Here is a 144,179-nt window from a genome sequence, read left to right on the forward strand (position 1 = left end):
TGTCACCTTTTTTCATGTATTGGTATTGTTTTGTGCCTTGGTTTGATTTGTGACAAAGAATCCTACGTAACGGTGGTGTGGCGCGACTTGAATAACGCCTTTGTCTGAGCTGTACCGTCAGCTTGTTACGATAGTAATAATTTGTAGCGTGTCGTGCTATTTGAAGCAGTTTTTAAGGCAAAAGTGGTCTCTCAATACAGGTTTCGTCATGAGGGCTACCCAGTGAATAATCTGTGTAGTGTGATACGGCTGGGTGTACAGGTAAGTATCACGTTCCTCATCCACTGGCTTCTACTTTACAGGAAGGAACAAGCTCAGTGCACGCACTGTGGTTAGCCTCTCTCAGTTTTGCATATTTTCCTACATGTTCACATCAGAAACACACCTTACATTTTAGGCTCCTTCACCCAGCAATATAATAATTAGAGATTATAATTCTTTTTAGAAGAGTTCCCCATATTCTTTTTAGAATAGTTTTTAATCTTTTTAATGTTTAGAAGATACAGGGATTGTAAACCATGTTTTAAACTGATGTTTTCACATTTGTCCAATGCATTTATTAAACAACATATTCATTTTTAAGTGGTTGCATCCAAACCAATGTTCTGATGTATTATTTCCTTTGTTGTCGATGCACCATAAAAATTGGAATAATCATCATCAATGCAGGTTACTTCACAGCTGCCTCGACATACTCAAGAAATGGGTGCAGAACCTGCGTAATGCCCACAAACTTTGACTACCACAGCACCTCCAGAAAGTAAAGGCATATGTGTCACATGGGATTTTTAAATGTATTCACAGTATATAATACCTTGTATTAACTGTTGTAGATCTAAGCCGTCTCTACAGTACACTCTCAGAAATTAAAGCCGTGATAATTGTTTCAGTTAATAGGCATGCACATATATGCTATAAGAAGAAAATTATTTCTTGAGAATGCACTTCTCTGGCTACTGGTGTTGTTTACATCTACTGTTGATCACATTCATTTATCACATATTATATTCTTATATATATTATTATATTAACACATATTTGATCACATTAAATTCAAAATTCATCATATATAAGAAAATACCAGGAGGGAAGTTGCTATTCATTGCTCATTCTAACCTAAAATTGAGTGCTACAAATTTAGAGAGAGTACCTGTCCATTGTCATTCCTAAAATATATATTGTCATTGTAGCAAGGTCATAAAACAATAAATGTAGTCTTTTGTGACCTCCCTGCACATTCATTGTATCCTGAAACGCATAAGTGCAAGAAATGACTTGAGTAAACTTGATGTTGTATAAACTTGATATGAAATGTTGAATAATATAATGATATAAAATGTTGAATAAACTTGAACTTGTATATTCTCTTTACTCACCATCAGTGACCTTCTTTACAAAAGCATATCGTGTTAGATTTTTTTTGTTTACGTTTCACAGACGGAGTACACGAGGGCCAAAATGACAAAATCACAACTGTTTCAAGCTCCAAATCGTCCTGCTGCAATTGTGCTGTTGCAGACCATACGTGTGTAGTGCAAGAAGGCCCTTGCACATCAAAATGTAAGATGGGAGTCACAGTTAATGCAAAGTGGTTCCTATGAGAGACTTCAATGCTGAACAAAATTGTGCAAACTGCGGAAGGTGCCATAGAAGATATTCAGAAAGCGTGTCTGGTCTCACAACGGTGCTACGACGCTCTCTTTTAGATGACGATGATACTCATTGGAGTTTCAGATGTGCAGCTGCATTTTTTCGAACGTGCTCCACATAACAAGCATGACAAAGTCAGCACTGGATAGCAGGCCCCCGTTCCTAAGCAGCTTTGCTCACGCTGCAGTTGTATTCAGCAAAAGCATGGGAGTACTCGAGAAGGACATTGAGTTTGGCAAAACCGCGCCTGCAAATAATCAGAACAAATGAAGGAAGAAACAAGCAAACATAGAAGGGCTGTACTTCAAAAAGAGGTAAATCTTGTGTCTCAAGGAGGTGTTACCACTTTTAAGTAACTTAATTGATTAAGCTTACATTACTACCTGATTAACTGTCCTAACGAGCGTGTTCTTGCGTGAATCAATTAAATCACGCTCACAACGTATTTGGGCTGCTTCGGTGTGTCCATATTTGCGAGGCAATGCACCGCAGTCGTTCACTAAAAGACACTTTCTGCGGCGGTGCTTGATATAAATCATACGAAACCGATACACGGCTAAAACAACGGCTGTGATTCTACAGAACAATCTCTTTCTGTCATGCGAGTATATCATTTCCCGGACCGTTCTTTATGGAACAATTTTTGTCCAGAACGCAGCACGGGATATTACATTCATGGTGGTTGTTAACCTCACATCGTTTCTTGTTGAAATATTGGCTGGGAAACGTACTGTAGTACAATCCCCAGCGCTGCACTGCTGTGACGGTCTAGTTTCGGAATGCAAAACATAACGTAATTAAGAATCGAACGGCAGGACACCTGTGAAACACTGTTAGGATACATCAGTATACTGGCACCTTACAAAATTGTGTGATGACAAGCAATGATCAACGCCTGCAGCGCTATAAATACTCACAATCTCCGTTGCCTCCCATTGTTTTCTATGGGCGCACACTGCGCTTTAGGGCCTCCCAACATGGCGGCCCGAATGCACGCCTCTCCCCCGCGAGCCCCTCTCCCATGCGCCATCCAGCCTTTATAGATAGAGATCAGTGGGCTAGTCTGACCTGTAAGCTAGTGGAAGCAAAGACTTGTGTTTTCGTACTGTTGGTGTTCGAAATGGGGAAAAATTGGAATGGGCACACAGTGGTGCCAAAAGTTCAACATTTTGGCTTTTTGTCTCTGAATGTAGCAGGACCTGATGCGAGCACGAAAATGTGCAATAGGTGGAGCAATCACACCCTTGCATTTCTCTGCTCTTTCAGCATGTTATCCTGCTTAGCCAAACTGTCGCTAAAAGGTGTGCTAAGACCACTTGGATGAACATGGAGAAAACATGATGCCCTACTTTGCAACATGATCATTCTCAGACATGGTGGGATATAGGTAGGTTGGCTAGGCTTGTTGTCAAAAAATTTATTCAACGAATGGGACTGAGGGCCAGCATTCATGTATGTACAAAATAAAGAACTGGAAGGCAAATCCAGTCTTTATGATAGCTTCTTGGCTTTCTGGTAGAGGGAGTCAACTACACGTCCCATGCTCTGTATGGTCTCCAGGGCTGCTTCATATGTCTTATCTACCATTGTCTTCTCAAATATGATTAGAACACCAGATCCCTGATCCAAGATACCTGGAAACACAAACGGGGGTTTCAACTTCATTCTGTTGGATCACACGAGGGTAATTCCATTTTAAATCGACCAAGGTCTGCCGATGACATTTTTTCATTTCATTGAAAAAAATATATGTTGGAAACGACCTCAAGTGAAGACGAAAGCAGATTCCCGGAGGTTCCTACGATCAACCAGTCCACAGATGGAGAGGGGGTAACGTGATTGTTTCTCACGACTTTGCAGCCTTACTGATGCCATTTTGTTCACGTCACAGCCCTCATAGCTAGGCACACGTAAAGTCTGGGCACTCTAGTATACCTGTACAGGGTAAAAACGGTGTCACTTTAAAGGGACGCTGAAGAAAAAATGGCAAAGTCCGCAGATATGACAAAAATTGCACATTTTTTAGCGTTCATAGCACCTCTATGGCAGGTCAGATATCCGTAAATGAAGTGTAATTTTAATGTGCAATCTTTCCTCTATCGTTGAATATTTAGCAAACCATTCTAACCTGTTTCGTTGCCGAAAGAGATGTCAGTAAAGTTAGGTGAAAGCAGAAAATTGGCGATGTTTGGTATGGCACACCCCAGCCACTGCAATACTTATTCCAATAATTTTGCGGTTACTGAAAGGCCAACGTATCCCCTAAATCCAGCTGCAAAAATATGTTGCACTATTTTAGTAGGGTGAAGGTAGCGAATTTTTGTCGGTGCTCAGGTCTCGCCGTTGCGGCCTTGCACGCTGACTCCACTTTTGAGTGGCATGCCATCACGAGTTTCCCATTTCACAGGGCCTTCGGTCTCCCTGATGTTGCACTGATTCTCGCCTGTGGCACTTATGTGTGGACATGTCCATGTCTGCATTCTTATTTACGTGCAACCCTTTTTATATGCTGTTGAGAGACCAACAGATGGCGTCTGTCCATTACGCCACAGTGACTGAGAGTGAAGTACTGACTGACGATTGTAGCAGAGTATAACAACTTTTGAAACAGTTTTGTCAATACTGCACAGGGTCAGCACTTAAAAAATCAAAAAAATTCTGCACTGGGAAGTGCTACTAAGTGGCTCATTGCTGGAGGTGCAGTCTTCATTACAGCCGCAAACAGAAAAAACAAAAACAAAAAAGAAACTGCCCAGCTACATTGCATAGGTAGCATATGCATCCCCTGAGCCCCGACATTATTTGGTCAATTAGACAGAATTTGGTCAATAAGAGGAAGATTGCACCATGCCAGACCAGACGAACCCTCGTCGTTAGAATGCATCCCTCATTCTTTTTCATTAATATATGTCACAAATAGATGTCACAATAATTTCCATCGCAGAAAGGCATGTACCTATGCAATGTAGGCTGACAGTTCTCGTTACTTTTTTGTTTCCGGCTGTAATAAAGACGGCACGCAATCAGCCACTGGTAGCGCTTCCCAGTACAGAATATAGCTTAAAAAATTCACACCTTGCGCGGTATTGACAAAAGTGTTTCGAAAGTTGTTATACTCAGCTACATATCGTCAGTCAGTACTTCACTCCCAGTCGCTGTGGCGTAATAGACAGACGCCATCTGTTGGTCTCTCAACGGCATATAAAAAGGGTTGCACGTAAATAAGAATGCAGACATGGACATGTCCACACATAAGTGCCACAGGCGGGAATCAGTGCAACATCAGGGAGACAGAAGGCCCTGTGAAATGGGAAACTTGTGATGGCATGCCACTCAAAAGTGGAGTCAGCGTGCAAGGCCGCAACGGCGAGACCTGAGCACTGACAAAAATTCGCTACCTTCACCCTACTAAAATAGTGCAACATATTTTTGCTGCTGGACTTAAGGGATACGTTGGCCTTTCAGTAACCGCAAAATTATTGAAATAAGTATTGCAGCAGCTGGGGTATGCCATACCAAACATCGGCAATTTTCTGCTCTCACCTAACTTTACCGACATCCCTTTCTGCAACGAAATGGGTTAGAATGGTTTGCTATATATTGAACGATAGAGGAAAGATTGCACATTAAAATTATACTTCATTTACGGATATCTGAAATGCCATCGAGAAGCTATGAGCGCTATAAAATGTGCAATTTTTGTCATATCTGCTGGCTTTGGCATTTTTTCTTCAGCGTCCCTTAAAGTTGCACCGTTTTCACTCCGTACAGGTATACTAGAGTGCCCAGACTTTACGTGTGCTAGCTATGAGGGCTGCGACGCGAATGAAATGGCATCGGTAAGACTGCAAAGTCGCGAGTAAAATCACGTCACGAAGACAGCGCCACCTTACCCCCTCTCCATCTGTGGACTGGTTGATCGTAGGAAGCTCCGGGAACCTGCTTTCGTTTTCACTTGAGGTCGTTTCCAACATATATTTTTTTCACCGAAATAAAAAAAATGTCATCGGCGGACGTAGGTAGATTTATATTACCCATAAGTGTAAGGAGATGCAGGTTTAATAACATGATCAATAACGGCATGGATGGAAAGGTGTTTAAGAGAAACAGGAACTCAGCCTGACTGCCTAGACTGCCAGCTCCTTCGTTGCAAAGGCCACCTCTCTTGGGACGGATTCCTTGCTTACATTGTTGCGCTCAATGTAGATCGCCTCGATAACCTTTCTTACGCGGCGGGAGGGACTGTCCTCGAAAATGGGACGACAATTGACGGGACAAAAACAAGACCGACTCTGGCTTTTGGAATCGTGTCCCAACAATTCTTGTCATCCCATCTTCGAGGAAGCTGGGGCCCAATTGCGTACAACCAACAGTAAAAGTCCGACACCAGTACCGACAACAGTAGTAGCCGTATTCCGAGCACACACGTATCATTTACGATGAACAGCACTGCTTGCAATCGTCGCTCGAAAAACAAAAGTGTCAAGGAAGCAATGGCAATCATTCTGAGATTGGATTGAAGTTACCTATGTGTGGCCAGAACAAAAGCAGCTGTTTCATAGATACAGGGGCGACTGTTTTCTGAAAGATTTGTTTCACGACGGAGCGCAAACCGCATGAGGCATTTCTCCGGCGTTTATCCAGCGTCTTGACGTGGCGTTTGGCAGCCAGAGCATCGTGGAACAATAGAAACACAACGCTCCACTCCAAGTCTAAGGCGAATAGATAATTCAGGGTTGGGCGACGGAAGAGGCGGGGACAACAAGTGGCCAATCGCGGATTAGCCTAGGGATAGGTTCAGACGGTCATGCCAGTTTTTGGGAGCCCCCAAAGATGGCGGCATGCAAAATCATTCAGGCTGCTGTTTGGCAGAAGAAGTTTGTTGCTGATGTTAAGAACACAATTCTTGTGGGAGCGTCCAACATACAAAACACAAGGAGCTTAATGAAGATGTCAACCGGAGTGCTGAGTTTGCTCCATCCAGATACACGAAGCAGGGTACCTTGTGAATAGCTCGACAGGGGATTGACAACAAATATGGCTTCGTTAGTGCGTATTGCATACCTGCCAACTCTCCCGGATTCAGACCGATTTGTACGATTGTACGACCGAGAAGCAAATCTCCCGGAAAATGTAGTTCCCCCCTCTATATCTCAAACTTTTTCTCTGGCCACAGAGACTTAAACGTCAATCCAATACCAGCCCCATTTCCATTCGCATCGCTGCCTCCTTCCGGAGTCTCTATGTTACGGAGTTCAAGGTTTCTGGCCATGGTTCTAGTACCTCTAGTTTCCCTGCATTTCCTCCACGTTTTCGGGTGACAAAGATGCCTTTGCACTGTTTCTGCCTAGCATATTGCACATCACAGTTCAGTGTAAACAAAACAAGTAGTATCTACACGTGTTTTTGAAGCAATACGCAACGCCGAGATGAATGGGGATGCATGATCGCATCCAGGAAGGGCACCATGTGTTCTGCACAGTTTACGGCTGTGACATCAGCATTCTACGTGGAGGCTGGACCGACATTGTTACCCATGTTACGTCGAGGAAGCGCAAGAACCACCTTAAATGCCAAGACAAACAATGTTAGCTACGGCAGTCTTTTGGAAAGCAAGACAAGGACTACAATGTTATTATATGGAGGGCCCTCGTCCTCCACGTTCCCAACTCCCGACGATGCAAAACTCTTTGCAGCGTCGGGATTTGGAAACCCGGAGGAGGATTGTGCTTTGAACTAAGTCAAATGCAATTGTCAGTGAAATGGGAAACCGCGCACAAGAGCTCATGATACGTGCACTGAACTACCACAGCGATGTACCACTCTGACTGATGGTTCTGACGTATTATGCAAACTAGTTTTTAATGACTCGTTAACTAACTTGTTCAAGAACTATTATGTTTAAGCTATCCTGGGAGGTCCAGATGGGCTTTTGAATTTCAAACACATTGCCGAGGTAGTGCTGAATGGGTAGTGTTGAACGTAGGGGTGTGCGAATATTCGAGTTGTCGAATTCGAATCGAATATCAAAGGCTCGAACTATTCGATTCGCGAATCGAATATCCAATATTCAAATTTTTGAATATTCGACTATTCTACGAATATGAACGACACAGCCCGAAAGTGGGCTTGACCTGATGCTTCCGTGCATCAGGCGAAGCCCGCTTTACGAAATTGCACTTGCTGCAGAACCAACACAAGCGGGACGGTGTTTAGTTTGAGATAACGGAATCCAAAGTTAGTTTTGTAGACATCGTCTGTGGAAGGGGTGGCGCCCCTCCCACATGCAGTTTAGCGGTGCCGATGAGGGACTTTGATTTGATGTCTGTGAGGTTGCCTTCAAAAAGTTAGGACTCTCGAATAATGACTACAGCCCACGAACAAGAAGGGTGTCTTAAAGATGTCCTTTACGTCTAAAATTTCAGTAGTGCAACTTCCTAGAGCGAGTGCAAAGAAACTAAAGGGTGTTCATGGCAAAGCTGAGGCAGGATGCCAATTCGTTTGTTTCACAAATGACCTGTGGTTGTCTGAAACAATTACAGCCTCATCCGTGTAACATGCTACTGCCCGACATAAAATTTTGAAATGAAGGTAACCACTCCAGTACTCCAGTAAGTGTAGGCTCACTTGGAAAGCAGGAAGCACTCTCATGTAAAATTAAAGAGTAGGGGCTTTAAAAAGAAGAATTGCATGTCTCTCTTGTGACAGTTAATGCCAGAAAAATTACACTAAGGCCATGGGCTATAAAATGGAACTTTTGGTGTGAAAGTCACATATTGTAAATTTTGCACGAATATTTGATATTCGATTCGGTATTCGGATTTTTTTCCCCATTCGATTCGATATTCGATTCGACTTAAAATATTCGGATTCGCACCCCCCCCAATTGAATGTGAGGGCAGTTCAGCATCGTGAAGAGAACAGAGACATAGTTTTGTGTCTTCACGTTCTTTTGAGAAAGAGTCAAGCCTTGTCACAGCTTGACACCCAGATAACTTCCTGGAGAGGGCAAAGTATGTTGCTGCAAAACTTGTGCCTGATGTACCTACTGGGGTCAAGTGTGATCCTGTTACATGTGCAAATAAAAGCCTCCGAACATCGGCTTTTTCCTAACCCCCCCCCCCCTCCCGCTTTTGAAATCTCCCTAATCTGGATGTTCCCAAGTTGGCAGGTATGGTATTGCTGCAGTACCTTGTTTGTTATAGCGTGTAATCACTCAAAAGCACCTGTGTTTGAGATTTTTCACTTGTAGTTACATAGAGTTTCTTTCCCTGCTGAGAGATTACGAAAACTTTCGCATGAGACGCTGTCCATCCGCCGTTGTGGAAATGCTGCATGCAGTAAGCTTTGAGCATCTTTTGCCAGTGTCGTTTGTCACTGAGAAAAGCGCTGCGTTCTGCCGCTCGCAAAACGTCTCATGCGGTTCGCACTTTGTACAACTGTACAAAACAGTCAAAATCCAGGAGTCTCCCGAATAAACCGGGTGAGTTGGCAGGTCTGCAGATGCCAAAATCGTAGTCCAGGTGCCACACAAATTAATCCAAGTGCAGATTGTCTGTGCACCATATTAATTATCCAGCTGCAAATATTTCAATCTATGTGCTATTTGAATTAATTGGAATGCTGTTCACTTAATGCAGCATCAACGAAAATTAATAGTTGCTACATTTAACCCCTGACGCTGATCCAAATAAATTCATATTCTGGAAAGCCAATCAGTAAACAATGACAAATTCGCCAAGGTAGGCCACAAATAGCTTTTTAATGCTTCTTTTTCATTATTTATGTTAATCAAGACTTATCATCATCTGTATAAAACTTGTGGCACTCAGACTAATTCATATGGCTCACGGATCAATTTTTCTGCATTTGGACCATATCAATTGGTGTGGCACCTGGACCACACCATATGGCAGATCGATTAAAAATTTAGCAACTGAATTCAAATGATCGAGAAAATCTAAATATTGAGGCACAGTTGACCACAGCAGCATCCAAATACAAACACTGGCCAATCAATTGAGGGTTTACACATTAACAAACAGTGAATTAACTGAAAATTGCTATAGTAAAACAAAATAGGGACAGCAGCACTAACCATTGAATTTCTTGTCCAGAATCATCTGGGACAGCTTCTTCTCTACTTTCTCCTGTAACAAATTTAGATAGCCCATTAAAAAAAAAAAGGAAACAAGCAACGGATACCTTACAGGGACCATGAAAGGATATTTGACAACCATTTTGAATTTGTTTCTCCGTACTAGAGCATTCACCGCGTGAAATATGATGTCGAAAATCGTTCATATAGTTCAATATTAACCACGACATGCCCGCGCAGCAAACCGGCCGTGACGTCAAATGCAGGGGATGTTGGCATATAGCAAACAGTCTTTTGGAAGGAAATTGTAAACTTTGTCACGAAATATGTTTTAATTTGACCTGGAGCTAAGATTGTGTCTAATTGTAGACACAGAAGCCTACCAGAAGTATAATGTAGCCATGGATTGTCAAACATGGTTGCTGGAGCACCGTTTCCTCCCTGAGCTGCTTCTTCGTCAGAAACTATCTGCTGCATATGGAACGATTCCTAGGCGCTGTGCGCGTCGCACAACCTCTTCCTCCATCGCCCGTCATATTTGTACTGATTTCGACAGCAGACATACAACCGTGTTGTTTGTTGAACTGAAACCATGCACCCACGTGTGTGCTCCCACTCTTCCATGATTGGCTGAGAGGACTAGACGTTGATGATAAACCCCACTTCAAAGGGATGGCTGTTCCGCCCCCCACTGTTTTTGAGTGCTAACTACACCCCTATTGCACCGAATATGGTTAAAAGTCCATGTGTGTATGGTAGTGAGGGATTGTGAGAACAGTTTGTGGCAGAGTACTCGGAATTGGCAAAATCATTTCATGGTCCCTTTACACACTCACTAACATAGAGCATGAAGATATCCCCAAACTGCCCAATATTAAGGTAGAGAACCGATAGTACCCAACAAAATTTTTTTTAGAAGTTTCACTTACCATGGGCAACCTGATAGTGCTTGCTATGTGCTCGACCTGAAAAAGGCACCACACTTAATTCTTGCGCTGAAAATTCTTCTAAGCAGTTAATTTGTATGGATCAACATAGGGGCATTTTCCACGAGGTTCAACTATGCTTGGTGTGAAGGCTGAACCGCATGGCACGAAAAACCATCCGAAAGAATACCCCAACTGCAAACTTTTTTCCACGCATTACTGCGCAGTACTGAAAGCAAAGTTGGTGCAAAAAGATGGGGGGGGGGGGGGGGGTTTCAAGTCGGGTAAATAAACATTTGCACTAAATTCGCGGCAATTCAGGTAGAAAAACTTCCAGATCCTAAGTACGGGGAAAAATCAGGCTCAGTTACTCAAACTACTGGTACTCGTTTGATATAAACGGCGATATAACTCTAATTGGCTGTCAAACATCAAGTTAGTGTGCAATCCTACAGACGTCTCAGTGAGGACAATTTCCCTGGTAAAAATTGAGTTTCACCCTAAAGAGGCAACTTCGGGGAATTATCGGGCTTCAGGCTCTACATGTAATTATAGCCCCAAGTTTTCCAAATTCCAGGGGTACAAATCGGGGAAATCAACATGCGAATTCGGGTAGAAATGCTCCAGGCATACTAAATTCGGGGAGAAATCGGGCTCTATTACTCAAAGTAACTGTACTGCTTTGGTACAAACAGTGATGCAACTGTGTTTGCTGCCAGACAAACCCGTGTGCATTCCTACAGATGTTTCAGTGAGGGCAATTTGTGGGGTAAAAAATCTGGCTTCATGCTACAGAGGCAACATTCAATTTTGGGGTGCAAATTAGCGGAAGAAACGGGTCATACCCTAAAACTTCACGCTCTACTTATGACTAAGATTTCCAGTCCTCAGTTACCAAAAACCGCCGAAAATCACCCGCCGGTAAATTTTTCATATTCTCGGCAAAAACGAATAACCGCCATCAGTAGGGCTCAGCAATTTTGTGTGAGCTGTCCAAGAATACCACTGAGCCCCTGTAATTTCTCGGAGGGAAGGACGATACAAAGAACACGTAAACTGGCACAATACAAACATAGCCTCTATGCGGCATCAAGTCAAATGGCCTGCGTTAGAGTCATAGGTTGAGAAAAGAATGTCTCAACTGGGACAGTACGAGTATAGCCTCCAGAGGGTACACAAACCCACTTTGGGGGCTAAGTCTTTGCGTGGCTCAGCGAATGGAAATTAGCAAACATTCTCCCCATCTTTAACGCCGGCATCAGGCATGATTTTGCTAACTAACGTCTAGTTTCTCTTCTTTCTGTGTCCTCCAAGATAATGAAACATATAATGTTTTCGAGTACAAATGAACCTCTATATAACGAATTTGTAAATGCTGGCTCTTTGTTTCGTTAAATCGAGATATTCGTTAAATGGAACACGCCAAGTGAAACAAAGATGGCCGCTGCACTACTTGCGCTGCGCGTACCGCAATACATTATTTTTGATAAAACAGGTACTAAGCTAAGACGGGCACAAAATATCGAGCTTTATTCATCACGTAACGCTAGGTAATGCATAATTTGTGCACAATATCGCTCTGAGCGTTCATAACCTTCGTAAATCCGAATGACCTCTATTGCTTTCTCCACTTGCGTATCCAAGTTTCTTGGTTGGTGCACTTGCACTCACGACGTCCGGAAAGAACAGTACACTGCCGTTTAATGTCAAAAGGAACGAGGAATAGGTACATGTCACGTAGACGTCTGTAGACGGCAGCGGCATCATGCCCATTTTACCACCATCAGCATCAGCGGCGCAAACAAAAACAAGTAATGAAAAGTCACAAAACCGCAACCTACTGTCGTCGTCATCAACACAAGCAAATTAGACTTCGCGAGTAATGTGTGTTTTCTTGTCCAAAAACAGGTGTGAAGAGGCCCTCACGCCGGTTTCGAAACGGCGTCGGCGCACATATCTGCACGCTCGTGCCTACAGCACGTGACAAGTAGCCAATGAAAACTGGCGTGAGGACGACAGAGAGGGAAGGTTTCTCCTCCTTTTCTCCGTGAAGGGGAAAAACACGCGCAGAAGAGCCCAGATACTTCGTTAAATAGAGGTGACCAAACAAATGTGTTTCGTTAAATCGAGCGCAAAAATACATTGGCGTCTGAGGGGACGTGTTCGTGCAATGGAAATTTTTCGTTAAATAGAGGATTTCGTTATATAAATCGACGTTCGTTATTGAGAGGTTCAACTGTACTATAAAGCATTTAAGTGATCACGAATATTTTTCTAAAGCTCAGCACGGTTTTTGTCAAGTTTACTCATGTACTCATGTTTATCGCAACTAAAGGCAGGCAAATTCAGAGACTAAAAGTGATTCTTATATTACAATGATCAAGCCGATTTTAGAATACGGCTGTACAGTATGGGATCCTCACAAAGTTACATTGATTCAACAACTTGAAAGAGTCCAAAACATAGCTGCAAGAATGGTATTTAACTGTATGGGTGCCCGAAGTAGTGTGATTGAATTAAAGGCAAACTTGGGGTGGGGTACCTTATCGCTGAGGAGAAGGAAATGGCAACTTGGCAAGTTTTTGGGTGATATCGTAAATGACAGGACTGGTATTTCAAAGGATCTGTATCTGAGCCCTCCCACGTTGATCTCACCAAGATTAGACAACAGGAAGTTGAGACCCTATCATTGCAGAACAGACGCTTTTAGGCATTCATTTTCTCCCAGTGTGCAGTGCAGAATACAGTGTGCAGTAAATTCATAGACTAAACCTCTCTCCTCCTTCATACTCATACAAGAAACAGATTTTACTTTCAATAATGGAGCGAGTACTGATCGGGTTCATGGAAACTGTATCGGCATTGAAATGTATCAGTTTTGGTTAGGTTTCTCAGCTCTAACGCGTGCGATATACTTTCTGTAACTACATATAGTCTTCTGTGGACAATGATTGTTTCCATGTGCAGCGACTGTTGTAATGTTATGTTCATGTTCATTCTTCGTTTTGTTGCTGTTGCTTTGCATTTCATGTTTCTCGATGCAATGCACGATGCCACCAAAGTCTGCACGGAGCCATTTTACTTTGGAAAAGAGATTCACCGTCATCAGAAACTGACATAGCCAAGGACTTCAATATTCCAGTGTCTATGCTGTCAACCATACTGAAGAGGTACGATGAACTAGACGGCTTCGAGTTTCTCGAGCAAGAGGATGTGTGTCCTAGACAGTGCTTCTTGAATGTCCGAACAAAGCCTGACCATTGCACCATGGATGGACAGCTTTGACGGACCTCTGCAGGAGGATTCACAAACTCGTTGGACAGGAAGCCGACGATGACATAGATTCTTTTGCACTTGTGATTGACGACGTGCCCGTGGTTGGTGCCAGCAACGATGAAGAAACCGTCGACATTGTGTTGGGTGAGAAAAGTTAAAACGAAGAGGACGTACACCACGAAAAATTCCGCCCACGGCGGAAACACGCAATATACTTCATCTTTTGTGCATCAAAGTCGAATGTGGTGGGGTGTCTACACACCTATGCAGTGCCCCAAGAAATTGGAAAATGTACTGTTCATGCCTAGCAAGATCGCCCAGCAATCTGAGATGATGGTCTTTTTCTTGCCACAATAAAGGTTTGTAAGACTGCTTTTCTCGTTGTCTTCCTCAAATTATTGTGTAACGCACTCACACGCAATTTTGGTCAAATTACACCGAATTTATGGCAGTCCCGCTTTTATCGAAATACCGCTTTATCAAATTTTTTTCCAGTCCAGACTACTTCCTTATAATGAGGGTCTATTGTAATTTGCGCACCCCCACTATTTCACTAAAAAAGTTGCGAAAATAAAAATTCGCGTAATTTGCGCGCTCCTACTTTTGCGCGTGACATCATCACGTTATCCCGCGAACGCCAAATTTTTAAGGCTGGTATTTCTAATGATCTCGATGGTACAGAAGGCAACATCCTGTAGGACCACAATGGAACGGATATCATTGAAGACCGTGACTATATTTCTGATTCAAGCAGCGACGACGCGTCGTAAAGTCATCAAGCAGTACAATTTCCATGATACGATCACAGATTATATGATTTCTTTTCGGGTCCAGGATGGAATGCCTATTTATCCCACGTATTAAGAGTTTGGATGATGCGAACGCGTTATCTTGCCTTTACGGATCATACGAACCAACAGAGCATACGACAAAGGGTGCTCCCACGCTGCTCCTCCTTTCGAAAAGGGAGGGAGATCCTCACCACCAATTCCCTTCATCATTGACAGAATGGCGTAGTTCCCTCGCACCGTCTACATGTTCATGAAGTTTGTTGTTATCAATTAAACGTTTTGCTGGTTTGAGCCTTCGTGTTTGTGTTTGTTTACGTGTCTTGCCCATCGCTCAGGCTCGCCTATCATGGAATTTATCCCTTCATCATGTTGTGCAATGCAAGCAATGATTCACTCTTTGGTGATGGAGATAAGATGAAAGGGATTATCTCTGTTTTGGCCTTTTTACCCCCCTCGCAACAATAAACCGCACTAGTTTAGGGAAACTTCTGGCAACAGTAAGAGTCAGCATTGTGCAAGGGGGCTTCACCTAATACATCTGTGCTTTAGGAGAAGCTCACTTTAGAAGTAGTGTGGAAAGCACGTGCTGGGCCCCCCCCCTTTGAATCATGTCGCAAATTTCGGCAGCATTGGCCGAAACCAGAGAGAAAATCGTTACGACCGTTAGTTACAACAGTCACTATCTACTGACAAGATGGCATATATGGAGGCAAGCTGGTGGAAGAACTCCATTATGTAATAGCCTGAGTCTGTGTGCCCAGACTCAGGCTTTTCCCGCTACCCTATCGAGATTCACCTCAAGGCCCATCTTTTAACACATTTTGCGCACATTTTTCGAGTCAATGCCTCGTGTAATTTGCACCCCCCCAGCCTTTGAGTCATATTTTTGGTTAAAAAAAAAAAGTGCAAATGATACGAGTACATAAGGTATATCTGCCAAGAACTGGAAACCCTGTCTATGACTGCATTATTTTTATTATTCATACGAAGTGTTATACAGTGAATCCCATTTATAACCAGCTCCACGGTCGCGTGGAAACTGTTTGTTATATCCTGAAATTCGTTACAAGTGGAGTCTCGTTACATTGAGTTTAATATTGACGGTCTTTACAAGTGGGGCTGTTATAGCTGAGATTCACTGTACCTGTAGCTCATGGGCAGACACCAGGAAGTGACAAGCACTGCCCTACAGAATGATAAGCATTACAGAGTCACCAAAGCATCTTGTGTTCATCTCAAATGTGTTCTTTGTCTTTGTTTTCTGCACAATTTTAAAGCTCCTGAAATAAGACCCGATTTTTCAGCCCAGATTATCAAAATCCATAAATCCTCCAAAACAACTCTTTCCTTACTGCTCCCATAGAGCTTTGATCACTGGTGACAGTTTGCGACAGCTGCACTACTCAGCCTCCAAAGCAGATATGGACATTTTCTGGATTCTAGAAACACTACAGAATCAGTTGTGTTTTCACTTTGAGCTCTTCCTCATTCAGATGATTTATGAAGCTGGCAATGCGGAGGTTTTATCTTAGACCTCTTTCACAAATGCGGAATACTTGCATTTGAAGCATATTCATTATTGGAAGGCAAATAACGACTTTGAAAGTGTTCCATATAATCAGATTTCTGTCCTGAATGTGTGCATATGTATAACTTGCAGCACGGGGGAGAATAGAGAAGCCATGAAACAGCAAACTCTACCTCAACAGGAAAGTTGAGCATCAGACTACTGCACTATATCTTCAAATCACACCGTCAGCCACAAAAAATATATTTGTCAAGTCACCCAAAAATGGACATTGTTAAGGCAGTAAGGAAATAGTTAAATCAACTCGCCTGGACTCGACAGTAAGGCTCAATAATCCGGCACAAGTTCTGTTCCAGCATGTTGTCATAGAGCGTGTCCAAATGTGCTTGGATGATTGGGTCTTCTACCAGTTCTTTCTTGTAGCGGCTCAGAGCCTAAACAGAACAGAAGCATGAGGGAACTTTTCAGTGGATCCACAATGCTCGGTCACAATTTACAACACGACAGAGCTTTTATCTACAGGTCAGGTCAACCTCTCCCATTATTTTCTTTCCAACATACAGCTTTTTTCTAATTCAACAGTCGTTTTACTAAAAACTCTCAAAACCACATAAATTTAGTTTTTTTCGCTGGTGTTATATGTCCGGGCAGACAGTGTAACACCGCTACAGTAGAAACTCCGTATAGTAAACTGGCTAGGAGTATGGATAATTTTAGTCTTTCAGGGGTTTTACTATATCAGGCGTGGTTTTAAGAGATTTTACGGTGCTACGTACAAATAGGAACTCTGCAGTGTTAGAAAAATGCTTTATAAACGTCTAAAAGATGACATGATTGATGCCTGCCATGTTGTAAACTTTGTAGACATTGCAAAAAAAGTTCTTCAGGCTTGTCATATGTGCATAGTGTCCCTGCCTACCAGCTGTGTTTTCTGCAACAGTCTGCCTTATCCCAAACTTGCTGCCTCACACAAAAATGAAACATTCGTCAAGTTAAATCAAGGACAGGCAAACACATACTAGGCATGCAAGATCAGGCAGAACTAGGAATCACCATGCCTATGATGCCACCTGCTACGCACGTGAGTGAGTGGATGGAGACTATTGGCTGTTCCCTCTCCGGCTGATCACAGCCTTACAAAAAACAAAGCACACAAGCGGCAACCACCATCCCCAGCGTCATTAACACAAGATGGCGGGATGTAGTGCACTGAAACCTACATTCTGGGTGTCCGTTCTTTGCTGTAAGATGTATCCTGCAATTTTTCTGTTTGCCACATCGCAAAATTAAACCATTGGGTTAGTCGGCACTGGGGCTCCTTTTTTTTTCTACTATAACCGGAGTTTTACTACGGGCAGTTACTGTAACGAGGTTCTACTGTACTAGATGACTAATTAGCTAAAATCTATTAATTGCTCAATTAAGTACATGGTTACTAGGAAATGAGAGATAGTAGAATAGGAACCAATCATACAAATCCATCCCCTTTCATTAATCATAAACATCCTGAGAAGAGAACGTACCTTGAAATACAAATTTCAGAATTTTGCTACGTAAATGAGCAGAAACAGCAACACCTTGGGCAGTCTATCTGGCCAACAGAGAGTACCTACTCCAATCAGCTCCATGCCTCCAAAGCATGTGTTCCTCTCACGTGGAATGCCAGCTGCTCTTTCTGCACTAAAGTAGTGGGTACTTCTGCTTTTGATTCATTTGCATAGCGAAATTCTGGAATTTATATCTCAAGGTGTGCTCACTTCTTAGGGTGTTTATAATAAGGACAATGGATTTGAATAATGATCAGCTCAAATTCTGGTCTCTAATTTCCCACAAAACATCTAATTAATAAGTGTATTCGTGAATTTTTGGCTAATTACCGTATATGCTCGCATATTAGACGCTCTCGCGTATAGAACGCACCCCCAATTTGAGCACCTATTTGTGGTCGCTTAACTAAACCTTATCGTGTTACTTTGCTGTATCGAGGCGGCGGCCAAAAAGTATTTCGTTGCAGTGAGTGTTCAAATACATTGATCCCTATGGCCCTCTGCCGGGGAATCCAAATTATTTTGCTCTATCTCGAATTTTGGTATATCGAGTTTCCTTGCAACTAGATTTGACGGTAACTGTTAGGGATGTCCAATATTTAGAGTTATTGAAGATGGACTTAAGCATGTACTTTTTACACTACGGGTATAGTGCAGGTGCATGGGACATCGTGGGGTGCTCGAATTCTTACTTAATCAGTGTTTGACTTAACAAAATTTCACTGTAATATGTTCCTTCATATCTAGAACAAGCGCTGAGTGGAACCACCTTCCATCGTCATTGCTTTGCATGAATGTTGAAGTGTTCCATCGAATTATAACCAAGGTTGATCACGAAAAATAATAATGTTTCTGTTTCTGGGACCTAATGAATTCCATTTTTTTTGTTTCCGTTACCGTTCCCAGAAATTTTCGGTAGTGGTTTCCATTACTTCAGCAGATTTTCATTTACGCTTCAGTTTACTGCAGAATAAGGGTATTTAACATTTCCATTTCCAGTAACAAACCCTGTTTACAATGCCATAGTTGAAGCAAGAAACACAGAAAACGTATGTAGAATTCCCCCAATGACTTATTCTCAGCACAGCCAATAGTTAGTTATGCAGATCGTGTTGCGGTTTCATTTGAATTAGACTCGATTACTTTAGTACCATGAGAAGCTTGTGAGCTGGACTATTCCACGTGAAATCTCGGCCCTCACAAAACTACCACAAATTTTTACGAAATTTTTTCAGCAATCCCTAACAGGGCAAAACGACACACCACGAAAGGTTTCTTCCCAGATCTCGATGTGGTGGGTGCTGGTGAAAACCGTGCTTGGCGTGAACGGCAGCTGCGGCTCATAGAAAGCACCTAGACGTGTGCAAATACCTACACAACATTGCAAATCCCGGCTGTTATGCTGTAATCGGTGCTGGTATACACAGGTCGGGAGTTTTGGAACTTTCTTCCTAGTTCGCAATTTTTTTGTGGGAAATCAAACAATTCAGTTTTAATGAATATTGTTTTTTTCCAAGGTCTCATTCAACAGGAAAAATTGCAAGACACATAACTTTCGTAATCACTGCAGGAAAAATAGTGGAAGTATGCGATTTTTCAAAACTTCACTACAATCGAGCGTAAAACTCGCAATGAAGAGGTCGGGAGAGACGTCTGAAACCAACACAGTTTTATAGAACATACGAGGGGGGACCCAAAACAAACCGGAATTATTTTCTAAAAAATTTTGTTTTTATTGTTGCATGCTCTAACTTCAAACACCTTCAAAGTGATCTCCCTTTGATGCAATGCACCTGTCCAGACGGTTTTTTCCACTGCTCAAAAAACGTCGACGTTGATGCTTTTTAGTGCTTGTGCCGTTTTCTGTTTCACTTCTTCAACATCGGCAAAATGTTTCCCTTCGAAGACTTTCTTCATCCAGGGGAACAGAAAAAGGTCACATGGGGTGAGATCAGATGAGTAGGCTGGGTCGTGCACAGGGGTCATTCCATTTTTGGTCAAAAACTGCTGAACACTCAGCGTGGTGTGGGCAGGTGCGTTGTCATGGTGAAAGAACCAGTCACCTGAATGCCACAGCTGGGGACGTTTCTTCCGTAGATCTTGGCGCAACCTTCTTAAAACTTCCAAATAAGAGCTTTGGTTGACCGTTTCACCCGGCGGAACAAATTCCAAGTGCAGAAGCCCCTCACATCAAAGGAACAGATCACCATTGTCCTGACGTGCGACTTCACTGGTCGTGCTTTCTTGGGACGTGGTGAACTGGCTGTTTTCCATTGACTAGAATGCTGTTTCGTTTCGGGTTCGTAACTGTAGCACCAAGATTCGTCTCCTGTTATGATTTTAGAAAGAAAGTCAGAGTCCGTCTCCAACTGGTCCTTTAACGCACGGCACGCAGCCATGTTCAGCTCTCTCTGTTCGGACGTGAGCAGTCGAGGCCAAATTTCGCTGCAGCTCGTTTCACGTGCAAATCGTTCGATAAAATTAGCTGACATAAGCTCTACAACATCCCTGCCAACTCCACAAGCTCATCAATGGTCCGACTGCGGTCTTGCAAGAGGGCTTGACGAATTCTGTCGACATTTAATTCAGTGTGGCTGGTTGAAGTCCGTCTGGAACGAGGTTGATCGTCAATCGACATTTCGCTTCGTTTAAATCGAGAAATCAATTCCTACACTTGTGTTTTGCTCAAAGCAGCCTCCTTGTAAGCCGTCTGTCGCATAACTGCCGTTTCTGATGCGTTTTTGCCCAACAGGAAACAAAATTTCACTGCCGCACGTTGTTCGTGCAAATCAGCCATCGTGATATAGGCAAACGCATTGAAGGGGCCTAACAATAGTATTCCCTGAAGCCGAACGCAGCGTTGCACAACAACGCCATCTTGTGCACTGATGCAAAACAGTTAGTAAAACTCTCACCTAGTGGTGGAAGCCTGTATTACAAGGGATTCGCCCTCACAAGGACAATTCCGGTTTCTTTTGGGTCCCCCATTGTATATATCTATAGAAGTTCCTAGAGAACATATTATAAAATCTCGAGGGTGTTTTTTCGTATACAAGACAAAAGAGGGTATTACGTCCACAGTGACTGACGTTGCATGTATCCGGTGAGGTGCTATTTCCATAAGTCCATTTGCAAAAGTTCCAGGGAGGACGCGCCCTGGGCGGGCATGCCGTTAAATGCCGTGCAAAACGACAGCGACAGTGCATACACCAGTACAACGACAATCAGAAACGATAGCAAATCACCGCAGTTTTGCACAGCATTTCCCGGCATGCCCTGCCAGAGCGTGCGTTGCTCCCTGGAACTTTTTCAAATGGCCTATTTGTTTCTTGGGCTCCCGTATTAATTTATTTTATTTCCAATTTTTCCTGGTCTGGTTTGGTTTTAATGCATAAGCAATATGCTGTGCACAGACTTCTGTAAGGCTACCACATTCCACAGCCTTTTCTTCTGTAGCATAATGCGCGTATTGCAGTCCTGTGTGGTCAAGTTTATGGCATTGTTCCTGGTGTGCACGGTGCCGACGACGGAGATTGGGGATTAGCGGCGACGGCCGAGTCTAAATAGTACCTTTTCACGTGCGACCTAAACGGCTGCACGGATTAGCTTTTTGACATCCGTATCCTACCCGAAAAATACGCATGCCCCACGGCACGAAGCAATAGTTCCATTTCTGGGCTCAATGTGTCTAGCCGGTTCTCCAGGAAATGAATGTTATTTCCCGTCAGCGCAAAACAGCGCAGAAAAAAGACTAACAAAAGCACCTGTCATCGAACTTCATCCGCAAGGGCGACTTCCTCTCTCTTGTTCTGACAGTGAAAACCCTGGAGTGGCATGGCTTTTGTGCCATCAAAGAATGCATGGCAGCAAGCACAGTAACTCATTTTGCAACAAACGGAATAGAGAAAGTTTACTGCAAGTGAAATGCAAAATCGGCGCTGGACCTCAACTTCATACGGCAGAGATCTGTACCAGACGCACGAGCAGCTTGCGTACACCTTGTACTCTGCGTTCGGTACCTAGATGGAGCAATCTCAAGCTTTATCCGCATCTGACCCGTTCCTGATCCAGCTACATTTCCATCCGAACCGCACATCACAACAAGCGTCCATGTTTCACCCGAACCCATAAGTTTCTCGTGGATATCCGCGGGTATACGCTTCCATCCGCGGATGGTGCAGGGCTTCTGTGAGCCTCACTGGAACGTAGGACAGCATGGACCACCACAAGATTCCGTCGCTTCCAGTAGTTTTGCCATGTAAATGACGTTTTTGTATGTTCGTCGTTTCCTGCAGCGTTATAATTTCTTAAGAGTTTTCGTAGTTAATATTTTTGCAGATACACGCAACGTGGGTCACTGTGGCTGTAATACCCTTTACAACAACAACAAAAATTTTCTTTTGTATACGAAAAAACACCCTAGAGATTTTTTAGTATGTCGTAGAGGAAGGCTCGTTCTATAAAACTGCATTGGTTTCAGACGTCTCTTCCGACCTCTTCATTGTGTGTCTTATGCTCGAATGTAGCAAATTTTGGGAAAATCGCTTACTTCCCCTATTTTTCCTCGAATGACTATGAAAGCTACGTGTCTTGCGATTTTTCCTGTTGAAGTATTCCACGAGACCTTGGAAGGAAAAAATACGCGTAGACAATGTGAATGAGTCATGCTGAGAGGTTCCAGCGAGAAAAGGGGAGGGGGGCTCTCCTCTCCCTCTACTAAAATAATAAACAGTAAGCGTGCAACTAACTATTGGCTGTGCCAGAGTTTGTTCACAAGTTGTGCACTTTTGTGTTTTCCAGACTCAAGTATGACATAGAAAGCTGGGTTTGTTGCAGGAAACAGAAACATTAAATACAGTAAAATCTCATTAAGTCAAACGCAGGTTAAGAACAAAATTAGGCTTAAGTCGAACATCCATGATGTCCCGTGCGCGGCTTGTATTCCCGTAATGTAAATAATACCTGCTTTAGTCAAAATCACGGCTAAGCCGAACAAATGCTTCGTCCCAGGCGACATTTTTCGTCCGTTTAAGTCGAATTTCACTTCGGATCGGTAAACACCACCTTTCTCGACTATGGATCGCCATGATCGGCCAAGTTCTTCAAGCCAGCCAATCCAATCCAAATCCGTCTCATCAAGCGGCCACGGGATCGAGGCTTGAGTGATTCCAAAACTAGCGCGAGACGCTGTGCACGGGGGGCTAGGCTGTTCGGCGCCAAAGACGCAAGATGAGGACGCGGTGAAGTGATAGTCAAGAACTGTGTGTACCGTGCACGCGCTGTTAAGTTTTGTGCGACATGTCATTGTCGACGCTGAGGCAACGCAGGTTGAAGACTCTCACGCTTGCAAAAAAGCGCGTGCCGATAGCAGCGGTTGATGCCAGCACAAAATTGACAGGAGAGATTGCCGCGGACTTCCAGATACCAAAGAGCACGTTATCCACAATTTTGGCGAAGAAGTCGAAGATTTTGTTAAGTGCCAGCAGTTTAGGGGCCAATTTTTATCAGAATTTGGCAGTTGTTTTATAAGTCAAAATACTGCTTAAGTCAAACTAACTGGTCTGTATGATGGGTGTTTGAGTTAATGAGATTTTACTGTACTGAAATTCTGCAGCAAACGAAAATTAAAAACCGAAACGAAAATCTGCTGAAGGAACTAAGGAAAAGCATCTTAAAACGGTAACAGAAACGGAGGAACACAAACATTATTATTTTTGGTAACAAACCCAGACATGACACTAAAGTTGCAAATTTTACCCTCTCAGTACTATTGCTAATTTTCGCTCTTTGCTCCTGCCACAACACACATTGCAATGCTGGGTTGCGCTAAAATTCTCACCTCTTGAAACTCAGCCAGTGAACGACGATGGCTAGCTTGGGCCACAGCTTTCATGGCGTCCACTTCTCGACCAGAATAGCGAAGCGCCAATTTCCCCATCACAATCGACTGTACATCATCTGGTCTGGAAAATCAAAGCCTACATTCAGTTATCCAAAATGTACTCCTCTCTTCACAACTGCAGGAGCAACCTATAGCCCTGTTCAACGAAAGAAGGAAAAGATACGTCAGCAGTTACCATGCTCATTTCTGTTTTACTCCTTCTATGAACTTCTGCCACTTAGTTACATATCACATAGTTTTGTTCAAGATACGGGATAGTCATGAGGTTTCTGCAGTTTGCACCACTTTTTTTGTGTGTCCCTAAACAAATTTAAGAAATACATGGGTAGCTTTATTTGTGAAACTTGCATCATTCGATAAGGCATTCATTTGGCTACATTTTCCTATGTAGCAACATATTTTCAAGTGATACTGTCAGCCACAAAAAATATATTTGTCAAAGCATCCAAAAATGGATATTTTTGTGGCGGCAAGGACAGAATTAAACCGCACCTTGTAGAAAGACCCCTATCCAATAACTTGTAAATACCTTTATCCTTCTTATGACTGCAACATTCATTTAGCAATGTTGTCCTTAGGTGGCATTGTTTTCATAAAGCTGTTATAATTTTACATCTATCTTCCTGCTTCTACGAATTACTTATTATTTACATCAACTACTCAAACTCGACTTGATACTCGAAACAGCGATTTGGTATCACTCGAACTCGACTCGAGCTAGAAAATTCTGCTACTCGCACAACCCTAGAATTAACTAGAAAAAAAAAGAACAAACAAACAAAAAAAAAACCATATCTCTACAGCTTTTTTAAAACAAATTTTTTACCTCTGCATGTTGAAAAAGGCCTGCAGAGTTTGAAAAATACAACAAAAGACTTCTTGAACTTAGAATGTACTCCCAAATGTATGGCTGAGGTCATGTCATTCTTTGTTGTCATTTTTTTTTTTTTTTCAATTTTCACACTGACAATTTTTAGTTTTCATTTTACTGCATGATGCATCTGGCAAAGAAATGTATGACGATAGCATAAATTATCAATTGATTTACCTGAAAAAATAAGGATGTCACGACCTCAATGAAGGTTCAGTGATTGTAAGAAAGACAAACCGCATCAAAAGAGACCAAGTGGTTGAGGAGATATCAGTTTCAGAAACGGAGCATGTACAGCGAGAAATTGTTTTGATAAAATGAAGTGAAATGTTTCACATTATTTTTACTGCAAACTAGAAGCTCCAGCACTATAGTCTTTTGTGCACAGATTCTCTTGCCCTTCCGGATCTTCGATGCACTTTTACTACTTTCACCTTTGACCAAAAGTCAATCAAGGCCGCAGACCACTGTCTACAGGTTTTCCCGTCCATTTTAGTTTAAGTGCCATCTGAATTAGTCCAGGTGCCATCTGAAATAATCCGAGCACCATTCAATTTAAGTCGGGTGCCATCTGAAAAAATCCAGATGCCATTTAATTAAATCCAGGTGCCATCTGAATTAATCCATGGTGTTTTTAAGCACTATAACCGTGTACTCACACGAGGGACATCCCCACAGAATATTCTACAGACATGTAGTGGAAGGAAAAGTAAAAAGCTGCTGACAGGACTTAAATTCTGCTGTGTCTTATGTTGAGCGCAGAGATATCGAGTGTTAAAGCAGAAGCATAGCAGACGACACCATTGGTCATGTCGTCTGCTACAGAATATCTTCTGAGTGAGCTGCAGGATATTCCACACGGTTAGAAGAGCACGAAAAGGCATGACTCCCATGGCAGACGGCACCACTGGTCGTCTGCTACAGAATATCTTCTGACCAGAACTGCTGGATATTTCGCGCAGTTAGAATAGCGCGAAAAGGCATGGCTCACATAGCAGACAACACCACTGGTGCTGTCATCTGCTACAGAAAGTCTTCTCACTGAGCTGCAAGATATTCTCCGCGGTTAGAAGAGCACAAAATGCATGACTCACATAGCAGACGACACCATTGGTCCTGTCGTTTGCTACGGAATATCTTGTGACTAAGCCGCGGGATGTCTTTCCATGCTCTTCAAAACGCAGAGAATATCCTACGGCAGAGTCAGAAGATATTCCTTCGCAGACGACAGGAACACTGGTGTCCACCAAGGTAGAAATTTGGGGTAGTTGGTACATAGCCATGAGTAAAAACTTGCAGCCAAAGAGAGGACGGGACACAACGTTAAGCTTAGGTCTTTGTGCAAGAAAATCAATAACCCCACTAAGGCTGGTTGTAAAATCAAACATAGACAGAACTTGGTCCCATGTATGCAGCATGTTGTATACAAAATTCCCCTCACATGCGAAAGAACATACGTTGGTCCAAGTGGACGTTGTGTTAATACTTGGCTTCTAGAACACAGATGCAAGGTCTATGCCTCCACCCGGCACCTTGTGGTGCACTGTCGCACGTGCAAATGTAAACCGCTGTTCGAAGCTACAACCATTTGTGCTCGCTTCAAAGAAAATAATGTTCGAGAGATTGTGGAGGCCTCCCTAATCTCCTCTCTGGGTGATAAGTGTGTTAGCCAGACTTCTTTGTCCCTATTGCCAGTCGAGATCGAGTATCTTGCAGGAGACTAGCTTTGTTGGAGCACGTTACCCTTACCTTTATCACTATCTGTGTCATACTTACTTGCGCTTTTTTAGCTGACGTACTGTTAATAAATCCTTTAGTTGAGAGTCTGCAGTTCCCGCTGTTGTGTGTTTCTACCGTTGTGTCCCGTCCTCTCTTTGGCTGCAAGTTTTTACTCATGACACTGGTGTCGTCTGCTATGAACATCATGCCTTTTCGCGTTCTGCTAACCGCACGAAATATCCTGCAGTTCAGTCAGAAGATATTCTGTAGCAGACGACAGCACCAGTGGTGTCGTCTGCTATGTGTGTGGTGGCTTTTCGTGTTCTTCTAACCGCGTGGAATATCCTGCAGTTCAGTCAGAAGATATCCTGTAGCAGACGACAGCACCAGTTGTGCCGTGTGCTATGTGAGTCATGCTTTTTCGCGCTCTTCTAACTGCGCGGAATATCCAACTGCCCAGTCAGAAGATATTGTGTGGCAGACGACAGCACCAGTGCCGTCGTTTGCTATACTTCCGCTCCAACTCCCAATATGTCAGCGTCGTGCGAATGCTCCACATAAGACACGGCACACCTTCAGTTCCATCAGCAGTTTCTTTTTACTTTTTCTTCCACTAAAATACTCTACAAAGGTGTCCTCGTGTGAACACACGGGTATAGTGCTTAAAAACACCATGGATTCATTCAGATGGCACCCGGATTAAATTGAATAGCATCTGGATTTTTTCAGATGCGAAAATACCCCAAAAGCCGGGAGATGACATAACGAAAGAAAGAGAGGACTCCGACTTAACGTCCTTTGAACTTACTTCCATTGAAAATCTGGACGCCCTTCCGACCGCACGTTAAACTGCGCAGCCTCATCTCCAAGCCAAAGGACATTGTCGCCCCAGAAGACCAGTCTGGCGTGGTGTACAAGCTACAATGTCTAGGTTGTGACACGTGCTATATTGGCGAGACAGGCCGGAAAAGGAGGACCCGCATAAAAGAACACAACACATGCCACACGGCTCAAGACCGAACTCAGCGAGCATTCTTGGAACACGGGGCATTGTTTCGACTACGATAACGCGATGACCTTGGCATGCGAGCAAAGACTGGGATCGAGGAAGCTCCTGGAATCGTGGCACATACGCGCTGATCCCTTGCATTGTAACAAAAACCGTGGCCCCCTTCCCGAACAATACTGTCATCTCCTTAGGTAGCGACTGGTTGTTGGCTCTCCCGCCCAGTCTTGCACTGATGATGCCCGTCGTATGACAGGCGAAACGACCGCTTAAAGTTTGTTTGTTTGTTACGTTAAGTCGGAGTCCTCTCTTTCTTTCGTTATTTTTTCAGATGGCGCACAGATTCAATTGAACGGCGCTTGGATTATTTCAGATGGCACTTGGACTAAAATGGACGGGAAAACCTGTAGTGCTTTTGATGTCTTGGATAGCCAGCTGAGGTTCACTTCATACACGCTGTTCCCTTCTTTCCGTGGTACTAACCCCTGATCTGCGACTGTGCCGCAGTTCTCAGAGTTCAGGTTCATCTGCGTAGATTGTGCAAGCCTGGTTCCCAGAGGAAGTTCCCCGGGGAGATTCCCGGTTTAGAACATTTTGGACATAACATTCTTCTGACTATTGAGTTGAGCATCGCGACTTCGCAAGGCAAATACTCGTAGGGGTTCTGCTATTCATCGGGTTTGAGATCGTGGGCGTACCGAGGGGATGACACGCCCTACCTCTTTCGGTGGCTCAGTCGCTAGCTCAATTCACCTTCTGATCCCAAGATCGCAGGTTCGAACCCGGCCGAGGACGCCAGTAACTTGGTGGCAGGGTACAAGTTGCTTAGATACGCAGTCTTCCGCGAGGGACGTTAAATACGGGGTGCCGTGTGATCAGCTTTAATCGCACGTTAAAGAACCCTCAGGTGGGCAAAAGCAATCCACAGACCGATCGCTGTGGCATAGCTCATGATCTCAGTTGTCTCTCGACGTAAACCCCCAAATATTATTTTATTACAATCGACATTCAGCAATTATAGCGCTGTTATGAACGCAAATGCTCAGAACGACTTCAAATGATGGCAGTTAATTTTCATGCAAAGACAAAAGCTGAAAGTCTCTTTGAAAATACCGATTTTGCCCCATGCAGGAGATGGTGCCACCGCTTGGTGGAAGATGGTGGAAGAACTCCATTATGGGAAAGGCTGAGTCTAACTCAGGCCCTAACTCAGGCTTTTACATAATGCAGCGCCACTGCTTGATTGGGGTCCGCATATAGGGCTGTCAAAAAATTCACAGTGAGTCTATGGATCAAGTCAGAATTTTGATTTTTCTTCTGTGTGTAAGTCTAAGGGAATATCTACGACATATCAAATTTTCTAGGCAAGGTTTTGGTGTTTTTTTAGATAAAGGCTTCCAAAATTTGTCATTTTTCTGAAGTATGGTGCTACTTAAAGAGGTATCGCTTATGTTCCTGATAGAGTAGAGCAACAAGTTACATCCCATTCAATAGCCCCATGAATGACAAATTAAATGGCGTCAATCTCAATCTTATCCATTTTGTACATCGTACGGAAGGTACAGTGGACATGGTACTTTTTGGCACTTTGAGTCAACTTTTCCAGACAAACAAAAACTGACAGAGCGTTGTCAATGCAGCAGACGCTCAAACCTACGTGCGACGACAGGGCGCCTTCTGAGGGGTAATTTTTTCCTTTGCTCCTATTTTCCGAACAGCACAGTGCAGAGAATTCGGAAAGTGTTTCCTCCTAACTCACTGATGCCTTCAACATATATTTTTTCCCGTTCATTAAAGACATCAAATGTACTGGATTGCTCAATCTGAGATGGCCAATTCAGCAGAGTCAATTTGGTGCGAAACTTTGTACAGAAAATGTGTATGAGAGCAGGTGAACATTATCAGAACGGTTAGCTAAAATAGCATCAAGAGGGACGTAAAAAGCACTCACGCGCTGAGCATGATCTTGGAGAGAAGCATGTACTTGAGTGCAGTGAGTGCACGTGGGCTGTCCACAGAGTCGTATCCTTCAAAGGCTTCATAAAAATACGAGAAAGCTGTCTTGAAATCTCTTTCGTCCGCTGCGTGCAATACACCAGATTGCATGTCTAGCGCTGCTTGGAGCTTTGGGGCACAGTAGATAGCATTTGCTGTTGTCCGTGCAGACGTCAGTGCAGCTCTATCGGAGAAAAAATAAGAGAAATGACCGGAGGAAACTTTTCAACTCAATAACAAAAGACACGGGATTAGTTGGTATACATAAGACATTATGGAATGCCCACAAAAACAAGGACGAAGGAAGAGGAACTCTCACAACTCGATTTAATGTGACCAAAATGCCGCCACCTACAGAAAACAACTGCCTCAATCAGGGTCATCCCATACAGAGATAAGTGGGTTTCATGCGCTGCTATCAAGGAAGACCTCCCTCTCGATAAGGTCACGGACTGACACTTAACACCCATCTTCCTGATACAATTTCCCTTGTCAAGGCATTAGGTGACACAACCACAACAACAGTTGGTGTGCGCCCTCCGCAGATCTGCCCCTGCATTGTAGTAGATGTGGGTGCAATTCAACCTTTCAAGATACCGTTGTTGTTGCTGTGCCACCTAATGCCTTGACAGGGGAAATTGTAGAGGCGTTTGTTGACCAATAGCTGAGGAGGTGCCGCCTCCTCGATGCGAGCAAATAGGAGGACGCAGAGGGCGTGCACTTCCCAAACCTCTGCTCTTGCCTAAGAGATGGCACAGAGTTACTGTTGTTTTGCGTGTCACAAGGCTTCTGCGATGGCGCACCAATCTAGCTAACAGCTTCGCCGTTCTTCAACATGAGAACGTGGCCAAGCGGGAATCGGGATTCCATAATCGGGCAATCGGGATTCCATAATCTCGTTTTCAACTCAAATACAAAACACAATTTTTATATTTTTGGCACGTAATAGGCTGCCTAGGTAGAAAATTGTTGCACAAAGTGCAGTGATTTCTTTTGTTGGGGTCATGTCTTTATTAGACTAGACATCTCCAGTACAGGGAATAGTTTGCAATAATATACCATCTGGATAAAGCTGGGTAGCCTTATTCCCAATGTGTCATTCATGTGCCATAAAGCAGTGAAACAGAATCTGCCCTACGAGTAGTTATTGGAGAAGCGATCGACAAAAGTGGAGGAAGCGCCTCTTTCCGTCGCTCCTGTTGTCCTCATGCCACTTCGTATAGGCAAAACACATTCTATTCCTGCTGTGCATGAGAACACAAACCTCAGTGCTGCTTTGTAAGGGCACACAAGGAACAGAGCTCACAGCGCAGACCATGTCATCTGTGCGCAAGAGTGGATGTGATGGTGTCGGTGGTCTAGTTAAGCACAATGCCACGCTGTACAGCCTGAGATGTACGGCAAATAAGATAATTAGAAACGCGAAGCTGCCCAATATTCGGATGTTTTCATCTGCCAAACATCTCAAACTATTGTACAACTAAAAAACGAGAATGCGAACACTGTCAGCGCGTTCCTCGAGTTCCTGGTCTTTGACGTACCGTGAAATAAACAGGCAATGGCGTTTGTGAAGTGTACATGGCAACATGGAGTAAAGCATAGCCTTCCACTGCTAGTGGATCTCTTCCCTTGTCTCTACAGATTGACATTTCAACTCTGTTTCGTAATAAACCTTATAACCCACCCAGCATCATTGTAAGTAGCTATGTTATTGTGCATATCATTATTATCTTGCTCGCTACATGTGTGCATTGTGTCCTTTCTTGTGTCACCATTCTATATACCCACGAAAGGACGAAACTCCGCTGTCTGCTCTCGCTGCACCCGTCATGAACAAACCACGGCAGGTGTCAGCGGAACGCCCGAAAATGAACTAGAAACGTTCCTGAACTCAATTTTTTTTTCACTACGCTATGCAGCTGGTTACGAACAACATGTGTGAGGAATATGAACCACGTCACGAGTGGCCCATATGAAAAATATGCTACTGAAGTTTCTTACATGTCTTTGCCTTACCCTCCTTCACTGAACGCGCATTAGGAAGTATGTCCAAGATTTTCTAACAATGTGTTTCGTATGAATGGAAACAGTATTTAAAGACGAACGGAACAATGTCACCCATGTTACCCTTCTGGTACTTGCAGAAAAGCATTACATGCCAAAAAAAGTGTAATGAGATAGGCAATAAGTGTGGATAAAATTAACTGCATGACCTTAGTGGCTACGAAGATACAAGGCCTGACAATTGCAGGAAAGCGCATTGCTCTAAATACTCTCTTGAAGATTACAAAAAAAAAATATATATATATATATATATTTTTTTTTTTTTTTTCAGCTATTTCCTATGCCAATGTACTTCCTAAGCACTATACTTCACTACAAATTAAAATGAAAAAAATCTGAGAGGTCAACCAGACCACCCTGCCTGGCTCTGCTTGAAATGACTTTGCGAAGGGGGGGCCTTCTGGGGAGCAATCACTAGCGGAAACGCAAAGTCGTAGGATGATGTTTGGACGAAGCACGAAGAAACCTTCCCACTGAGTTCAGTTTTTTGTGTGTCGCACATACATCCGAATCGCCCTGTGACCCTTGTTTCAATCAAGCAGCCTCCATTTAGCGACGCTTCACTATACATGGACCGCACAAAGCTAATGACTGCAATTCTCGAAACAATCGCTACACAGTGAGCGCCTCAAAAGAGTCTACCATTCACCTCACTCACTGAATCTGGCCCACAATCTCCCACAATGTAATCAAAATTGCTGCTTTCGACAGGTTGTGCCAGCTGTACGAGGAAACATACCTCATATGGAAATATTTTTGCGTGGGACCCTCTGAGCATTATGTGATGTGCAGAGTTAACTGATGTGTGCAGTGAACTAAAGAGCAAATGTTGTTCTAACGGAATTTCATGTTCCCCCCACACACACACAAAAAGTAACGTTCTCACCTTGCACGTGGAAGATTACTGAGAGCATGGTACACTTTACTTTCAAGGAGCTGCACTTCAACGAGAAGATTTTTGTCATCCATTTTCTTCAACTCCTTCAGCAGTGTGCTGCCTGCACAACAATGTAAAACGGAAATGAAATACATCTAACATTTTTTTCATATGTACAGTCAAAGCTCGTTACAGCGACGCAGTCTGCTACGGGGGAAGAATGCATTTTAATGCCTGCTAGAACAAATAATTTTACGCTGGCACATCGATACAACGCAAGAAAAAAGCGTTTATTGCATTCCAAAAGATAAAGGAAATGGTACAAGTGTGTGCTCCTTTTTCATGTGCGTCTATTCTGTCCATTCTCCATCTACCCTTTGTATAGCTTTCTAGCTGACTGACAATACTGTTCCTGGGAAGTGTGGCGGCTGGAGTGATGCGCACGGCAGCTTACCTGTTCATATCATTTATAGTGATGCAGAGAGTCAAAGTCGAGGCATTTAAAAGAAGTCACAAAACTGGACAAATATAAGTGACACAGCTCACAAGACAGGCACCACTGGCAACTGTTTTATTGGCAGACCAATGAAATCCATTTTTGCAGAGGTAAGGAAAGAGTTAATGTGTGTCAAAGGCTCGACACATGGCACACCATATTTAATGTCCCTCGGAGAAGACAGCATGACTGACCACCTTGTACTCTTCCACGAAGTTGCCATCAGTCCTCGCACATTACAAGAGGTCATGCCATCAGTAGGCAAAATGGGGAGAACGTGTCTGTCCTATTTTCAGATCGCTTCACATAGCGCTGATAACCCAAATGTCGAAATAGCACGCCTCATACCCAGAAGTATTCCTACCCCAAGAACGTTCTAAGGCAGAAAAATAAGCGATGTCAAGTTGCCGGTGGTGAGCAAATCAAAGAGTGATATTAAACGGTAGGAGCAACTTATTTACAGTCTGACCTCTGTATAGCTAACGCCCATGTAACGAAATTCTCTCTGTAACAAAAAAATTCTGCTGCACATAATTGTCTCCACAGACACCTATGTATTTTTGCGCTCTCTACAATGAAGTTTTTAATTTGACGTATTCCATTTAACGAAGTCAAAAGGCAAAGAAAAGCCGCCATTACCTAGCCTCAGAGGCCCCGTATGACTCACGCTTCTCCTCCCTACATGCTAGCGCAGGGTGGAGAGAGAGCGTCTTCATTGGCCGTGGAATTGGTCACGTGAAGGCCAAGTCCTAAGGAAATTGGCAGAGCAGGACCTGCCCCCGCTCGCTGTGCAGCAAGTTAGTTGTCAACAGACACATGCCACGCTGTCATCGTACACTGACATTTACGCTGCATCGCGCTCTCCCTGTGGCAGCTTTGCCATGAGTGTAGCCCGAAAACAAAAGAGAAAGACATCGCTTCGCGGTACTGCATCCCACCGAGTATGCTATCAACGATATTGAAGGCAAAGAACAACCTGCTCAAAATTGCAAGTTCTGGAGCCTGCAGTGGCAAACGGAGGAAGCTCAAGGCTGCAACCTTTGAAGATGTGGCGGTGTTCAAATGGTTCACGGACATAAGAGGAAGAAATACCCCTGTGAGTGGCTCGGTCATCCAGCAAAAGGCTAAGGACTTTGCGTGCTTGCTGGGGTGTGACGACTTCAAGGCCCAGGTGGCTGCAAAAGTTCACAGCGAGGCATATGATCGTCGGGAAGACTGTAAGCGGTGAGTCTTCAGCAGCGGATACACAAGGGGCATCGGCATGGACTCCGGATTCCTTGCCGGATATCCTGGCAACCTATGACCCGCACGCCATCTATAATGCCGATGAAACCGGACTGTTTTTCCGAGTGTTGCCAAAGAAGACTTTAGCACATAAAGGTGACCGGTGACACGACGGGATCCAGAGCAAGCTGCGTCTGACCATTCCGTTATGCACAAACATGGACGGGAGTGACAAACGCATCCTGTTAGTTATCGGGAAGAGCAAAAGAGAGAGAGAGGCAACAAAGGCCAAAGAGTGCCAAAACTATGGTGAGTGTGGGGGAGATCATGTGGGAGATATGTGGTGCAATAACAACGAGTGAGTGTGGTAGTTAAAAGCTATCTACAGGTATGAGCGATGAGAGATTTACATGATGATCGAGTTGGGTGACAAAGGCTAAAAGCGGAGCAATGCTGAACATCTATATCTGACTAAGTAACCCACACATGATCAAAAATTGGATGACATTAATTATGAAACGGCACAAGAGGAGTGTCACCCAGTAGAAGGGCCGTGTGGAGTGGGATATGGTATCTGCAGAATGTGGTGAAATACTGTGGGCGTTGGTGTTCGAAGTGAGGGCAGGATGCCAGTATGTGCAAGACAGTCAAGCTGCCACCGCAGTGCGCGCAAGCTGGCGGATCCTGACCTCTGAGTAGGTGGTGATGCGTGAGTCATGTGTGCCCAATTCTCAATCTTTCGTAAAGAACTTCGGAGGACCTGTTGATGTGTTCAGTCCGATGCAGGGGGAAAACGTGTGGCTGTGTGACATGTAGCTCATTATTTTCTTCCATGTCCCACTCCTGCTGCCACTGTGTGTAGACAGTTCTCTTTAACACTGGCAGGATGTCTTGGTAGGGTAGTCCTAGGGCTGACTCCTTTTGTGCCAACGGTCGGCTCGTTCATTCCCGGGGATCCCAGTGTGGCTGAGGACCCAGCAGAGACAGATTGAAAAGCCTCGGGAACAAAGTTTTGTCGCAAGCGCCCGTACTCGTTTGACGAGGTGATTCTTGCTGTCATAGCATGAAAGCAGCGCACGCACAGAGCTTAGCGAATCGGAGTAAATTACTGAATCTTGAAGGTCTTTTTGTTGAATGTGCCGCAGAGCCAGGAATCACCTTCAAGGGCAACGGCCGCCACACCATTGCTTACTTTGATCCCATCAGTGTAGATAGCATTGTCGTTCCCGAAGAGCTAAAGGCCACGTTCGTTCAAGAAAGCGGCAAGGATACCCATACAGTACACTGCTAATGCGAAGGCATGAATGACACGGACAATCTTTGCAGAGTGGCTCCATGACTTCAACACAGACATGAGAAAAGGTGGCCGGAACGTCTGCTTGCTCGTTGACAACTGCTCTGCACACCATGTGGGCGACTTCCGACTGAGCAATGTGGATCTACGTTTTTTTCTGGCCAACTGCACACCTCTAATCCAACCTTTGGACCAGGGCATCATAAACAGCATGAAGTGCGCATACAGACATCGCCTGATTGACAGGCTGCTGCTTAATCTGAGGCTTAACCTTCCAACGAAAGTGCAAGTTTCCCATGCAGTGGAAATGGTGGCGGCGGCATGGCAGTCAACGGCGGCCACGACGAACTGCTTTCGGAAGGCAGGGTTTGCTGCTGTTGATGATGCTGCAGCAGTTGAAGATGCATTTGTTTCTGCTTGGGAGTCCCTGCAGGAACGTGAAGACACTGTTCCAGCGGGCGTCCGTCTCTCAAACTTCCTTGCCGTGGACCTTGTGGCCACTCAGGAGATGAACGATGACGACATCATCGACTCTATGTGTGGTGCGCCAGAAAGTGACAGCGATCCGGATGAGGAGCCCCAGCCAACAGCTGCTGAGGTACTCACAGCTATCGACACCTTGAGACAATATGCCAGTGCACTGGACAACCAAGAGAAGGCCGTGGAAGCCATCTCTGTTTACGAACGCTGTGTGGTGCCGATGCTGCAGAGGATGGTCCAAATGAAATTTACGGACTTCTTTATGTCATCGTGAAGGGCATTGGAGGTACGATGATTAAATTTATGCGCAATAAACTTTGCTATTTTGTAAACATGCAACCCCTGCGTGCTTCTGGTGCACTTTTACGACAGTAGCCCAAAATATGCAGGCGCCATTTTGACATGTTCGATGTAACGAATTGCTCTACGTAACGAAGAAATGCTCGATCACTTACGATTTCGTTATAGAGAGGTCCGACTGTATTTAGACATGGTAACGAGACTTCGTGCACGAGACTGCATTTCTTCAGGTTACAAAAATATGAACAAGGTACAGAAACATATATACAGTTGACGTGGGAGTTTTGGCATAAGAGGGTAACAGGGTGACGGAAAGGATGCAAATACACGTAAAAATGAAAAGAACATACATACAAACGCAGGGGTATCAGGAGCACAACATTCCAGTCTATGAGGCATCACGGTTTGAACATTGACGTAGGCCCACTACAATTATTTAACTCGTAAATATCATTTCTCGCATACAATAAAAAAAGATAAAATAAAATAATGATAAACACACACACACAAACCGTAAAACAACTCTCAATTTTTCTTTACATATTCTCTTCGTTTGACTCTCTCCTGAGACCGACCCTGTCTTCACGTTCTGCTCCACTGGTCACCTTTGTACTCCGCACCTGTGTCCTCAATCCGTCGCCATAACCCCCTATTTATCCTTAATTCCTGAAACGTCACCTGTGTAATCCCTTGGACTCGCGTTATGTTGTGCTTCTGATACCCCTGCGTTTGTATGTACTATGTTCTTTTCATTTTTACGTGTATTTGCATCTTTTCCATCACCCTATTACCCTCTCATACCAAAACTCCCCTGTCAACTGCATATATGTTCCTGTACCTTGTTCATATTTCTGTAAGCTGAAGAAGTGCAGTCTCGTTACCATGTGTAAATAAACGAGTTGCTCCTACCATTTAATATCACTCCAAGAATGTTCCCTAGAAATGCGGCATGCAGATGGCTTGGGTACGCAAGAACCTGCGAGTCGCAGTCTTCGTCCACATCACTTTCATTTCTAAACGCGGGATTGTACCATGCTTTCTGATGTGCAGTTTGTAGGGGTGGGTTATGGAGATGGTGAAAATGTGCTCGAAGCCAAATATGAATTGGATGGCTGCTTTTTAAAAATAACAAACCACTTACTGTTAATTTGTGCTAGTTACGATACACGAAAGATCTTGAGTTTTTTTGTGCAGTCTAATTGAGATTAAGTCTAGATGCAGTACATGTTTTAAGAGTGAGGCAGCTGCGTGATGAAGCATTCTCTGTGTTTCAACAAAGAGGAATGAACTTGCCATCTCTGCAGATAAAAACAATGCCAATGTATCCTCTCATGCAGTACAGACAAGCAAACAACATGCAAAGCACACAAAAACTATGTCTTTTGGATTGCCTTCCAGGTGTCCAACTCTAGTTTAGGGAATTAAGGCCTTCACGGTGCGTGAAACCCTGGAAGGAACTGCAGGAACTGAACTTCAGCCTGTCAAGTCAATGCTATATATTGCCCAACTCATATGTATGATACAACTGTAAAAGTTAACTCCGTATGGAACATATTTCCGCATTTGGTGGAAGCCTTAGTTGAGAAACAATTCGCTGCAACTTAAATCTCGATGACCTCAGAGACCAGCCCATAGAAGCTACGTCTAAAGAAAGACCAAGCTTTTTGCAATAACAATGCAATCCATCGCCAAAAAATTCTCCTGTTCGGTCATCGGCGGGGTTAGCGAAAGTCGATGCTGTTTGATGGAACATTATCCAAGCGCTTGGAAGAACTCCACATATGCATAGCCTCGCACAAAAAAGTCTTAGGGACCTCGCATGAGGCTATCAACTCTTCAACTTTCTGACTGTCACCTTATTTTAAACATGTGCAAGATGTGTTCGCAGAGTCCCCACTCACAGTTGGACTTGCCTCAAGTGAAAATGTGTGGTATTTCAGGTGACAGAGATGCGAGTGCAAGCTGAGAATCAGTGAACCAGAATCAGTGAGAATCTCAACTTGCACCCCACTAATAAAGGTCCGTTGCATTTCAAAATTTCCCATCCTGCTGTTGTTACATCAGGTATTTACATTATCCCACGATTTTCGTATTCAAAGTAAGCTTCTGTATAGTAAACAGCATATCTACTTTGCAGGTACATACACTTTCCAATTTTTGGCATTTGCAAAAAAAGAAAAATACACTTTTACGGTACTGGCTATACAATTTGAATTCAACGTCAAATGCACAAAAATCAGTGAGCCAAGTGCTACTTGTCTCCCTAAAATCATAAAAGGAGGGGTATCATATAGGGATATAACGCCTGCACACATGAGTAAGCTTTTTCCCTATGTAAAAAATTTGACTCACCTAGAGCCAGCGCATCTGTGTAGCGTCCCGTGTCATAGTTAAGTGCAATAAGCCGAGCCTGGAAAGACACAATCAGACACTCTTCATTACTAATATGAGGACCACATAGCGCCACCAAGTGTCAAACTCTCAGGCATCTAATCACCTCGAGGGCATGTTACTCACTTGGTGGCACTACATGCAACATTCAAGGCTCGTGTGACATTGTTCTTCCCCATACTTACCTCTTTAGGGTGAAACATCATTTTTACCCGACAAATTGCGCTCACTGAGATGTCTGTAGGAATGCACACTAACTTGCTTGGCAGCAAATGCAGTTAAATCACCGTTGATACCAAACCAGCACAGTTACTTTGAGTAAGTGAGCAGATTTTTCCCAAAATTCAGCATACTGCAGGTTTTTCCACCCAAATTTGGACAAATTTAGAGCACATGTTTATTTACAGATTTTTAGTCACCTGCCAAATATAGAAAGAAATATTTCTACCTAAAACGTCAGGCCCTAGGTGACAGGCTAGCTAAGCTCAAATGCCTGCTTGACACATACATTGACATACATATATTATCTTGTATATTCTTACCCAAAATCACAGAGAAAGAACAGCGAATTACGGTGTCAACATGAGGAAACAGGTTAAAGGTACTATAAAGCAGTCGAGGTCGAGCCTATACAATCAGCATGACGTAAGAGTTCTAGACTCAAAGGTTCAGCGCAACAAGTAATATGCGCAGGAGTTTACTCAAAGTATTTTTAATTGGTAAATAAAAACGCAGTCAAGAATGTCGGGGCGACGCCTGGTGGGAAGAAATCCTCAATTTGTCAAGCAACCCTGTAAACAAGGAGACCGATAAACAGATGGCTTTCCTGTTGGGCTTTGCAAATACTAGCTTTTGAGAAAATGTAATTTGTGTGAAAGAAAATAAACAAAAGCCGAATCTTGCACTCCGTAGCTAACCGTCTGTACCTGGACCTTGTTTCAGCACCGTGGCGCTGCTAGTACGTCGCTCTGTTTGGCCCAGAGTCGTGCGCATGAGACATTTTCGCCGCCGTACTTGGCGGAGTTGGCGTTTCGTCGGTCTGCTTCGCCACAGTGTTGCCAGTAAATTTAAATTTGGATTTTTTCGGGAGCTATAACGTCTATGTGAGAAAATTTTGCAGCATTTTACTCCTGAGGACGTACACAATTCAGGGCACACAAAACATCAGGTTGCACCTCGACTGCTTTATAGTACCTTTAAAAGCTACTCTGTTGAATGTGATCCTGCATAGCAGTGAAGACAATTGGGCCACGAAGCCTTACTACCACTGGACACAGTCCTGCAGCTATGTAGTGTGAGAATTACTAAAAGGGAACAATGCACAAAAATATCAGGTTCGAAAACTACTCTACAAGTACCTTTTGTGTTTGTGCAGAAAGTTGTTTGAATTTTTGAGCAAAGTTAACTCGAAGGAGAGAACTTAAATTTGTAGAGCAGGTTTCCCACTGTGCCCAGTTATAGCTGGGGCTGTGCAAATGGTAAAAATGTTGAATACGAATCAAATACGAAGATTGCAAGTATTCACTCGAAACATTGAATCGAATAATCAAGCAACCCTGTTTACTGCAACGTGTTCATACAGCACATATGACCACACTTTGATAATCACAGAAATGAAGAATCAACTACGAAAGGAACTTGGCATGGCTTGGCGGCCTTCCGTAATTGGGCTCGCTTGGTAACCATTGTCATGCAACTGCTGTTCCAAGTAAAATTACCGTATTATCTGGCATATAAGTCACGTTTTTTTTTTTTTTTTTTATTCTCAGCTGTGCGTCTTATACAGAGGTGAGACTTAAATCTTTTTTCCTGACGAAAACATTGGGACTGAGTACAAGTGCCATCTGCCGTGCAAAATTTTGCGCTTTTCCACCTTTGGCGACTGGCATCCCCATCATCATCATCATCGTGCCAACCACGTTGTCTTTCCTTTTGTGTCAATCCATGTGGTTCTGGCAGTTGTTTCTACACAGCAAGCTTCAGCTGCATGCTGTCGACTATGCTATAGCCAACGGGAACCAGGCAGCAGGACGGCACCTCAACGTCAGTGAAAAGTTAATCCGGAACTGGCAAAAAACTGCAACAGCACTGCGCCCCAGCAAAAAATCCGACTGCGGGAAGAAATCACGATGGCCAGAGCTGGAGAACCGTCTGTGAAGTGAGTGGAGGGATGTCTACAGTGCAGGTGTGTCTCAGGGAAAAGGCTTCAGCGACGGAAATGAACGCCAAGGTTCATGGTGCTTTCGCTTCATGCGGTGGAACAAGCTCGCTATAAGAGCACACACAACCGTGTGCCAGAAGCTTCCTGATAACTTCGAACAGGAACTGCAGAAGTTTCGGGTATTTGTGCACCACGCCATCAAGGAACATAACGTCGCCGAGAGCCACGTCATCAACATGGATCAAGTGCCGTTGACATCCCAATGAGCAGGGCAGTCACGGAGTGTCCCACTCCTCGATTATCGCAATAATCGCACGCGACAATGATTCTATTATATTATCACCAACTAGCCCAATTCGAAAGCGAAAAACCGCATTGGAGACGCGGGTTGTGGCTGTGTATGCAGAGGCATGGTAAACAACAGCGTTCAGCTCAACACCAACGAAATTTCCATGCTTAACCCAACTATGTATAGGCCTATATTACAAATGTTCAGAGCAGTTCACTAAAGCTGTGACTGTGCTCACTATGCAGGAAGCATACGGCTAAGGCCACCCATTTTCTGCTGCGGCAGGTCCTAAATTCCACGGACGGGGACCGTGAATTTTGCGCTTTTCCACGACACATGCTCAACGGCATTCAGTTCAAGCAGAAAGCTCTTTATTGGGCCTGCAAGATACAGAAAAAAGCTACAGCATTAAAAAGCTGTTGTGGGTGAGCATGAGATGGTACTTTGTATTCTCATCTGACAGAGAATGACGTTTATCACTGACAATCCTCTTATATCTACTGAACGATCTCTCTGTATCAACAGAGTTTATGGGTACAAACAGGTACTCGACTGCAACTGATGCCACGTCAGTATTTTCATGCACACCCAAAACCAATGATGTCGAAGTGCTGTGAGTCTACTTGCTTCGAGACAGATGGGGCCAGGTCATGGTCGGAAGACTTGCTGTCTTTTGCAGTGTTTATATACAGCAACCACCCAGCTGCAAGGTTTCCAGCCTCTCTTCCTATACCTGGGATGTTCGGTTCTACGTCAAAACCGCGAGTAAAAAATCGTGACATGTCAAAATCGCGGCGGTGGACAAACATCTAGGAGATTGTTTGTGTGTTTTTCTTTACTTTTCCTTATTTTTCTAGTGCATCCTGGGCCGTCAATGGGATTTAATTATCTCTCTGTTCTCCATCACGCAGACTGTGACACGTAAAAGGCGATGAAAGATGAAAGTCACTGAAAAGGTTAGCCAGCTGTAGGGATCGAACCCACATCTTCTGGATTACCAGTCCAGGGCTCTACCAATTGAGCTTAGCTGACACGCCTCTCCAGCGACTTTCGGGGTGCGTCATCTGAAGGGACGACAAACCAGCATCTCACTCTCACTCACCCTCCTTTCACTCTTACATTTTTTGCTGTTTGTATCTGTCCCCTCTATGTTGTTCCAGCCTCAGAACATCAGTTTCTCTCTTGTTCAACAGGTGCCGCTTGCGTCCATTTCCGTCGTATGAATGTGCGTATGAGTGAGCAAAAAATGTAAGAGTGAAAGGAGGGTGAGTGAGAGTGAGTGGCTGGTTTGTCGTCCCTTCAGATGACACACCCTTGGAAGTAGCTGAGAAGGCGTGTTAGCTTAGCTCAATTGGTAGAGCCCTGGACCGGTAATCCAGAAGATGTGGGTTCCATCCCTACAGCTGGCTAACCTTTTCAGTGACTTCCATCTTTTATCGCTGATTTCTTAGGCAATTTGAGGCTTTGTTTGTATCTGTCCCTTCTATGTTGTTCCAGCCTCAGAACATCAGTTTCTCTCTTGTACGTAAAAGGCTCTCTTGACCTAACCTTGGTCAGTCTCGATGGATGCATACTCTACATGAACTGAACCCAACGTGTGAAATACGTAAAAGGGTTTCCTGACCTAACCTTGGTCAGTCTCTCAGTCTTTATTTTAACCCCTGGCCTATTTTCACTGGGACACCCTGCATATGGCTTAGTCGCGATATTGACGTGTCGCGATTTTTTACTCGCGTATTTGATGGGACACCAGGATGTTCTCATAGTCACAAGGTTCATGTGACATTGACTTTAGTTGCAGTGGGTCTAGGGCCCACATACTGGTGAAGTATTTCCAGGTGTCACTTTTCTCCAAGAGCTCTCGTGCTTTGCGGACAGCCTGGCACATTCCGCCTCTTATTCGTTCTCCTAGATGAGCAGCTTCATTATCTTGCACACCCTCTTGCCTCATAAGGGCAATACCCTTCCAAAGATGCTGCTTTAAGGTAGCCCCAGAGCACAAATGAGGCATTGCAATCCTTGTATGCAGCCACTTCCTGACCTCCTGCAGCCTTCAACAGGCTGGCCACCTTTCTGCCAAAAATGACAATACACCGAGTGGTGTACTTCAGCTCTGTATATCTTTCTTACATCATGGAAACTAAACTGTCTACCCCAGCAGCATCCCATTACGTTACTTGTACTTCTTCCAAAAGAGAGGGAAAGTGCTCAAAGTACTCCAGGTGGAGCCCCACAGCCTCAATCCATGAATGCCATCTGGTCTTGACAGGGGCGCCCTGGGGTTTTCCACACCACATTCTTGCAGATGAGCCTTGAACAGTGCATGGTTTCTGCTCAGAAGTCAAAAGGCCTTCTTCATTCTCTCAACGTACTTCTCCGCAAGGGGAAATGATTCGTACATGGCCGTGCCGATCAGATTGACACCATGCGTGGCACACGTCACACGGACAGCGTTGGAGCAAAGTGGTTGAATGCATTCGCAAAATGCTTTCTTCATATATGACGTGCTGTTGGTGACAAGTGCGGTTACCTCTTCCAACTCAACACCATACGTCGTGAGCATAGATTCAAAAGTTACCCGTCAAAAAGAACTCGTTACAAGTTGAGTTACCGTGTACAAAATGTAACTAAGTTAATAACAAAGTTCTTCAGCCTGAAATGTAACTCGCACTTACTGAGTTACTTAAAAAAAGAACAAGTTACTTCCAAGTTACTTCGGAGCAGGTGCAGCGCGCGTGAGCAGTTGAGTTAGACCTTGAGTTGCCTGCGGAGGAGTGCAACACGCTTAGATCGTTTTCGTTTATGTCCAACAACAGACCTCTCCCTGTTTGGAAACAAATGACGTCGTAGTGTTTGACAGCGCCAAAATTTGGCAGAATTGAACTACGCTCGAAGCTAGATGTGAAGAAGGTCGCGCCTGAAAGCCACGGTCTTGAGGGGATTACAATATGGTCCCTTAAAGGGACGCGACCCTCGGTCCTACTTTTCTTTCAATGCCCGTTCGTGGAACCTGGTAAGGGAAATGCCATGAAGGAACCGGAGAGAAAGCAAGAAAATATGTGGACGTGAGTGAAAAGCGAGATAAAAGTAACTTGGAACTTGACTTAAGTTACTTTGGCAAAGTTACCTGAAAAAGGAACGAGTTCCTCTGAAAGTTACCATTGCGGAAAAGTACCGAGTTAAGTTACAAGTTACCAAAAAAGGAACTTAGTTACAGTAACGAGTTACTTGTAACGAGTTACTTGTAACGAGTTACCTCGAACTCTGATCGTGAGTGCCTTGATGACGATCGGGCCATTACTGCAGCGTTCACCTCATTTGTGAAACGTTGCAAAGAGTCACCGGTTGATGATGCACACCTTAACAAACAGTACGTCCACAACGGATTTTGCTTGATCATCCGTCGTTTCACGGATGACAGCCGATACAGTGGCACCACTGAACAGGCCTTTGAGTGCTGACCGATGCTTAGTGAAGAGTTCTGGAAGCCTCTTTCGAAGATTTTTGGCCAAAGGGACTGATCCTCCATTTGTAACTAGCTTCCGCAAGAACGTGCGCACTTTCAGATGGTCAGTCTTTTCTATTGGAATGCTGGCCGACACAAGCCTGTCCAAGAATTTGAGCGCCAAGTCTTTCCTTGCCTCTTTTGCCGTTAAAACGGTTTCTAAAGTTTGCAACATGGACAGTTTCTGCAGTCCCGAACCAGATACCACTGGGCCCACTTTTGCTTCTCCGACATTCTTCCGGTGGCTGCTGCTTCTGATGTGGTCGTCAATCATAGACCTGCGTTGGCTGTCAATAGTTTTTGCGCAAGGCCGGCAGAAAAGTAAACCGCCGTCTTCGTAAAAGTCCTCCGTGCCATACTCATGTACCTGTTGTTTGGCATCTTTGTTTCCCAGATGGGACCGCTTAGACATTTCCCAAACTTCGCACTCGAAGAGCACAAAACGAGATCGCAGCAACGAAAGTAAAGTTTCGTAGAGGCACCGCGGGCGCTGCCAGCGTTGCTCCTTGCCTCCACGGGTGCACGCAGGCACTAGTTGTTTTTTTGGCACGCATTTTGAATTCCAGGAACATTTGTGGCATTAATTTTCTGTATTAAGACAAAAAATGGCGCAGAATGCCGGAAGTCGATACGCCGCAATTCGAATTGACAGCAAAACAGCGGAATTCCACATGGAATCTTGCATCCCGCTGAAAAGTTAGGGCGGGCTAGGGCAGACTTTAAAATAGCGGCTGCAATAGCCTCGATTACCAAACGTGTAGCAACACATTCGCAGACGAGCGTACCTAGAGGGCTCCGCACGTTCCTTTGCAGCTGTTTTGTCGCTGTTACCGCAGCGTGCAAATTGCAGCACACGGCCCACAACAGCTTTGTAGTAAGTTGCTATGATATTCGAAAAAGAAAAAAAAAACTTTTATGAATATTTAAACACTTTGAATATGAAATTTTCGAATATACACTAAAACACCACTTGACCAAATGTCACTTTAACCAAGTGTTCAGATTAACAAACTTTGTTAGAATCCCCCACAGGAACGCTGTTGTAGCCAATGTATATAATTTCCATTTTAACTAATCCCGGTGCACAAATTTCAATTCTAAATATTTTTTCTACAGCCCCACTGCCCCCCATTCATCGTGGCTGATGGTGGCAGACGACATGTTGGCTTTGGACTAGAACTTGATTAGCACGCTGAATTTGGGTCGCAGCCATAGCTGCAGCCAAAATGCAGTCACATGCAGTGGAATGGTGTGTAATAGACCAAAAAAGACATTCTTGTGGTGTTTTGCAGCCTTTTCTTTCTCTCACCAAAATATGTGCACTACACAAACAAGTCCATCATTAGACGAGAGACAAAGGTTCACAAGGTCGGAACTACAGAAAGCGCATAGTGAAAGAACACCACGATCTGCTTATTGATGCAAAAGTGATGTCTTCTGCTGAGTACCAGGTATTTCTTGCACTAGTGAATACAGTTGAACCTCTCAATAATGAACAGCGATTTAACGAAACTCTGTTTAACAAAGAATTTGCCGTCCCCATAAACGCCAATGTATTTTTGTGCTCAATTTAACAAAATACGTTCCTTTGATCGCCTCTATTTAATGAAGCCTCTGGGCAACAAAAGCCTTCGGTGCATGTCTTTCGCTTTCACAACAAAGAGGATTAGGAGAAACCTTCCACTCTCCGTTGTTCTCACGCAGGTTTTCGTTGGTTACTGTGGATAAGCGTGTACACAGACATGTTCGCCACCGCTGCCGGTAATTTTCGGTAAGAAGACGCCGTTTCGAAACCGGCATGAGGGCCCATTTGCACCTGTTTCCAGACACGAAAACGCGCATTGCTGACCTCTCGCAAGGTCTAATTTGCTTTTGTTGCTGCCGATGACAGCAGGCTGCGGTTTTATGCCATTTTTTAACTTGTTTTTGTTCACGCCACTGACATGCATGACGCAGCTGCCATTCAAAGTTCCTTCAGCGCAAACATCTACGTGGTATGTACTCATTTCTCATTCTTTTCAGTATTCACCGGCAGTGTAGCTTCGTTCTTTCCAGACGTCATGAGTGCAAGTGAACCAACCAAAAACGTTGATACATGAACGTGCGGAAGAAAGCAGCATAGGTCATCCAGAGTTACTCAAGTCATGAACACTCCAAGCAATAATGTGCATAAACTAAGTATTATGCACGTATATTACGTTATGTGATGAATAAAGCTTGATATTTTGTGCCATTCATAGCTTAATACTTGTTTATGACAAATGGCATTTTGCGGTACTCGCGGCGCAGGTAGTGACAGCGGCCATTTTTGTTTCGCTTGGCGGGTCCCATTTAATGAATTTCTCCATTTAAAGGAAACAAAGATCCAGCATCTACAAATTTGTTACATAGAGGTTCGAGTGTAATGCAAAATGCAACATCCTTTAGGCACAACAGTTTGAATTTTGAACCACTCGAATTTAGTTAACTTTCACTTAAAGGGACCGTGAAAGGATATTTAACGAGCCTACGAACATTTTCAATTTGTTCCTCCGTACTAAAGCATTCACCCTGCGAAATATGAGGTTGAAAATGGTCAAAATAGCGAAAATATTCTATATTAACCACCGCCATGAATGGCTGCTGCTATGGCCCATCTGTGAGGCAAACTGGCAGTGACATCATACGCAGAGTACATTGCCGACTCACGGACAGGCTTTTGCAAGCAAATTGCAAAATTTGCAAACTTGGCCATAAAATGTGTTTTAATTTGACCCGGAGATAAGATGGCATCTAATCGTTGACACAAAATCCTACCAAAAGTGTAATGTAGCCGTTGACTTAGCACGTTTCCCTTCTCTTCTTCGTCAGAAAATGACTCTCCAAAAGGCACTGCAACCCCCCCCCCCCCCCCCAAGTGCACGGAATACGGTTAAAACTCAATGTGTGTATGATAGTGATGGTTCATGAGGACCGTTTCCGACAGAGAACTCAGAATTCGCGCAATTCATTTCATGGTCCCTGTAAAAGAACAGTTTCCTGATATCCCTTGAAGTTCGTTCAAGTGAATTCACACACCTCTACTTAAGATTCATGCAGTCAAAGGCTTTTCAGAAATCTACACCAGTGCCTAAAGCTTAGAGGCTACAATATTAATTCTGTAGTTTTAAACATTTACTCGCAATGACTAAGCATCCCTTCAACAACCTCATGATCACTTACAGTAACAGATATGCAATGTAACACTTAAGCTGCAATCCCACCCATAGTGCCAGTACATACTCACTTCTAATGACTGCCTGAGGAATGTTCTCTTTTCCTTCTGTGCCCACTCAATGCATTCCTTGCAGAGCTCAACCTGCAAACAGGTTAAATATATGAGTCAACATTACAACACCTTGGCGACACATTAATTTTGAGCAATCAAAGTACAGTGCAATCCCATTAATTCAAACTGTTCTGCGTTAGCACCACAAAGTTGGCTACAAGCAGTGTACAGATATGGGCATATGGAAAGAGAACAGCAGGAACAAGTGGGGGGTTAATATGCACCCTGGGCAGACTTCAGGGGTAACTGTGCCAATATGCGCCGGGAACAAAGGCTGCATGGAAGATATTCTAAATATTCGGATGAGTGCCTTGTGACATTCGAATTGGATTCCCAATTCATCCAAATAATTGGATTCGAAATACACAAATGGGCATAAAATACTCCAACTCAAATCCAAGTGGTAGTTTTGGTATTCACACACCTCTACTTTTTTTTAGTTAGGCCCGGATTATTCCCTCCAGAATCATGGAGGGACAGGTTTGGGTTAAACCCTGGGCCCCGAACTTGAACTTATAGCGATCGCTAACGTTATATTTAAAGTCTGCAAAGCCGGTTTGGTAGGCTCGTGAAAGAACTTGGGGCTAATCACGGCTCTAAGTACATTTCACGTGCATTATGGGATAACGACAAGTTCAAGATCGGGCTCCTCCCTCCATTTTAATCACTTATGTTTAGGGCCTGACTTTTTAGGGTTAAACCCGTATCTGCCCGATATTTACCCCCCGAACGAAATCTGTAAAATTCGGGTTTAACCCGAATCTACCCGAAAACATCCGGGTCGCGTGGCACACTCATAAGCGTGCATTAAAATAAACTTTGATAACATTGCTAAACATTAGTTCCATGTTAAGACAAATTTTTATTAAACAAAAAAAAAATCACCCGAATTCCTGACGACAGAATATGCCGTAACGGGATTTAACCCGAATACACCCGAATTTTCAAATGAAAAATATCACCCGATATTTACCCCCCGAATTTGGCCAAAAATAAAACCCGAAAAAGTCAGGCCCTACTTATGTTGCGCTAAGTACAATCTTATTATTAGTGCATATATTATCTGAGTGCAACAATAAAGCATGAGGAGCACATCTGATCTTACAAAGTGATGCTCGTGGCCATATGTATGTTTCATCAACACACATTCACTTGGCTCGCTGGACAGAAAGCAAAAAGTAATAACCCACTAATACCTGAATGTATCCATACAAGCCAATTTTTTTCGTCCGCAATCTGACAAAGGCATTTAGCCAGAAAAAGTCAGACCAGAAATATCAATGGGTTCCTTATATTTCCGGCATCGCACCACTAACAAACTTTTGGCACAATACATATCTTGGTCCAATATTGTTGGATATCGGCAGTGCTGGTGCAACGTGATGCATCTCAGATGCAGTCGGTGCTTTACTACAATGACACTTTACTACTTTTACTACGTCTTTATAACGAAAAGATCGTTATAATGAACATTTTTTGCGGTCTGGTCAGGCACCCATAGGACTCAATGTATACTTTGGACATTTATAATGTGAGACAGAATTCGTCCCTCTCATCCTCATACTCATCGTCATCATAATAAACGCGCTCTTCGAAACCTATCAACTTGGTGAATGTGCGAACGATTCACCCTCCTTAGCTACATCTGCTGTTGACTTCCCAGCTGATCTGGAACTTCGAAGCTTCACGAGTTGCAGCGATGGCCAACGTCCCGCCGGCTGCTGCTGGTAATGGCACGGCTTCAGGAGGCTCTAACCAGCCTTGGGCCTCGCAATCCCCTCCAGTAGTACGGCCCCGTAAAGCGACCTGCCTACGTTCAATGGTATCGAAGGCCAAGACGTCAACGACTGGTTGGACGAATTTGGCCTCGCATGTCGTCACAACAGGTGGGACTACAACAGCAAACTGAACAACGTCGTAATCTATCTGGTGTCGCGAAGACGTCGTTTCTGAACCACAAAGTGGAATTCCAGGACTGAGGAAAATTTGCTGGTCGTCTGCACAATCCTTTTGGCAGACCTGCGTTCTGGAAGATTGACGCAGAGCAGAAGCTTCCTTCCCGTACTCAACAGCCTGAGGAATCTTATGTGTCCTACGTGGAAGATGTGTTGTCACTTTGCAAACGTTCCAACCCTGACATGTCCGACACTGGAAAGATCCAACTCATTCTCAAAGGGATAAGAGACGACGCCATCCAGCTCCTCATAGGCAAAGGCGTTACCACCGTTGCGGAAATCCTTGTGTTTTGCAAGAAGCTGCAAGACGCCAGAAATCTACGGAATAGGGACACGTACCATCAGTGTGGAGCAACCTCTGAGATTGTCTCACTTGACAACCTGCGCTCTTTAATTCGTGAGATCGTGCGTGAGGAACTCTCGAGGCAGACAGCTGTCGCCCGGCAAGCTCAGCGTGAAACACCGACTCTGGTACAGTCCATCGTTTGAGAAGAACTTGCAAACGCCATGATGCCATCTGCCACTGCACCGCTCTAACCATCGTACGCAGACGTTGTTAGAGCCAATTTGTCTCCTGGGCAAATGACTGCAGCAGTGTCTCAAGTGGCGAGAGTGCATTCTTTCACGCAGCCGCCGGTCAGTTTTCTGGTCATCCAGTCGCGACGTCGGTTCACTCGTTATTACTGCGGAATCGTGATATTTTGCAGAAAGCGCCAGCGAGAGGAATTCTGGATTGGACGGTCCACCGCAGCATTATACCAACACTCGTTACCAGCATCGCCTGTCCGACTACACCAATTCCGTCCTCGCCGAATGATACCCCTCTCAGTGAACCCAAATATGCGCCGAGCCCACGTCATTCCCGGTCGCCGGGTGGGCGTTGGAGGTCTTCTTTCCGCAACCCCGTTCGCCTTACGTCTAATCCTCCTCGGGGAAACACGTAAATGCAGTTCTTGGAGGTCGTGCTACACCTGTCGTGTTCCTGTTAAACATACCTCCCACGCAATAGCATCCACGTCACAGTCGATGGTCATCCTTCATCCGCGTTAATCGACACAGGCTCTTCTGTTTCTATTTTGTCTTAGGAAATGTGTAAGAAGTTCCGGAAAATGACGTTTCCTGGTGGAACTCGCCTACGATCAGCATTCAATAACGTCAGTCAGACTGTCTTCGTTTTTGGCCTATGCTGGCGAAATTCGTGAGATGATTCAAAAGGCCCAGCACGTGCTTTCCAGTCGCACGCTCGTAAAGTGAGCTTTGCATAAAGCAGACAAGCGTTTGGTGAAGCCGACTTGCAGAATGGCGATGTGCAATGTTGCCAGAAGCTGTCCTCATATGTTCCCCTCAACGTGTTCTGGTCGCTGTTTTCGTCACACATCTTCGCAGTTTATTGTTGCGAGGGGGATAAAAAATGTCGAAACAGAGATAAGGTGCCATGTCTATTGTAGATTGAACGTTTAAGGTGGGTTTTGATCAGAGCAACGAAATTCTACCAACAAACAAGATTGCTAGCATTTTAAGGCATTTTTCCTATAAAACATTGGTTTTAACGAAGTTACCTTTACAACAAAGATTTTCCGTGATCTCCTGAAGTTCGTTATAAAGGAGTGGCTGTATAGAACATAATAGAGGTCGTAAGTATAATATGAAACTTACAATTTCTATAATCGATTACAATCTCTCTTCTAGCGCTTGTAGTGAAGTGACAGCAAATTAACCAGTGAACTCCCTTTAAGACGAACACGAGGGGGCGACAAAAATTTGTTCGTCTAATCAAAAGTTCATCTTAACAGAAGTACCCAAATTTTCATGGCCAATGAAACTATATCATTCATATCTGGTACACAGGATAAAACTGGCATCAACACAACATTTATTGTGTTTATATTATTGGGTTTCCACTTGTCGGGCAGCTGAACCATTCTGTAACCTTAGATTGACGCTGCTGGGACAAGCGTTGCTTCGCCACAAATGAACTCATCTGTCCAATGTTTGCGAGAAATTGTTCAGTGTCACTGTGTTGCTGGAAGTATTGCACCAATATGCTCAAAGCATCATCTGCAGTATTAGAGGTGACTGGTGGAACTTTGTTGTCTTCACACCCATTTTCGACTTGGTCATCACAAAGGCCCTCTGTTTTCTGCTGCGGCAAATTCAAAATTCCGCGGCAGTGACTCGTAAATTCCGCGATTTTCCGCAGCGAGCAGTCAACGGACTCCCGTGAAATGGGAGACACTTTATTTTCTTGGATAATGAGGGGAACAAAAAATATGTTATAAAATTACAGATTCAAAGCACTGTTGTGGCTCAGCATTACATACATGATATCTTGCGTTCTCATCTGATGCGGTCTGTCGCCTGAAATCATTTTATACCTGCTGAAAGATCCTTCAGCATCTACAGACTTCATCGGAACTTTATAGGAAGGAGTTTATAATACATGCCCTGGGGAAGTTACATTTTTAGTGCACCCCTTTTTGTTCTTGGACTGTAGCCATTATTTAAAGGTCTTAACTTCTTGAAGGCAACCTCCCAGATATCAAATCAAAATCCGCCACTGCTACCGCTAAACTGCACAAGGGAGGGACGCCGCCCCTTCCTCAGGTGAAGTATACACAATAAACTTGGGCTAATGTTATCCTAAGCTAAACTACAATCTGCCTGTTTTGTCCTGCAGCATAAACAATTTTGTAAAGCAGGCTTCAATTTTGTAGGGGCGGCTTCACCTCATGCAGGGAAGCATCAGGTGAAGCCCACTTTCGGGAGGCGTCGTTCGTATTCGGCGAATAGTCAAATTATCCGGAAACCAGAATATTGGGTATTTCAATTCGCGAATCGCATACTTCGAGTGATTGATATTCGATTCGAATTTGAGAACCCTAATTTCTACACACCCTTAAAAATAAAGGATTCCGTGAAACTCTGTGCCAAACGAAGGATTCCGTGATTAATTCCGAACACCGCGAAATTTCGCGGAATCGCGGAAAATGAAGGGCCCTAGTCATCACACATCTGTGCTCCAGTACAGAGCACCTCTCCAATCAGTGCATCCATGGTGTAATCCCTACATGTGGCGACGTCATCATCAACAGTGGAGTATACAGCAGGGTCCACCGGCACACCAATACTGCTCGGTGTAGACATCAAGTCTGTGTCCTTCTGCAACTCTTCACTGCCTTCCTCTGCAGCTGTCCTGGATGAATCCTGCATGGAACGAGTTGGCTATGGTTGCTTTACTAACTTGTTCCCAGACATTGGACAAAAGGTGGACTGCACTTAAGAGGGTCACTCGGAATTCTTTACCATTCTCCATGCACAGAAGCGTTCTTTGGAGAAGGGACCGCCTGTAATGCCTTTTGAGACTGCTGATCACTCCCTGATCCATTGGCTGCGACTTAGAAGTGGTGTTTGGCGGGACAGACTCCACTCGAATGGCCGTATGTCCACTAACAATGCCATGTCCTGGGCAGTTGCCAACCACATTCAGAACTTTCCAACCCTCTCTAACGAAACGACGGTCCATTCCACGCAGCCATTTCTCAAATAGCGCTTACGTCATCCGAGACTTTGAGTTTGCTTCGTAGTCAACAGGCAATGTCCTCACACTTTTTAAGCACCTCGGTGATTTGGCCTTGCCAATGACGAGAAGTTTGAGTTTGTGCGTCCCAGTCATGTTCGCACCGACTAGCACACTAACACCGAGTTTGCTGTGCTTCCCACCAGTGCACTGGCCTCCAGCGAGCGTCCTATCTGGAAGAAGTTGGTAATACAGAGAGTCAACGTTATAGACGTCCTCCAGGTTGTACTCTCGTAATAAGCATCTCATTTTTGTCAAGCGCCAGTCATCACAGACGGCTTTGTCAACGGCTGCAGCTCCCCGACCACCGACCGAAACACCATGCCATGCCATTTCCGGAAACGGTCCTAACCAGCCATCACTGCATGTGAGCTGGACAGTGAGGCATAAGGCTATCTCCTGGGCTTTCGCACGAAGCACAACACCATTCAGAGGAAGACCAGCACCACATGCTTGATGCACCCAAGCGACGAGAACGTCTTCCAAGTCCTTGTGTGCGGCTACAGCTCGGCTACAGGTGTACAGTTCCGGATGCTGAGCGGTAATTGGTTCACGTACGCCGATGTACAAAGTGTATTCTCCAATGGTGAAGCATTCCACTGTCATGTGACCTCGATGATTGGAGAGCCCGCGAACAGGCGGAGCTACACGTCAATGGTGGCTCTGATTGCGCGACGGGAGAGTTGACGATAACCCAAGTGGCCGGCCGCGGTAGTTCGTGTTAACCAGATTTTTTTGGCATTAGGTCTATGGGAAACCAACTTAAGGCTTGGAATTTGTTCAGCTCATCCGAAAATTCAGCTTATCCGAGTTCACCTTAACGGGAGTTCACTGTAATTGTATTACTTTAGTTAGTGGTTTTCCCTTGCAGCTAGCATTGACAAATCTTTGTTGCTTTGGACATGCGAGACAATGTTCTAAAGTTACGTGCCACATAATGTCATTGCTGCAGGTGATTGCTTTCAGGCTCTCTAGCGCTGAACCAAAATAGAAGCATAACACACTATGTATAGGAGTGCTTCTCAGAAACGCTAGTACTGACACCCATTGTTACAATCGATAGGTGGAGGTTTGACATAGAAAAGATTCTGCCCCATTGAACGCTTTAGATGCTACCTAATTGTAATACATAAGGACGAAAACTCGAGTCATTTCATGTTGTACTGCGAAACAAAGCAGATACAGTCGAGCCTGTTTATAACGATATTGACGGAAACGCGAAATCTGATCGTTATATCAGAGTATCGTTAGAAACGAGCTTTCGAGAAATTGCCGCTCGGGTTCACGTAAACGAAGTAGATCGCCACAAGTAGAACGCATTTGTTGGGAGCACAGAAGCATTTTATCTAGCTTTAAATTGACGTAGCTGCGCATCGAAAGCCTTTGATAACATAATCCCCGATACCGTGTGAGGTGCCGCACCTTTTGAGATAGACGACCTCATCCATTGCTCGTCATCCAATGCCGTAGTCATCATCATTCTCACGATTGGGACTGCGAGGTCCATCAGAATGCGCCTCCGCCACGGGTAATCCGTCTACGCGTGTTTGGGTGGTATCACGCAACTGTCTGCCAATATACGTTTTCGAAGCCGCGGTACTTCACAACGCGGTTTTGCACCAGTACGAGACCCGTAGAGCGCATGTAACTTAGGGTCGAGCCACGCTTCTTTCCTCGTCAAAAAGCATCTCTGAACCACAGACGCCATCGTAGCAAGCACGTAGCAAAAGAGAAAAAGCTTGAAGATGAGAGAACGATGTGGAGAGGGAGCAACCTCCTCTACTTCTCGCGAGCTCCTTCCTCCCTTTCGAAGTCGCGTGCCTTGCAACGCACGCGTCTAATCCCCGGCAGTCATGCGCGGATAAACGCACTGCGTTCTCACTTTACCGGGCAGGGAGGCGAAGGCTCTCGAAAATGCCAATGTAATTTGTTTTCAGTGAAATGGTGCAGTCTTGCTTTCTAATTTTCACGCGTTTTACCGGCTGCCGGAAGAATTCCGATTGCTATATGCCAGCAAGCGCTTTCGCGGCGATCGTTATATCGATGTTTTGTTTACATGTAGTTCAATGGGAGAGCTGACGGGAACCAACAATTCGATCGCAATATCGGAGTTATCATTCTATCGAAGATCGTAATAAGCGGGCTCGACTGTACAAAGTTGTAATCTTCACCTGCATACAGAACTAACCTCGAAACCATAAACAAACATTTTCCACGGAATGTGACGATTTCATCAGATTTTATTAATCCCACACGCAATGTGGCATACATTGGAGCTAAAAATGTGTCAAATTTATCTCTTAGAAACTGGAATGCAAGGTGTGCATACAGTCTGTGTGTGTGATAGGTGATTACATTGCCAACAGACCCTGATCAAAACCTAATGTTGCAAGAAAAAGAAATTTGTTACCTCAAGTCCTGTTGCAGCCTCCATGTCAAGAAACATGTCGACCAGGGCACGCACCAGCTTTGCAGCTTTTGCTTTACTGATCAAATTCAAAAATGGCCGGGTTGACTTGATCAGCTGTCCAAGCTCTGATGTGATAAGAATAACCGAACGAAACCATATTATAAACTCAATCTTTCGCAACTGTTCATGCATCTTAGTTAGGGGAAGTACAACTGAACTATTAATTCCTTCAATTAATAAAAATGGCCTTTCTGGACAAGACAACTGACGTGTTGCGTTAACAGGGCATGAAAGAGGCTACTGATTCTACAGCCATACTGGTACACACAACAAAACCCAGTTTGCATCACTGATGATATATTTGTCAACAGACTGATAATCAGAAGTCTTTCAGAAGGCAACGATATGTGGCATGCCCCACTTTTCCAAACGTGGAAGCCACACCAGCTCGTTTTGCAATGCTGAAACTCTGGCTCATCCCCAACCCATACCTTGCTTTGCACGTGCATACTTTGTGAGGGACCAGGCTCAGTGATTATGCATGTGGCACCACACAAATCATTGAACGCTTTGTGTCATTTTTCATATTATTTACGCACCTCACATAAGGTTTTTGGTTATGACGTTGTATTTTTGTATTTCCATTTTCATCTATTTGTGCGCTTTCCGAGTCAGGCATCTCCAAAGTGTAAGCAAGAATATCAAAAGGACGAAGCTGCGATCCCAAACAAGCAATTTTTAAATGTGACAGCCAGAAAGTCTCATTTCTTAATGCAATATTCCCAAGCTAGTCAGCTAAATTCAGATAGATACAGCCAGAAATGACAATCTCACTGAAGGAGACGTGCACTCTTAAAGGGACTATCGCATCCGGGAACGTATGTATGATACCGATAGGATAATGTTCGTCACAGTTTAAGACTCAACTTTGCCAAATTTCTCTTCCGAAAACAGCTTACATATTAAGTAAGCGAGGTTTAAAGGTCCGCATTCCATCTGCAGCCAACACGATGATGACGTAAGCCAGGCACACGAATGGGAGGCGATTGTCTCCGAGATCGTCTGCTTGGCGTTCGCATCGCATATACTAAGTGAAAAGTCCTCGGTAAATACGCTGACTTTCGCTTACCAGTGTGAGTGCAGACGTAACCATGTTACGTGAAACACGACGTTACGTTCCTGACTGTACGAACGAGGCCGGTAACAAAGAAGACGCCGTCCCCTAGCATTCCGCCTCGCTCGCCCGCCTGTCGATCGTTTGCCAAGGCTACCAAGGTCCCTCCGGCCGCTCCGTGATTGGTATTCTCCATGTCAAAGGGCGCGCAGTGATTGGCCTCGTCCGTGTGACGTTTCGAGAGAGGGAATCTCGGAATGCGTTGTCTGCTCTTGCGAAGTTTGATATCAAACTACACAGGAACAACGCTGCCAATTCGCGTCGCGTTTTCGGCATTATTATCAGTGATGAACACGAAGTAAAACAGCACTGCAGTTTCGGAATCGACCGGGACGGATGTGATAGTCCCTTTAAAGCAGATCTTCACCGTGCTAGCCAGCCACCATCTTCAATGAAATCTTTCTCTCCCCCCATTTGCTGAAAACGGTACGTGTAAACCTTTTTGTGACTCTTATGTCATTATGTTGATTGTCACAAAAGGGCATTTCCAGCAAAATCAGGGGAAAGAAAGATATTTTTCGGGATGATTGCTGACCATGAGCGTGCTATGCGGTCAGCCTTCAGCAGGGTCGTTGGTCTGTTCCAAATCGTACCCGCACCAATAACACTCTAGAATTTTCCTGGCAATTCTTTGTGCAACGCTCGCAATATAGGGAAGTGTTAATATACCTTTAGCTTTCCCCTCTTTGCTGAGCTGCTGTCCGAGGTCCAGAATGCTCTGCACACGTGCCTGGACATCCTCTTCATTCTCAGATGGATCCTCAACTGCTGGTACCACTGCTGCAATCCAACAACTTCCATAAACAAGCCACAAATCTTGGACCACAACTCAATATCTGTACATCATCAAGTGACCCACACCAATGGAAGTATTTTGGAAGTAAACCGTTACACTGTAACTGCATCAAACTCTGTCGGTGTGAGGACCAAAGGTTGTAAATGTATAACAGTGTACAGCATAAAGGGGTTCTCAAACCATTTTCAAACTTTTCAAGAAATCACTTCGTAAATATTGATCTATGTGTACTGAACATGTACATCACAACAGTACATCCCTGCATTAGGAAGCTGTGGCATCCAAGGGGCATAGGCTGGGAACAAAGTTTTTTTGTGTCACACACATACAAAAGACCCTGTTTGTACCCTGCCTTTTCTTCATGTGGCGAAACTGGGTAAAAAGTAGCTATCTTTCTGCAAGCTTTTATTGCATGGGATAGGCGAGTTGGGCTATGAGGTTCACACTAACTTTTTTTTAGTAGCGAGCAGCATTGATTACAAGCAGGAATATGCCACTAGGGTGCATCTATGGCTTGTTGTGATACGCGACAAAGCAGTTCTTGTTTGGATTGAGACATTTGGCGCATGTCACCATGGAAGACTGGCCTATGGCCAGTATGGAAATATTGAGTGAAGGCTGTTCTTGTCAGGAACATCCAGTTTTTTTTACCGATTGATTTGGGGAGCTGAGGGGTGCCCTACCTTCTTCGTGTTCACTTTCCCTACACTGCATAGGGCACCTGAGAGCTCAGGGAGAAAATCAGTCAACTGCTTCGCCCCACCAAACTGATCCACGTGCCGCCTGAACAGAAGCCACGCGTTGACAGAAATCTAACTGAAGAAGTGGCAGAAAAGTTTCAGGCACCACTTCTCTAAGCGTGTCAGAATAGTTTAATATTCAATCAGTTGCTCGACAAGATGTACCCCTCTCATTGTTGCATTGTATACCCTCCCGATCCCCACCCGTTTGACTGTGACATGGGCTTTGTCGGCAGCACTCCACTTCATCAGTCAGTGCAATGAAAGCGTAAGACAAAGCCAGCTGAACTGTCAACCCACTCTTGTTTCCACTGTGTAGTCAAAAGAACCATTTTGCGCAGTTCCTGTTCAGACTCGAGGTTCAAGTTTCTCATCCTGTTTACCCTTATAGTTCCGCAAGCCTCAATTCAAATTTCCTTCAACGCTCGAATCAATTCTACGGAGCAGAACCAGTTCTCTAAGATAACTTTGTAATTGGAATGCCTTGGAAGATTTAAGGCCATTACGGTATTCCCGCCGAAGCCTAGTCCTACATCGTGTGTAGGCTTCAAAGTATGTGCTCCAGTGTATAGTCAGAAGTTATAGAGAATGCTGAACACACCAGCGCGAACCAAGACCTTGAAGCCCCACTTGTGTGGCTCATTTTTTTATGTACTGGTGCAGCACGGAGGGTCCTTCGAAAGGGGCCATCTGACCATCTTCTGGACTTGCAGACGGGCAATTCTTGCATCCACAAATGGTCTCAGCTTGAGGAGAGAATCATGGCCGTCGCACCCTCAAGACAGTAAAAGTGCTAAAAGGGACAAACACAGACGGCACAACATAGAGCACTACAGTAGAGCTGTAAGTTGTGTCGTCTGTGTTTGTCTCTTTTAGCGCTTTTATCGTCAAGGAAATGTACCAACAAGCCCAAATGGATGTTTCTGGTGCACCCACAAGGAATCATGAGGTAGAAAAATGGAGGTAGCGTCTCGCGCAGCTTGAAGCGGTTTCTCAACATCGTTGCAGAATTGCAGTCAGCTGTTCCGGTACTGACTGGACCCATGACTCGTACAGGCATCATAATACACAGATGGTGAAATCACAGCAAAAACAAAACTTTTGTTCTCGAGTCCTCAGACGTGAGAGGGATCGTACTTTAACATGCTGCCCCTCAAGTACTCAACAGGAGTATCTATATCTGCAGGAGGGTCCTGTAAAGAAGCCCTCCTCCCAGTTCTTAAAGTAGCACAGAAGTCATTTTTAACACCCAGTTTTCTTCCCATAAAACTGTTAAGCAGGCCAGTAGTATGCACCATGCGAAGTAATTTACACCACAGAGTCATAATTATCGCAGAAATTGAATTTAAAATACGCCACAAAAAGCGACCGTGCGCAACGGTGGTGAAAAGCAGTACCAGCCTGTCATCTGCCTGGAACCTCGCGCTGACGCTATAAGGAAAACGCTAGCTGATTGGCCTAGAGAAATGTCTGCTACTCCGCTGTCGTCTGCTACTCGGCTGTTCGGGGTTCTGATAAAGCCTTTCTCCTTGCTCGGTAATGCTTCGGCCGCCCCTTCTATCCCCAATTCTCCGGGAAAACTGGCAAAACAGGTTTACGGCAGCAAAGGGACAAGGCGCTGACCCCCACTGACCGGCAAACCAGAACGAGTCTCCTTATGCCGTCATCGGTGACGTGCCATCATACCTCCTCATCCTCGTTATAGCTGGAGTGGCGAGTTAAGGGTGAAGGCGCGGAGCTATGTTTATGTGAGTTTTTTTCTGAGAAACAAATTGCACGCATCAAAATCTTTCGCACTATTCGGTATAATGACACACACACTTTCATCAGATGTCTTAATCTGAAATTTTTTTGGATGGCCCTCTGTACTCCTTCAATTGATGCCAAACCGAACTTGGTATGTCTTTCTTGAACTTGCGATGACCCTCTGGTTTGAGTTTTGGAACCCTGCTTGACCCTCTTTGAGTGTCGAATAGTTCCTCTTCCCGTGACTCCTCTGGGACAAGGGCTCTGTGCGGGGGGCCCAGGGCTATCCGAAAGGTCCTCTTCAGTGTTGGAATTTCCTTCGCCCGGAGACTTGATGGTTCAGGTCGCGGTGGTTCAGCGAAATATCCCCATCTCTTTGCAGCATGTTAAAGTATGATCCCTGTAACGCCTGAGGACTCAAGGACAAAAGTTTTGGATTAGTTTTTTTGCAGCAATATCGCCAGCTAATCATTATGATTCCTGTAGGAGTGATGGGCCCAGAAAGGGAATGACCTTTCATGTTGGAGAAAAGAAGAGCATCTTTTTATCATGATGTAAGAGGGCCAGAGAAGACAAGTGTGTGCACAAAAAATGCCACTCCATGTTCATCTGTCAATGTTTCTTGTGTAGAAACGAATGTGAGTGTGTCCACTGTGTTTAGCATAAGTGACCAGACATCTCAATTTAGGTGGACAGGTCCTGCTTTAGAGTGGTGTTTTGTCCTGGTTTGGTTGCAGGCAACATTGAATAGATTTGGCTAAACACCAGAAGCCGTCTTCTCCTGGATTGAATCTTTGTGCAATGTAGCCAATGAAAGTGACTGCTATCAACGTGCTGTCTATTGTGCCATTCCTACTGACAAAGTTTCCTCAAAACCAAAGATTGCCTGTGCAGGCGTAACTATTTGAGCTGCCTCGGTGGGAGCTTGGTCTACATTTAATGATCATTACCAATCATACCCAAATGGTCCAGGAATGAGTTTCCCTCCTTATTAGCAATTGTGATGATGCAACAAAAGTAATATATTCTAGTCAATGTAGCGCACATGCACGACTGGTGGTAAATAAAATACAAAACAAAAATAACAATATAGCGGTAAAAATAAAAATTATAATTATGGATGTACGTAACCATTACGCTTGCGTCATTACTGTTTTATCTATGAAATAAAAAGTTTGGTTCATCAAGCAACTGCACCCTTCAGTCCCCATCCACCTGGATGTCCCCACTGGGTCAGCAGAACAAGGTCACTTTACTTTTAACATGGTATATCTCTGGCTGCGATTATATGCAATTTTGCCTCAAGTGCAAAAGGTGCTACACTGACATGAGAGAACTGATGTTATGAGGCTGGAACAACATAGAAAGGACAAATACATACAAAGCCTCAAATTGCCTAAGAAAGTAACGACAAGGACAGGCACTGATCAGTGCCTGTCCTTGTCGACTTTATCCTTCGTAATCCAGAAGATGTGGGTTCGAGTCCTACAGCTGGCTAACCTTTTCAGTGACTTTCATCTTTCATTTACACTGACAATTTGTGCTTCAGAAGCAAGACAATTTTCTTATCCTTCGTCAAACTCGAATGCAAATAAAGACGCATGTATTCTACTACTGTACTCCGATATACTCTGAGACAATGGCATAGAGTACTGTTATCGTCTCTGAGAGTTACAAGAACGTGCCATAACTTATGTCGCCCTGTCTGTGCACCAAACGACTGCAACCAACTCCCACTACTAGATTGCACTCTTGACGCTTGTGTTGTGGACCAAGATTCCAGGTGCTCTCCATGCCGTGGCTATCGACCTCACACGTGGGACGATACCGGTTCCCCCTCTTGCGTACCTCAAACGTGACGTTCAACGATCTCAATCTAAACTGCTTCACAAGTAAGTAACGTACTAATACGTTTTGAATACACAGCGAGTTTTTTTTACGATGACGCAAAGGTGATACTGAAAGAACCTAAGGAGCGAAAAGAATACTGTATGGAGTTCACTTCATTGGCACTTGCGCAACCTCAAAACAGCAACTCATCGCCTCCAAACCAGTCGGAGGTGCCAAAACGGCAATGTTTCAACACAGTTACCACAAAGCGCGACTCACAAACGCACTTCATGTTTAACTGTTAGTCTAGTTGAAACTCCGAAAGCGAAACCCCACGTATTTGCAAAGTAGGAAGGCAAAATTTCATTTGCAAAGCGCTTTCACGGCTAGGCCTACTCTCTTCGACGTTACATGCTGATGCAGTAACTACACCTTCAGGAAGCTTGTATACGCACACAATCAACACACACGTTTCACTAAAAGTCATATGATCTCACCGGGCTGCTTCAAAACTTGGCGATCTTTTTGTTTGTCCAGATTTAAAGGCACCCGAGATCTCTCCACAACAGCGGCAGCAGCCATTTTGAAAATAAACTACTCTCGAACTACCCGCAGTACCCGTCAGTGGAGTGCAGCTGTAGCTTCCACAGTTTCGCCACGAAAACCACCGCCCCTCTTAACCACGTGATCATCCGTAACGAATCACGACAAAATAGCCGGAAAACGGCGCCAAAAAGCGCGCGCTGGCTGATCGAACTGCGCATGTGCACTGCGTGCCCTCTCCGTACCCTCTCACTCGAATTCTCTCCCCCCACCCCCACCCGGTTCCGAGCGCTTCGCAGCCCATCTGCTAATATTATCGGGAAGCAGAAAATGAAAATCCAGAAGACGAAGGAATTCACGTGTACAAATTTATTGACACGGTAAACATATAAACAAGAAGCAACGTTTGAATGCAAGTAAACCTACACGATTATTACAGAATAAATAAAGAATAAATAGTGACGAGCAACAGAAAGCGTGACTATCATATTATACAATCATCAAGGGAACCTATTCTGTTTGGAGAAAGTAGATATTACTATACACATATAATAGCACGTGATGAGTCGCAGAAGCCATCCGCTTTATCCCAGCACAACTGTAGAATCTTCAGGTGACAGGGGCCACATGTTCGCGGATCGCAGGGCCACGAACAGGTGTCGGTGTCCGAATGAAAAGAAAAAGAACCTCTTAATGATATGGTAAACCCGAGCACAGGCAACGTTAGTATTCTGTATACGCTATGTAAGACATGCTATCGTTACGCGCCTAATGTCGACTAATGACAAAATTCGAAGAGCCGTGCGTACGCGATGCACGCTGTTTTCCTTTACATGCACACCAGTGTATTAAACATCGGACACATTCAAATAGCGGAACAAAACGCGACAAGTAACGCCACGCAGAATCATAAACCAGATCATGACTGTTAACCGGCAGAAAGTGATGTAATACGGGACAAGGCGTACCTCCATGTACACAGTTAGGCGACAGTATTAAACGTCTGATCACTGACATGCATCATACGTTTGTCTGCTTACCTTTCATTCAGGCGTTCGACCATAGCTCGAACATCTTCGAAATCCACGAAACGAAATCACCGTCTGCCTACATAGACGCCAGCTACACAACGGTCAGACGGGTCGGCGCCTCGGAGAAACGAACGCGGGCGAATCCACCGGTTAAATGAGCCTCAGCCAATCATGATCGAGAAAGGTCACGTGGGGGACCGGAGCCAATGGAAAGTAAATAGCCGGAATTTGGCGGGAAATGCCAACGGCGACACTATTGTCGCGGCGGCGAAACTCGCTTACTGTGCCTCCTCTGGTACCCGTCCTCTCCGCGTTTTTTGTGCTGTGGTGCTGACCAAGACCGCCAGGGGCAAGGTATATCTCAACAGGTAGTGCAACTCCCATAGGCCCCTGTGTCTTCAGCACGGAGGAGAAGTAAGGAGAACGAACTCTGCCGAACCGCCCTTGAGAAAGCGTGGTCTCGATTCCTCGAGTCTAATTGTGGCCGCGGCGCGGCGCTCGCGCTCCGTCAGGTACTTGCTCCTCTGAAATAAGGTTGCTGTAATGCACTCTTTCAGATGTACTTGTGTGTCCAGTGGAAGCAGAAAAAAATATTTTGATAAGTAAACACGCTTATCGTGTATCAAGGAACGATCTCCCCGTGAATTTTTCGCCTACAGTTTTTGTTAGTGCAAAGCGAGAAGCTTTTATTTAGAACGCGGGGAAGCCGCCGTGAAGGGGGCTCCGCGTTGGCTGGACGGCTTGAATGTCTCCGTAAGCGTGGTGCTCTCGCAGTCAAGAAGCTATTTTCTTTTTTCTTTTTTTATTTGCGATAAAACACGACACCCGAAGAAGCACAAAGGTTGTTATCCGACATCAGACAGGATGGTACGCGTATTTACATCACCGCCAACGCACGACCACGAGATGTACATTGATAATGGTTTGCATTGATCAGTATTAGTTCCCGGGAACACCTCGCAGTGTAGGGTAATGATGTCATTGGGCTGGTTAATCCGCATTTGCATTCTAGCTGTTGCACGAGAGCTTTGTCGCGTATGCACAACGCTTTGGGAAACAGGAGCCTTGTCGTAATTGTGATGCATCCGCGCTGGGATAGAGAGTTACATATTTCGCATGCCACCATACACGAATTTAATACCAAGGTACCAGAACGCACTTCTGTCGCAGGTTTTGCACACGCGCGGTACAGGATTCAGTGCATGCACTTCCTGTTCCTCGAAGACGATTTTCATCTTCGTGTACCTTGGGGGGGGGGGGGGGGTCAATCCCATATCTACTGGAATTAGGGCTTTTTAGCTTTTCTGGCAGGTATATATTGGTGGTGTTGCAGTATTGTTCCTTTTTTTTGGTGGTGGTGGTAAAATATCCGGTGCAACGCTTTGAGCAGCATGCTTGTACAGAAGTAACTTGAAACTGAGCACCAAAGCGATAGTGTATAATGTAGAAGTAATGTGTTGTTCAAGATTTCAGTGTTCGTCAACATAAATTAGAGACTAGATCCCGACTTTATTTTGCAGTTCCCAAAAGCGAGCGATTGGCATGCATGACAAGATATAAGAAACTAAGTGCTATATAGAACCTTCGGAACCGCACCTTGTCCCATCATCAGAGCGTCCCGCCCCTCCTTGCACTCACACACACAAAGGTCCCTTAACTGCTTGACACGTACGGAGATAAAACTTTCTCAGTCCCACCTTATGCAACGATCCACATAACGCGCGATTCCGGAAAGATCGCATCCGGCGACTTTCGATTACACAGCTTCTAACTTTCTTTCTTCCCTCCTGACTTTCTTTCCTTCATACCACTCAAATGTGGCTTTTCGGAACAACGTTTGCTTCCTTTCGGGTATGTTAGCGTGTTAGCGTAGCGGTCAAAGTACGCGCGCACCACAGAGAGAAGGGCAGATACCCGAGACGGCCGGGGAGAAGCGACAGAAGATTCCGTCGGACGCATTCGACAACACCTTTAACAATGTCAGACGTTTGTCTTACGTATTAAAGTTGCGTTTTTTTTTTCTTATTTCCGATTCCATTTTTATCGGACAGGTAGCTTCCATCTATGAGACAAAAACGAGGTAGCAGAAACCGAAAAAAAAGAAAAGAAAAAATAATTGTAGCTGACCAGAAAATATTAACTCGTTACTGCAGACACCATTGTTTATGCTTATCAAACAAACATTCGTTTTGAACGCTTTTTAGTGGAGTATTCGAGCACAAACGGCGCATTGTCGTGCAGGCGATTTCGCGGAGCTAGTACCGGAGGGAACGCGAGCGCCGCGCCGCGGCCAACAATTGACTCGATAAATTGGGACGTCGTTTTTCAGCGGAGTTCGGTCTCCTTACTTCTCCTCCGTGGGTGCAATACATTGGATGCCACCCCTGTGCTGGAGCCCGCTGGTATTTCAACAATACAGTCACAACATCAACAGCGTTAGTTACGCATTTACAATTAATAAATCGTGGAAGTCAAAATAGAAAATTCCGTTAAAGATTTTAGCATTAAAGTCGTGAATTCACCATTCTTTTTACTTGACGAAGTACGCTCGCAGGTGCACATCGAACAGAAATCTTCGCAAGAGATGCCGTGGATGACTGCGTAAACGACGACAACGACGGTGTGACGAGCCGTCCAGACCTCCGGCGGCGGCGCTTCGGCGCGGCGGCGCACACCTCTATTCTGAAGACCACGGAGGAGAAGTAAGGAGACCGAACTCCGCTGAAAAACGACGTCCCAATTTATCGAGTCAATTGTTGGCCGCGGCGCGGCGCTCGCGTTCCCTCCGGTACTAGCTCCGCGAAATCGCCTGCACGACAATGCGCCGTTTGTGCTCGAATACTCCACTAAAAAGCGTTCAAAACGAATGTTTGTTTGATAAGCATAAACAATGGTGTCTGCAGTAACGAGTTAATATTTTCTGGTCAGCTACAATTATTTTTTCTTTTCTTTTTTTTCGGTTTCTGCTACCTCGTTTTTGTCTCATAGATGGAAGCTACCTGTCCGATAAAAATGGAATCGGAAATAAGAAGAAAAAAAACGCAACTTTAATACGTAAGACAAACGTCTGACATTGTTAAAGGTGTTGTCGAATGCGTCCGACGGAATCTTCTGTCGCTTCTCCCCGGCCGTCTCGGGTATCTGCCCTTCGCTCTGTGGTGCGCGCGTACTTTGACCGCTACGCTAACACGCTAACATACCCGAAAGGAAGCAAACGTTGTTCCGAAAAGCCACATTTGAGTGGTATGAAGGAAAGAAAGTCAGGAGGGAAGAAAGAAAGTTAGAAGCTGTGTAATCGAAAGTCGCCGGATGCGATCTTTCCGGAATCGCGCGTTATGTGGATCGTTGCATAAGGTGGGACTGAGAAAGTTTTATCTCCGTACGTGTCAAGCAGTTAAGGGACCTTTGTGTGTGTGAGTGCAAGGAGGGGCGGGACGCTCTGATGATGGGACAAGGTGCGGTTCCGAAGGTTCTATATAGCACTTAGTTTCTTATATCTTGTCATGCATGCCAATCGCTCGCTTTTGGGAACTGCAAAATAAAGTCGGGATCTAGTCTCTAATTTATGTTGACGAACACTGAAATCTTGAACAACACATTACTTCTACATTATACACTATCGCTTTGGTGCTCAGTTTCAAGTTACTTCTGTACAAGCATGCTGCTCAAAGCGTTGCACCGGATATTTTACCACCACCACCAAAAAAAAGGAACAATACTGCAACACCACCAATATATACCTGCCAGAAAAGCTAAAAAGCCCTAATTCCAGTAGATATGGGATTGACCCCCCCCCCCCAAGGTACACGAAGATGAAAATCGTCTTCGAGGAACAGGAAGTGCATGCACTGAATCCTGTACCGCGCGTGTGCAAAACCTGCGACAGAAGTGCGTTCTGGTACCTTGGTATTAAATTCGTGTATGGTGGCATGCGAAATATGTAACTCTCTATCCCAGCGCGGATGCATCACAATTACGACAAGGCTCCTGTTTCCCAAAGCGTTGTGCATACGCGACAAAGCTCTCGTGCAACAGCTAGAATGCAAATGCGGATTAACCAGCCCAATGACATCATTACCCTACACTGCGAGGTGTTCCCGGGAACTAATACTGATCAATGCAAACCATTATCAATGTACATCTCGTGGTCGTGCGTTGGCGGTGATGTAAATACGCGTACCATCCTGTCTGATGTCGGATAACAACCTTTGTGCTTCTTCGGGTGTCGTGTTTTATCGCAAATAAAAAAAGAAAAAAGAAAATAGCTTCTTGACTGCGAGAGCACCACGCTTACGGAGACATTCAAGCCGTCCAGCCAACGCGGAGCCCCCTTCACGGCGGCTTCCCCGCGTTCTAAATAAAAGCTTCTCGCTTTGCACTAACAAAAACTGTAGGCGAAAAATTCACGGGGAGATCGTTCCTTGATACACGATAAGCGTGTTTACTTATCAAAATATTTTTTTCTGCTTCCACTGGACACACAAGTACATCTGAAAGAGTGCATTACAGCAACCTTATTTCAGAGGAGCAAGTACCTGACGGAGCGCGAGCGCCGCGCCGCGGCCACAATTAGACTCGAGGAATCGAGACCACGCTTTCTCAAGGGCGGTTCGGCAGAGTTCGTTCTCCTTACTTCTCCTCCGTGGTGCTAGCGTAATTTGTCGGCCCGGGCTCGGCCCGGCCCGGAGCACACAGCCAATAACAAGCCCGGCCCGGCCGGCGGGCCGGGTCGGGCACGGGACGGGCCGGGGGCCCGGGCCCGTGCAGGGGTCTACACTGGGTAGCCCTCATGACGAAACCTGTATTGAGAGACCACTTTTGCCTTAAAAACTGCTACAAATAGCACGACACGCTACAGATTATTACTATCGTAACAAGCTGACGATACAGCTCAGACACAAAGGCGTTATTGACGATGAAGTCGCGCCACACCACCGTTACGTAGTTTCTTTGTCACAAATCAAACCAAGGCACAAAACAATACCAATACATGAAAAAAGGTGACAATCGTGGTCTCATTATGACGTAATACCGAACCTGTGCGCGAAGGTAATTCAAAGAAATGAATGTGGCACTTGCTTGCGCAGAGAACACCGTGTACCATGCTAGCAATGCATGCAAAAAAGCGCTCGAGTGCTTGCACATATATTAATGACAACACTACCTGTGTAGTGTAACATGTTCTTTCAAGCATATTATGCACTCAAACTGTATTTGCCGCCGGGTAAAATGCAAGTGTGCTCGATTGAACGTCGGAAGAGCGATCAAGCAACCTGCATCCAGTGCTCGTTTTGGGCAAAAAAACACTTCATAATGGTCAACTAAATATACAGAATGGACGCCTATTTATTCCTCGATGAAGAGTGACTCACCTGTATAAATTTAGGCCCTGTAACCTTGCCAGTACGGTTGGTACGACCGTAATTGCAAGAAGTTGCCATGATCGCTGCGGCGACTGTTGTGGGTACAGTAAGATGGCGGCCGGTTTCTTCACGCTCGCGCTCCCTATCCGCGATCCAGACTTTTACAATCGAGATCAGTGGACGAGCCTACGAGCACGCCACTGGAGCCCGCTGGTATTTCAACAATACAGTCACAACATCAACAACGTTAGTTACGCATTTACAATCAATAAATCGTGGAAGTCAAAATAGAAAATTCCGTTAAAGATTTTAGCATTAAAGTCGTGAATTCACCATTCTTTTTACTTGACGAAGTACGCTCGCAGGTGCACATCGAACAGAAATCTTCGCAAGAGATGCCGTGGATGACTGCGTAAACGACGACAACGACGGTGTGACGAGCCTACGAGCACGCCACTGGAGCCCGCTGGTATTTCAACAATACAGTCACAACATCAACAGCGTTAGTTACGCATTTACAATCAATAAATCGTGGAAGTCAAAATAGAAAATTCCGTTAAAGATTTTAGCATTAAAGTCGTGAATTCACAATTCTTTTTACTTGACGAAGTACGCTCGCAGGTGCACATCGAACAGAAATCTTCGCAAGAGATGCCGTGGATGACTGCATAAACGACGACAACGACAGTGTGACGAGCCTACACTGGAGCCCGCTCGCATTTCAACAATACAGTCACAACATGAACATCGTTAGTTGCGCATTTACATTCAATAAAGCGTGGATGTCAAAATAGAAAATTCCGTTAAAGATTTTAACATTAAAGTCGTGAATTCACTATTCTTTTTACTTGACGAGGAACGCTCCCAGGTGCACCTCGAACAGAAATCTTCGCAAGAGATGCCGTGGATGACTGCGTAAACGACGACAACGACAGTGTGACGAGCCTACGAGCCCGCCACTGGAGCCCGCTCGCATTTCAACAATACAGTCACAACATGAACATCGTTAGTTACGCATTTACATTCAATAAATTGTGGACGTCAAAATAGAAAATTCTGTTAATGATTTTAACATTAAAGTCGTGAATTCGCTATTCTTTTTACTTGACGAAGTACGCTCGCAGGTGCAATCGAACAGAAATCTTCGCAAGAGATGCCGTGGATGAATGCATAAACGTCGACAACGACAGTGTGACGAGCCTACGAGCCCGCCACTGGAGCCCGCTCGCGTTTCAACAATACAGTCACAACATGAACATCGTTAGTTACGCATTTACATTCAATAAATCGTGGACGTCAAAATAAAAAATTCCGTTAAACATTTTAACATTAAAGTCGTGAATTCACTATTCTTTTTACTTGACGAAGTACGCTCGCAGGTGCACATCGAACAGAAATCTTCGCAAGAGATGCCGTGGATGACTGCACACACGACGACAACGACAGTGTGACGAGCCTACGAGCCCGCCACTGGAGCCCGCTCGCATTTCAACAATACAGTCACAACATGAACATCGTTAGTTACGCATTTACATTCAATAAATCGGGGACGTCAAAATAGAAAATTCCGTTAAAGATTTTAACATTAAAGTCGTGAATTCACTATTCTTTTTACTTGACGAAGTACGCTCGCAGGTGCACATCGAACAGAAATCTTCGCAAGAGATGCCGTGGATGAATGCATAAATGTCGACAACGACAGTGTGACGAGCCTACGAGCCCGCCACTGGAGCCCGCTCGCATTTCAACAATACAGTCACAACATGAACAGCGTTAGTTACGCATTTACATTCAATAAATCGTGGACGTCAAAATAGAAAATTCCGTTAAAGATTTTAACATTAAAGTCGTGAATTCACTATTCTTTTTACTTGACGAAGTACGCTCGCAGGTGCACATCGAACAGAAATCTTCGCAAGAGATGCCGTGGATGACTGCGTAAACGACGACAACGACGGTGTGACGAGCCTACGAGCACGCCACTGGAGCCACTGATCTCGATTGTAAAAGGCTGGATCGCGGATAGGGAGCGCGAGCGTGAAGAAACCGGCCGCCATCTTACGGTGCCCACAACAGCCGCCGCAGCGATCATGGCAACTTCTTGCAATTACGGTCGTACCAACCATACTGGCAAGGTTACAGGGCCTAAACTTATACAGGTGAGTCACTCTTCATCAAGGAATAAATAGGCGTCCATTCTGTACATTTATTTGACCGTAATGAAGTGTTTTTTTGCCCAAAACGAGCACTAGATGCAGGTTGCTTGATCGCTCTTCCGACGTTCAATCGAGCACACTTGCATTTTACCCGGCGGCAAATACAGTTTGAGTGCTTAATATGCTTGAAAGAACATGTTACACTACACAGGTAGTGTTGTCATCAATATATGTGCGAGCATTCGAGCGCTTTTGCTAGCATGGTACACGGTGTTCTCTGCGGAAGCAAGTGCCACATTCATTTCTTTGAATTACCTTCGCGCACAAGTTCGGTATTACGTCATAATAAGACCACAATCGTCACATTTTTTCATGTATTGGTATTGTTTTGTGCCTTGGTTTGCTTTGTGACAAAGAATCCTACGTAACGGTGGTGTGGCGCGACTTGAATAACGCCTTTGTGTCTGAGCTGTATCGTCAGCTTGTTACGATAGTAATAATTTGTAGCGTGTCGTGCTATTTGTAGCAGTTTTAAGGCAAAAGTGGTCTCTCAATACAGGTTTCGTCATGAGGGCTGCCCAGTGAATAATCTGTGCAGTGTGATACGGCTGGGTGTACAGGTAAGTATCACGTTCCTCATCCACTGGTTTCTACTTTACAGGAAGGAACAACCTCATTGCACGCACTGTGGTTAGCCTCTCTCAGTTTTGCATATTTTCTTACATGTTCACATCAGAAACACACCTTACACTTTAGGCTCGTTCACCCAGCAATATAATAATTAGAGATTATAATTCTTTTTAGAAGAGTTCCCCATATTCTTTTTAGAATAGTTTTTAATCTTTTTAATTATTAGAAGATACAGGGATTGTAAACCATGTTTTAAACTGATGTTTTAACATTTGTCCAATGCATTTATTAAACAACATATTCATTTTTAACTGGTTGCACCCAAACCAATGTTCTGATGTATTATTTCCTTTGTTGTCGATGCACCATAAAAGTTGGAATAATCATCATCAATGCAGGTTACTTCACAGCTGCCTCGACATACTCAAGAAATGGGTGCAGAACCTGCGTAATGCCCGCAAACTTTGACTACCACAGCACCTCCAGAAAGTAAAGGGATATGTGTCACATGGGATTTTTAAAGGCATTCACAGTATATAATACCTTGTATGAACTGTTGTAGATCTAAGCAGCTTCTACAGTACACTCTCAGAAATTAAAACTGGTCAGGGAACTGTGATAATTGTTTCAGTTAATAGGCATGCACATATACGCTATAAGAAGACAATTATTTATTGACAATGCACTTCTCTGGCTACTCATGTTGTTTACATCTACTGTTGATCACATTCATTTATCACATATTATATTCTTATATATTATTATTATATTATCACATATTTGATCGCATTAAATTTAAAATTTAGCATATACAGTCGACCCGCGTTTATCCGGACGGTTTCGTTTCCTGTGAAAATGTCCGGATAGCGGGGGAACTGGATAAGTGAAACTCGAAAATCCAGAGTGATCGTAAAAGGACATCTTTATTGACCATTACACGGAAAACTATACATTGTCATCTGTTTCATTCTAATACACGCATCCAAGTCTTGCAAACTTTTGCTAATGGCATTGATTTGCGAAATACTGTTCTGATGCTCGAAAAATAATAGTGCTGTTCTCAGTGCCGCCCACGCATTTTTTACCGTCACAGCCGGTGCATCCACGCTTTCATCATCAGATTCTTCTTGAACACTATCGGACGCGACGACACTGACGATGTCGTCATGTGTGATTGCAGCGCAGGGGTCCTCGTTGCGGACCTTCTCAGTCTGAAATGACCAGACCGCTCATTGGATTACTTTTGTGTAACGTGCAAAGTCGGAAAGGGAGAAAATTCTTCCTAGGAACACAGTGTTTGTGTGAGTAAAAAGGAGGCCACGACCAGGGTTCTCGACCTCGCTTAACTAGGTGCGGGCCAAGTGTCATTCCTGGACAATGACCGGATAACTGAAGCCGATTGTTGGGTATTAGTCACTTCTGTTCCCTGGAATCCTCGTCCGAGTCCGGAAGCTGAAGTCCGGATAAACGAGGGCGAAATACGTGGGGAGAAATCCGTCCCCATGCTTTTTTGTCCGGATAGCGCAGGATCCGGATAAACGAAGTCCGGATAAACGCGGGTCGACTGTATGAGAAAATATCAGTGGGGAAGTTGCTATTCATTGCTCATTCCAACCTAAAATTGAGTGCTACAAATTTAGAGAGCGTACCTGACCATTGTCATTCCTAAAATATATATTACCATTGTAGCAAGGTCACAAAACAATAAATGTAGCCTTTTGCGACCTCCCTGCACGTTCATTGTATCCTGAAACGCATAAGTGCAAGAAATAAATCTTGAACTTGAATAAACTTGATGTTGTATAAACTTGACATAAAATGTTGAATAATATAATGAATGATATAAAATACTGAATAAACTTGAACTCGTATATTCTCTTTACTCATCATCAGTGATCTTCATTACAAAAGCATATCGTGTTAGACTTTTTTGTTTGCGTTTCACAGACTGGGTACACGAGGGCCAAAATGACAAAATCACAACTGTTTCAAGCTCCAAATAGTCCTGTTGCAATTTGAAGACCATACGTGGAGCTGCATTGTTTGGAACATGCTCCACATAACAAGCATGACAAAGTCAGCACTGGATAGCAGGACCCCGTCCCCAAGCAGCTTTTCTCACGCTGCAGTTGTATTCAACAAAAGCATGTGAGTGCTGGAGAAGGACATTCAGTTTGGCACAACCGCGCCTGCAAATAATCAGAACAAATAAAGGAAGAAGCAAACAAACATAGAAGGACTGTACTTCAAAAAGAGATAAGTCCTGTGTCTCAAGGAGGTGTTACCACTTTCTAAGTAACTTAATTGATTAAGCTTACATCACTACCTGATTAACTGTCCTAACGAGTGTGATCTAATTGCGTGAAGTAATTATTTGGGCTGCTTCGGTGTGTCCATATTTGCGAGGCAAAGCACCGCTGTCGTTTACTACAAGACTCTTTCTAAGGCGATGCTTGATATAAATCATACTAAACGCATACACGGCTAAAACAACGGCTGTGATTCTACAGAACGATCTCTTTCTGCCATGCGAGTATATCTTTTCCCGGACCGTTCTTTATGGAAAATTTTTTGTCCAGAACGCAGTACGGGATATTATATACAAGGTTACAATATCATATACAAGGTTGTTGTTAACCTCAAGTCGTCTCTTATTGAAATATTGGCTGGGAAACGTGCTGTAGTACAATCCCCAGCGCTGCACCGCAGTGACGGTCTAGTTTCGGAATGCAAAACATAACGTAATTAAGAATCGAACGGCAGGACACCTGTGAAACACTGTTAGGATACATCAGTATACTGGTACCTTACAAAATTGTGTGATGACAAACAACGATCAATGCTAGCAGCGCAATAAATACTCACAATCTCTGTTGCCTCCCATTGTTTTCTATGGGCACACACAGCACTTTAGGGCACCCCAACATGGCGGCCCGAAGGCACGCCTCTCCCCCACGAGCCCCTCTCCCATGCGCGATCCAGCCTTTATACATAGAGATCAGTGACTGGAGCCCACAGGGGTGACACAAACCCGCCATTGTTGTAACTACCCTCAAGCGGGTGCTTTTGGCAAAACTGCCATCTTGTCCTGGTCGCACGTCATAGAAAACGTCATTTTGAGGTCATGTGACTTTGTTTATATGTCGTTTTGCCGCTTACCGACATATTTTCGCGTCATAACACCAAAAGATGAACGTATTTTGCCAGCGTAAACTATGCGGTGCTTCTTCCGCAACATAGTAGCCCGTTTCAGCTTAGTTTAAGTACATCGCATCGGCTCGGTAAGTCTTCACGCGCGGTCGTCATCACATCTTTGGAAGTTGTCAACAATACGAGGCTTTATGTGTAAAACTCCGCGTTTTATTGCGAGATTATCGGATAAAAATAATTACTGTGATCGAAAAACATCCAAAACGTCGTCCAGAAACAATAACCGCATTGTTTACAAACGGTTAGGCCACCGATCACGGGCGCCGCCATCTGTAAGGTCACGTGTGCCTTGACGTTTGCTGTGACGTGCGACCAGGACCTGTCCAGGATGCATTGCGTTCGCCAAGCACGCTTTCGTCTACGGTGCAATCACGGAGGAGAAGTAAGGAGAACGAACTCTGCCGAACCGCCCTTGAGAAAGCGTGGTCTCGATTCCTCGAGTCTAATTGTGGCCGCGGCGCGGCGCTCGCGCTCCGTCAGGTACTTGCTCCTCTGAAATAAGGTTGCTGTAATGCACTCTTTCAGATGTACTTGTGTGTCCAGTGGAAGCAGAAAAAAATATTTCGATAAGTAAACACGCTTATCGTGTATCAAGGAACGATCTCCCCGTGAATTTTTCGCCTACAGTTTTTGTTAGTGCAAAGCGAGAAGCTTTTATTTAGAATGCGGGGAAGCCGCCGTGAAGGGGGCTCCGCGTTGGCTGGACGGCTTGACTGTCTCCGTAAGCGTGGTGCTCTCGCAGTCAAGAAGCTATTTTCTTTTTTCTTTTTTTATTTGCGATAAAACACGACACCCGAAGAAGCACAAAGGTTGTTATCCGACATCAGACAGGATGGTACGCGTATTTACATCACCGCCAACGCACGACCACGAGATGTACATTGATAATGGTTTGCATTGATCAGTATTAGTTCCCGGGAACACCTCGCAGTGTAGGGTAATGATGTCATTGGGCTGGTTAATCCGCATTTGCATTCTAGCTGTTGCACGAGAGCTCTGTCGCGTATGCACAACGCTTTGGGAAACAGGAGCCTTTTGTCGTAATTGTGATGCATCCGCGCTGGGATAGAGAGTTACATAGTTCGCATGCCACCATACACGAATTTAATACCAAGGTACCAGAACGCACTTCTGTCGCAGGTTTTGCACACGCGCGGTACAGGATTCAGTGCATGCACTTCCTGTTCCTCGAAGACGATTTTCATCTTCGTGTACCTTGGGGGGGGGGGGGTCAATCCCATATCTACTGGAATTAGGGCTTTTTAGCTTTTCTGGCAGGTATATATTGGTGGTGTTGCAGTATTGTTCCTTTTTTTTGGTGGTGGTGGTGAAATATCCGGTGCAACGCTTTGAGCAGCATGCTTGTACAGAAGTAACTTGAAACTGAGCACCAAAGCGATAGTGTATAATGTAGAAGTAATGTGTTGTTCAAGATTTCAGTGTTCGTCAACATAAATTAGAGACTAGATCCCGACTTTATTTTGCAGTTCCCAAAAGCGAGCGATTGGCATGCATGACAAGATATAAGAAACTAAGTGCTATATAGAACCTTCGGAACCGCACCGTGTCCCATCATCAGAGCGTCCCGCCCCTCCTTGCACTCACACACACAAAGGTCCCTTAACTGCTTGACACGTACGGAGATAAAACTTTCTCAGTCCCAGCTTATGCAACGATCCACATAACGCGCGATTCCGGAAAGATCGCATCCGGCGACTTTCGATTACACAGCTTCTAACTTTCTTTCTTCCCTCCTGACTTTCTTTCCTTCATACCACTCAGATGTGGCTTTTCGGAACAACGTTTGCTTCCTTTCGGGTATGTTAGCGTGTTAGCGTAGCGGTCAAAGTACGCGCGCACCACAGAGAGAAGGGCAGATACCCGAGACGGCCGGGGAGAAGCGACAGAAGATTCCGTCGGACGCATTCGACAACACCTTTAACAATGTCAGACGTTTGTCTTACGTATTAAAGTTGCGTTTTTTTTTCTTATTTCCGATTCCATTTTTATCGGACAGGTAGCTTCCATCTATGAGACAAAAACGAGGTAGCAGAAACCGAAAAAAAAGAAAAGAAAAAATAATTGTAGCTGACCAGAAAATATTAACTCGTTACTGGAGACACCATTGTTTATGCTTATCAAACAAACATTCGTTTTGAACGCTTTTTAGTGGAGTATTCGAGCACAAACGGCGCATTGCCGTGCAGGCGATTTCGCGGAGCTAGTACCGGAGGGAACGCGAGCGCCGCGGCCAACAATTGACTCGATAAATTGGGACGTCGTTTTTCAGCGGAGTTCGGTCTCCTTACTTCTCCTCCGTGGCTAGCACCCAGGACCAGGCCGGGCCCGGGCCGTTAAAATGCGCCACCACCGCGGGCCGGGCCGGGCCCGGGCCGACAAATATGTTTCCGAGAGTTAGGCCCGGCCGAGCCACGCAGCTAATTCCACACAATGGGTGGTTTGCAACTTCCTGTCAAAATGACGTAAGGGAAGTTGCAATGTCACGTGGATTTACGCTTCCGGTCCGAAGTTCTGCTGGAGTCTTATAGAGTAAGTGCGATTTTCAACCTAAAATAAGCTAATGTTCCGGGCGTAAATGCACTAATTCAGCGGAAAAGGGACATATAATGTATCGCATACCCTTGGATCCTGCGCCTTTGGAAAAATGTTGTCAACGTAAGCGAAAATTGAACTAAGGGGTGTAGGCACTTGTCACCAAATGTCGTGCTGTGAACTTATCACGTTGAATTGTGCGTGGCTGTGATAAGATTATCAACTCATAATGTGAATAGAATATTACTAAAGCCACAGCTTCTTCCCAGACTAAAAGAAAACGATAACATGCGTACTATCGTCAGAGTGCCGAAGATTGCAGCGTAAAATACTGCCTGCACATTTTGTTGCGCCATATCTGAAATGTTGCCTGTTATCTTTGTTATTTGAAGCGTCAAATTGACCGCATTGTAACAGAACATTTCCCGTAGCAAAAGATTGCGATTTTGAAGCGCACGCCGAACGAAACCGAAACATGCACGACGTGTCACGAAATATTATCTTTGTCGCAAGAAAAGTACGTGCGAACTATTTGTTACAGTACCTTATTTCTTTGGGGTGCAGGCATTCCCAGGAAAACTCATCTTGGTTGTCTTTTAAGCCAGATGGTAGAAGTTTTGCTTTGCTCCAATTGAGCGCAATTTCGGACCGGAAGTTTGAAGACCCAGCATACACAGCGCCACTTCTCAACTTGAAAACCACCCATGGAGATGCATTAGTTCATATCATCATGCGCTTGCGTCATTCCTGTGCATATTTTGCAAAGACAAGCAAGGGATACTGCATTAGGCATATGATTCGACCCTCTAGAACATTCTGAAAGCCACTTTACATCGCTCGTCACTCCTCACGTATTTCACAATCACTTGGCAAAGCTTGGTGAGAGGGGTATGGACTGTGAGAAGGAGTTTGTCGACAGCATCCTCTACCTCCGCAAAATCTTGACAGTGTAACGGTAACGCCCATGCCCGCGTACGTTCTGGATTTAATTTGGTCTGGTGCGGTTATGGTGTTAAACCGCCATCACGTACTTGTATGTTTGTCTTCTCTCCTTATAAATTTACTGATAAATTTGTTTGATAATCGCCAGAAACGCGTACGTCGCGGCTGGAAATACTATGCCGGGATCTACTCGCCGGGTCACCGGGCCGGGCCGGGCTCTATTTGCTTAGATTCCGGGCCGGGCTGGGCTCTAGTCACTGGGTCACCGGGCCGGGCCGGGTCGGGCCGCATAAAAATATGAAGGTCCGGGCCCGGGTCGGGCCGGCCCATTTTTCGATGCGCCCGGGCCGGGTCGGGCCCGGAAAAGTCGGCCCGTGCAGGGCTCTAACCCAGTGAATAATTTGTGTTGTGTGATACGGCTGGGTGTACAGGTAAGTATCACGTTCCTCATCCACTGGTTTCTACTTTACAGGAAGGAACAACCTCAGTGGACGCACTGTGGTTAGCCTCTCTCAAATTTGCACATTTTCTTACATGTTCACATCAGAAACACTCCTTACACCTTGGGCTCCTTCACCCAGCAATATAATAATTATAATTCTTTTTAGAAGAGTTCCCCATATTCTTTTTAGAATAGTTTTTAATCTTTTCAATTTTTAGAAGATACAGGGTTTGTAAACCATGTTTTAAACTGATGTTTTAACATTTGTCCCATGCATTTAGTAAACAACATATTCATTTTTAACTGGTTGCACCCAAACCAATGTTTTGATGTATTATTTCCTTTGTTGTCGATGCACCATAAAAATTGGAATAATCATCATCAATGCAGGTTACTTCACAGCTGGCTCGACATACTCAAGAAATGGGTGCAGAACCTGCGTAGTGCCCACAAATTTCGATTACCACAGCACCTCCAGAGAGTAAAGGCATATGTGTCACATGGGATTTTTAAAGGCATTCACATTATATAATACCTTGTATGAACTGTTGTAGATCTAAGCAGCCTCTACAGTACACTCTCAGAAATTAAAACTTGTCATGGAACTGTGATAATTGTTTCAGTTATATATATCAGCACATCATATGTATCAGCACATATACGCTATAAGAAGAAAATTATTTATTGAGAATGCACTTCTCTGGCTACTCATGTTTTTTACATCTACTGTTGATCACATTCATTTATCACATACAGTGAAACCTTCCTATGTTGGACACCTGCAGTGCAGCAGAAGCGTGTCCTGTTTATAGAGGTGTCCGAGTTACAGAATATGAGGGAAACAAAAAATGGAAAAGATCACAGCTGTGTTGCCAGAAATGTCCCCCTTCTTCAATTTACGGTCCTGAGTGGTACCTGGTGGTGGTGCCTAATAGTGGTACCTGGTGGCAGTGGTACCTCTACCCACTCTTCACTGATAATTATTACTGATTTTAGTAGATTCAATTCTGTTCAGATCCCACTCAATGGCATTACCTCTGGAGCTTTTTGAGCAGCGATGACTTGTCTCTGAAGCGTCAGCCCACTTTTCGTTGCTTTGTACGGTGTGCGTTCAAAGGCTCTAGACAAACCGAAGACAAGTGCTCACACAAACAATTACGATGTACACTGACAGCACTTGTTTTTGGACTCGGAAAAACTAAAGCAAAAAAATTCTGAGACCAGTATAGGGAAAAAAAAGGGGCGAAAGTCAAGGCCACTGGCTCGTTTTGGGTATTTTTGGTGCAAAGATGGGCCGGTAATTTGGCCAGGGTTTTGTCCGACTTAGCAGGGAAAACCCTGTCCTACTTACGAGATGGGGAGGTGTCCGACAGAGAGAATTTCGTCCCCGTGTAGTTTCAATGGGAGCCTGCCCGTGCAATGAAATCTTGTCTGACATGGGGAGTTGTCCGAGGTAAGGAGGTGTCCGACTTTGGAGGTTTTACTGTATTATATTCTTATATATTGCCACGAATCATCTTCGAGAAACTTCCAGGGCAGGCACGAAACGGTACATCTCATCCCGGCGCATGCTGAAGAAGAAGAAAGAAGCTTCCAGACACATCGCCTGCTGCACGTGCTGTTTCTAGACTTTTCGGCGCGACGCTTAAATGCTTGTGCGCTCCAGGCTGGAGCATTCATTCTTTGGACTCAGTTGTGTATCACTCTTGTGCTTTTGATACCAAGTAGTTTAATAAACCATTTGCTGTTTATTCGACGACTCGCCGGCCCATTTCGCTTCGTGACAATATTATTATTATATTATCACATATTCGATCACATTAAATTTAAAATTTAGCATATATGAGAAAATATCAGGAGGGGAGTTGCTATTCATTGCTCATTCCAACCTAAAATTGAGAGAGCGTACCTGACCATTGTCATTCCTAAAATATATATTGCCATTGTAGCAAGGTCACAAAACAATAAATGTAGTCTTTTGCGACCTCCCTAAACGTTCATTGTATCCTGAAACGCATAAGTGCAAGAAATAAATCTTGAACTTGAATAAACTTGATGTTGTATAAACTTGACATAAAATGTTGAATAATATAATGAATGATATAAAATATTGAATAAACTTGAACTCGTATATTCTCTTTACTCATCATCAGTGATCTTCATTACAAAAGCATATCGTGTTAGACTTTTTTGTTTGCGTTTCACAGACTGGGTACACGAGGGCCAAAATGACAAAATCACAACTGTTTCAAGCTCCAAATAGTCCTGTTGCAATTTGAAGACCATACGTGGAGCTGCATTTTTTGGAACATGCTCCACATAACAAGCATGACAAAGTCAGCACTGGATAGCAGGACCCCGTCCCCAAGCAGCTTTTCTCACGCTGCAGTTGTATTCAACAAAAGCATGTGAGTGCTGGAGAAGGACATTCAGTTTGGCACAACCGCGCCTGCAAATAATCAGAACAAATAAAGGAAGAAGCAAACAAACATAGAAGGGCTGTACTTCAAAAAGAGAAGTCCTGTGTCTCAAGGAGGTGTTACCACTTTTCAAGTAACTTAATTGATTAAGCTTGCATCACTACCTAATTAACTGTCCTAACGAGTGTGATCTAATTGCGTGAAGTAATTATTTGCGCTGCTTCGGTGTGTCCATATTTGCGAGGCAAAGCACTGCTGTCGTTTACTAAAAGACTCTTTCTAAGGCGATGCTTGATATAAATCATACTAAACGCATACACGGCTAAAACAACGGTTGTGATTCTACAGAACGATCTCTTTCTGCATTGCGAGTATATCTTTCCCGGACCGTTCTTTATGGAACAATTTTTGTTCAGAACGCAGTACGGGATATTATATACAAGGTTGTTGTTAACCTCAAGTCGTTTCTTATTGAAATATTGGCTGGGAAACGTGCTGTAGTACAATCCCCAGCGCTGCACTGCAGTGACGGTCTAGTTTCGGAATGCAAAACATAACGTAATTAAGAATCGAACGGCAGGACACCTGTGAAACACTGTTAGGATACATCAGTATACTGTCACCTTACAAAATTGTGTGACGACAAACAACGATCAATGCTAGCAGCGCAATAAATACTCACAATCTCTGTTGCCTCCCATTGTTTTCTATGGGCGCACACGGCACTTTAGGGCCCACCAACATGGCGGCCCGAAGGCACGCCTCTCCCCCACGAGCCCCTCTCCCATGCGAGATCCAACGTTTATACATAGAGATCAGTGGGCTCATCCTAGGCCAACATATATAATACAGGCCCGAAAGCTTCGCGGTTTCCCTAGTTGGGCGCGTGTGCAGGCAGTGGCGCTCGTTCCGTGGCACAGATTGATGTCGGTATTGTTGGGAACGACCTATTTGTATGACGGCCTGCGCCAAGTTTCTTCCCGTCGCATCTCTCGTTTTGAAAAAAGAAGTGATTTCTCAACGGTAATATGAATTAGCGCCACGATTGGTGCTAATCGCCAATCGTGGCGCTAATCCATATTATCGTTGATAAATCACTTCTTTTTTTCAAAACGAGAGGTGCGGCGGGAAATCCGAAACTTGGCGTAGGCCGCCATACAAATACGTCGTTCCCAACAACATCGACATCAATCTGGGCCACGGAACGAGCGCCACTGCCTGCACACGCAGCCAACTGGGGAAACCGCGAAGCTTTCAGGCCTGTATTATATATGTTGGCCTAGGCTCGTCCACTGATCTCGATTGTAAAAGACTGGATCGCGGATAGGGAGCGCGAGCGTGAAGAAACCGGCCGCCATCTTACTGTACCCACAAGTGTCGCCGGAGCGATCATGGCAACTTCTTGCAATTACGGTCGTACCAACCGTACTGGCAAGGTTACAGGGCCTAAATTTATACAGGTGCGTCACTCTTCATCAAGGAATAAATAGGCGTCCATTCTGTATATTTAGTTGACCATTATAAAGTGTTTTTTTGCCCAAAACGAGCAATGGATGCAGGTTGCTTGATCGCTCTTCCGACGTTCAATCGAGCACACTTGCATTTTACCCGGCGGCAAATACAGTTTGAGTGCATAATATGCTTGAAAGAACATGTTACACTACACAGGTAGTGTTGTCATTAATATATGTGCGAGCACTCGAGCGCTTTTTTGCATGCATTGCTAGCATGGTACACGGTGTTCTCTGCGCAAGCAAGTGACACATTCATTTCTTTGAATTACCTACGCGCACAAGTTCGGTAATACCTCATAATGAGACCAAGATTGTCACCTTTTTTCATGTATTGGTATTGTTTTGTGCCTTGGTTTGATTTGTGACAAAGAATCCTACGTAACGGTGGTGTGGCGCGACTTGAATAACGCCTTTGTGTTTGAGCTGTATCGTCAGCTTGTTACGATAGTAGTAATTTGTAGCGTGTCGTCCTATTTGTAGCAGTTTTTAAGGCAAAAGTGGTCTCTCAATACAGGTTTTGTCATGAGGGCTACCCAGTGAATAATCTGTGCAGTGTGATACGGCTGGGTTCTCGGTCATGTATCTAAGATAGCACAGCACCATTTGCACCTTAACTGTGTGTATCTACATACTTTATCTACACATGAGGAATGTGTCTCAGAAAACTACTGAAACATAGAATTGCACTGCTGCTTTACTAAACCAGCCGATTCTGTCTGTTTTGAGAATTCTAATAATGTTAATTTTCATGTCAGGTTATGTCCAGGAGCTTATGGCGGTCTGCTCGATCTCTGTGGACGGTGGCTGTTCATGAGACCCCGAACTGAAGGAAGAGACTAAACAAGGTCACCGCAAGAGTTACAGCGAATGAGTCACTACAACGCTGACAACTCTGCAAGACATTAAATGCAAGTGGACAACAGAAGGGCTTCAGTGAACGTGTACAAGCAGTCTGATACCTAGGATTTTTAGTTTTTGGCATTTCATTGACCATTAATCAGTGGCTTCTGTAGATACGGCTTGCATGCCAGCGCCGCCTTGCGTCGATGCTGGGGTGGAGGCTCTAAGACAATGGTACACGAGCGCCCCCTCTCGATCGGTTGAGCTCAGGGTAATCGGCATGGTACGGATGGATCACCTGCTGTATAGTATCACCTTAGTCCCTCGCAAAACAGGCACAATAACCGCGCGTGTGCGTTATCTACCACACTTTATCTAAATGCCGGTTTGCGGAAGGGCGAGCTTGAGGGGCACAATATTCTGAATTAAGTTGAGACATATGCAAACACTGTAGGCTCACCCTTGTTTGCTCTGAGCGTTCTGTTCACTATGATATGTGTTATCACAGATTTTTTTGTTTTTGTTTCATGGTGCTGAGGAAAGACTTGGGAGCGTGTGTGCGGATGCAAATATGCCAAAGAAACACTGATATTTTTGCTCGTATACTGATTTTCTTATCGCTGAAGTGTTTGCAGATAGCTAATCGAGTAGGTGATCTGTGCGTGCTTGCCGTGCCCCTGTTGAGAGGGGGCGCTTGTGCACCAGGGCCCCAGAGTCTCCACCCCAGCACACCCCATCATCGACACAGGGCGGCGCTGGCATGCAAGCAGGCCACGCGCTCTCGCGCTACGGTTAAGGGTGGCGACGCCTGTACAGGTAAGTATCACGTTCCTTATCCACTGGTTTCTACTTTACAGGAAGGAACAACCTCAGTGCACGCACTGTGGTTAGCCTCTCTCAGTTTTGCATATTTTCTTACATGTTCACATCAAAAACACATCTTACACTTTAGGCTCCTTAACCCAGCAATATAATAATTAGAGATTATAATTCTTTTTAGAAGTGTTCCCCATATTCTTTTTAGAATTGTTTTGTAATCTTTTTAATTTTTAGAAGATACAGGGATTGTAAACCATGTTTTAAACTGATGTTTTAACATTTGTCCAATGCATTTATTAAACAACATATTCATTTTTAACTGGTTGCACCCAAACCAATGTTCTGATGTATTATTTCCTTTGTTGTTGATGCACCATAAAAATTGGAATAATCATCATCAATGCAGGTTACTTCACAGCTGCCTCGACATACTCAAGAAATTGGTGCAGAACCTCCGTAATGCCCACAAACAGCACCTCCAGAAAGTAAAGGCATATGTGTCACATGGCATTTTTAAAGGCATTCACAGTATATAATACCTTGTATGAACTGTTGTAGATCTAAGCAGCCTCTACAGTACACTCTCAGAAATTAAAACTTGTCAGGGAACTGTGATAATTGTTTCAGTTAATAGGCATGCACATATACGCTATAAGAAGAAAATTATTTATTGAGAATGCACTTCTCTGGCTACTCATGTTGTTTACATCTACTGTTGATCACATTCATTTATCATATATTATATTCTTATATATTATTATTATATTATCACATATTCGATCACATTAAATTTAAAATTTAGCATATATGAGAAAATGAGGGAAGCTGCTATTCATTGCTCATTCCAACCTAAAATTGAGAGAGCGTACCTGACCATTGTCATTCCTAAAATATATATTGCCATTGTAGCAAGGTCACAAAACAATAAATGTAGTCTTTTGCGACCTCCCTGCACATTCATTGTATCCTGAAACGCATAAGTGCAAAAAATAAATCTTGAATTTGAATAAACTTGATGTTGTATAAACTTGACATAAAATGTTGAATGATATAATGAATGATATAAAATATTGAATGAACTTGAACTCGTATATTCTCTTTACTCATCATCAGTGATCTTCATTACAAAAGCATATCGTGTTAGACTTTTTCGTTGGCGTTTCACAGACTGGGTACACGAGGGCCAAAATGACAAAATCACAACAGTTTCAAGCTCCAAATAGTCTTGTTGCAATTTGAAGACGTGGAGCTGCATTTTTTGGAACATGCTCCACATAATAAGCATGACAAAGTCAGCACTGGATAGCAGGACCCCATCCCCAAGCAGCTTTTCTCACGCTGCAGTTGTATTCAACAAAAGCATGTGAGTGCTGGAGGAGGACATTCAGTTTGGCACAACCGCGTCTGCAAATAATGAGAACAAATAAAGGAAGAAGTAACAAACATAGAAGGGCTGTACTTCAAAGAGAGATAAGTCCTGTGTCTCAAGGAGGTGTTACCACTTTCTAAGTAACTTAATTGATTAAGCTTACATCACTACCTGATTAACTGTCCTAACGAGTGTGATCTAATTGCGTGAAGTAATTATTTGCGCTGCTTCGGTGTGTCCATATTTGAGAGGCAAAGCACCGCTGTCGTTCACTAAAAGACTCTTTCTGCGGCGATACTTGATATAAATCATACTAAACGCATACACGACTAAGCAATCCCCAGCGCTGCACTGCAGTGACGGTCTAGTTTCGGAATGCAAAACATAACGTAATTAAGAATCGAACGGCAGGACACCTGTGAAACACTGTTAGGATACATCAGTATACTGGCACCTTACAAAATTGTGTGATGACAAACAACGACCAATGCTTGCAGCGCAATAAATACTCACAATCTCTGTTGCCTCCCATTGTTTTCTATGGGCACACACAGCACTTTAGGGCACCCCAACATGGCGACACGAAGGCACGCCTCTCCCCCACGAGCCCCTCTCCCATGCGCCATCCAGCCCTTATACTACAGCATTACTACTAAAGTTCCTTTCAGCTGGAAAGTGCAGCTCCCGAAAACCTGTCTTGCGTGGAGTCCAAGGTAGTGCAGTCCAGTGCAAGTGAAAAGAATGCGCTTATAGAGATCAGTGGGCTCGTCACACCGTCGTTGTCGTCGTTTATGCATTCATCCACGGCATCTCTTGCGAAGATTTCTGTTCGATGTGCACCTGCGAGCGTACTTCGTCAAGTAAAAAGAATGGTGAATTCACGACTTTAATGCTAAAATCTTTAACGGAATTTTCTATTTTGACTTCCACGATTTATTGATTGTAAATGCGTAACTAACGCTGTTGATGTTGTGACTGTATTGTTGAAATACCAGCGGGCTCCAGTGGCGTGCTCGTAGGCTCGTCACACCGTCGTTGTCGTCGTTTACGCAGTCATCCACGGCATCTCTTGCGAAGATTTCTGTTCGATGTGCACCTGCGAGCGTACTTCGTCAAGTAAAAAGAATGGTGAATTCACGACTTTAATGCTAAAATCTTTAACGGAATTTTCTATTTTGACTTCCACGATTTATTGATTGTAAATGCGTAACTAACGCTGTTGATGTTGTGACTGTATTGTTGAAATACCACCGGGCTCCAGTGGCGTGCTCGTAGGCTCGTCACACCGTCGTTGTCGTCGTTTACGCAGTCATCCACGGCATCTCTTGCGAAGATTTCTGTTCGATGTGCACCTGCGAGCGTACTTCGTCAAGTAAAAAGAATTGTGAATTCACGACTTTAATGCTAAAATCTTTAACGGAATTTTCTATTTTGACTTCCACGATTTATTGATTGTAAATGCGTAACTAACGCTGTCGATGTTGTGACTGTATTGTTGAAATACCAGCGGGCTCCTGTGGCGTGCTCGTAGGCTCGTCACCCCGTCGTTGTCGTCGTTTACGCAGTCATCCACGGCATCTCTTGCGAAGATTTCTGTTCGATGTGCACCTGCGAGCGTACTTCGTCAAGTAAAAAGAATGGTGAATTCACGACTTTAATGCTAAAATCTTTAACGGAATTTTCTATTTTGACTTCCACGATTTATTGATTGTAAATGCGTAACTAACGCTGTTGATGTTGTGACTGTATTGTTGAAATACCAGCGGGCTCCTGTGGCGTGCTCGTAGGCTCGTCACCCCGTCGTTGTCGTCGTTTACGCAGTCATCCACGGCATCTCTTGCGAAGATTTCTGTTCGATGTGCACCTGCGAGCGTACTTCGTCAAGTAAAAAGAATAGTGAATTCACGACTTTAATGTTAAAATCATTAACAGAATTTTCTATTTTGACGTCCACAATTTATTGAATGTAAATGCGTAACTAACGCTGTTCATGTTGTGACTGTATTGTTGAAATGCGAGCGGGCTCCAGTGGCGGGCTCGTAGGCTCGTCACACTGTCGTTGTCGTCGTTTGTGCAGTCATCCACGGCATCTCTTGCGAAGATTTCTGTTCGATGTGCACCTGCGAGCGTACTTCGTCAAGTAAAAAGAATAGTGAATTCACGACTTTAATGTTAAAATCATTAACAGAATTTTCTATTTTGACGTCCACAATTTATTGAATGTAAATGCGTAACTAAGGCTGTTCATGTTGTGACTGTATTGTTGAAATGCGAGCGGGCTCCAGTGGCGGGCTCGTAGGCTCGTCACACTGTCGTTGTCGTCGTTTGTGCAGTCATCCACGGCATCTCTTGCGAAGATTTCTGTTCGATGTGCACCTGCGAGCGTACTTCGTCAAGTAAAAAGAATAGTGAATTCACGACTTTAATGTTAAAATGTTTAACGGAATTTTTTATTTTGACGTCCACGATTTATTGAATGTAAATGCGTAACTAACGATGTTCATGTTGTGACTGTATTGTTGAAATGCGAGCGGGCTCCAGTGGCGGGCTCGTAGGCTCGTCACACTGTCGTTGTCGACGTTTATGCATTCATCCACGGCATCTCTTGCGAAGATTTCTGTTCGATTGCACCTGCGAGCGTACTTCGTCAAGTAAAAAGAATAGTGAATTCACGACTTTAATGTTAAAATCTTTAACGGAATTTTCTATTTTGACGTCCACGATTTATTGAATGTAAATGCGTAACTAACGCTGTTCATGTTGTGACTGTATTGTTGAAATGCGAGCGGCCTCCAGTGGCGGGCTCGTAGGCTCGTCACCCTGTCGTTGTCGTCGTTTATGCAGTCATCCACGGCATCTCTTGCGAAGATTTCTGTTCGATGTGCACCTGCGAGCGTACTTCGTCAAGTAAAAAGAATAGTGAATTCACGACTTTAATGTTAAAATCATTAACAGAATTTTCTATTTTGACGTCCACAATTTATTGAATGTAAATGCGTAACTAACGCTGTTCATGTTGTGACTGTATTGTTGAAATGCGAGCGGGCTCCAGTGGCGGGCTCGTAGGCTCGTCACACTGTCGTTGTCGTCGTTTGTGCAGTCATCCACGGCATCTCTTGCGAAGATTTCTGTTCGATGTGCACCTGCGAGCGTACTTCGTCAAGTAAAAAGAATAGTGAATTCACGACTTTAATGTTAAAATGTTTAACGGAATTTTTTATTTTGACGTCCACGATTTATTGAATGTAAATGCGTAACTAACGATGTTCATGTTGTGACTGTATTGTTGAAATGCGAGCGGGCTCCAGTGGCGGGCTCGTAGGCTCGTCACACTGTCGTTGTCGACGTTTATGCATTCATCCACGGCATCTCTTGCGAAGATTTCTGTTCGATTGCACCTGCGAGCGTACTTCGTCAAGTAAAAAGAATAGTGAATTCACGACTTTAATGTTAAAATCTTTAACGGAATTTTCTATTTTGACGTCCACGATTTATTGAATGTAAATGCGTAACTAACGCTGTTCATGTTGTGACTGTATTGTTGAAATGCGAGCGGCCTCCAGTGGCGGGCTCGTAGGCTCGTCACCCTGTCGTTGTCGTCGTTTATGCAGTCATCCACGGCATCTCTTGCGAAGATTTCTGTTCGATGTGCACCTGCGAGCGTACTTCGTCAAGTAAAAAGAATAGTGAATTCACGACTTTAATGTTAAAATCTTTAACGGAATTTTCTATTTTGACGTCCCCGATTTATTGAATGTAAATGCGTAACTAACGATGTTCATGTTGTGACTGTATTGTTGAAATGCGACCGGGCTCCAGTGGCGGGCTCGTAGGCCCGTCACACTGTCGTTGTCGTCGTTTACGCAGTCATCCACGGCATCTCTCGCGAAGATTTCTGTTCGATGTGCACCTGCGAGCGTACTTCGTCAAGTAAAAAGAATAGTGAATTCACGACTTTAATGTTAAAATGTTTAACGGAATTTTTTATTTTGACGTCCACGATTTATTGAATGTAAATGCGTAACTAACGATGTTTATGTTGTGACTGTATTGTTGAAATGCGAGCGGGCTCCAGTGGCGGGCTCGTAGGCTCGTCACCCTGTCGTTGTCGTCGTTTATGCAGTCATCCACGGCATCTCTTGCGAAGATTTCTGTTCGATGTGCACCTGCGAGCGTACTTCGTCAAGTAAAAAGAATAGTGAATTCACGACTTTAATGTTAAAATCTTTAACGGAATTTTCTATTTTGACGTCCCCGATTTATTGAATGTAAATGCGTAACTAACGATGTTCATGTTGTGACTGTATTGTTGAAATGCGACCGGGCTCCAGTGGCGGGCTCGTAGGCCCGTCACACTGTCGTTGTCGTCGTTTACGCAGTCATCCACGGCATCTCTTGCGAAGATTTCTGTTCGATGTGCACCTGCGAGCGTACTTCGTCAAGTAAAAAGAATAGTGAATTCACGACTTTAATGTTAAAATCTTTAACGGAATTTTCTATTTTGACGTCCCCGATTTATTGAATGTAAATGCGTAACTAACGATGTTCATGTTGTGACTGTATTGTTGAAATGCGAGCGGGCTCCAGTGGCGGGCTCGTAGGCTCGTCACACTGTCGTTGTCGACGTTTATGCATTCATCCACGGCATCTCTCGCGAAGATTTCTGTTCGATGTGCACCTGCGAGCGTACTTCGTCAAGTAAAAAGAATAGTGAATTCACGACTTTAATGTTAAAATGTTTAACGGAATTTTTTATCTTGACGTCCACGATTTATTGAATGTAAATGCGTAACTAACGATGTTCATGTTGTGACTGTATTGTTGAAATGCGAGCGGGCTCCAGTGGCGGGCTCGTAGGCTCGTCACACTGTCGTTGTCGACGTTTATGCATTCATCCACGGCATCTCTTGCGAAGATTTCTGTTCGATGTGCACCTGCGAGCGTACTTCGTCAAGTAAAAAGAATAGTGAATTCACGACTTTAATGTTAAAATCATTAACAGAATTTTCTATTTTGACGTCCACAATTTATTGAATGTAAATGCGTAACTAACGCTGTTCATGTTGTGACTGTATTGTTGAAATGCGAGCGGGCTCCAGTGGCGGGCTCGTAGGCTCGTCACACTGTCGTTGTCGTCGTTTGTGCAGTCATCCACGGCATCTCTTGCGAAAATTTCTGTTCGATGTGCACCTGCGAGCGTACTTCGTCAAGTAAAAAGAATAGTGAATTCACGACTTTAATGTTAAAATGTTTAACGGAATTTTTTATTTTGACGTCCACGATTTATTGAATGTAAATGCGTAACTAACGATGTTCATGTTGTGACTGTATTGTTGAAATGCGAGCGGGCTCCAGTGGCGGGCTCGTAGGCTCGTCACACTGTCGTTGTCGACGTTTATGCATTCATCCACGGCATCTCTTGCGAAGATTTCTGTTCGATGTGCACCTGCGAGCGTACTTCGTCAAGTAAAAAGAATAGTGAATTCACGACTTTAATGTTAAAATGTTTAACGGAATTTTCAATTTTGACGTCCACGATTTATTGAATGTAAATGCGTAACTAACGATGTTCATGTTGTGACTGTATTGTTGAAATGCGAGTGGGCTCCATTGGCGGGCTCGTAGGCTCGTCACACTGTCGTTGTCGTCGTTTATGCAGTCATCCATGGCATCTCTTGCGAAGATTTCTGTTCGATGTGCACCTGCGAGCGTACTTCGTCAAGTAAAAAGAATAGTGAATTCACGACTTTAATGTTAAAATGTTTAACGGAATTTTCAATTTTGACGTCCACGATTTATTGAATGTAAATGCGTAACTAACGATGTTCATGTTGTGACTGTATTGTTGAAATGCGAGTGGGCTCCATTGGCGGGCTCGTAGGCTCGTCACACTGTCGTTGTCGTCGTTTATGCAGTCATCCATGGCATCTCTTGCGAAGATTTCTGTTCGATGTGCACCTGCGAGCGTACTTCGTCAAGTAAAAAGAATAGTGAATTCACGACTTTAATGTTAAAATGTTTAACGGAATTTTCAATTTTGACGTCCACGATTTATTGAATGTAAATGCGTAACTAACGATGTTCATGTTGTGACTGTATTGTTGAAATGCGAGTGGGCTCCATTGGCGGGCTCGTAGGCTCGTCACACTGTCGTTGTCGTCGTTTATGCAGTCATCCATGGCATCTCTTGCGAAGATTTCTGTTCGATGTGCACCTGCGAGCGTACTTCGTCAAGTAAAAAGAATAGTGAATTCACGACTTTAATGTTAAAATGTTTAACGGAATTTTCTATTTTGACGTCCAGAACCAGTAACCGCCCCTGGACAGCCGACAAGGGTCCAAGCATCCGCAGCCTATAGTGAACATCCACTGAACGTCTTCTAGACGCGTTTGTTGGGTTGCTCCAATGAGTATACAGCAGCGGACGTCCCATATATATCACTCCGTGGACATCGTGCGCACCCCATCCGCACTGTGTCCACAAAGTGCCGTTTGAGCACCCCTTTTCGCTCTTCACCTTCCGCCTCGTTCTTCTCTCCCGCTCTGTCGTCTGACTGCGTCGCCGCCGAAGGAGAAATCTGCGCAGAATGCTTGTTTTTCCGCAACGCGCAGAAGAGAGAGCCAAAGCCCGTTGTGCGGATGATTTCAAACGCCGCTGGAGAAACATGGCGGCATCTGCAATGGCTTGGAGTAATACGGTAATTTTCAACGCAAACAGCACCAGTACAGCTTGAATTTTGTGAAGAGTTAGGTGCACATGCCTTGTTGGTAAAGGATTCTCCATCGGGGGCCACTATCTCTGACCGAAATACAGGTAAACGGGGTGCCTTTGGTTGTTAGCGCTTGCATTTTAGACTCCTTTGTTCTTCAAGTCGCTTTGGCCCACTGGCCAGTGGAAAAAAAATGCAATCGATCCTAGCTGAGCTTGTAATATAGGCATATTAGCACCTGTATACTACTTTTATTTTGTGGTCCACTCACTGTGTTTTTGATATTCTTTCAGGCGTAAACGGCTATACCGCTCAGCATCGGCCATTCATTGCTGTGTGCGTCTCAGCGTCTTCCAGAAAGTGTTGGATGTTTTCTCTATGAGCAGTCTTGGAATTATTTACTGTCTTATGCGTTACATGTAAGAATGCTAGGTAAACGGGAGGTATGGCAAAACGCTGGTATGCGTATGTGCCATAGGCAGAGACCGACTATGCCTGTATTATGTCTCTCGTTTTTATCAGTGTGCCTCGGCGGCAGAACTTTGCAAGTGAGTTCCAGAGGCCGGAAGACACAGAAATGGACAATTTAAAGAGACTAGTAGCCATTCATAAGGCGTGAAGGAGCGTGAGGATACAGTTGCGTCGATTCCATGCAAGATGCCAACTAATTATACGGCGAGTAACATGGATGTATTTTTTTCCTTGTTTACATAACGTGACGATAATGGGACCGGGATCTGTATGAATGAGAATGATCTGAATATGACACCTTGTCACGTCCTTTCATTGTCTGTACTGCTTATGTGCCGGCAGGCATGTACGAATGCACATGTAAATACTAGTCCACAATGAAATAAAGTGTTTTGGGTGCACACTTACGTCCTTGTATTCATTTCATGATTAAAATTATGATATTTTCATAGGCGCGCGATACCTATGGGACTGGGATAGATATCCTCCACAGGGCCCTCGAAGATCCGCATCGGCGGTCCTACGACGTCCATTTCGCATAATTTTCTCTTGATTAGCACGGTAGTACGGGCGTAGTTAAAACGTAGCCGAGAGCAAATGTGTACGTTCGTGAGACGTACTCAGCATCCACAACCCGACGTTCGCTGGATGTTGATGGGCGGTTAATGGTTCTGTGGGGATTTATTGAATGTAAATGCGTAACTAACGATGTTCATGTTGTGACTGTATTGTTGAAATGCGAGTGGGCTCCATTGGCGGGCTCGTAGGCTCGTCACACTGTCGTTGTCGTCGTTTATGCAGTCATCCATGGCATCTCTTGCGAAGATTTCTGTTCGATGTGCACCTGCGAGCGTACTTCGTCAAGTAAAAAGAATTGTGAATTCACGACTTTAATGCTAAAATCTTTAACGGAATTTTCTATTTTGACTTCCACGATTTATTGATTGTAAATGCGTAACTAACGCTGTTGATGTTGTGACTGTATTGTTGAAATGCGAGTGGGCTCCATTGGCGGGCTCGTAGGCTCGTCACACTGTCGTTGTCGTCGTTTGTGCAGTCATCCACGGCATCTCTTGCGAAGATTTCTGTTCGATGTGCACCTGCGAGCGTACTTCGTCAAGTAAAAAGAATTGTGAATTCACGACTTTAATGCTAAAATCTTTAACGGAATTTTCTATTTTGACTTCCACGATTTATTGATTGTAAATGCGTAACTAACGCTGTTGATGTTGTGACTGTATTGTTGAAATGCGAGTGGGCTCCATTGGCGGGCTCGTAGGCTCGTCACACTGTCGTTGTCGTCGTTTGTGCAGTCATCCACGGCATCTCTTGCGAAGATTTCTGTTCGATGTGCACCTGCGAGCGTACTTCGTCAAGTAAAAAGAATTGTGAATTCACGACTTTAATGTTAAAATGTTTAACGGAATTTTCTATTTTGACGTCCACAATTTATTGAATGTAAATGCGTAACTAACGATGTTCATGTTGTGACTGTATTGTTGAAATCCGAGCGGGCTCCAGTGGCGGGCTCGTAGGCTCGTCACACTGTCGTTGTCGTCGTTTGTGCAGTCATCCACGGCATCTCTCGCGAAGATTTCTGTTCGATGTGCACCTGCGAGCGTTCTTCGTCAAGTAAAAAGAATAGTGAATTCACGACTTTAATGTTAAAATCTTTAACGGAATTTTCTATTTTGATGTCCACGATTTATTGATTGTAAATGCGTAACTAACGCTGTTGATGTTGTGACTGTATTGTTGAAATGCCAGCGGGCTCCAGTGGCGGGCTCGTAGGCTCGTCACACTGTCGTTGTCGTCGTTTACGCAGTCATCCACGGCATCTCTTGCGAAGATTTCTGTTCGAGGTGCACCTGCCAGCGTACTTCGTCAAGTAAAAAGAATAGTGAATTCACGACTTTAATGTTAAAATCATTAACGGAATTTTCTATTTTGACGTCCACAATTTATTGAATGTAAATGCGTAACTAACGATGTTCATGTTGTGACTGTATTGTTGAAATGCGAGCGGGCTCCAGTGGCGGGCTCGTAGGCTCGTCACACTGTCGTTGTCGACGTTTATGCATTCATCCACGGCATCTCTCGCGAAGATTTCTGTTCGATGTGCACCTGCGAGCTTACTTCGTCAAGTAAAAAGAATAGTGAATTCACGACTTTAATGTTAAAATCTTTAACGGAATTTTCTATTTTGACGTCCACAATTTATTGAATGTAAATGCGTAACTAACGCTGTTGATGTTGTGACTGTATTGTTGAAATGCGAGTGGGCTCCATTGGCGGGCTCGTAGGCTCGTCACACTGTCATTGTCGTCGTTTATGCAGTCATCCATGGCATCTCTTGCGAAGATTTCTGTTCGATGTGCACCTGCGAGCGTACTTCGTGAAGTAAAAAGAATAGTGAATTCACGACTTTAATGTTAAAATGTTTAACGGAATTTTCTATTTTGACGTCCACGATTTATTGAATGTAAATGCGTAACTAACGCTGTTCATGTTGTGACTGTATTGTTGAAATGCGAGCGGGCTCCAGTGGCGGGCTCGTAGGCTCGTCACACTGTCGTTGTCGACGTTTATGCATTCATCCACGGCATCTCTCGCGAATATTTCTGTTCGATGTGCACCTGCGAGCGTTCTTCGTCAAGTAAAAAGAATAGTGAATTCACGACTTTAATGTTAAAATCTTTAACGGAATTTTCTATTTTGATGTCCACGATTTATTGATTGTAAATGCGTAACTAACGCTGTTGATGTTGTGACTGTATTGTTGAAATGCCAGCGGGCTCCAGTGGCGGGCTCGTAGGCTCGTCACACTGTCGTTGTCGTCGTTTACGCAGTCATCCACGGCATCTCTTGCGAAGATTTCTGTTCGAGGTGCACCTGCCAGCGTACTTCGTCAAGTAAAAAGAATAGTGAATTCACGACTTTAATGTTAAAATGTTTAACGGAATTTTTTATTTTGACGTCCACGATTTATTGAATGTAAATGCGTAACTAACGATGTTCATGTTGTGACTGTATTGTTGAAATGCGAGCGGGCTCCAGTGGCGGGCTCGTAGGCTCGTCACACTGTCGTTGTCGACGTTTATGCATTCATCCACGGCATCTCTTGCGAAGATTTCTGTTCGATGTGCACCTGCGAGCGTACTTCGTCAAGTAAAAAGAATAGTGAATTCACGACTTTAATGTTAAAATCTTTAACTGAATTTTCTATTTTGACGTCCACGCTTTATTGAATGTAAATGCGTAACTAACGATGTTCATGTTGTGACTGTATTGTTGAAATGCGAGCGGGCTCCAGTGGCGGGCTCGTAGGCTCGTCACACTGTCGTTGTCGACGTTTATGCATTCATCCACGGCATCTCTTGGGAAGATTTCTGTTCGATGTGCACCTGCGAGCGTACTTCGTCAAGTAAAAAGAATAGTGAATTCACGACTTTAATGTTAAAATGTTTAACGGAATTTTCTATTTTGACGTCCACGATTTATTGAATGTAAATGCGTAACTAACGATGTTCATGTTGTGACTGTATTGTTGAAATGCGAGCGGGCTCCATTGGCGGGCTCGTAGGCTCGTCACACTGTCGTTGTCGACGTTTATGCATTCATCCACGGCATCTCTTGGGAAGATTTCTGTTCGATGTGCACCTGCGAGCGTACTTCGTCAAGTAAAAAGAATAGTGAATTCACGACTTTAATGTTAAAATGTTTAACGGAATTTTCTATTTTGACGTCCACGATTTATTGAATGTAAATGCGTAACTAACGATGTTCATGTTGTGACTGTATTGTTGAAATGCGAGCGGGCTCCATTGGCGGGCTCGTAGGCTCGTCACACTGTCGTTGTCGACGTTTATGCATTCATCCACGGCATCTCTTGCGAATATTTCTGTTCGAGGTGCACCTGGGAGCGTACTTCGTCAAGTAAAAAGAATAGTGAATTCACGACTTTAATGTTAAAATCTTTAACGGAATTTTCTATTTTGACGTCCACGATTTATTGAATGTAAATGCGTAACTAACGATGTTCATGTTGTGACTGTATTGTTGAAATGCGAGTGGGCTCCATTGGCGGGCTCGTAGGCTCGTCACACTGTCGTTGTCGACGTTTATGCATTCATCCACGGCATCTCTCGCGAAGATTTCTGTTCGATGTGCACCTGCGAGCGTTCTTCGTCAAGTAAAAAGAATAGTGAATTCACGACTTTAATGTTAAAATCTTTAACGGAATTTTCTATTTTGATGTCCACGATTTATTGATTGTAAATGCGTAACTAACGCTGTTGATGTTGTGACTGTATTGTTGAAATGCCAGCGGGCTCCAGTGGCGGGCTCGTAGGCTCGTCACACTGTCGTTGTCGTCGTTTACGCAGTCATCCACGGCATCTCTTGCGAAGATTTCTGTTCGAGGTGCACCTGCCAGCGTACTTCGTCAAGTAAAAAGAATAGTGAATTCACGACTTTAATGTTAAAATCATTAACGGAATTTTCTATTTTGACGTCCACAATTTATTGAATGTAAATGCGTAACTAACGCTGTTGATGTTGTGACTGTATTGTTGAAATGCCAGCGGGCTCCAGTGGGGCTCGTACACTGATCTCGATTGTAAAAGGCTGGATCGCGGATAGGGAGCGCGAGCGTGCGGCAACCGGCCGCCATCTTACTGTACCCAAAACAGTCGCCGCAGCGATCATGGCAACTTCTTGCAATTACGGTCGTACCAACCGTACCGGGAAGGATACAGGGCCGAAATTTCTACAGGTGAGTCATTCTTTATCAAGGAATAAATAGGCGTCCATTCTGTACATTTATTTGACAATTATGAAGTGTTTTTTTGCCCAAAACCAGCACTGGGTGCAAGTTGTTTGATCGCTCTTCCGAGGTTCAATCGAACACACTTGCATTTTACACGCCGGCAAATACAGTTTGAGTGCGTAATATGCTGGAGAGAACATGTTACGCTACACTGATAGTGGTGTCATCAATATGTACGAGCACTCGAGCGCTTTTCTGCATGCATTGCTAGCACGGTACCTAGTGTTCTCTACGGAAGCAAGTGCGCAGTCATTTCTTTGAACCACCTTCGCGTATAAGTTCAGTATTACGTCGTAATAAGACCAAGAGGGTCACCTTTTTTCATGTATTGGTATTGTTTTGTGCCTTGGTTTGATTTGTGACGAAGAATCCTTGTGGTGTGACTTGGATACCGCCTTTGTGTCTGAGCTATGTTGTTAGCTTGTTGCGATAATAATAATTTGCAGCTTGTCGTGTTATTTGTAGCAGTGTGGTCTCTCAATACAGGTTTCCTCACGGGGGCTACCCAGAGGATCGTCTGTGTCATCGAGCATCATCTGTGTCATCGTCTGATGCGATCGAGCTTACAGATAAGTATCATGTTCCTCATTCACGGGTTCCAACTTTACGGGGAGGAACCACCCCAGTGCACGCACTGTGGTGAGCCTCTCTCAATTTTGCACATTCTCTTTACATGTTCACATCATGAAACACATCACTTCAGAGAGTTTTATATACACCTTAGGCCCCTTCACCCAGCATTGTGTCTTGGTGATGAAGCTATAATTATTTTTAGAACAGCGTTTAAACGTTGAAATTTTTAAAATATATTGGAATTGTAAACCCTGTTTTTAACTGATGTTTTAAACATTTATGCAATGCTCTTACCAAACAACATATTTATTTTTAACTAGTTGTATCCTAACCAATGTTCTGTCCTTCACAGCTGCCTCGACATACGCAAGAAATGGGTGCAAAACCTGAGCAGTGCCCACAAACTTCGATCACCGCAGCACCTCCAAAAAGTAAAAGCATATGTGTCACATGAGATTTTTAAAGGTATTCATAGTATACAATACCTTGTATAAACTGTTGTAGATCTAACCCACCTCTACAGTATACACCCTCAGGAATTAAAACTCGTTGTGGAACTGTGATCATTGTTTTTAGTTACTAGGCATGCACATATATGCTATAAGAAGAAAATTATTTCTTGAGAATGCACTACTGTTGATCACACTCATGCAGCTGTAGGTTTACCTTCGGCCTCTTGGAACTCTCTGTAGTTGCCTTAGCTGCAGGAGGAGTGTCCTCCAGCATGTCAACTACTTGCAGAAATACTGACGTATTTAAGATTATGACACAGTTTGAAGGATTTCAATTCAGGAAATTTGCAGTGGCAGGGCCTGCCAGAGTGAAACCTACTGAATATTTTATGGTGGTATGGTGTCGAAGGGGCGGTTCCTTCAGGACAGGAATATCTTGGATGGGAGCGAAAAGCTTGAAATTACAAAGTGTTGTTTGCATTAAGCAATTTGTAATATACTGAACACATAGGCAGCAAAACAAAAATTTAAAATTCAGCATGTATGAAAATTGGGTGCAACAAATTTGCATAGTGTACCTGTACATTGTCATTCCTGAGATATATATTGTCATTGCAGGGAGGTCACAAAACAATAAATGTATTGTTTTGTCACTTCCCTGCACATTCATTGTGATGCTTGATATATGCCAGAATAAATGTTGAACTTGAAAAATGTATATTCTCTTTATTCATAGAGCATAACATCACTTATCTTCTTTACAAAAGCATATCGTGTTACATCTTTGTCACGCAGAATGCACAACCAAGAAAGCCATCTTCCATTAAACATCACGTTTGACATGATTCAGTTGGTATCATTTCGTAGACAGGGTACACCAGGGCTCCCGTTTCAAGCTCTAAATCGTCATGTTGCAGTTTGGAAACCGTACATGTGTAGTGCAAGAGAGCCCTCACACATTAAAATGTAAGATGGCAGTCACTGTTAATTCAAAGTAACTCCTATGAGAGAGACTGACGCTGCAGAAAAGTATGCAAACTGCGGAAAGTGTCACAGAAGATCTTCAGAAATCGTGCCTGGTTTCACGACACTGCTACCACACTCCCTTTTAGATGACGATGATAATGATTGGAGTTTCAGATGTGCAGCTGCATTTTTTGCAACGTGCTCCACATAACAAGCATGACAAAGTCAGCAGTGGATGGCAGGCCCTCGTCCCTACGCAGCTTTGTTCATGCTGCAGTTCTATTCAGCAAAAGCATGTGAGTACGCGTGAAGGACATTCAATTTCACCTGCAAATAATCAGAGCAAGTGAAGGAAGAAAAAAAAAGAGCGGTACTTCAAAAGGAGATAAGTCTTGTGTCTCAAGGTGGTGTTACCACTTACTAAGTAACTTGATTAAGTTTACATCAATACCTAGATTAACTGGCCTAAGCGTGATCTAATTGCGTGAAGTAATTGTTTAAGATGCTTCGGTGTGTTCATATTTGCGAGGCATTACGTCGAAGACACCACTGTCGTTCACTAAAAGACTCTTTCTTGCTTGATATAAATCACACTAAACGCATACGCCTGTCTGAAACAACGGCTGTGATTCTACGGGGCGATTTTTTCTACCATGCGGGTATATCCTTTCTGGGACCGTTCTTTGTGGAACAATTTTTGTCCAGAACGCAGCACGGGAGATTATATACATGGTTGTTGTTAATCTCACATCGTTTCTTATTGAAATATTGGCTGGGAAACGTGCTGTAGTACAATCCCCAGCGCTACACTGCAGTGACGGTCTAGTTTCGGAATGCAAAACATAACGTAATTAAGAATCGAACGGCAGGACACCCGTGAAACACTGTTAGGATACATCAGTATACTGGCACCTTACAAAATTGTATAACGACAAACAACGATCAACGCCTGCAGCGCAATAAATACTCACAATCTCTGTTGCCTCCCATTGTTTTCTATGGGCGCACAAAGCGCTTTAGGGCCTCCCAACATGGCGGCCCGAATGCGTGCCTCTCCCCCACGAGCCCCTCTCCCATGCGCGATCCAGCCTTTATACATAGAGATCAGTGGGCTCGTAGGCTCGTCACACTGTCGTTGTCGTCGTTTACGCAGTCATCCACGGCATCTCTTGCGAAGATTTCTGTTCGATGTGCACCTGCGAGCGTACTTCGTCAAGTAAAAAGAATAGTGAATTCACGACTTTAATGTTAAAATCATTAACGGAATTTTCTATTTTGACGTCCACAATTTATTGAATGTAAATGCGTAACTAACGCTGTTGATGTTGTGACTGTATTGTTGAAATGCGAGCGGGCTCCAGTGGCGGGCTCGTAGGCTCGTCACACTGTCGTTGTCGACGTTTATGCATTCATCCACGGCATCTCTTGCGAAGATTTCTGTTCGATGTGCACCTGCGAGCGTACTTCGTCAAGTAAAAAGAATAGTGAATTCACGACTTTAATGTTAAAATCTTTAACGGAATTTTCTATTTTGATGTCCACGATTTATTGATTGTAAATGCTTAACTAACGCTGTTGATGTTGTGACTGTATTGTTGAAATGCCAGCGGGCTCCAGTGGCGGGCTCGTAGGCTCGTCACACTGTCGTTGTCGTCGTTTACGCAGTCATCCACGGCATCTCTTGCGAAGATTTCTGTTCGAGGTGCACCTGCCAGCGTACTTCGTCAACTAAAAAGAATAGTGAATTCACGACTTTAATGTTAAAATCTTTAACGGAATTTTCTATTTTGATGTCCACGATTTATTGATTGTAAATGCTTAACTAACGCTGTTGATGTTGTGACTGTATTGTTGAAATGCCAGCGGGCTCCAGTGGCGGGCTCGTAGGCTCGTCACACTGTCGTTGTCGTCGTTTACGCAGTCATCCACGGCATCTCTTGCGAAGATTTCTGTTCGAGGTGCACCTGCCAGCGTACTTCGTCAAGTAAAAAGAATAGTGAATTCACGACTTTAATGTTAAAATCATTAACGGAATTTTCTATTTTGACGTCCACAATTTATTGAATGTAAATGCGTAACTAACGCTGTTGATGTTGTGACTGTATTGTTGAAATGCCAGCGGGCTCCAGTGGGGCTCGTAGGCTCGTCCAGTGGCGTATCTAGGGTGTGGCAGGTGTGGACAGGTGCCATGGGCGCCAGGTGAACAGGGGCGCCATTATGTGGTCGGGTGTGAATGTGCCAGGTCGGGCACTCAACCTGGCACATTCATAAATGATCTAAAGCAACCGCCATTAGAGAGGTTCTACTGTGAAACCTAGTGCGGACCACACGAAAACGCATCCCCAAGGACATCATGTTAACCACGAGGTAGCTAAACTGGGCGCTTGACGTATTTGACGAGAACGGGGCACCGTGAGCTAACCGAACCAGCTCAGTGAGCGACTGTCACGGCCGAGACCAAAGCAGCCTAAACAAAAGGGAGATCCCAGTACCCTGTACGGTTACTCGAGACGCGACAGCAGCATTTGAGGATGTTTAGGTAGCAAGCCGATCGCAGCAGTGGGACTGAGAGAGATATCTGAGCAAGAAAATCGACCCGACGAAAAGAGGAGTTCGTATCGGGCGGACCAACAAGAGGGTCAACCTGAACCCTTCTGTCGGGCTGGGGCAGGTGTAAAGTGGTGTGACTTCCTGGAGATGAGAATGTCTTCCCGAACTTTCGGGTTGCGGTCCAGATAATGCTTACGATCGCGGTTTCAATTGCCAGCTGTAAGCGGTCATTTAGCAAGCTAAAGCTGATACTTTCGTATTTAAGAGCATCAATGGGTCAGGACAGGCTTTCCGACCTTGCTGTCCTAATAAGTGTTGAACGAGAAGAAACAGAAAAAAAATTGATTTCAGTGACATTATCGACAAATTTGCAGCAGCAAAAGCCAGAAAGGCTATCATATGATAGCCTTTCTGGCTTTTGCTGCTGCCCACTTTGCTGCCCACTTACGTCACATATGTGACGTTAGTGGGCCATCTGCATGTGTAGCAGTTCTGTGGATTTCATTAAAGTATTTACAAAACATGACGAACTGTGTCCTCGATATGTGCCTGAACAGGGGCGCAGACTCACTGGTTGCCATGGGCGCAGGTAGCTCTAGATACGCCACTGGGCTCGTCACACTGTCGTTGTCGTCGTTTACGCAGTCATCCACGGCATCTCTTGCGAAGATTTCTGTTCGATGTGCACCTGCGAGCGTACTTCGTCAAGTAAAAAGAATAGTGAATTCACGACTTTAATGTTAAAATCATTAAGAGAATTTTCTATTTTGACGTCCACAATTTATTGAATGTAAATGCGTAACTAACGCTGTTCATGTTGTGACTGTATTGTTGAAATGCCAGCGGGCTCCAGTGGGGCTCGTAGGCTCGTCACACTGTCGTTGTCGTCGTTTATGCAGTCATCCATGGCATCTCTTGCGAAGATTTCTGTTCGATGTGCACCTGCGAGCGTACTTCGTCAAGTAAAAAGAATAGTGAATTCACGACTTTAATGTTAAAATGTTTAACGGAATTTTCTATTTTGACGTCCACGATTTATTGAATGTAAATGCGTAACTAACGCTGTTCATGTTGTGACTGTATTGTTGAAATGCGAGCGGGCTCCAGTGGCGGGCTCGTAGGCTCGTCACACTGTCGTTGTCGACGTTTATGCATTCATCCACGGCATCTCTCGCGAAGATTTCTGTTCGATGTGCACCTGCGAGCGTTCTTCGTCAAGTAAAAAGAATAGTGAATTCACGACTTCAATGTTAAAATCTTTAACGGAATTTTCTATTTTGATGTCCACGATTTATTGATTGTAAATGCGTAACTAACGCTGTTGATGTTGTGACTGTATTGTTGAAATGCCAGCGGGCTCCAGTGGCGGGCTCGTAGGCTCGTCACACTGTCGTTGTCGTCGTTTACGCAGTCATCCACGGCATCTCTTGCGAAGATTTCTGTTCGAGGTGCACCTGCCAGCGTACTTCGTCAAGTAAAAAGAATAGTGAATTCACGACTTTAATGTTAAAATCTTTAACGGAATTTTCTATTTTGACGTCCACAATTTATTGAATGTAAATGCGTAACTAACGCTGTTGATGTTGTGACTGTATTGTTGAAATGCCAGCGGGCTCCAGTGGCGGGCTCGTAGGCTCGTCACACTGTCGTTGTCGTCGTTTACGCAGTCATCCATGGCAACTCTTGCGAAGATTTCTGTTCGAGGTGCACCTGCCAGCGTACTTCGTCAAGTAAAAAGAATAGTGAATTCACGACTTTAATGTTAAAATCTTTAACGGAATTTTCTATTTTGACGTCCACAATTTATTGATTGTAAATGCGTAACTAACGCTGTTGATGTTGTGACTGTATTGTTGAAATGCCAGCGGGCTCCAGTGGCGGGCTCGTAGGCTCGTCACACTGTCGTTGTCGTCGTTTACGCAGTCATCCATGGCATCTCTTGCGAAGATTTCTGTTCGAGGTGCACCTGCCAGCGTACTTCGTCAAGTAAAAAGAATAGTGAATTCACGACTTTAATGTTAAAATCTTTAACGGAATTTTCTATTTTGACGTCCACAATTTATTGAATGTAAATGCGTAACTAACGCTGTTGATGTTGTGACTGTATTGTTGAAATGCCAGCGGGCTCCAGTGGCGGGCTCGTAGGCTCGTCACACTGTCGTTGTCGTCGTTTACGCAGTCATCCACGGCATCTCTTGCGAAGATTTCTGTTCGATGTGTACCTGCGAGCGTACTTCGTCAAGTAAAAAGAATAGTGAATTCACGACTTTAATGTTAAAATGTTTAACGGAATTTTCTATTTTGACGTCCACGATTTATTGATTGTAAATGCGTAACGAACGCTGTTGATGTTGTGACTGTATTGTTGAAATGCCAGCGGGCTCCAGTGGCGGGCTCGTAGGCTCGTCACACTGTCGTTGTCGTCGTTTACGCAGTCATCCACGGCATCTCTTGCGAAGATTTCTGTTCGATGTGTACCTGCGAGCGTACTTCGTCAAGTAAAAAGAATAGTGAATTCACGACTTTAATGTTAAAATATTTAACGGAATTTTCTATTTTGACGTCCACGATTTATTGAATGTAAATGCGTAACTAACGATGTTCATGTTGTGACTGTATTGTTGAAATGCGAGCGGGCTCCAGTGGCGGGCTCGTAGGCTCGTCACACTGTCGTTGTCGTCGTTTATGCAGTCATCCACGGCATCTCTTGCGAAGATTTCTGTTCGAGGTGCACCTGCGAGCGTACTTCGTCAAGTAAAAAGAATAGTGAATTCACGACTTTAATGTTAAAATCTTTAACGGAATTTTCTATTTTGACGTCCACGATTTATTGATTGTAAATGCGTAACTAACGCTGTTGATGTTGTGACTGTATTGTTGAAATGCCAGCGGGCTCCAGTGGCGGGCTCGTAGGCTCGTCACACTGTCGTTGTCGTCGTTTACGCAGTCATCCACGGCATCTCTTGCGAAGATTTCTGTTCGATGTGCACCTGCGAGCGTACTTCGTCAAGTAAAAAGAATGGTGAATTCACGACTTTAATGTTAAAATCTTTAACGGAATTTTCTATTTTGACGTCCACGATTTATTGATTGTAAATGCGTAAGTAACGCTGTTCATGTTGTGACCACTGATCTCGATTGTAAAAGGCTGGATCGCGGATAGGGAGCGCGAGCGTGAAGAAACCGGCCGCCATCTTACTGTACCCACAACAGCCGCCGCAGCGATCATGGCAACTTCTTGCAATTACGGTCGTACCAACCGTACTGGCAAGGTTGCAGGGCCTAAATTTATACAGGTGAGTCACTCTTCATCGAGGAATAAATAGGCGTCCATTCTGTATATTTACTTGACCATTATGAAGTGTTTTATTGCCCAAAACGAGCACTGGATGCAGGTTGCTTGATCGCTCTTCCGACGTTCAATCGAGCACACTTGCATTTTACCCGGCGGCAAATACAGTTTGAGTGCATAATATGCTTGAAAGAACACGTTACACTACACAGGTAGTGTTGTCATCAATATATGTGCGAACACTCGAGCGCTTTTTTGCATGCATTGCTAGCATGGTAGACGGTGTTCTCTGCGGAAGCAAGTGCCACATTCATTTCTTTGAATTACCTTCGCGCACAAGCTCGGTATTACGTCATAATAAGACCACGATTGTCACATTTTTTCATGTATTGGTATTGTTTTGTGCCTTGGTTTGATTCGTGACAAAGAATCCTACGTAACGGTGGTGTGGCGCGACTTGAATAACGCCTCTGTGTCTGAGCTGTATCGTCAGCTTGTTATGATAGTAATAATTTGTAGCGTGTCGTGCTATTTGTAGCAGTTTTTAAGGCAAAAGTGGGCTCTCAATACAGGTTTCGTCATGAGGGCTACCCAGTGAATAATCTGTGCAGTGTTATACGGCTGGGTGTACAGGTAAGTATCACGTTCCTCATCCACTGGTTTCTACTTTACAGGAAGGAACAACCTCAGTGCACGCACTGTGGTTAGCCTCTCTCAGTTTTGCATATTTTCTTACATGTTCACATCAGAAACACACCTTAGACTTTAGGCTCCTTCACCCAGCAATATAATAATTAGAGATTATAATTCTTTTTAGAAGAGTTCCCCATATTCTTTTTAGAATAGTTTTTAATATTTTTAATTTTTAGAAGATACAGGGATTGTAAACCATGTTTTAAACTGATGTTTTAACATTTGTCCAATGCATTTATTAAACAACATATTCATTTTTAACTGGTTGCACCCAAACCAATGTTCTGATGTATTATTTCCTTTGTTGTCGATGCACCATAAAAATTGGAATAATCATCATCAATGCAGGTTACTTCACAGCTGCCTCGACATAATCAAGAAATGGGTGCAGAACCTGCGTAATGCCCACAAACTTTGACTACCACAGCACCTCCAGAAAGTAAAGGCATATGTGTCACATGGGATTTTTAAAGGCATTCACAGTATATAGGCATTCACAGTATATATTACAGTTGTGTCTGTGGGGGTCCACTTCGGATGCCTTTACAATTGTTTCATCCCATAGAGGGAAGCAATCTGAGCATTCTTCCAAATGTTTTGCAATTTCAGAGTTTGAAGCTTTATTTTTTACTTTTAATGAATGCTCTCTCAAACGACCATTAGAACAACGTTTTGTCTGGCCAATATAACAGAAACCACAAGCTAAGGGGATCTGGTAAACAACGTTTGAAGAACAGGGGACAAATTTATTCCAGTGATTCTTGCAAAAAACTTCAGGTTTGGTGAAAGGCGTGAGGCGGTCAAGACGGGAGTTGTTCCTGAAAACGATGTTGATTTGAAACTTCCTCGCAACGGCTAACAAGTTGTGAGACACTTTGTGAAAGAAGGGTAACACCACCCGTTTGGGGACAGAGGGCTTAGTGTCAAGTGAACCAGGAAGCAAGGTGTTTAACAAAACATCTAAAGCACCAAGTAACATGTGATGGGGGTAACTAGCATCATTCAAATGGAGAAACTGACTTTCCACAGAGGGGACTCTCAAACTCTGAAATTGCAAAACATTTGGAAGAATGCTCAGATTGCTTCCCTCTATGGGATGAAACAATTGTAAAGGCATCAGAAGTGGACCCTCGCAGAATACTTTTGAGAGAGACCCTTTTCATAACTTCTTGTGGAAACTGTGTCAGCAAACCTTCAGTAATCCCCGGTCCGGCCTTGAACAAACTGCTCGTTCCCCAGAAATGACCTCCTATTTTGTTCTCAAATAGTGTTCCCTTCCCTTCTGTTTGTATATATTTCTTGTTTTGTGAAGTAAAATTTTCAGCTGTGTTTGAGACTTCGTGCTGTGTCTGTCCCTTCGTGTTCCCTTGTCTCGGGGTTTTTACATTATGCATCATCTTCACCAGCTCGCTTGCTTCCTAGCCATTTTTTCATTGTCGTATATTCTCTTTACTCATCATCAGTGATCTTCATTACAAAAGCATATCGTGTTAGACTTTTTTGTTTGCGTTTCACAGACTTGAGTACACGAGGGCCAAAATAACAAAATCACAACTGTTTCAAGCTCCAAATAGTACTGTTGCAATTTGAAGACCATACGTGGAGCTGCATTTTTTGGAATCTGCTCCACATAACAAGCATGACAAAGTCAGCACTGGATAGCAGGACCCCGTCCCCAAGCAGCTTTTCTCACACTGCAGTTGTATTCAACAAAAGCTAGCATGTGAGTGCTGGAGAAGGACATTGAGTTTGGCACAACCGCGCCTGCAAATAATCAGAACACAGGAAGAAGCAAACAAACATAGAAGGGCTGTACTTCAAAAAGGGATAAGTCCTGTGTCTCAAGGAGGTGTTACCACTTTCTAAGTAACTTAATTGATTAACATCACTACCTGATTAACTGTCCTAACGAGTGTGATCTAATTGCGTGAAGTAATTATTTGGGCTGCTTCGGTGTGTCCATATTTGCGAGGCAAAGCACCGCTGTCGTTTACTAAAATACTCTTTCTAAGGCGATGCTTGATATAAATCATACTAAACGCATACACGGCTAAAACAACGGCTGTGATTCTACAGAACGATCTCTTTCTGCCATGCGAGTATATCTTTTCCCGGACCATTCTTTATGGAACAATTTTTGTCCAGAACGCAGTACGGGATATTATATACATGGTTGTTGTTAACCTCAAGTCGTTTCTTATTGAAATATTGGCTGGGAAACGTGCTGTAGTACAATCCCCAGCGCTGCACTGCAGTGACGGTCTAGTTTCGGAATGCAAAACATAACGTAATTAAGAATCGAACGGCAGGACACCTGTGAAACACTGTTAGGATACATCAGTATACTGGCACCTTACAAAATTGTGTGATGACAAACAACGATCAATGCTTGCAACGCAATAAATACTCACAATCTCTGTTGCCTCCCATTGTTTTCTATGGGCGCACACGGCACTTTAGGGCCCACCAACATGGCGGCCCGAAGGCACGCCTCTCCCCCACGAGCCCCTCTCCCATGCGCGATCCAGCCTTTATACATATGGCGAATTCGGGTGGTCATTTCGGAGCAACTTTTTTTGCCAGATCTCGAGCAGTCATGTTCGCTTGGTCAAAATGAAGCAAATCTCGCATGTTCGCGTGGCGCTTTCCGAGCGCTCGGAATTTGCTAGCTAGCACTTTTTTTGCCCGGTCTCAAAACGGTCGAGCAGCAGATTGCTGAACTGTATCCGGTGTCGTCACATCCGCACTGCAACGGTGGCGAGTGCCCTCATTGGCCCGCATGTTGAAATCACGTGGTTTAGCAGACGGCAGAACTCGAAGACTTGCGACCGCGACGCCCCTAGCGTGATCCAAGTAACTAAAACCGCTAGATTCCTAGCAATCATGTTCGGGTGGCAACGGTCACGTGATCCAGCTCGGTCGCCGACCTAGCAAATTCCGAGCGCTCGGCCGTTTTGCTACGAAATGACCACCCGAATTCGCTAATAGAGATCAGTGGTTGTGACTGTATTGTTGAAATACCAGCGGGCTCCCGTGGCGTGCTCGTAGGCTCGTCACACCGTCGTTGTCGTCGTTTACGCAGTCATCCACGGCATCTCCTGCGAAGATTTCTGTTCGATGTGCACCTGCAAGCGTTCTTCGTCAAGTAAAAAGAATAGTGAATTCACGACTTTAATGTTAAAATCTTTAACGGAATTTTCTATTTTGACGTCCACGATTTATTGATTGTAAATGCGTAAGTAACGCTGTTCATGTTGTGACTGTATTGTTGAAATACCAGCGGGCTCCAGTGGCGTGCTCGTAGGCTCGTCACACCGTCGTTGTCGTCGTTTACGCAGTCATCCACGGCATCTCTTGCGAAGATTTCTGTTCGATGTGCACCTGCAAGCGTTCTTCGTCAAGTAAAAAGAATAGTGAATTCACGACTTTAATGTTAAAATCTTTAACGGAATTTTCTATTTTGACGTCCACGATTTATTGATTGTAAATGCGTAAGTAACGCTGTTCATGTTGTCACTGTATTGTTGAAATACCAGCGGGCTCCAGTGGCGTGCTCGTAGGCTCGTCACACCGTCGTTGTCGTCGTTTACGCAGTCATCCACGGCATCTCTTGCGAAGATTTCTGTTCGATGTGCACCTGCAAGCGTTCTTCGTCAAGTAAAAAGAATAGTGAATTCACGACTTTAATGTTAAAATCTTTAACGGAATTTTCTATTTTGACGTCCACGATTTATTGATTGTAAATGCGTAAGTAACGCTGTTCATGTTGTGACTGTATTGTTGAAATACCAGCGGGCTCCAGTGGCGTGCTCGTAGGCTCGTCACACCGTCGTTGTCGTCGTTTACGCAGTCATCCACGGCATCTCTTGCGAAGATTTCTGTTCGATGTGCACCTGCAAGCGTTCTTCGTCAAGTAAAAAGAATAGTGAATTCACGACTTTAATGTTAAAATCTTTAACGGAATTTTCTATTTTGACGTCCACGATTTATTGATTGTAAATGCGTAAGTAACGCTGTTCATGTTGTCACTGTATTGTTGAAATACCAGCGGGCTCCAGTGGCGTGCTCGTAGGCTCGTCACACCGTCGTTGTCGTCGTTTACGCAGTCATCCACGGCATCTCTTGCGAAGATTTCTGTTCGATGTGCACCTGCAAGCGTTCTTCGTCAAGTAAAAAGAATAGTGAATTCACGACTGTTAAAACCTTTAACGGAATTTTCTATTTTGACGTCCACGATTTATTGATTGTAAATGCGTAAGTAACGCTGTTCATGTTGTGACTGTATTGTTGAAATACCAGCGGGCTCCAGTGGCGTGCTCGTAGGCTCGTCACACCGTCGTTGTCGTCGTCTACGCAGTCATCCACGGCATCTCTTGCGAAGATTTCTGTTCGATGTGCACCTGCAAGCGTTCTTCGTCAAGTAAAAAGAATAGTGAATTCACGACTTTAATGTTAAAATCTTTAACGGAATTTTCTATTTTGACGTCCACGATTTATTGATTGTAAATGCGTAAGTAACGCGCCCAGACAACACGAAACCTCACTGGGACGTCCGAAAAAGATCCCCACATCCCACGTCCCGCGTGGACAATCCCTTAGACGTCCCAGGAACAGCCGCGGAGGGCAACCACCATGAAGTCCATCATGAGTACTTCGGCGGTCGTAATGGGGACTTCCCTCCCGCTCTCCCACTTTCCTTCTTCTACTCTCTCGCAAACACTCGCAAACTGCGAGGCCGAATTATGGCGTCCGTTAGCATCCAGATGGAGCTAATCATTTTAATTTCTCACTAGCTTTGTAATGTTGCTCACAGCATTGTTTGAGTAACGCAAAGCTGCTAACGTAGACAATAGACGTGCCGCGGATAATTGCATGTCATGCTTTTGAGGTTGGTAACAAGCAAACGGTCATATACGGTACTGCGGCTGAGTGAAACTGAACGCTAAAAGTGGCAGGAGCAGGACGGTTGTCCGTTCTTTGCATTTATGGCTTCCATGATGGCGGCGTGCGTCCGTGCGTATTGCCACAGTTTGATGTACAAGTGAGAGACATGGACGGCAGTATAGGTATGGCTCTTTTTTAGGTAACGATAGTTTGTCACGGATTCTGTTTTTCATAATGCAGTGAAGTTTTGCAGCCTACGGACATAATTTTCCGGCAGTTCAGAGAGAACACGTTTGACAACGTAAAGAGCGTTTAGTGTGTTTTTCCCCAGTTTCAGGGTTCGTTATGAAGACGTTTGACAAGTAGCTAAGTTGAGAAGTTGTTTGAGAACTCGCTACCAATGACCGAGTCCAGAACAACACTGTAAGTTAGAGTGACAGTGAGTTTTATTATCAAATACAAATAGTATGAAAACACTGTCTTGTGACAAACATGTATCTTGCATGTATAACGCGTTGAATGTCATTTCAGGGGATCAGTCAATGAAGGATTTGCCAAGTTACAGCAGCCTCCTATCCATCACAAGCTTTTGGCCTGAACGCAGACATGGTAAGCTGTAGTACTCTTTCTCTAATTTCAGGTTAAACCAGGGCCAGTGCATTCATTGCGTGGGAATCAGCTTGTACACATGGATAGCGTAAGCTAGCTTGCAGTACGACAAAAAGGATGCTGTGTCAGGGGTAACTGACTGTCCTCTGTCCTATGCACTTTAAGATTGCTCTCAGCAGAAGATTACTCACTTCTATCTTCCCAGTTCAGAAGAACAAGTCAGCGTCATTTGCAAGGTTTTTCATTTCTATCCCAAGCAGAGCACCCAGTGATGCAATTCTTAACATTTTCCTATCTATATAGGTAACCACAACAGTTCTTTCACAGCGGCCTGTCCTGCAGCATCCCAATGAACAACTACTGTACGACCCGTATGGGAATTTTTTTTCATGAGCAGATCAACAATGCCAAGGTAATTAAATTTGTGATAGGATTCCAAGTATGTCCCTGCTTGCAGGGGCTCTATTTGGCATGCCACTGACCTGTATTACCACGTGAGGCTTGCGAACTGGGCATGTTTACCTCCTGTACTGTTTCAGAGCAATCAGTATAAGTTAAATAACGCAATCTATTTATTTTCTGTGTGTATATGCATACTATGTGGACAGTATAAGAACAGCTTGGGATAAGAGTTTACGGAACACGGCACCTGCGTATTTCTTCATCGGAGGGCCTCCCTGCTAGCTATCACGAAGCGGCCGAATAGGGAACAGGTGGCGAGCTACTCTATCTATCCCTCAGTATGTATGTCCACTCCTTTTTGCTGCTAGGTTGTCGCTCCATTGGAGAAATGCGACACCCTGTTGTTCCGTGAACTTTTGTCCCAAGCTGTACATACAGGTTTTCGCCCCAAGCGGTATCTAAGTAGCTCTTTTTTCTTTTTTTTTTAATTGTATTCTCAATAACAAAACATTTTGTATACTGCCCTGGAACGAAAGAAAACTCTATGAAGTATATGGTCTAAATATTTAATGACGTCTCGGTTTTGCTTGTTGTCAGGTTACCTCACGAAGATCCGGGTGCCTCAAGCGTCTCTACCTTCATGGGAAATGAAATAGACAAATATGTCGTGACTGTACCACGCATCGCGAACTCAGAAATGTCACAAATCAGGAGCAGCAGATGGAAGCAACAAAGAGGACATTTAAACTGTGTGTACTCATATACATAGCCTTGTTTCGGTTACTTAGTTGAAAACTGTACCGCTCGCTTATGAGACAAGCATATGTTGCCTTGCGCGTTAGAAAAATCTATTAAAATTGCCTTTGTAGTAAGCTGTGTATTTTTATAGGGACACGCTACATCAGACATCAGCTCTAGATTCATGGTTTAAAAATCTGATACTAACACGGCAAATTTTGAACTGTAATTTTGAAAATTGAATTTCTCAGCATGAGAAAATTATTAAATTGCTTGTAATTTGTGACAAATGTTATAGATAAAACATTTCAAGTGAAAATGTGCTCTGGATGTGCAAGCTATCCTTCCTATCTTTTTTTAGTGTGGAAGCTGACAGGTCTTGTGTGTACACAAATTATCTATGGATCTTTGTGGCAATCTCAGAAACGGCATTATATTAATTTGCTTGTATCTGTATGTCGATATATGCATAGTTTGCTACAAGTGTTCTTTTTTTGGGCACACCAGTGCCACACCTTACCTTTTTGGCTTCAACTTCTGAATTCAATTCGACTTGCCTTTTAACATAACCGGTGTCCCGTCTCTGTCTAGTGATTCACTGTGCCGTAATGAGGCTGACTGGGGAACAAATCACTCGCTGTGACAAGCCAAACTGTTCTCTTTACGCAGATGTGATGTCATGCTTACGGTGTTTTACATGTCATTTTCGTCTGTGCAATGTTCCAAGTAAATGTGATTTGTAGGATTTTGGATTGCTATAGGAACTGTGCAGTGTGATATTTTGTTCCTTTGAAGCTCAAATATATTTGAAACCTGATCAAATAATAAACTGACAGTTTTTCCTGTGTAAAAGCGAATGTGGTTTCCTTATGGCGTACACACTACAGTATGGAGGTCGCAAATACGCGCACCGGATACCGATGACCGCCGACCCTACAGAACAATCAGCAGATGAGGCTAGCACCTCTGCAGAGCAAATATGCTATGCTGTGAAGCCTCCTACATGCGTGGGCTTGAGGTACCGGTGAAGTCCCTCAGAAATCCTTTAGAGATCTCGAGGGACGTCTATGGGACCCTCACTGTTACGTACTTTGGAGTTTCATTCAGATCTCCCAGTGACGTGTATGGAACCAACTGCGGTCATCTCTGGGATGTCTGCAATATCCGCATGGAGGCATACCTGGGACGTCCCTGGTACGCATCTGTGTTGTCTGGGGGTCACTGTATTGTTGAAATACCAGCGGGCTCCAGTGGCGTGCTCGTAGGCCCGTCACACCGTCATTGTCGTCGTTTACGCAGTCATTCACGGCATCTCGCTTGCGAAGATTTCTGTTCGATGTGCACCTGCGAGCGTACTTCGTCAAGTAAAAAGAATGGTGAATTCACGACTTTAATGTTAAAATCTTTAACGGAATTTTCTATTTTGACGTCCACGATTTATTGATTGTAAATGCGTAAGTGACGCTGTTCATGTTGTCACTGTATTGTTGAAATACCAGCGGGCTCCAGTGGCGTGCTCGTAGGCTCGTCACACCGTCGTTGTCGTCGTTTACGCAGTCATTCACGGCATCTCTTGCGAAGATTTCTGTTCGATGTGCACCTGCGAGCGTACTTCGTCAAGTAAAAAGAATGGTGAATTCACGACTTTAATGTTAAAATCTTTAACGGAATTTTCTATTTTGACGTCCACGATTTATTGATTGTAAATGCGTAAGTGACGCTGTTCATGTTGTCACTGTATTGTTGAAATACCAGCGGGCTCCAGTGGCGTGCTCGTAGGCTCGTCACACCGTCGTTGTCGTCGTTTACGCAGTCATTCACGGCATCTCTTGCGAAGATTTCTGTTCGATGTGCACCTGCGAGCGTACTTCGTCAAGTAAAAAGAATGGTGAATTCACGACTTTAATGTTAAAATCTTTAACGGAATTTTCTATTTTGACGTCCACGATTTATTGATTGTAAATGCGTAAGTAACGCTGTTCATGTTGTCACTGTATTGTTGAAATACCAGCGGGCTCCAGTGGCGTGCTCGTAGCACTGATCTCGATTGTAAAAGGCTGGATCGCGGATAGGGAGCGCGAGCGTGAAGAAACCGGCCGCCATCTTACAGTGCTCACAACAGTCGCCGCAGCGATCATGGCAACTTCTTGCAATTACGGTCGTACCAACCGTACTGGCAAGGTTGCAGGGCCTAAACTTATACAGGTGAGTCACTCTTCATCAAGGAATAAATAGGCGTCCATTCTGTACATTTATTTGACCAATATGAAGTGTTTTTTTGCCCAAAACGAGCACTGGATGCAGGTTGCTTGATCGCTCTTCCGACGTTCAATCGAGCACACTTGCATTTTACCCGGCGGCAAATACAGTTTGAGTGCATAATATGCTTGAAAGAACACGTTACACTACACAGGTAGTGTTGTCATCAATATATGTGCGAGCACTCGAGCGCTTTTTTGCATGCATTGCTAGCATGGTAGACGGTGTTCTCTGCGGAAGCAAGTGCCACATTCATTTCTTTGAATTACCTTCGCGCACAAGCTCGGTATTACGTCATAATAAGACCACGATTGTCACATTTTTTCATGTATTGGTATTGTTTTGTGCCTTGGTTTGATTTGTGACAAAGAATCCTACGTAACGGTGGTGTGGCGCGACTTGAATAACGCCTTTGTGTCTGAGCTGTATCGTGAGCTTGTTACGATAGTAATAATTTGTAGCGTGTCGTGCTATATGTAGCAGTTTTAAGGCAAAAGTGGTCTCTCAATACAGGTTTCGTCATGAGGGCTGCCCAGTGAATAATCTGTGCAGTGTGATACGGCAGGGTGTACAGGTAAGTATCACGTTCCTCATCCACTGGTTTCTACTTTACAGGAAGGAACAACCTCAGTGCACGCACTGTGGTTAGCCTCTCTCAGTTTTGCATATTTTCTTACATGTTCACATCAGAAGCACACCTTACACTTTAGGCTCGTTCACCCAGCAATATAATAATTAGAGATTATAATTCTTTTTAGAAGAGTTCCCCATATTCTTTTTAGAATAGTTTTTAATCTTTTTAATTTTTAGAAGATACAGGGATTGTAAACCATGTTTTAAACTGATGTTTTAACATTTGTCCAATGCATTTGTTAAACAACATATTCATTTTTAACTGGTTGCACCCAAACCAATGTTCTGATGTATTATTTCCTTTGTTGTCGATGCACCATAAAAGTTGGAATAATCATCATCCATGCAGGTTACTTCACAGCTGCCTCGACATACTCAAGAAATGGGTGCAGAACCTGTGTAATGCCCGCAAACTTTGACTACCACAGCACCTCCAGAAAGTAAAGGGATATGTGTCACATGGGATTTTTAAAGGCATTCACAGTATATAATACCTTGTATGAACTGTTGTAGATCTAAGCAGCTTCTACAGTACACTCTCAGAAATTAAAACTTGTCAGGGAACTGTGATAATTGTTTCAGTTAATAGGCATGCACATATACGCTATAAGAAGACAATTATTTATTGAGAATGCACTTCTCTGGCTACTCATGTTGTTTACATCTACTGTTGATCACATTCATTTATCACATATTATATTCTTATATATTATTATTATTATATTATCACATATTCCATCACATTAAATTTAAAATTGAGCATATATGAGAAAATATGAGTGGGGAAGTTGCTATTCATTGCTCATTCCAACCTAAAATTGAGTGCTACAAATTTAGAGAGCGTACCTGACCATTGTCATTCCTAAAATATATATTGCCATTGTAGCAAGGTCACAAAACAATAAATGTAGCCTTTTACGGCCTCCCTGCACGTTCATTGTATCCTGAAACGCATAAGTGCAAGAAATAAATCTTGAACTTGAATAAACTTGATGTTGTATAAACTTGACATAAAATGTTGAATAATATAATGAATGATATAAAATATTGAATAAACTTGAACTCGTATATTCTCTTTACTCATCATCAGTGATCTTCATTACAAAAGCATATCGTGTTTGACTTTTTTGTTTGCGTTTCACAGACTTGAGTACACGAGGGCCAAAATAACAAAAGCACAACTGTTTCAAGCTCCAAATAGTCCTGTTGCAATTTGAAGACCATACGTGGAGCTGCATTTTTTGGAACATGCTCCACATAACAAGCATGACAAAGTCAGCACTGGATAGCAGGACCCCGTCCCCAAGCAGCTTTTCTCACGCTGCAGTTGTATTCAACAAAAGCACGTGAGTGCTGGAGAAGGACATTCAGTTTGGCACAATCGCGCCTGCAAATAATCAGAACAAATAAAGGAATTAAGAAGCAAACAAACATAGAAGGGCTGTACTTCAAAAAGAGATAAGTCATGTGTCTGAAGCAGGTGTTACCACTTTCTAAGTAACTTAATTGATCACTACCTGATTAACTGTCCTAACGAGTGTGATCTAATTGCGTGAAGTAATTATTTGGGCTGCTTCGGTGTGTCCATATTTGCGAGGCAAAGCACCGCTGTCGTTTACTAAAATACTCTTTCTAAGGCGATGCTTGATATAAATCATACTAAACGCATACACGGCTAAAACAACGGCTGTGATTCTACAGAACGATCTCTTTCTGCCATGCGAGTATATCTTTTCCCGGACCATTCTTTATGGAACAATTTTTGTCCAGAACGCAGTACGGGATATTATATACATGGTTGTTGTTAACCTCAAGTCGTTTCTTATTGAAATATTGGCTGGGAAACGTGCTGTAGTACAATCCCCAGCGCTGCACTGCAGTGACGGTCTAGTTTCGGAATGCAAAACATAACGTAATTAAGAATCGAACGGCAGGACACCTGTGAAACACTGTTAGGATACATCAGTATACTGGCACCTTACAAAATTGTGTGATGACAAACAACGACCAATGCTTGCAGCGCAATAAATACTCACAATCTCCGTTGCCTCCCATTGTTTTCTATGGGCACACACAGCACTTTAGGGCCCACCAACATGGCGGCCCGAAGGCACATCTCTCCCCCACGAACCCCTCTCCCATGCGCGATCCAGCCTTTATACATAGAGATCAGTGGGTGGACACCTGCTATATTATGAACATTGTCGCGAGCATCGCCATTCTCCTGCAGCTGCCTTGGTTGTGAAGTCGTAGAGTTGAAAAGTGACGATCGACGAAAAAGCCTGATTCCGATACCGTGTGGATGTGTTGTGTTTATCCGTCTGTATGTGTTTGTGTGTGTTCCAGCCTCAGAACCGTAGAATCGTGAAATCGGAACCTGCCTGTGTGGTTTTCCTTGTGAGCCTACGTTCTGATTAACGCACGGAACAGGTACTGAACAGACTTTCGAAATGCATTTCTGCAAATAAGCTGCATATGAATGTGAAGAAATTGTGTGTTTGTTTGCAAGAAAAAAACTATTTTCTCTCGAATGAATAACTTGAGTCAGCAGATGTCCTAATTTTTTTGTAACCAGCATGCGGTAATCTCAAAGTGTAACGAAATAAGATTCTAATTTCAGGGACATCCACATTGATTCGCACACCTTCCTAGACAACGATTTGCCATGCAAAAGCTGCAAAAGATGTATCTAGACATAATACTTCAAGCACTTTGTTTTCACTGGTCTTTGAATACACTGGAACCGAAGAATGCAATTTTCAAGGTATTAAAAACCATGAAATTTTCTCACAGGAATTTTTGCATCTTTTTTATTCGCGTGGACATACAGTGTAAATTCTGGTTATCAGATGTCGGAACTGAAGAAAACTAAGAGCAATGAAGTAACTGAAATCAGAAGTGTGAGAAATGAATGGCACCCTCTGTTGTATTTGTTTGCCTTCCTTTCTCTCCTATGATCTTCGCATTCAGAAATCCCCAAGTACGTTTATTAGCAGTCACTCTTTATGCCAAGCACCCACGCCAAGAAGAGGTCTAAAATTTACAGTACCAGCTACTTCACTGTATGGTACCCTTGCACCCATTTTTACAGCTTATAAATATTGTGCTGAAATATGAAATCGCTGTCAAACTTGCATCCTGCACTACCATACATTAAATGTGCTGCTTGCAGTTCTGCAGCGTTGTTTCTTCCTCACGTTCAAGTGAAAAGGCAAAAAGAACGCTCCGGGATTTACTCTCACACAGCCATTATTTCGGGGCCATGTCCTCGCACTAAATGGTCACGAGCATACTTTGGAAAACTATAGCGGCACATAGGGAAACCGACATTGCATTTGCACCGACCTTCTATTTCTAATAATTAAACGAGACCTAATTAGTACATTCGCTTCGGATGTAGAACATGTTGTTATCCTTTATAAGTGCAAAAATATTATTTCTCTAAGAATAAAATATCAGTCCATGGACATGCTATATGCACTGCACCTACTAGAAATTAACCAGTGCTTGCTGAAAATATACTGGTATTTGTGTCTTATGTGATGTATGGCCCACATTTTCTTTTTGACCAGCTATGCCAGTGTGAGAGCTCCTATGCCAGACTAGCTAATTCCTCCTCTTTGTCCTCTATGTGGTCACATATATGTTACGCTACAAGGAAGCTACCTGATACCACAGTACCAAAGAGGTGAATTTACATGAAGACAATCACATTGGAGAGTGAATAACAACCACCATTATTGACTTAGTTTGCTTGGTCGACGACAACTGAAGGTGGCATATTTCTTTCCTCAGATTTTTTTTTATTGGTTTGTTCCAGCTAAAAACAGAAGCCATACACTGAGCAGCAGGGCATAATAAAACCCTCCATAAGCATCACTTTGCCTCTTTGGCTTTGGCAAGCGTGACTTTGCCTCCACAAGCATAACTTTGACATAATTGCTTTGTGCCGTGATAAAGGGTACTATGACTGTGTTCGCAGTACGATTTAAAACGTTGGCACCTATAGGGCTAGATTGTAGCCCCTTACTGCGTGCAAATATTCAGATGCCTGCAGAGCTGTAAGCTGTTCTTCCGGGTGAAAGAAAGCTTGAAGACTGCATACGTTGTGGCTCACTGCCAAAGAGATGCGGTTGGAGAAGAAATTACTGGACATAAAGCACAGTGAGGCGTGCTCCACCCAGGCCACAAGGAGGTACACAATTAATTTGAGCCACCTTCTGTTCATGCCCAAGAATTAGGGACAAAACGTAAAGCAGGCTTCACCTAAAACAGCTCCCATAGAGCCTGTGTATTCTGGAACGAAAAGCGCGTGCTACATATTCTGCTGGCAGCGCTTTGCATTCGTTCTCTAATGGCATCTTGCCTCTGCCAGGACAAAACTTTTGAGCAATTTTTGGGGCATGAATAGTGGCATCTTCAAGGTTCCATTCGGGTTCCAAATTTTGAACCTGTAAAGGAGCCTTCTATCGCCGCACGAGCACGTTGCGGCGAAGCCTACGTTCAAGGCCGTGCGCTACCACAGGTTTAGGAAATCGCTCAGCGCAGAAGAGACTACAAGAAGACAAACAAGAAATAACAACACGGGGAGCCCAGAGTTGTGTGTAACGTCACGTGGTAAGGGTATAGGATATAAAAAACTAAAAACTTGGCAGCTGTTAGGAGAACTAACATCGTTGAGGTTGTTATAAAGAGCAAACGTGTGTACATTATGGCTGTTACGAAGTCTGTTGGTATCTGCTAAACTGTGAGCAATCAAACAAAACATAAAATAAAGGTGTGGTCGGAGTGAACGGCACAACAAAAACAACAATAAATGATGACGATGAGATGGGGTGTTTCACCGCGGAGGTGCGTACCCTACACCGCTGCCCGTGGAACGTTATGTGAAGATGATGAAGGAAGGATGCAAATACAAGAAATAACGAAACTGAACGGCAGAAAATAGACCAACGACAGCTTAAGACGACATGTACTATTTTGCACAGGAAAATGTGATACCTGAGATTCTACGATGTGCTAAGGTTGTCCAACCAAGTTTATCGAGGATAGGTTCATAATTATAGACACCAACGTGTCGGTCATAGAGAGTGTACAATGACTCCACGGGCTGAAAATTAGTGAAGCTAATTAAGTATACCATTTTAGTTAGCCATCGAACACTGATGCGACCGGCTAGGAAAGATATCCGAGAGGCTTCGTTTTCGTTTCTTCTTTCTCGCTCTCTCCTTTCTTCTTTTTTTTTGGGGGGGGGGGAGGTGGGAGGGGCTTATTAATGCCCGAAGACAATTTATGATACAGCTATAGGATGTCACGCTTCCTCGCGAACGCAGGAGCCTCTCTAGCGAGGAAGACGCAATTGTAAAAGGCGGTCACTTGGCCCATTTGTATTATAACGCATTACTCTGCTCTCTTTTGGTCACAATAATGCTCGTTGCCTTGTCATCTGCATTTTTTAGATACTGTAGATTTGTCGTTCACCTCGAAACTACAACAACAAAAAAGTTAAGAGATCACGATTTGCTGTTGTTTGAGTTTGATTTGCGATTTTCTGGCGACTTTCTGTTGCTGTCATCTCTCAAAATGTATCTATCAAAATCCATCAAAATACGCACAATTTCAGACAACGAAAAAAAAAAGAGGAAAATATTGTTCTGCGTTCCTGTCTTTTATTTTCCATACTTAATACAGCTAACGCCGTAGTGGATCAAATCTATCCCTATTGCAGCCTAATGCCGCGTGTTTTTCGACAGCCGTACTCTTGGCTTTTCTTTTCGTCTGTGGAGAGGGTGCTAGCAGGTGTGCTGTCTTCTCAGCGTTCTTCTGAAGATTTACAATCTTGATCCAGCCGTACATGCTCGCGCTTTCAGCAGTACTGCTTGGGACTCTGTTGTTCACTATCGCGTCTTTGTTTCTGTAGGTGTGAAGAAAAGTTTATTGACTGGTTGATAAGCAACTGCGTGCACCACGTAAACGTCAGTAGTGTAGCACCGATTGCTAGTACGTATGAGTCTAATAAATACGAATAAAGCACGATGAACATTTGATTTACACATCAGAGTTAGTGTCCTCTTCATGTTGGGAAAAACTTCGCATGGCTGCATATGCGATCATAATGTCCTCCTTTTAACGTTGAGGCCAAAATAAACGGGGGCACTTCAAACCACCTGACTCAAACTGTAACGCAACATTTGCGTCAGCTGGATTGGGTCGTCTGGATCTTTGGACGCGTTTCCCGATTTCCGTTCTTAGCTCACCTCGCGTCATAGAGTCCACATCTAACACTCGTGACACGCGCTGTTCCAGTTCGAGTTTGACACTTAAACATCACCTCTTTCCTGTTGTCTCTTGGATGCCACCTTCTTCCCAGTATGTGACGTCACGTTTCTGATATCTCCTAGCCTGTAGCGCTGATGAATTTTGCTCTATCCTTTAATATATATTTTAGCCCATCCCATGTTGCGTCCCATTTGTTTGTTCGCCGATGATGTAGGTTCTCTAAGGCACAGTTTTTCTTTTCTAGTCCTTGGTAGAAAACCATCCTAGTCAGCGCTGCTGCATGTGGCTCATCGCGGCGTGATGCGAAAAAAACATGTATATACGGGGTCGCGCTCTCCTGTCCGTACCCCTTGCGTTTGGTTCCCAGATCTAGAAACATAGTTAGGACGTTTAACACCTCCTGACGCAGATCTTTCCCTGCAGTATCTTGCTCAAATTCCTTTACCACACCTCTGAAAAGATCCCATAACTGTGCTCGATCATCTCTGGTGTCCGAGAAGAGGACTAGGGTCACAAGGCGTGGTAGATTCTCAAGAAGTAAATCGACATTCTTTCCTGTTAATGATGTGAATTTAGCAACTTCCGTTTTTCTGTCAGTCAGCAGTATGACGTTCGCACAAGATCCCTTTATAATGGGCACCAGTTTTCTCACGGATGTGTAATATATTCCTTGCATATTCTCATACAGATTATGGATTACCGTTCTAGCAATTATTCGTTCTACGGCGTACAGGCAGTCTGAAGACATATAGGAAAGCCCATCTGTTCGTACTCCCGTCGCAGACTGCCAGAATTCTTAGCCGCAGAGCTATACGGGCACAAAAGCTCTTGCGTACAAGAATAGCAAGAACGCGCGCAGAGCGAATAAGCTTTGCCAACGTCCTAGCATACTTCCTACTGAAGACAAGACCGCAGTGCTATCAGCTCCAGTAGATATCTTGATGAACAAGGAATGATTTCATTGGATGAAGTATGAAAGGAAAAAGAAAAGTCACTAAAATCAAACAAAACAATAAGTCAGTCGTTACGTTTGTGCACGGGTTTCGTTGATAGCTGCTGTAATCGCCCTCGCCTTTCTGTCTGTCATGTGGTTAACGCGGAAGCCGTGATGAAGCGGGCAACTCTACAAGATACAGATAAAATGATAATTCCGCGCTTGATGCCCCGGTACAAGTACATCATGAGCTGTGCAGCAGTGGCCGGTCTGCGGCCGCTGTAAGAAGAAAAAAAAAAAAGGAAAACAGAGAGAGAGAGAGAGAAACTTCAGTAGTTGCGTGGCATCGGCGAGTCCCGCAAAAGAAGCTGATTTATCGCGCTCAAAGAATTTGTACTCGGAAGATGGACGGTTGTTCTGCTGTAAGACCTACAGACTAATGTGTTTATTTACCCTCGCGGCCATGAGGCAATACAAACAGGAGATTAACATTTGGTAGAATAATGTTAACAAAGCGGCATACAAGATTTACAACCGCATGAAAAAATTGCGCAGATACGTGGAGGTATATAAACAAGTACATGAAACATTTTGGTCAACTGGAGCAATGACAACACGTACGACGTGGAAATTGAAAAATGACTATGCAGCGCAACGGTCATGTCAGCCAGACGCGTGAGCCTTCCTCTTCATCTCCCCCTCTTCGTCCCTTCATCGAGCAAAGTGCCGCCAATCACCCCCCCCCCCCCCCCCCGCTAGCGGTCGCATAAACATTTCTTAAATCGTTTGGCATCGGTAATGGCATGCATATAAGCTCTTGGATTAACGATCCTCTTAGGAATTATTATGATAATCAATTTTGTGAAACAAACACCCACAAGTTATTATTCGGCGAGTGGAAAGCAGACGCAGATTGAGGTTATGGTAACATGAAAAACTCAGTGCGGCATCCCCCATTGTTCTCCATACAAACCCCGCTTCATTGTCCCTGATGTTTTGCTCATGAAGATACGAATAGTCGAGTGGCTTCTTTAAAACCTGCTCTTGGAAATGCAGGACGTATACACTGCTAATAAGTGCACCACCCGAAAGGAAAAGACACGTCCGTGAGAAAGCTGGTGGACATTATAAAGGGATCTGATGCGAATGTCAGACTGCTCACTGACAGCAAAACGAAAGTTGCTAAATTCACATCATTAACAGGAAAGAATGTCGATTTACTTCTTGAGAATCTACCACGCCTTGTGTCCTCTCCTCGGACACCAGAGATGAACGAGCACAGTTGTTATGGGATCTTTTCAGAGGTGTGGTAAAAGAATTTGAGCAAGATACTGCAGGGAAAGATCTGCGTCAGGAGACATTAAACGTCCTAACTATGTTTCTGGATCTGGGAAACAAATGCAATGGGTATGGACAGGAGAGCCCGTGACCCCGTATATACTTGTTTTTTTCGCATCACGCGGCGATGAACCACATGCAGCAGCGCTGACTAGGATGGCTTTCTAGCCAAGGACTAGAAAAGAAAAATTACGCCTTATAGAACCTACATCATCGGCGAACAAAACAAAAGGGACGCAGCATGGGATGGGCTAAAATATGTTAAAGGATAGAAGAAAATTCATCTGCGCTACCAGGCTAGGAGATATCAAAAACGTGACGTCACGTACTCCGAAGAAGGTGGCATCCAAGAGACAAGAGGAAAGAGGCCCGGTTTAAGTGTGGAACTCGAACTCGAACAGCGCGTGTCACGCATGTTAGATGTGGACTCTATGACGCGAGGTGAGCCAAGAACGGAAATCGTGAACGACGTCCAAAGATCCAGATGACGGCAAGCTGAAGCAAATGTTGCGTCACAGTTTGAGTAACGTGGTTTGAAGTGCCCCCGTTTATTTTGGCTTCAAAGCTAAAGGAGGACATTATGATCGCATATGCAGCCATGCGAAGTTTTTCCCAACATGAAGAGGACACTAACTCTGATGTGTAAATCAAATGTTCATCGTGCTTTATTCGTATTTATTAGACTCATACGTACTAGCAATCGATGCTACACAACTGACTTTTACGTGGTGCACGCAGTTGCTTATCAACCAGTCAATAAACTTTTCTTCACACCTACAGAAACAAAGATGTACAATGAAAAAAGACGCGATAGCGAACAACACAGCCCCAAGCAGTAATGCTGAAAGCGCGAGCATGTACGGCTGGATCAAGATTGTAAATCTTCAGAAGAACGCTGATAAGACAGCACACCTGCTAGCACCCTCTCCACAGACGAAAAAAAAAAAGCCAGGAGTACGGCTGTCGAGAAACACGCGGCATTAGGATCGGGATAGATTTGATCCACTACGGCGTTAGCTGTATCAGGTATGGAAAATAAAAGACAGGAACGCAGGAACGATGTTTTCCTTTTTTTTCGTTGTCTGAAATTGTGCTTATTTTGATGGATTTCGATAGATACATTTTGAGAGATGACAGCAACAGAAAGTCGCCAGAAAATCGCAAATCAAACTCAAACTCAAACAACAGAAAATCGTCATCTCTTAACTTTTTTGTTGTAGTTTCGAGGTGTACGACAAATCTACAGTATCTAAAAAATGCAGATGACATTGACAAGGCAACTAGCATTAATGTGATCAAAAGGGAGCAGAGTAATGCGTTATAATACAAATGGGCCAAGTGACCGCCTTTTACACTTGCGTTTTCCTCGCTAGAGAGGCTCCTGTGTTCGCGAGGAAGCGTGACATCCTATAGCTATATCATAAATTGTCTTCAGGTATTAATAAGCCTCCTCCACCCCTCCCCACAACAAAAAAGAAAAAGATAAAAGGAGAGAGCGAGAAAGAAGAAACGAAAACTAAGCCTCTCAGATATCTTTCCTAGCCGGTCGCATCAGTGTTCGATGGCTAACTAAAATGGTATACTTAATTAGCTTCACTAATTTTCAAAGATTGACCCAATGACAGCATCGAAGCCCTTGGAGTCATTGTACATTCTCTATGACCGACACGTTGGTGTCTATAGTTATGAACCTATCCTCGATAAACTTGGTTTGACAACCTTAGCACATCGTAGAACCTCAGATATCACATTTTCCTGTGCAAAGTAGTACATGTTGTCTTAAGCTGCCGTTGGTCTATTTTCTGCCGTTCATTTTAGTTATTTCTTGTATTTGCATCCTTTTTTCATCATCTTCACATAACGTCCCACGTGCAGTGATGTAGGGTACGCACCTCCGCGGTGAAACACCCCATCTCATCGTCATCATTTATGGTTGTTGTTGTTGTGCCGTTCACTCCGACCACACCTTTATGTTAGGTTTTGTTTGATTGCTCACAGTTTAGCAGATACCAACAGACTTCGTAACAGCCATAACGTACACGCGTTTGCTCTTTATAACAACCTCAACGATGTTAGTTCTCCTAACAGCTGTCAAGTTTTTCGTTTTTAAGATCCTATACCCTTACCACGTGACGCTGCACACAAATCTGGGCTCCCCGTGTTGTTATTTCTTGTTTGTCTTCTCTTGTAGTCTCTTCTGCGCTGAGCGATTTCCTAAACCTGTGGTAGCGCACGGCCTTGAACGTAGGCTTCGCCGCAACGTGCTCGTGCGGCGATGGAAGGCTCCTTTACAGGTTCAAAATTTGGAACCCGAATGGAACCTTGAAGATGCTACTATTCATGCCCCAAAAATTGCTCAAAAGTTTTGTCCTGGCAGAGGCAAGATGCCATTAGAGAACGAATGCAAAGCGCTGCCAGCAGAATATGTAGCACGCGCTTTTCGTTCCAGAATACACAGGCTCTATGGGAGCTGTTTTAGGTGAAGCCTGCTTTACGTTTTGTCCCTAATTCTTGGGCATGTAATGCAGCAAAAACACCTATTTCCACTGAAAGAAAGACTGGGTTTTTTTTTCTGTTGTGGTTGAAGGGCACACGAGATCATAATAAATTGTTTCCAAAAGCTGTTACGTCGCATTCTGACATGATCTGAGCCAATATGGTCAGCTGATGCTATAAGACCTACAGAAAACACACGCCAGCAGATTCTGAACATGCTATAGGAGAGGGTATGCCCTTGAAATGGTGAGATTTGTTCACTTTCCAGATGACTTCAGGTATGTGAAAACAATCATAAATGTTGACAAAGCTGTTATGAAGCAGCGACTGCAATTAATCTGTAGAACTGGGCAGAACGGTTGAATGCAGAATTTGTTCAAAGTGTGCTATAGCGTCATACAGATGGGATATGAATGAGCTGACGAAACATTTTTCTTGCGTAAGAGCAAATACACCTGTAGGTTCTCAAATTATTTTTTGTTTTGCTTCCTAGATGGCCTCAACTCATGAACAAGCTGCAGCACATTACGGTGACAATTTTTTAAAATTTTTCTTAAAGAAAAATAAACCTTTAGATTTTCAATATGTTGCAGCAGAGGACTAGTTATACAAATAAGAGAAGATTTCTTTTAGACGACCTATATGTGAATATACTATCTGAAAGAAAATGTAGTTTTTTGCAAGTGCTTGTTATTCTCAAACACATGGTTAAACAATGAATATAGATCAGCTTGATATTTTTATGTGAAGCTAATCACAAGCAATCAGTTACAAGCATAAATAATCTGGGGCTCCTTCAAGAATGCTAATGTGTCAGAAATTTATTGTAAACTTGACTCCAAATGTGTTCCTTTCTCGAGTTCTCACCACGTCACCAGATTTATTCTCGTTCTACATACCCTTTGGGATGGCAGAGCCGTGGTTCCCCTCTAACACCAGGCAAGGAAAGCGCACAAATGATGCATATGTAGATGTCAGAAGGAAGCTCGTAAGGGACAACTTCATATTTCGGCACAGTTTAATGTGCCCCCATTGTTCAAGAAAACAAAGTGATGAGTTACATTCGATATATGCATCATCTAAAAAATGCACACAATTTTTTTCAGTGATATTTAACAGAGTCAAGCTACATCTCTGGCTGGTTTTGGCTGGAATAGCCCAGGTTGACAGTTACACAAGCTGATGTATGTCAGCACTGAAAATATAAAGAAAACAAGGCAATTTAAAATGCCTCACTCAATTTACTACTTTTCATAGCTTACACCTTGACAGGTGTTTTTTATCCTAAAATGGTTTCATTGCCAAAATCAACGAGAATGACCGTCATCACATTAACAAGTTTCAACTGTATACCAAGTAATAACAAACATGTGCTTACTTTTTCTGCAATCAAGATGTAAATTACATCGTTGAGTTGCAGGCTTCAGTGAAAAATCACTGCTTGTGATGTCACTGCTGAGTGAGTACGGCACTGCTAGTGACGCAACATGTGATTCCAGTGTCTTTCACCCGACCCAACGTTATTTCATGAGCAGTTGGCATCAGAATCAATCAGCTTGCATGATGCACTTATGAAGGGTAATTTCATGTGTGCCAATAAACATACTGCAGTGCTAATTTACAATGTAGTTTGTGGCTGTGGAGCACACTCATATTCAGTATGCCATGTGAACTAGGGGAGCATTTTCTGGCATAAACATTAGATGAGTGAAGACCCCCCAAAAAATGTAACCACTGTTTACGTGCATTTGACAACCCGCATTTTTATTGCTGAGAGGCTCTCTTCGTAGCAAGAGGGAAAGGGTGCTGGCAATGTGGCGCATGTTCATAAGATGTAGAACCAGAGACACAGAAAAAAATTGACAGCATATCATGATCTCAATCATGTCATTGTGTCCGTGTTTCTGTCTCCTGTTCTGCATTTGTTAATCTTTTTGTGTAGTTGCTGGATTTTAGCCCAACAGCAGAGGTCAGCAATTAGAGAACATCCAGAACATGCAAGGCATACATTTCCTCATTCTCCACATTCCTCATTCAAGTAATGTTGAAGAAGCAACCATGCGAAGAAACAATACAACAGTGAAGCTGGCTTCAGTACACTACAACATGTAACAATATACAGTATGCCTCAGTGTTTCCCAAACCGTGTGTCAGGACCCCCACTGAGGCCACGATAGCCCAAACGGGGCCCAAGAGAAAGCAGATGAAGTGAGGGCAATATGCCACAAAACCAAGGAAACTATCTCTCTACGACTGCATTATATTGAAGTTGTTTTACAAAAATGCAAGTTCAGTTCAGCACACAATCAGTCGGGAAACAAGCTAACTCGCAGCAATGCTTTGAATCAAGTGTGCCGCAGTATTCCTCACTGTATCATGACGAGACCGTGGACCTACATCAGACGCTACTTGCACGCTCTAGTATAACATTCATATTTCGTTATTTATTTCGAGAACCCCAAGGGTCCGGAGGACATTACATGGGGGGTGGGAACTGGAGCGTAAGATACATTTACAGCAACTTGATAGAAACAAACAAGCAAGCAGAAAAGAACAACACAATTAGCAGTAAGTAAACAGGAAAATTAAGAAACGACGACAGTACAATCTTATATGAAAACAAGTATTAAAGCGTGAAACAGGGAGTTCGTTCACATTAGTACAGATAATTAACAAATATGATAAGGGGGAGGTGAAAAATTTCATAGCAACTGACATACAAGCGTGGTGGTCTTGTGGGTGGAGTGAACGGGAGAGGGTGTTACAAAATACTGTATGCTCGATAATAGTTGAGAGAGGTGATGGGAGGTTGTTCCATTCGATGGCAGTTGAACAAAAGAATGATCTGGATAATGCATTGGTATTACAATGAAAGCATGTGACCTTATTAGTGTGGTGGTGCGAGGAAAAATGACACTCAGGCAGGTGATGGGCGATTGGTGCGGTGGCAAGATGAAAAAGAACCAATGGAAGAGGGCTAACTTGGCAAGACGGCGACGATGTCCGAGTAAGTCGAGATTAAGGTTTGATTTTAACGCGGTTACAAGGGATCGAATTTGTAGTCGTTGGAAATGAAACGGGCAGCCCGATTCTGGATGGCTTCTAGGGCGTCACAGAGATACTTTGGGGAGGGTCCCAAATAGGTGATGCATATTCCAGCTTGCTTCGTACAAGAGCCGTGAAGGTTAGGAGCTTAAGATGGAGCCCGCCAACCTGAGGGTGCGTCTAACAAAGCCTAGGGAGCGAGAAGCGTTAATTATTATGTGGTTGATGTGCTCGTTCCAAGTTAGGTTGGAGGAAAGGTGGATTCCAAGATATTTGTAAGAATCTGCTCGGGTTAATGTGATATCACTTAGAGTGTAGGGGAAGGGAGGAAGGCAGGAGACCCGTCTTCGAGAAAACGACAAAATGCGACACTGTGCAATGTTCAGAGGCATTTGCCACTCATTGCACCAACGCCGGATTAGTTAAAGGTCACTTTGTAAGGTTAGTTGGTCAGAAGGAGAGAGGATTTGCCTGTACACTACACAGTCGTCAGCAAAGAGACGAATCGTGGAAGATATGCCTGAAGGAAGGTCATTTATATAGATAAGGAAAAGGAGAGGGCCGAGGACTGAACCCTTTGGGACACCAGAAAGCACAGGTACATCTGGGGATAGGTGGTTGTTGCAAGTAACAAATAACGTACGATTAGTAAGAAATTGAGCTATCCAATGGACGACATACAGGTCGAGGTTAAGCAGATAGAGTTTGTATAGAAGCTTAGAGTGCGGCACCATATCGAAGGCCTTGCGAAAGTCTAAGAAAGCGGCGTCAGTCTGATGATTATTGTCCGCGTGGAGAAAGATGTCGTGAACAAAACTGACTACTTGAGTTTCACATGAAAAGAGGTTTCGAAACCCGTGCTGCAAGTGACAGAAGAAGCATTTTTCTTCAAGGTACTTAACTACGTTGGAGTATGCGTTCGAGAATTTTACATACTATAGATGTGAGTGAAATGGGGCGGTAGTTATTAACGATGTGGCAGCTGCCTGATTTGTGAATAGGGACAATCTTCGCCGTCTTCCTGTCCTGCGGTAAAGCAGATTCTTGTAGAGACTGAGTAAATATGCAACATAGAATCTTGCTGGAAATAGATCTCGTGTTGTATAGAACCTTCGAGTTAATAGAGTCCGGACCAGCACTCGACGACAGCTTAAGTGACTCAATGATTTTACAAATACCATGAGTGCTGATATGAATGGGGACCATAGGTGACAAGGCGATTACTGTTAATGGAGTTTGGGCGTACCCGTTATCGGTGTTGAAAACGGATGAAAACAAGGAAGCGAAAGCGTTGGAGCAGTCGCTGTCGGCGGGTGTCAGTTAGACTGATACGGTGGGATTTTGGTGGAGATAAGATTTTCCAAAATTGTTTTGGTTTATTCGTCAAGAGAGACGGGAGGTCGATGGTAAAGAACTTATGTTTCACTTCCTTGATCGAGCACCTGTATTCCCGTTCACAGTAGTGAAATTTAGCCCATGATACGTTGTCGCCAAGACGCTTTGCTTTCCTGAATAAGCGCTTTTTCTTGGTTAGCAAGATTTTAAGACTTTTCGTGAACCAAGGATTGTGATCATAAGATTTCACTCTTATCTTTGGAACATTGTACTCGGTAAGGTAGTTTATGTTGTCACGAAAGAGGGACCAGTTATCCTCAATGGAGTGAGGCAAGGTGCCATGAAATGAATCTTCATACAGAGCTTCAAGACCCTCGTTGATGGCTTGGAAGTTAGCTCGAGCATAGTCGTATATGGTTTTATCGTTGAATTTATGAACATTTGGACTACTTGAAGAGATATCTTAGAAAATGGTCACTGAGACCATCAGTGACATGCAAAGAAATGATGTGCTCAGGATGGGAGGTTAAAACCAAGTCAAGGGTTGACTGCGTGGCATGAGTTATTCGGGTAGGATGTGGAACGGCATGCGATAGATTAAATGTAAGGCATAAATCCACAAACAGTGTCTCTTGTGAACTCCGGGAAAGATTGCCGTGGAGCAAGTCCCAATTTATTGACCGTATATGTATCAGCGTATATTGAAGGCGTATATTACTGAATATGTATCAGGGCAGATTTCAAGCTTCCTGAGCGCGCACAGACGGTGATCTCAGTTGTCTCGCGACGTAACAGACGGAGAAAGACACCGGCTGACACACACAGACATCCCGAAGGCTATGCCCATCTTTGTTGATGCACCCACGAATCCACAGGAAGACTGCCGAAGCTCTCCCACTCGTATTAAGTACCTGTAGCTTGAACTACAAACAGTTTAGTGCACACTCCACGAAACGAGAACAGCTGATTGCTGGTTTCATGGGCGCGGCCATGCGAGCGGCCATGCGAGCCGAGAAGGACCGTTCACCAGAGGAGCAATTTTAGGTAAGTTCGAACGTGGCGCCAGTCGTCGGTGCAACAATTTCCAGAGTGAACCGAGTTCGATCAGCTCAGATAACGCTTTTTTTATTCTTTTTCTTTCTAGTAATATTTATAATTCTTTTTTATTCATTTCCAATTCTAATTCCAATTCCAGCTCAACTGCTCAGCGCGCTGACACTAGTGCAACGTAGAGTCAATAAATCTTTCGCTTCCTCGCTTCCCTAAGGAGAAGAGTACTTGAAGTATATTCCTGTTGTGTGATTCCTTTTTTCCCTCTCTACGTTCCAGAAACATACGGTTTCCGAGCCAAGACAATATAGTTGCGAGCGCAGTTGACTTACAGAAGTATATCCCATACAGATCCCGTACCGTGAAGACCACCACCCCAAACGTGGTTGCCACGGTTTCGGTTTTGGCCATTTGCATGTCAAAATTCAGGGATTGATATTTTAATACACGTACGCGTTTCAAATTTTTTAAACGTGGATTTTAACTAGGACAGTCTCTCATATCGGTATCTGGCTTTTGTTCAAGACGTCCTTATTAGAGTTAATTAATGAATTTAATTGATTAGTCATCCTTATTAGTCATTATAAGTCTCTCTTGGAAAAGATACGCGCCCGTAGAACTCAACTGTGAAAATGACGTGCTCTCGTGACTTTTTTATAAAAGTTTGTCCCCCCCAAGCTGAAACACACACACACACAAAATAAACGGGGTGCCACAAACGCACACTTTGTGGTCGTAGCCATATTTTAATGGAGATTTTTTTAAAATAAAACAACTAGGACTATGTGTACATTGTTTCGCACGTACGCGTACGCGAGTGGAGGAAAACCTTATCTGCAAGGTATTTTGGCATTCTAATTTGCATAATTCACTATAAGATGTATTTTTTTTTTGTGTGTGTGTGAAGCTCTTTTTGTTTCTTCGAGAAACAGAAAGAGCAGAATTGCTGGCAATCTGTTTAGATATGAGATGAATCCTTCATCTATATGAATCAAATTATTATCCCCAGAGGTGACATTTGTTTTTAGTGCACCGTTTCAGATTTTCCATTATCGAGATACTTCGCTCGCACTAACTCGGAAGTCGGCAAGGGGGAGCGAGCCCTAACCTAACCTAACCCAACCTAACCTAACCTGAAGGAGATCACTGCTGGACATGGAGTTAAAGATTGAGAAGTACGGCATTTTCAAAGAGGTCCTCGGAGGGAAAATTCGAGGGTGGGGGGCAGAGCCAGCACTGTGAAAACTCGAGGAGCGGTGGACTGTTCCCCCAGGTAGCACAAAAAGTTGCAGCAACGTTGTCTAAATGTCAGCTTGGAACATTGCTCAGATGTTGCTAATGTCCGCGACTTCAACGTTATCTGCAACGTTCCTTTGCAACATTAGCACAACATCCATTGTAAACATCACATCAACGTATGCATCTGTGATGTCCTCTCAACGTGAATTTTGCAACGTTTCAGTAATGTATGTGTACAACGTTACCACAATGTATGAATTTATAGCATTTCCTCAATACGGTATTTGTCCAAGATCGTCGATTGGGAATGGGAAATTGATTACTTTCAATGAGAATTGTGAATGCGATATCCACTTTAACCGAATGAGATTTCTCGGCTATTTTGAATTGGACTATTTCCAGCAGTCAAAGCTTTAACAGTGATATACTGTACAGTATGTCACTATTAAAGCTGCCTTACTGCTGAAAATAATCCAATTCAAAATAGCCCAGATCTCTCTTTCGGTTAAAGTGGATATCGCATTCACAATTCTCATTGAAAGTAATCAAAACTTGCCATTCCCAATCAACGATCTTGGACAAATATCTATTGAAAGAAACAAGAATTTAGTGGGTTTCGATAATAAATCACTGAAATGTCAATGAGAACGAAATGGAGCAGAAAGCATGTTTTAGCTGTAAAAACAAATTACACTTGATGCCGTTTCTGTGTGAACATTTATTATTCTTGCACATATAACAATACAGTAGACGTGAAAATACTACAAGTGGTAGATATAAAGGTGAAAGCTATTTCAGATTATGTTATATGTTTCAAATTTTATATGTGGGAATATTCACCAATCAGTTGAAAATTGCTAGCAAGACATAGAACAACAAGAGTAGAAACCTGGTTCACCACTTACATGTGCTGAAAGCATACTGTCCATCACCAACACTCACAACGTCGATCAACAGATTCATAGGGATATGTGTCCCCAATGTCTGAACAGTCTTGACGAAAAAACAAAAGAACTTGGAGACTTGAAGCACTGAGTTCTGTCGTGCTCTTGTGTTTCGTAGGTGATTCGTGATATCCCATCCGGCTTCCGTTTCTTGCGTGAAAATTAACGCCATCAAACTTCAGCTAGATTCCGTTTTGACAAACTGCTGACAAATGCCGAGGCACCTATGCCAGCCGCGTCGCACGAGCATAACCTTCAAGAAAAAGAATTTCAAAAGATGTTAGCACGGCACCATGTCAGTGTGAGTGGGCGTCAAAATACATTACATACCGTTTCTCACAGCGCGGGCGGTAACACTCTGATAGAACATCTCGCGCTCTCCTCCCATCAGCGGTCGTATTGCCTATGAGCAGCGGTAAAAACGTGAGAAACGACGTAGAAACAACTGGAATACCTGAGACATCAACTACATACCTTAGAAACGGATAAAATCCTCCAAATAAAGCCCGAATGACGCAAACTGCTTGTCAGACACAGCGCAGTATCGTACACTTCGACATTTCGTAGCAGACTGACCGTTGACGACTGTCGAACAGTGTTGCCAACATTCTAGACGAATGATCCGCCAAAGTAGCCAACCGATTCCGCCAGAATCCGCTAAATTTTGCAAAGCAGCCGCTAAAATCCGCTTAACGCTGAAAAGTGCATAAACGTTGAGATTTATGTATATTTCACCTCTGTTTATGGTGTTCAGGAGCATGCTTCGCATTCTCGTTCATTTCTTCTTCGTCGTACCGAGGAGGTCGTACTCGAAGCAGCTCTTCGCGTGCCTTCTCAAGCCCGAATCTTGACCATGACCAGGCACGACCATGTCCGGATTCATTTTATTGCGCAAATTGTCCTTTATCAAGTTCAGCTGGCTGAAGGTGCGATGAAGATCATCCTTGAAGTGCCTATAAAGCACGTTCGTCAAGATAGCTGAACATTTGGAGCGATACATCTTTTATTCCTTTGTCTGGAATTTTCGCACTGTCCGGGAAAGACTTCTTGTACAGTTCCCCGACATGATCGGCGGTCAGCACTGAACTGTGTTCAGCAATAAAGAGCTCTGTTCCCACCTTCAGCCTCATGCGGTGGATCGACTTTCTCCGGGGCGATGCGAACTTGCTGTTGACCGGACGTGAAATGTCCCAATGCCTCTCTGTGCTTTGCACTGTCTCCATGTGCTTTCAGATCTGAGTACTTCGTACCCAGCACAGACTCACATCAGCACTACACCGAAGAACTAGAACCAGCACTATACCGTTTCGTCCAATCTGCCGCCGTTCTGAACCGTTCCTTAGCACAGGGTCCCGAAGCCATTCCTTGCAAAGTTTTTGTTTGTAACTCACTTTTGGCATTTCAACAAACTAGAAGAGTGCACACTGCCATAGACGCTAGTGAAGAAGAGAAACGAAGCCACCTCGCATTGGGAACAGCCATCGGCAGACTTTGGTGGGCTACTACAAGAGGGAGCAAGATGTCCAGACAAACTTTAATTCGTGTTCTGGTGCAAAATCTCGGGCTATGTGTCATCATTTCCCCTAGTCAACAATGCTGTGCTGGGTGAGAGCAGCATTTAAGGCCTTAGTAGTTAGGGCCTTAATTTCGCGCCCTAAGGACACAGCAAAGTCGCTTCTGTCCGGCGCAAGATTACGGCCCTAACATATAAGACATTAAATGTTGTGGTCTGACCGAGGTACTGGTGGTGTGTTCTCCAAAACAGATCAAAAAGGTTCTAGCACAAAAGAAAGAGAGCGAATCGAAAGTGAGCTTCTTGCGCGCAAACAGCCGTGCGGATACCAAATTTCAAACAACAACTTTATTTTTGACCTTGGAGAGTGGGGAGTTTACCAAATTTCAGGTGACTGGTTTCGGTTCGGAAGTTAGCATACTGTAGGGAATAAATTGATTTTTCGGGCTTTTCAGCCAAAATGAGGCGAAAGTCTGAATCCGCTAGAATCCCCTAAATTCAGCCAGGACCCCGTCAGAAATTCCGCTAGCCGCTAAAGACATTTTTTTCCCGCTAGATGCAAGTCGAATCCGCCAGATCTGGCGGGAAATCCGCTAAATTGGCAACACTGCTGTCGAACGCTCCATTTACGTGCACAGGAATGATGTACGAAATGCAGAAACGATAGCTTAAAGTAAGAGGCGTAATACGAAGTAAGCTCGGTACATGTACCTTTGTAAACATGTTGACAAACATTTGAAATAACACGAACTATTTTCAACGCGGACGAGCCACTGTGTGGTGCGGCACACGTACGTGTTGTGTTGCAACGCGCCCTGTTCGGAGTTCGGACTTGGCGAGCGTCCGCGGTCAGCATGGAGGAAGGAAACACAAGGAGCGGCCCCTCCGACAGTTTTCTATCGGGACGAGCGTAGCCGGCCTCGCATTGCATTCTGGGATGCTCCTGTCTACCACGTGACCGCTCACGTGACCCTCCAGACAGCATGGCTCCAGCAAAGCAGACGACGCGAGCTGTAGTTGTGTTGCAGTTCAGGTGGCAGTATTACGTTGAACCCGTGCTTGCACTTTATTTCTGTGTGTTACGAATGTTTACTGTTCTATTAGAAGACCAGTCACAGTGTGCAGAACGCAAAAGGAGTACGCGGGACCGGAAACATCACGTGTGGCAACGGTTACTTCCAACGTATGTACTTTTCTTGACTAAGTGGTTAAGAATGCCGTTCCATTAATCAGATTTGTACAACAACTGAAGATATGAAATGAATCTGCGGCAGAGTTTGAGGTCCCAAATGAACAATTCAAGATGACTCGAAGACACACGGGCGACTAAAGCAAGTTACCGTGTACTTACGAACAAAACGCGTTCCCGTGACAGAGCTGATTTCAGTTCAACGGGAGCCCGCAGCCGGGACAGGAACACATTACCATACGTCGTTTCTACGACGGTGCTCACATTTTCACAATAAATTACTTCCAAGAAGCAAAATCATACGGACAGCAGCGCGAGAAACAAAGCCTTGCAAAACCGAAACTTTAGAGGGGATCACGTGGTGGACAGGAAGCAATGGCGATTTTGACCCGAGCGACCGCTAGAGGGTGGCTACGCTAGTCTGGAGGGAAGAGCCGCTCCTTGTGTTTCCTTCCTCCATGGCGGCCAGCCTTTGACGACATCGGCCAACGGCCGCCTGCTCAACTCAGAATAAATGTTAGTATCAGATTTACATTCAGTTTTCACTTGCAATACTTGCGATACCATGCGTATTGAACGAGTTCTTCAAAGTAGTTAATTTGCCACACAGACATACGGCATTCTTCTTAATCATATTATTATTTAATTTGAGAATATGATGTACCATTGGTAGCCATTACACTCGTTGCTTCAGCATCGGGCGTCTCACTTATTGTATTGGTGACTCTGCAACATGTTGGGTCCCATTAAATCAATTGGAAATACCATTCTCTTTGAAACACATAGGCCAATTCCTCCATTTTAAAATGTTGCAGTGTGAGCTCTGGGAAACGTAACAGTAATGTTCTGAGGGAATATCTAGACAACGTTTTTGATGCAACGTAGCGGTGTTGTTTCGCTATGTTGAAAACGTAACGTTTCCAAAGCAACGTACCAGCAATGTCTCTTTTTTGTTGAACATGTAACGTTTCCAGGAGAACGTTGCAATAACGTCATTTTTTTGTTGGAAACGTTGCGCACACATCGGACACATTCAGGCAACGTTGCTGCAACTTTTTGTGCTACCTGGGCCCCCTGCCCCCCCATTCCGATTTATACCGAAACTAAACAGGAGCAGCTTTCCAAGCTAGGGCTCCGGAACGAACCGACAACAGTAAAAAACAATTAAAGAAAAAGAAAAACAAGAAAGAAAAAAAGAGGAAGGAAGCACAAAATTGATATATTCGCTTGAACCGCAAAGGGTAAAAAAACATTGCAAACTCGTTTTTCTTGTGCCAGTCATCGGCATTTTTAGCAGCTTTTCTGAACCGTGATGGGGATTACAGGCCCAAATAATCACAAATGAGCAAGCACGCATCCTCGCTGCTTAATTTTTGGTCACTTTACGTCGTTTGAAGTGCAAATTGCCTACCACTAGCGCCACATTCGCGTTCAAATTGCTCCTCTGCTGAACTGTCCTTGTCGGCTCGCATGGCCGCGCCCATGAAATCGGCAATCAGCACACCAAACTGTTCACAGTTCAAGGTACAGATACTTAATCCGAGTGGGAAAGCCTCGGCGGTCTTCCTGTGGATTCGTGGGTGCATCAACGAAGATGGGCATAGTTTTCGGGATGGCTGTGTGTTCGACAGCTGATATCTGTGCGCTGAACTAACTTCTATTTTTTAAAAACAACTTCAATATATTGCAGTTGTAGCTTGATAGTTTCCTTGGTTTTGTCGCATATTGCGTTCATTTCATCTGCTTTTTCTTTTCGCCAACTGGTGTAACCCCTGATTTGACTATTGCGGCCTCCCTATGGTTTATGTGTCAGTTTTGGAAACACTGATATTGTTACATGTGACACATTGTAGTGTACTGCAGCCAGCTTCACTGTTTGACTCATAATTTGCACGGTTACTTCTTTAATATTATTTGGATTACTTTCATCTGATACTGTACCATTAAATAGGATAGAAATTCATTATGGTTCAGAATTTTTTACCTTTGCAATGTTCCCACACTGATCTTCATGACAAGTTGTCTCACATTAAATTCCTTTTGGGTTGTATTTCACACTGCTTACAGCATAATGTGAGAATGAGAAAATGTATGCTTCACATGTTCTCAGCATCCTCTACAGCAACTGCTCCTGGGCTTAAAATCCAGAAACTACACACGAAAAAAACAACAAAAAAAAACAAAACTGTAGAACAGACGACACATCAAAAAGGACACGACAAAATGATTGGGACTGTGTTATGCTATACTTTTTTGTGTGTATGTGTGTCTGTGGTTCTGCATTTTTGTGAACATGTGCCATGTTGCCGGCACCCTTGCCCTCTTGTCACAAAAACACCCTCAGACATAAAAATGCAGACAAAAAAGTAGAGAACTCCAACTTAACATAACAAGAGAGAACAAAGATGGGGACACAGGAAGCTCCTAGAGTCTCGGAACATACGCAGTGACCCCTCGGTTTTTAAGAAAAACCGTGGCCCTTCCCCGAACAATACTCCCATCTCCTTAAATAATGACCGGTTGTGCAATTGCTCATTCAGTTTGGCACTGATGATGTCTGTCGCATGACGGATGAAACGGCTGAGTAAACCTTGTTATTTTGTTATGTTAAGTTGGAGTTCTTTACTTTTTTGTCTAGTTATGTCGTCTCCCGGCTTTTGGAGTACTTTTGCATAAAGATGCAGGTTGTGAGAGGCACATAAACACTGCTTAAATTGCTTACCTGTCTATCACAAGACATGTGAAAGGATTGCCAAATTAAAATTCAATAATACAAAAATGATTCTGAAATACATAATTCCAATAGAAGGGAGAGTAAACATTGGAATCACAGGTAAAGGAAAAGCACTAAAGTGTTGACATTCTTCTGATGTGTATGATATACTGCTCTATTTAACCCATGACATATATGTTGTCAAACATTAACTTCTTGCATTCAACATCAAGATGCTGTACCTATTCCATCTAAGCGACTCGTCTTCACACGGACACGTGGCACACCATTTTGGCACAAAGATTTGATATCTCTGCTTGTTGGACATATCAAGCAAATACTGTGCCAAAATTGTGTTACCTACATGACATACTGCTTTGCTGAGATATGTTACGGAAGAAATACTCCTGAAGCGATTAAAGGAAGTGCATACGAGTATATATGCTTTGCAAAGTTGTTCCAAAGTTCCAAGTGTTGAATTGGCAAAGCATTAGTCATCTCATAACAAAGTGATGAAAGAAACTAGTGAGAAATGCGGAGCCGCAAGCACTGTTGCATGGCCATGTTCACAATGGGCAATGACGCTTTTCACTTTGTGTACCGCGGACTGACTATGCTCAATGAGTGGTTTGCAGTATCTATGATTGATGTAGGCCATGGCAACTACCGATGCACTTTGCAGAGTGTGCAATGATGTCTTTTGTGAACGAGACAAACCTCAATATATTTCTACGTAATTTTGATCCTACAATTAATTGAGTTGAGGGTTTCAGGTATTTAAGTGTGTACCTCTCTTCTGATATTTAGTGGGAATCACACATTAGTTACACATCCTCTAAGCCTCTTAAAAAAATTGTCTTCTTGAAGTGGACACGGAAACTACCTTTCGCAGACAGTACACTGCTGGCATACAAAACCCTTGTACAAAGTGCCTTAGAAACGGTACAAATGACATCATACTGTTCAACAGTGCCACCAATTTGGTACAGTTGAGCTACGCTCAAAGCTAGGGGGGACGAGTTCGCATCAAAAAGGCACGGTCTTGAGGGGATTATGGTGGTCTTTGACAGAGCACGCGACTTTCGGTCCTACTTTTCTTTCAAGAGGAGGCAGTGAACAAGTGCCCATTCGTGGAACCCAGCCCTCCCCTTCCGATTTGTTTCGGTATCAGTCTGTCTACCAATGTCATGATGACATTTCTATTCTGTTGAGTTTCTTACATGCTGTCCAGGACATATATGTAGGTAGGTAGGTATGCCAAGAATTTTTTTTATTACTACCCTTTTTTTATAGTTTGAATCCCTCGAAAAACCATTGCACAGCACCAGAACACAAAGACTACATAATGACCCAGTTTCACCAACCTTTTCAGCATCTGAACTAAGATGAACGGTCATTAAACTATCTGCTTCACCATATCACCGATGGAAAAAAAGAAGTGTCTGTTAAGTGTCTGTTCGAGGATTGGCAACCCTTGATATTGGTTCAGTTAACCAGAGTTGGTGAAACCGGGCCTATCGAAGTCACCGAAACATTCATCACATCACAAACCAAAGTTTGTAAAAAGAATTGAGTGCTAGCATGAAGTTTTGGCAATTCTGAGTAGCATTTTAACTGCTGCCTATGTAGCTGCTGCATAATTACAAGTAATTCAGAAAAAGTAGTACAAAATGTGAGGGTACTCTACTCTGTCTTCCTCTGCATGGTATTGAAAACTGTGATGATTCCAAGTGCTCATCGTCTTGGCCCAGATTCTGTAGCAGATTTATCAGCCATTTGTGTTCCTATTTGTGGTACTGTGGCAAACTAGTCACTCCACCCACATACCAGCATTCCTAGGTTACACATACCATGTGGTTGATATACGAAGAGGGGAGTCGGGTCCTGTAGATCGCATAAACAAAATACAGAAACCGACACTGAAGATTTTTGTTTAAGTTTAATTTGTACAAGGTTTCGCATGGAGGTCCACGCTTCCTTAGGTCCTACCTGAGGAAGTGTCGGTTTCTGTATTTTGTCTGTATCATGTAGTTATAAGAGTGGTTTAAACCACCTCACAGAAGTTGCAGATGCTGTTCATCAACTTTATTTTGAGATGGACAGAGAGTTTCATTGCCTGGGGCGGTACTCTACCCCATAGCTGCTTGTGGTGTGAGGAAGGAAATAATGTCCCATGGAGTCCAAAACTGCCAAAAGAGCTTCGAGAGCAGGCATTCGTAGGCTCGATTTAGCTATAGGCCAAGAAATTTTAGAGAGAGGGGCAGGAGTTCAGATTATTGAGATATCAAAATGGCAGTTTGGAAAGCTCAGTAGTGTGGGCAATGACAAAGAATATACTCGGGATCTTGTACAGCACCTGAGAGAGCCAACTTGCCTCATGTGGTAATGACACTGAGCTGTAAATGCCCCATTGAGTCACAGTGCACCACATTGGCGAGAAGTGTTTTGTGGCATCCAGAAACCAAGCTCTGGGCCAACATTTCTCAGTACAGACGGGACGAAAACGTCAGTTGTCCATTGACAGGAACACTATTTAAACAATCCATTGCTATGTTGGTGAACGAGATCTGCTTTCTACATGACCAGTAACATTCCTTTGCTATCTTTCACTGTGATTTAATTAAACACATCCCTCATGTGACGGCGTTCCCGGCACACTTTTACCTTGCTAAACCACTTTTCGCGGCGCTTATCAAACATAACATTAGCGGTTCTTCGTAGTCAGAGGCCGAGGAAAGCAAGAGACGTTTCCATGATGTTTACCGTGATGTACGTGATTACCGTCGTGACAAATGGTCGACACAGCAGTTTTGCGGCACGTTTTATATGTTGCCTATCGTGGACATTTTTCGCTACCAGATTGCCTGTCCAAAACAGCTACGACTGCATCAATGTCACTTCACCAATGAATTCCTTCATAAGTTACACGCGCGTGTTAGCACACCAAGTCGTTACACGTCTGAAAAATACCTGACGAAATCGGCAGAAGAAACATATGCTTTATTAGAGCTTGCAGTGATTATCCTTTACATGCAGCACAAAACGCAACACCATACAGCTCCGTCGTTACTCCATTTTCTCTAATAGCCTCGTCCCCAATAGTAGCCGAACGGCCGAACCTCTGAAGCGTTCTTTTCCTAGTATTCATACGCGTAGTTATTTACGCCTCTAACTTAATTAAATTAATGAATAATTGAGAGGTACATGCTGAATACCACACAGAATTGCATAAAGACTCGTTATTCTGGAGTGTGACCTTCTTAAACACTGATTTTCTCACGTAAAACCATGCTTAACACTGGACTGCATAGACCCATTGTGATTTATTTTGACAGTTTGAATTTGAAAGGATTGGAATTTGAAGGGTGGATTTCTTAGCGTGGATTTCAAAAGTTTCATTATTAAGAGTGGGTAACAGGGTACACCCGTTAAAATCTTTAACGGAATTTTCTATTTTGACTTCCACGATTTATTGATTGTAAATGCGTAACTAACGCTGTTGATGTTGTGACTGTATTGTTGAAATACCAGCGGGCTCCAGTGGCGTGCTCGTAGGCTCGTCACACCGTCGTTGTCGTCGTTTACGCAGTCATCCACGGCATCTCTTGCGAAGATTTCTTTTCGATGTGCACCTGCGAGCGTACTTCCTCAAGTAAAAAGAATGGTGAATTCACGACTTTAATGTTAAAATCTTTAACGGAATTTTATATTTTGACTTCCACGATTTATTGATTGTAAATGCGTAACTAACGCTGTTGATGTTGTGACTGTATTGTTGAAATACCAGCGGGCTCCAGTGGCGTGCTCGTAGGCTCGTCACACCGTCGTTGTCGTCGTTTACGCAGTCATCCACGGCATCTCTTGCGAAGATTTCTTTTCGATGTGCACCTGCGAGCGTACTTCCTCAAGTAAAAAGAATGGTGAATTCACGACTTTAATGTTAAAATCTTTAACGGAATTTTCTATTTTGACTTCCACGATTTATTGATTGTAAATGCGTAACTAACGCTGTTGATGTTGTGACTGTATTGTTGAAATACCAGCGGGCTCCAGTGGCGTGCTCGTAGGCTCGTCACACCGTCGTTGTCGTCGTTTACGCAGTCATCCACGGCATCTCTTGCGAAGATTTCTTTTCGATGTGCACCTGCGAGCGTACTTCCTCAAGTAAAAAGAATGGTGAATTCACGACTTTAATGTTAAAATCTTTAACGGAATTTTATATTTTGACTTCCACGATTTATTGATTGTAAATGCGTAACTAACGCTGTTGATGTTGTGACTGTATTG

General features: G+C 43.8%; 1 protein-coding gene and 1 long non-coding RNA gene across 3 annotated transcripts; one reads left to right on the plus strand and one right to left on the minus strand.

Moving 5' to 3' along the window:
* Positions 1-3,047: 3,047 nt before the first annotated feature.
* On the minus strand, positions 3,048-62,552 carry LOC135371563 (26S proteasome non-ATPase regulatory subunit 11-like). Of its 2 annotated transcripts, none has more exons than XM_064605552.1 (12): positions 62,423-62,552; positions 57,483-57,590; positions 55,640-55,764; positions 47,656-47,727; positions 38,397-38,454; positions 32,260-32,371; positions 29,266-29,493; positions 23,656-23,779; positions 16,578-16,703; positions 10,678-10,713; positions 9,749-9,800; positions 3,048-3,284 (listed from the first exon to the last, which is right to left on the minus strand). In XM_064605552.1, exons 1-12 carry the CDS (start codon positions 62,505-62,507, stop codon positions 3,142-3,144), a joined length of 1,269 nt encoding a protein of 422 aa, XP_064461622.1. In that variant the 5' UTR covers positions 62,508-62,552; the 3' UTR covers positions 3,048-3,141. The 2 variants fall into 2 exon arrangements, with proteins under 2 accessions (XP_064461622.1, XP_064461621.1); XM_064605551.1 differs by having other exon boundaries at positions 57,483-57,593; positions 62,423-62,549.
* A 48,748-nt stretch (positions 62,553-111,300) lies between these two features.
* Positions 111,301-112,933, plus strand: LOC135371562 (uncharacterized). The gene is made up of 4 exons (XR_010415642.1): positions 111,301-111,358; positions 111,508-111,599; positions 111,708-112,197; positions 112,785-112,933. It is a non-coding gene; the product is annotated as an uncharacterized LOC135371562 (long non-coding RNA).
* Positions 112,934-144,179: the final 31,246 nt, after the last annotated feature.

Source organism: Ornithodoros turicata, unplaced genomic scaffold, assembly GCF_037126465.1.
Source record: "Ornithodoros turicata isolate Travis unplaced genomic scaffold, ASM3712646v1 Chromosome111, whole genome shotgun sequence".
Lineage (NCBI taxonomy): Eukaryota > Metazoa > Arthropoda > Arachnida > Ixodida > Argasidae > Ornithodoros > Ornithodoros turicata.

Excerpts from the sequence above, each read along its gene's own strand:
- LOC135371563 (XM_064605551.1), bottom strand. The coding sequence starts at position 62,507 with ATGGCTGCTGCCGCTGTTGTGGAGAGATCTCGGGTGCCTTTAAATCTG. Across the intron at positions 29,494-32,259 it reads AGTAATCTTCCACGTGCAAG|AGCTGCACTGACGTCTGCAC; the intron begins GTGAGAACGTTA and ends TTTCTCCGATAG. Across the intron at positions 16,704-23,655 it reads CACTGGCTGAGTTTCAAGAG|GCTCTGAGCCGCTACAAGAA; the intron begins GTGAGAATTTTA and ends TGTTCTGTTTAG.